General features: G+C 41.9%; 3 protein-coding genes and 1 long non-coding RNA gene across 15 annotated transcripts; 1 reads left to right on the top strand and 3 right to left on the bottom strand.

Moving 5' to 3' along the window:
- Positions 1 to 404: 404 nt before the first annotated feature.
- On the bottom strand, positions 405 to 41,698 carry TENT4B (terminal nucleotidyltransferase 4B). Of its 2 annotated transcripts, XM_059857071.1 has the most exons (12): positions 41,028 to 41,693; positions 20,477 to 20,600; positions 15,308 to 15,354; positions 12,431 to 12,551; positions 11,321 to 11,428; positions 9,186 to 9,314; positions 7,692 to 7,905; positions 7,211 to 7,337; positions 6,994 to 7,097; positions 5,297 to 5,484; positions 4,554 to 4,718; positions 405 to 3,333 (listed from the first exon to the last, which is right to left on the bottom strand). In XM_059857071.1, exons 1-12 carry the CDS (start codon positions 41,564 to 41,566, stop codon positions 3,154 to 3,156), a joined length of 2,046 nt encoding a protein of 681 aa, XP_059713054.1. In that variant the 5' UTR covers positions 41,567 to 41,693; the 3' UTR covers positions 405 to 3,153. The 2 variants fall into 2 exon arrangements, with proteins under 2 accessions (XP_059713054.1, XP_059713056.1); XM_059857073.1 differs by lacking the exon at positions 4,554 to 4,718 and having other exon boundaries at positions 41,028 to 41,698.
- Positions 41,699 to 42,264: 566 nt separating this feature from the next.
- HEATR3 (HEAT repeat containing 3) lies at positions 42,265 to 65,570 on the bottom strand. Of its 5 annotated transcripts, XM_059857066.1 has the most exons (16): positions 65,080 to 65,211; positions 63,572 to 63,744; positions 62,965 to 63,052; positions 61,927 to 62,039; positions 60,102 to 60,211; positions 59,199 to 59,339; positions 58,178 to 58,461; positions 57,825 to 57,915; positions 54,661 to 54,818; positions 53,562 to 53,644; positions 53,168 to 53,304; positions 50,299 to 50,387; positions 49,385 to 49,528; positions 49,106 to 49,282; positions 48,179 to 48,318; positions 42,265 to 46,329 (listed from the first exon to the last, which is right to left on the bottom strand). In XM_059857066.1, the coding sequence occupies exons 1-15, from the start codon at positions 65,197 to 65,199 to the stop codon at positions 48,199 to 48,201; spliced, it is 2,028 nt and encodes a 675-aa protein (XP_059713049.1). In that variant the 5' UTR covers positions 65,200 to 65,211; the 3' UTR covers positions 42,265 to 46,329; positions 48,179 to 48,198. The 5 variants fall into 5 exon arrangements, with proteins under 5 accessions (XP_059713049.1, XP_059713051.1, XP_059713048.1 ...); XM_059857068.1 differs by lacking the exon at positions 65,080 to 65,211 and adding an exon at positions 65,432 to 65,570 and having other exon boundaries at positions 42,265 to 48,318; XM_059857065.1 differs by having other exon boundaries at positions 42,265 to 48,318.
- Positions 65,466 to 71,560, bottom strand: CNEP1R1 (CTD nuclear envelope phosphatase 1 regulatory subunit 1). 4 transcript variants are annotated; one of them, XR_009487957.1, is made up of 7 exons: positions 71,453 to 71,560; positions 69,221 to 69,292; positions 67,797 to 67,870; positions 67,359 to 67,468; positions 67,169 to 67,223; positions 66,809 to 66,909; positions 65,466 to 65,597 (listed from the first exon to the last, which is right to left on the bottom strand). XR_009487957.1 is itself a non-coding variant. In XM_059857070.1 (6 exons), the coding sequence occupies exons 1-6, from the start codon at positions 71,475 to 71,477 to the stop codon at positions 66,868 to 66,870; spliced, it is 378 nt and encodes a 125-aa protein (XP_059713053.1). In that variant the 5' UTR covers positions 71,478 to 71,560; the 3' UTR covers positions 65,631 to 66,867. The 4 variants fall into 4 exon arrangements, 1 of the variants encoding a protein (XP_059713053.1); XR_009487956.1 differs by lacking the exon at positions 65,466 to 65,597 and adding an exon at positions 65,631 to 66,400; XR_009487955.1 differs by lacking the exon at positions 65,466 to 65,597 and adding an exon at positions 65,631 to 66,382.
- Positions 71,561 to 71,640: 80 nt separating this feature from the next.
- On the top strand, positions 71,641 to 83,796 carry LOC132332610 (uncharacterized). Of its 4 annotated transcripts, none has more exons than XR_009487954.1 (5): positions 71,641 to 71,849; positions 73,545 to 73,597; positions 74,476 to 74,603; positions 82,803 to 82,925; positions 83,552 to 83,796. It is a non-coding gene; the product is annotated as an uncharacterized LOC132332610 (long non-coding RNA). The 4 variants fall into 4 exon arrangements; XR_009487953.1 differs by having other exon boundaries at positions 74,473 to 74,603; XR_009487952.1 differs by lacking the exon at positions 73,545 to 73,597.
- The last annotated feature ends 38,100 nt before the right edge of the window (positions 83,797 to 121,896 follow it).

Below are 121,896 nucleotides of genomic sequence, written 5' to 3'. Positions count from 1 at the left end.
AGTTCTCCACAACTCCCTCAGCATGACAGCTTTGAGCAGCTGCTGCCCTGCAGCTGCAACATCACCCACAGCCAATTTCAGAAGAGAAGGAAAATGGATCCTTCCCTAAGTTTCCTATGTATTTGAGGATGAAAATTAGACCAAAATCATACATTAAGAAATCTTTACACATTTATTATCTTCCATTTATTCTCAGGCTTACAGACTCTGCTCCAGCTTTCCTGAAAGGAAAACAGGCAGAATAGGGCCATCTGAACAAAATCACCTTCCAAAGTCCATGCAGAGGGGCCAGGAGTCAGCTGGGGAAGGACCCTGATCCTACAAAAAATGTTACTCGAGCAACTCTTTCCACAGTGCTGCGAAGGGGAAGACAGGGTGTCAAGAATGGTGATAAACTGCAGTAGTTAGATTAAACATTTATTTTTCTCATATATTCACAAAATCTTCACAAAAGTATTGAAACTCAAAAAGGAATTAGACTTGAGTCAAATACAGAGATGAAATGTACAAGACAAATGAGCAGGCAAACTAAAAGGTCTTGAAAGTATTTTACTTCAGATTGAAAAACGAACAGTTCAACTGTTCCGTTTAAATAAAGTTTTGCAAGATATACAGTATTTTATGAATACAATGCTGGTCATTTGAGGCAATGTAAAATACCTCAATTTTTCCTTCATGCTTTTTTTTTTTCTTTTTTTTTTCTTTTTTTTTTTTTCTTTTAGAAAGATACTGTTTACCAAAAAGAAACTTGAGCAGTCCAGGAAAAGCTTTTTTCCATTAAATTTATGAAAACCATAAATTGAGGCAAACCTAAGATTCCCAATGGAATCAAGATTATCTTCCCGCTACCACCACCTTAAAATTATCACATGCTTATTGGAACACTAATATCTGCACCCTAGGAGTACATTTGCTTTCAACAATGAGGGTGATTCTTTTAAAAACACTTCAGTGTGGTAAATGCGATACAGATCTTTGCAAGTATTAAGTTTTGGAACAGTTTTGCTAATAGCAGCTAACAATACTGGATTAATATAATTTATAAATAATTGTTCCCTAAGCGGTGAACATAAGTCTACACATTCACAATAATCTAAAACAAAATAAATAGTGACTATGCATAATGTGGTACAACTTTCACTAGTTTCTATGAAGAAAAGCTGAACATCTTGATAAAATTATCTGATCAAATTAAAATATGACTCTAAAAATTAAAAAAAAAATTGTCAAATTAACATCATGTAAGCTTAGTGTTGGAGTAAATGTTATGACTTGCTGTATTTTTGGAATATATATATATATTTTCCTTTTTGAAGTAAAACACTTTAACACATTGAAAATGTTTATTAATTTAAGTGATAACATTGGTTCTGGTCTCATTTTACTTTAAAAATCATTGCACTCGTTAGTGCCCATAAAGGTCAGGTTGGTCTGTAGTATTCTGTAAATGTATATAAAAAGTTTCTCAAAGCTAACAGTACTTTTTATAAAAGCATCATCTCAGAACTGCTGCATTTAATACAGCCAGGTACACCAAGTACTCTCCTCTTTACAGAAATATGTGAAAGTAAATGCCACTTAACTCTCTAGCACTGAAGTGTCCCCACTCCTGTTCCAAACCATGCCTGTGAGTGCGATTTTCCATTTCGTTCGCATGCATGGCATCAAAGGTACTGCAACCTAGACTTGTGATGTGACTGAACCACACATGTGTGGAGTTTCAATGAAATGAGAACAAGGTCAATGAAGAAATATTATGAGATATGAAAGGTTTGGGTCTTTAAGGCAATATAAAGTATATTTCATTATTTGAAATTGTTTTGTTTTTAATAATTAAGTGTATATATAAAAATGCCTAAGAGGGGAGTGAGAAAAAAATACTTTAATTGTAAAATTTACTTAAAGCTTGAACAGTTATCATCTCCTACAGGAGTTAGCAAAAATATAAAAGACAAAAAAACCCAGACCTGGAAGGGGGAGGAAAGGCACAAACAAGGAGGCATGGGATTAAAGCAGCCCAGGAATGCAAACGTCTGTAACAAACTGAGTTTTGTTGTTTTGTTTTTTTAAACAAAAAAAAAAAAAGAAAACAATCACCACCATCAATCAAACAAAAAAAAAAAAAAAAAAACAAAAAACACCCAAAACCAAACCCCAAGTGGCCCTTTGCTGTTTCTTTAAAAAAAAGGGTTGAGGAGAGACCACTAAGGGGAGGAAGAGAAGGATGCAACTATAAAACCCCATTGCCTGAAATGATGGCACTCTAGAAAACAAGGTGAAGGTTACTTCTCAGAGATGACAAGCTCAGTGTCTACACAAAGTACATGTACACTTTACACAAATGAAAATCTTCATTTGTCACCATAAACCTTTCTTTCAGAGGAACAGCTTTTACAGATCAAAAGTTCTATGAGATCTTCCAAATGCCAAGAAAAGAAAATCTGAGCAATATAACTAGTAATGTCTCTTTATATGGATGTTAAGATGACAATTCAGATTATTTTCCAAACTAATCCTGAGAAAAATTTATGTTTACAATTTAAACAGTAATGTTATGTAAAAAGTATTAACAAATCCACTATTACAAATGTCAGTTTTCCTATATGGTCATCTATATATACACAATAAAATGGTAAGTATATGCAAAAATAATTAAAAAATCATGCACAAATTACTTTCACCTTTAAAGGCTGGGTTTCCCTCAAAATACAATTTTTTGCCTTTTTTTCCTATTTTTTGTGTTTTATTTGTTTGTTACCACCCCCTAGACACACTGAGTACTATCTCTACAGGTCAGCATGAGCTGATGGGAAATACATTTATTTTACATTCAAGCTTTTATATCCTAAATGACCCTGTTGTAGCATATGACTTATCAAATGAGCAGCCTTTTTCCTCATTTTAAAAAAATTAATTTTTTCCTTTTTTTTTTCATTTTTTCGTTTTTTTTTTTTTTTTTCTTTTTTTTTTTTTTTTTTTTTTGCAGTGATCAATCTTCATGTTCCGTTCCGTGGCGAGCTGGGAAAAAAAAAATGCAGTTGCTAATCTATGTCTGAACAGTCTGAAGCTCCAGAAGAGATCCAAGGAGTCACTATCAAACTATCTTGTAGCATGAGATCATTGCACACAGAAGAACAGTCATAAAGTAGGCAACTATCTACAAAGGTCTGACAGGGCTGCATCCCTCTTGTGTTTCCTCTTTTTGCCGTGGAAAAACTGATGGTGTGATTTGCTGCCTTGGTGCTGTTTGTTTGTGACTGAGGTACCATGGCTTGAGTTTGTTGGACCTTGGAAGCCTTTGTTAGAGGAGCGAAATAAGCGTGCAGATCCATGCTGTGGAGGAAAGAGAACATGGTAAATGCCTCAGAGGGAATGAAGCACGGCAGTCACACGGCCCTGCTTCTGCACAACCAGCATGCTGACTCCTGGGAACAACACACCTGCAAAACTTGCCATGGCAGAAGGAACCTGGCCATTGCTGAGACAGCAGCACTGCAGTGCCAACCTCCCACCTGGGTGGTGGCAAAAATATGTTCATCTCTAGCCCCAAACAAGTGCAGAGAGGAGCAGAGCACTCGGAATTTCGGAAAGTATAAAGGTATTTTACAGAAATGTCCATAATCCAAGACAACACAGGAAGATTGCTCAAATCTGATGCAGGACTGATCTTATGCCACATCTTTTCAGAGATGGGGTATGTCAGAACATGGACATGCACATTCCAGCCTGGAATTAGTTCTGCCCAATAACACAAACACACACTCATAGCATAGCCAAGGCCCGGTGTGTGAATTGTCTTGTTAGAACACAGACCATCAGCAAATAAGAGGCATGTCTGCAGAATTATTTTCAAGGAAAGTATTCCAGAAGGCTCTGGACTATGTTTCAAACATAAAAGATCCAATTTCTGAAAAAGTCTAAGAATTTAAACTGCATATATCCAGGGTATATTGTATACAGAGGCATAGAATATTTCCAGAATACTGAAGCATTCCTCAGTTTGGGAAATCTCCTAAATGCATAAGCTCTGAGAGGTGTCATCATAAGGATGTTTGGCTATAGGGGGAAATGAAGGTGAATGGAATGTACCACAAAGAATCTTCACCTCCCTTAGTGGAAGACAGATCAATAAGTATCAACACCTAAAAAAGCAGTCAGTCAGAGTTTTAAACACACATTTTTGCTAACTGCTTTCACTGAGTGTAGGCACACCTCATTTCTCATATTTTGCAATAAAAACTGAACTGATGTGCTTTTTGCAAAGGAGGAAATGGGTGCAACATAGCTGAATTCCTCTGGCAAATTTGGTGTACAAGTCAGACCAACTTCATCTGTTTTAAAGTTGGGAAAGCCACGGTTGCAAGTTCATCTGTGTAAGCTGAACAGAGAACCAGGTGGCTTTAGATAAAATCAGTGCTTGGAAGCTTTTTAATGGGGCAAAAGGGAGGTGAAAAAGGCAGTGTTCCCTTTCCAGAACAAGTTACCCTTCCATGGAGGATTTGTGTAATATTCAAATAATCTACACAGTTGCTGTTTTCAAACATTTCACAAACCTGAGATTTGTTCGTGTTGCTGGATGTATTGGCTGTTTGGCTATTTTGTGTTTTCCCACTTGACTGGGAGGATTCCAGTGACACTTCTTGTGACCCCACTCTGTTTGTGGTAGACTGACGACAACTCAACTGTTTAGAGGTTTTGCAAGGTGTTCCATCAGAATCCTTCAGGAAAATGTAAAGGATTAGTGAGTTTTTCTTAAGAGTGAGTATTTCTAAAAGTGAATTTTCTTTTAAAACTAAAGTTAACAGTGGACAATACTGAAAACTTGTTTATTTGACTAGATATTAAAATTCTTTCAATCCAGAATTCTTATCGAGTAAAACAGATTTAAAGATGTATTGATGTGTGATTCTGGTTTTGAGATTTGCCTTTTATTTTTTAAGTAAAATTCCCAAACAGATCTTTTTCAAAGATCTTTTGGCCTGTTTGTTTTTTAAAGCATGAGGCTTAGGATTACCAGTCTGTTTTACTTTTGAAATACAGTTTTCCCAGACAAAAGAGGGCTGTGGAACTTGGTGTCTATACATTCAGTTTCTACTTGTGTTGTGTCAAAAACACACTCCAACTGGTATGTGTAGAAATTGCATAAGAGTTAACATCTTATGCAAGTTAGGATTCTGGATGAATTAACTGACTAGGACTGTGAGCTCCCAAAATGTATTTTGTGACAATATAAATCAGAAGGGAAAAAACCCAAAGAAATTCTAAAAAGCAAAGTGAGAAAACTTCCAGTACTTACTACATCACTAGAGCTGGACAGTGTGGATGATGATGATGATAAAGGACCTGATGAAGAATTTGAAGAATGTTTACTAAGTGTTTCTGAAGTTTTATTTCTAGGTTTCCCCAGTGCTTCATTCTCTTCAGCAAGATTATTGTTGCATTTGTCCAGCTGCTGAGTATCTACTATCAAGGTTACTCCATTACCTAGTAAAAACAAAACAGAAGCATCACCACACATTTAAATGCAAAAATATGATGCCTTAGGGGCTATTTTAAAAAACCCCAAGATACAAAATACATGTTACATCCACGTGGACAGTAACATGTGGACATAACCATTAATGCACTGAGCACTGCCCGTGGTTTGAGATGGAAATTAGGGACAAATTAGGGACAAAAGATGTGGAAGAAGGCAGTAACAAAGTTCAGATGTACTGCTGTAGATTGTTTCATGCCACGCTTCAACAGCACTCAAAAGCACAGGTTTAAATTCTCTTCCTGTGTTCCCAATACTCAGCAACTCCAATTTTTCTTCTGCTGGAGCTGCTAGGATCAGAAGAACTCCAAATAGAAGCTTGTAGGATGTCCTACACTGAAAATTCAAGATACATAACTCTCATATCTCACTAAGCTCTGCCTTAAAAAAAAATAAAAATAAAATTGGAACTTAGATCTGAACTAAATCAACAAGACAACCACTGTTACTGTCACCATTACTTCCTTAATACAGTTTTTTTTTTTTTTTAATTGCTGTTTTATCTGAAATAAGACACTTAGGAGGTAGAGATGTACATGATGTCCATGCACATAGGCAGCTAAAAGGGAGGTGATGAGAGCTCAGGGCCTGCAGGGTGACAGCTCCAATGGCACAGAGCACATCCAGCTGACAAATCACTCACACAAGTTCTAAAAACAAGTAAAAAAAATCCCAGCCTAGCCAAAAGAACGGGTCCTTGAAACATCTTCTCTGATTAATCACTAACAAGAGAACACTTCTGACAGGAAACATTCTAAAATTAACTGGAGAGTATGAACATTAATTCTAGTTTGAAAACTTCCAGACAGCAGATACACCTGCACCAAAAGAGGGTGGCAACTGGCTGCTGAAGTCAGAAGATGGGCAGTGGGTTAAAGGTGATTCCAAAGGGCTCTATCACCAAGTCCTCTGGCTAGATTTTGTGTATTTCCATTTGTTAAAAACAAGACCATGATTGATATTTCAGGACTTTTCTGTTTAAAAGACTTATTCCACTTACATAGTGAATTCTGGCTTAAGTATTGCTTCCTTTACACATATGGTATGTTAGACTTTAAAGTTACTATTAAAAATGTGGAATTTAAGAATTCAGATTTAAATGAGCATGCCCAGCAATTCTTGTTAAAACCTTGTCCACATTCAAAGGACAAAGGAAGCATGACACTGACAAGGTGGTAATTTAAATTGGAAGTTTTCCCAAAGTCTCTTTTTGGACGGCAGCACTCTTTACAGACCTCTCTACTAACCAAATCTATTGTAGTACAATAAAGATGGGGACATTTTACTCTTGTACAAATCTGACTTTTCTGGATGAAAAGACATGAATACTGAAAAAAAAAGAAGAAACTGCTATTAAGATGCACACATAGACTTATGTGAGGCAAAGCAACAACAAAATCTATACAAGCAAAATGTGCAGGAAGTTTCCCCCTCAGCCCTGCTGGGTCAGAACTCACCATTACATGAAGATTCTGTTCTGCTTTGCATTCCCCACTGCTTGGATATCCAGTCTCTGTATGTGGCCACTTCTTGTGTTACTCTAATTATTCTCCCTAATATACTGCAAACCAGGGGAAAAAAAAAAAAAAACAATAAAACCATCACCACAATTAATTTTTAGACACAGAAAAACGTAAGCAATGAATGTCTGAGATTTAGACTTGCAGACCTTACCTTTCTGTTTCATTGTTAGGATAATATTTAGCTATTGGGGAAACAGCATGGCTCAGAACAACATAGGCGTAATCAAAAGCCTGCTTCACTTGCATGGCACCATAGGAACTCCTCCCAACATCATTGCCTTAAAATAAAAATATAAATAAATGAGTACGATTGAAACTGTGGTTATCACCTTTCAGGCAGGAGACAGTAATCTGTTCTAAAAATTGCCCTTAAGTCCCAACTAACTGCAGCCACCTCTTGTAGAAGAGGATTAGCATAAAGCAGAAATATTATACATATATATGTATATATCTATATCTATATATTTCTTTAGCATTAACAGCTTAAAAGACCTACAGGGATTTAGATGTCAAGAAGTCCAGACCAGCAATTTTCTGGGTACAAGTACAATATATGAAGAGAAAAAAAATCCTGCAGTGCATCCATGAAACATTTAATAGTACTGTTATTCCACTTTGGTTTCTGAGGATACCTGGCTGTAATGGATCCTCAATGTACAGCATTGATGGTCTATAGCCATCCAACATGCTTTTCTGCACTTCATCCTTGGCAACATAAGAGCCACCATCCTTTATTCGGATTCCAGTCTTCAGATAATTGAAGTGACGTCCATATAATTCAAAAAACTCTATTAAAAGAACACCATAGTTGGCATTGGGCATACAGGCATCTTCCCTGGGATGCAGCTATTAAGAAGAGAGAAAAAAAATCATTCTTTTAAGACTTCAAGTTCTTCTCTTTTTCACAGAAAAGATGTCTAAATACAGTAATAAAAATAATAAAATAGATACATCTAAATAAAGTATTTTCCCTTGATAAAGCAGTTTTGCATCTTTAAAATAAGATGCTATGACAACTTTTATAAAATAATTATCTCTTCAAAAAAAGGCTGTCCATCACTAATCTTTTTGCATTTGAACTTTTAGTCCAATAAGTGAACTTTCAGCACTAATGGCAGGGTTCTTGTGAAAACGCAGATATTTGCACCTCACAAACCCGAGTCTGCAATACAAATACAGACTTCTCATGTGCACAGCTATGTACAGGATTCCCTCTACTGTTAAGTAAGCAGCCTGAGAGGCAGCCTGAATGAAGAAAACCAGCTCAGAGTTGTAACAGACATGAAATTTAACTTTTTAAATTTTTTTTTTTTAATGAGCAAATGGAAGTGCTGTTACTCATCATAAGAAAAAAAATGGATTAGGAGAGATTTTGGTTTTAAACTACATGCATGTTGCCCTTATTTCTTTTGTGCTCAGCAGGGAACTGCAAAGGCACTCAGCAAACACCAAGCTCTAGTTCCAGGCTCAGGTTTTAGAGTAATTACAGTCTGGAAAAGTATGGACATACACTTGGCAACACAGTTATACATAACATTTAGTTCAGGAAAATAACAGGGCTGATATAGCCAGAAATCAGCTACTTCTTATTTGTCCAGTATCTCCCACTCCTAGGCACAACAATATAGATTTAGCTCATGCATTTTATTCTATTAGATTTAAGAGAAAGTTGTAAAAGATGTTTGTTTGATATCAGCTTAGAAACCCAGAGAACCAAGATGACACTTGCATCTGTGAAAGCACATACAGGTGTGTGACCTGGAGACCAAGTGTTACAAAGGACAGCTGCAGTTAACACCAACCTTATGGAACTTGGCCCAAGCAAGTTCTACAATATCCAAGGTGTTTTACCATGAATGACCCATGTCATGTCATGTGTATCAGAATCACATATATCAGTGCCTGGCACAGGAACACCAACAGATGTTCCAAACACCTTTTGTACCTGAAGTATCAGCATCAGAGAAGGAACAGAAGACAGATGGCACATATCGAATTTTAAATGAAAAGGGAGTGCAACCCCAAAAAATGATAACTTAAATAATTAAATTTGAGGGTTGATCAAATTCCTTCTTAAGGTGATGTCCTTAGGCACCAATAGCATTGACAGATTCCATTGAACTTACCTGAAGGAAACTGACAGCCATTAAAAAGAGACTATAAGAACCAATTCCACCTGTAAATACTTCATTAAGGTCCCTCTGCAACAGGAACTGTTTCAATACTAAAACTAGAAATGGTAACACAGGATATTTCTGAAAGAGAAAAACAAAGCTGTTACAATACTGTGATGCATGCATACAATGGAGAGCATACTGAAACCATCTGTTTTATTTTATTTTGTCTTTAAGCTAACTACAAACCTAACCTATCATTTTTAGTAACAGTGGAGAAAAGCCAATGCACTGCCTGTGATGAACACAGGTATTTTACCTGTTTGACTCTGGTGGCAGATATCAACAACAGAAAAAAGTTATTACATCATAAAATCAGAAGTATTTGGGTTGAATATTGATTGAGATATATATATATATATGTATATATATATATATATATATATATATATATATATACACACGCACAGACACACACACTTTTCTCATATAAGTGAGAAATATGGCAAAGGAACAACTGTGGATATACTGACATCTGTAACAAAACCTTCTTGCTACAATTGAGAGGTAGCTCAAAGTGCACTGAGATTCCTGTCCTCCAAGTACTATGGATGCCCATAGTTAAAGAAAGCCCTTCAAAATTATTACACCCAGATAACATTTTCAAACAAGCAAAATACCTTTAGGTAACCCCTTTAAAGGGGGTTACCTAAAGGTATTTTACCTGCATGGATTCCCCTAAGAGGTGTGGTGAACACAGGCCTTTGGGACAGCAGTGAGGGCTGGGCTACACCTGCACTCTGTACACCCCTCACAGGAGAGGAGCAAAAGAGGCTTAGTAAGATCACTGCTTTTATCAACACAGAGCCAAAAAGTTCCTTAGTGTCACAGATGAAATGTGGATCATTATGTCCGTGACTGCAAAAAGATTAAAGGAAAAGAAGAATTTTGCCAAGAACTTCTCTGCACGAGCCTTTCAGTGAGGATTAGGAGCCTTATCTAACTGAAGATCCCTAACTGTCTAACTGAAGATTTTGAACTATTAAGAATTTCCAGTCACAAGCTGAAGTTGAATATCAGTATATATTAAAATGTAAAGATGGGATTTTTCTTGGAAAACTGCACACCCTTAATAAAGGTGTGTGCCTTGGATTTCCTAAATAACCTGGATGAAGAGAAAGAGGCATTTCCAAGCCTAATGCCAAATATGACATCTCAGTAAAGTACTGAAGTTAACTGGAACAAAACAAGACCCAAGAGAATGCCCTGCAAGTGTTATATAGAGAGTGCCTCAAGAACACAACAAAGTCACTTGGCAAGAACACACCAGGTTTTCTCCAAGACAAACAAAGGAGCCTCCACAGCAGCCCATGCCACCTCCTCCTCAGCTGCCCACGCTCAAGGCCAGCTGTGGGGTGGCACAGCTGCACAGCCTTGGCTCAGCCTGCTGGGAAAACAGCCCTGTGGGAAAGCACCGTGTGGGAAGCCTTGCTGGGAGTGCCTCCACTCTGCCCAAGAGCTGCTTCCCTGCACTGGTCCGCACTGCCCTGCACTGGTGCTGATCCTGACCCTACCCACAGCCTGCACATCCTCACTGGCCACTTCTCTGCCAGGCACTGGCCACTCTGGGAGCTGACCCCAGCTACTGGCACCAGACCTGCTCTGCTCTTTGGGCTGGGGTGCCAGCCTTGTCCCTGCTGCCACACACAGCTCCTGCTGCATCCCCAGGGGCACAGATCCCTCTCACCCCCAGACCCAAGGCCAGAGGGTCACAAGTAACCCAGGTAACTTGATTTTCTATGCTTTCACACACAAAAACACCTTCAGGCTATCTCCCATCTTGAAATTCAGAAGTGCAGAGCTCAATGAACTGTAGTTAAAAGGGCAGAACACTTAAACCAGGCAACAGTGCATTTTTCTTAATCATTGTACAATTAGAACTACTCCACATTTTATTCTTGTATTTTAGTATCTTCATGCCTTTTAAGGCAATATATCTACAACTTAAAACCACTCCTCATCATTATCAGACAACAAAAAACAAAGTAAAAAAATGTATCTCTAGTAAGGATGCAGTGAAGTAAAACAGAAAATAAAATTAAGTTATCAAATACTCAGTGTGTAGTTCCATGAGAGTGTTGCCTAACCTTGATAAAATCTTTGATGAGCTGGGCTGCTTTAACCCCATTCTGTACATTAAAGCTTATATCAACTTTTACTTCAGTGAAGGAATCTGTCAGTTTAATAATAGGTACCTGCAAAAGAAAGATATAATAAGTCAATACAGATTTCCTTGGTTTCATTTATAACTTACATGCACCAGCAAACCTGAAGTTTTTTATGAATTTATAGAGAGGCAGTGAAATCAGGACTCCTATTTATGAACTCACTTGCCTTGCCAATCTGTTTACAGAAACTTTGCTTTTCTAACTCATAAACACTATTTTCAATTTACTGCCCTGCTGAACAGAACTTAATGCTTCACCTTCCAGGTGATTTATTTTGGATTGGTTTGGGTGAGTTGCTGTTGCAGCAGCTCAGCTCTGGTGGAGACCACAGACACCAGAGGGAGACAAACACTGGAGAAACACAGAGAAATAGTCATGGACACATCAGAAATGACACAACTCATGTCACTGGGGTCATCACTTCCTCACCAAAATGAACTTACAATTAAGAAGTACAAGATATGGAGAGTATTCTGATGTGTCTCCACCTGAGTGACCACAAATTACCTTTCTCTACTAACAACTAACAACTATGACTCAGATATCCCAATACTCTTACAATTAGCAAAAGGTAGGAAATGATAATGGATATAATCTATTTTTTGCAAGACATACCACTACCTATTTAGACAAGGCTGTACTTAGTACTTCTATGTGAAAACTGATTATACCTGCTTACTTGCAAGAAGAAAAATTACTTACTTACGTAAAAACTCAGTCCAGAAATACACTGGTTTAAAAACATCAATGCACAACACTGACTAGTCCAATCTCTCTTAAAAGCAACAAGTTGTGCATATGAAATATCAGACAATTTCCACAATAGAAAAAAAAGCTTCTGTTTTTGCAGTATCAATTATTTTGTCAGTAATAAAAATCATACTAAATAAAAAAGTTCTTTATGTTCTATTTCAAATGTAATATACAAAATAAGTTTCTGCTTATAAAAATTCATTCTTTTAACCAACATCTTTCTTTGATGAGAAATTTAGCTTAAAACAAGGGAATACCCTCTTCCCCCAAACTTACAGTTGCTTTATCTAAAACCTTCACTGAGTTTTCATCTGCTACATTGTGCTTTCTAAGAGCTTCTTCCAGGGTCCATAGAGGTAATGTCTCCCATTTTCCAAACACAACTAAATCAATATCACTGAAATGGAAAAAAAATATATTTATTCAAATTAAAAGAATGATACACTTAAATTACAAACAACTGACATTTATGTATAACTCGAATAAAGCTGACAGGACATAGCTGAACCAAATAATTCTGATTTTTCTGAGGAAACTCTTACACTTGGGGAAATACAGACCATTTCAGGTTACCCAGAGGATGGGACAGATAAACATAATTCAATTAGGCTGCAAAGCCTAAAATTAGTCTCCTCAGGCCACACTGTGATCAGAGAGGGATCAGCTTCTCTGGAGTGATTCAGAACAAGAAATGAACTTGTTATGAATCACCACCTTTGGGCTGTATTCATCAGGAATGTTGATTTAACAGCCTGACACCAAAAGGAAAAGTCCTGTTTCCCATCCTCTACTCCCACATGCATGACATGACCATGTCTCCTCCTTTGCTCCAGGTCTGGTGTTTGCCTAATCCACAGCAAATCAGTTCAACCTATTAATGGGTCTGGCAGAAACCTTCTTCACTCCCCCCTTTAAAGGGCCCACAGAACATTCTGGGGTAATTTCCTGCCTCTCTGCATCTCTAAGTTGCTTTTTTGGATGATCAGAGCACCAGAGGGCACAGGGTAAGCTGCTGGCCTGTAGTACCAAGAACAGGGAGCAAGGTAAGGGAGAAGAAAACATGGCAACTTGGACTTCAGGAAGCAACAAGCTATTTAATAAGATCAAGCCACTTATTAACTCAGCTCCTTGAAGGGTGTCTCCATCTTACTACACTTCCTCCCTATGCACACACAAAATCACTTCATTACACAGGAAGCTGACACCCTAATCCAATCCCTGAACTCAAATTCAGAAGGTGGCTGGTGTCACATCTGAGCCAGTGAGGGCTACTGTGAGATCCTGAGCTCCTCCCTCTTGGCTCCCCAGGTCCTTTGATTCCCCTGCTTGGCCATGACCACAAAGGAGGTGAGCATGTAACCCTATAGTTATGCTAGCAGGGTGCTTCAGTGATATGGGAAACTGTGTAACAGAAAACACAAGAAAGTTTAGAAATACTTTCCCCTGCAACAGATTCTATAGGTCTGCTGATTGACAAACACCACTGCTTCAGCAATCCCAAAGAAACTGCATCTGCATTAGATGAGCTGTCTCCTGAAGCAGCAGCTCAGCCACAGACCACTTGGCTGACAAGGACAGGCATCACCCAGCCTCTTTCAGAAAGGTGTTCAAAACTGGCTTGGAGAGCAGGAAATGCTGCTGGACATGTCTCTTCTAAACTAAATGAGTGTTAAACCCACTGCTGACAGTTAGAAACAGGAGACATTTTCCTGATGCACACCAAGAGAGAAAAAGCAGCTCTGTTGCCACCTTGAGCACAGACACTGCCTGCAAAGGGACACAGAGATCCAGCAGCAAAGCCACTGTGTGCCCAAACCTTCACCAGCAGCTTAAGCTAATGGATACAGAGCAAATCCCAACAGAGACACACAGCATTAAACACACACTTCAGGCCTTTCTGAACCCCAGAGCCTGAGATCTAAAACTGAGAGGAGGGAAAACCTAGGGCAAAGGGAAGTTTTGATAGAAGGCAACAGTGAATTAATGAGCAACACAGAAATGATGACCATTTTGAAAGTTTGGCAAGCACTGCCACAGGAAGGTTTTTTGTGGGTTTATGTACTGCATTTGAAGTATCTGCATTTGTTCTCCCCTAAAACCACACCACAACACTCACCTGAAACAAATACTCAAGAAAGGCAGTATATGACAACAGAAAAACATTTTTGTTATATCTGTTTCAAATCAATCAAGCAAATATAGTAAAGTATCCATCAAGCGGCCAGGAATATCTCTCTAGCATTACCAGCATTAATTCATATTTAATTAAGCCTATTTTAAATGAATTTTAATAAGGCTAGGAATGAGGCCAAATGTGAAAACAATGAGTATTTGTACACCTCACTTCTGGCTTTACAAACAAAAAGTGAGAAATTAGACTTCCTTACAACTCCTGAAACTAAAGCAGGAACTAAAGCATCTGTCAGGTTCTTTCTTTTACAAACAGAGATGGAACAATGATGAGGATACCCCTCACCCGCAGTCAGTACTAGATGTCCTCCTGTTCCCAAAGTATGGAACTCAGTTCAAAAGTTATCCTCAGATTTATGTATTTAAATGTGTTTATCCCCTACAGCCATTTAAGCCTTTCACTCCATTTCTATTTAGTTGCCATAAATACTCACAATTTCTACACAGAAGATACCAGTGTCACTGATTAAAGACTCTTTATGAAAACTAGCAATGCATTTGGAAAAGGCAGATGTTGACTATTGTACAGATTTCACAAAAGAAGACTGAAGGAAAAAACCCAATTCTGTTGTAACATTTTCTCTTCAGCGCTAACATTAACAACATTATGCTAAAGGTTTCAATTTAGTCATCTGTGGAGATAAAATTTAGCTTTTCTTTTAGGGCCAACATCTTATTTTTGTATTAATGAAGCCAAATTCCAACATAAGTCTTTTCTGACCACATGGTAATTCAGAACCTTCTACTGACACCTGCAAGATCTATACAGACACGTGTTACAGTCAATAGCATTATTGCATTTCTGTACAATTTGCAGAGAACTAATAGCTTAACACTTGCTTAGCATAACAAGTATTGACACAAGTAACACAGATCCTGGGAGAGCACATAAATAACCCCAGGGTTACAGGTCAAACAAGTTACTTTTCTTTTGTGTGGAATTGACACTGAAAAATTACTAACCTTGTAGGTAAATATAAACCAGTTTTAAAACTTCCAAATATCTGCACCTGAAACACAAGAAAAGGATATATAAGAAAACATATAGGATGAATTAAGAAAATTTTCAGGCTTCAGAAGACAAAGTTTATTAAGCTGCTTGTAAAGGCTGGCTATTGCTACCCTCCATTGGTAGATTTTGGTATTGCTAACAGGCACTGAATGCTTCTGTTAAAGCATACACATCTTCAATGTACTACAAACAGCTGATCCTCATTCTTTTTACTCATAAAACATTAATAACTTTGGCTTTTCTAATAAACAACTGCTTTGCAATGTAAAAATTGTTCCCATTACCAAATCTGTCAAATACCCAGAACCCAAGATTTTGAAATGCTTAACGATGACAGAATATTTAAGAAAAACAGTATCAGTTTAATTTGATTTTTGTTTTCACATCTCAAAGTATATCTCTCAGTATTTAAGCATTTCGAAGTTTAACATATTTCCATTACTTTGCATACTTCAAAAAAAATCAATTCTATCATGACCCATTTTTTTTCTGCATAACAAAGCAAGTAGCACAACTCTATCTATTTCTGCTTAAACAACAAACGGAAGTTTCAGAGAGCTTCACATCCCACAGAATTACTTTATTATGCTGGATTTTTACTAGCACTGGAGGTGTAAACCATCAGGTTTCCCCTGTAAGCTGTCCAAAACCACATTCTCATTACTTAGCCAAGCCTTGCAGGGAGGTCGAACTCAAGTGCTGAGTCTCAAAGTGGGGCTGGGGAGACTTCAAAGTAAAAAATATCTACACATTTGGGCTAATTTTCAACCATTCTTCTGATGTGTTTCCCACAGCCACCTTATACAGACTTGAGTATTCTGCTTTAATGAGTCTCATACACCAGCTTGATTGCCACCTATTTGTATGTCAAGTGACCCACTTTTTATGTTTTTCCCCTTCAGGATAAGAAAAAGGGGGAGACAAGAAAAGATGATGTTTTGCAAGTGCCTTAATACTTTAGTAGACTAAGAAGCAGTTGGGGTGCTTCTTCTGGATTATTTTTTATTGCTTCACTTCTCTTGGCCCCTCACCCCATGCCCAATATAAAGTACATACACAATTTAATATTGAAAGTTCATAGCTTCTCAAACTGGCAAAGCCTGTGAGAGGTGCCACAGCACAAACATCAGTATTGTACAAAAGCATAAAGACATCACAAAGCTAAGAATGTAATAATAATAATAATAATCAGTATGTTTATCCAGGGTAGTAATAAATGTATCCTCTATGAAACTGGGTTCAGTCAAACCAGGATTCACTTGGGCACCAAAAACACCAGAAAAGTGCTTTTGCACAATGAAACAGCCACTGATGGGTTCAGAAAAAACTAAATGTGCTTTCACAATATCAAACAAAATAGTGTGTTCAGCTGAACAGCAAAGAGAGCCTTTACTGAATAAACAACCCTGAAAGTATTCATAAACTTACTGATACAACATATATGACCTTTACCAAAAGGAATGAGACAACATCTGCTCTTGTACAATAATCTGGAGTATGAGAAACACTGAACTATTAAAAAAGAAACCCACACCCACACTTCAACCACTCTCTCACAAAAACTGGAAAGATAAAAGAGGAAGAGTGGAGAAATTGGAACACAAATTTTAAAGGACTTTGATTTATTATCAATTTGGAATTTAAATTGTTGAAGCTCTGTAGCCATGCATGTATTGAAAGTATCCCAAACCAGAACACTATTATGGCTTAAGATGTGAGCATTAGTTTTGTGTTGTGCCAATGCTGCTGATCATGTTTTTATTGCTTGTGGACAGAGATCTGTATTTGCACTCATAAGATAACTTCAGTCCTCACAGTACTGTAAAGACTCCTACTCCTCTATGTTATTGTTACTGTTTATCCCACACTTCTGTGAACTTGTTCATATTAAATTCCACAGTTCCTGAAGGAGCTTTAATTACAGTATGTGTCTAAATACATGCTCACTAAGCACAACAGAACTTGGAAACCCACAAAAGCATGGTAAATTTCTGGTACCAAAATCCCTCTGTCAAAACAACAAAAAAAACATCCACAGCCAATTTAATTTCCCTTTCTTCTACATCTTTCAGTAGAATTTTCTGAAGTTTGTCGAACTAAATAGAATTCATCTTTCTTCCTTCATTCCCAATCATAGTATTTTCATAATTCAAGTGTGTGAAATATGTAACATTCCCTCTTTTCAGATCTATGTGGTCACATGGACATGAAGCTGAGGATATCATTACAAATGTATCCTAAATTCAACTGAGTAAGTACTTATTTGTTTAGTAGCCAAATTTTCCTACTGAACTTGTCAAAAATATTTGTCTTAAAAAGTTTTCATTTAAATGTTTTGGGTTGTTTGGTTTCAGCACAATTAAAGTGTTTCTTATGGTCAGAGCCCTGCTGATGCCAAGAACAGTTCTCACTTACTAGGAATGTTTCCTTCTAAGCACATTCCCTTGAGTAAGAGAGCAAATGACACAATTGCTAACTTCTATAAATAAAGTAACAGTTTAGGATACCTAGTTTTACCCCCTCCTTCCATCTGCTTTTTCAGCCTTTTCTTAAGTGGAACAGGGGAGAGGGAAAAAAAAAGGATGTGCTCAGGCACATTCCACATGTACATTCCCTGTACATTTAAACTCATGAAGCCAAATTTTTCTTTTCTTAGTATCGGATTTTTATATATTTATATATTTTTTATGTCTTACCTATGTGTTTAGTGAGAAACTACAAGCTAAATGTGTATGTTTAAGTTCCAAGTCTATTTAAGCTGGTTTGGCCATATCAACTACTCAAAAGGAACAGCTTAAACATTAACTCATCACTTTACACTACAGCTAGAGCTGAGGACATTGGACCAGATAACACTCCACCTTCCCAGAGCACGCACCCAAAACTTGAATCTTAGAAGTAGCTAAACCAACACAGATTGTCAAAAGGTTAGTGATTAACTCAAAGGACTGAAAAATTACAAGAGACTATCCAAGTCGAACATAGTTGAGTTCAACAGTTCAGTTCCCAAGATGATCAGGCAAAACAAATTTTAGAAAAATAACACCACAGTAATGCTGTTGTCACCATTCAGTTCCCTTTTAGCCTCCAGAAAACAGAAGGACATACAAAAGGAGAATTCTTCCTCAACGTAACAACTGCAGACAAAATGCAGTTGGGCTTTGAAGAACAGTTACTGACTTGAGAAAAAGGAACTGGCACACTCTCACTCTCTAACGTTTTCAAGCACAGCAGAGAAAGACAGTCCTGGCAGATTTAACTGGCACTAATTGAAAAGTGAACTTTGGTTTTTCAACTACACAGTGTGTGCTTCCTCTCAGTCACGTTATGGCTAAGCCCAGTGGTCAGCTGTTGCTTGTGGTAGGACTTGTAATGTGCTTCCCCTCCTTAAATACTTGGTGGCTACAAAAAACTTTCAGCAGCTTAAAGAAAGACTGTTTTCTCAAGGATGAAAACTTACATACACACACACACACGTTATATACGCGCATAAAAGGTTACTTTTAATACAAAAGACTTTTACAGATCAAGCCTGTCCCACAGAGTATCTCTGGAAGCAGTATGTTCTGGTGCCCCATTCAAAGTGTTAGTGGTAACAGAGATCAATCCCCTGGTAATAAATCCATTCATTCCATTAGACTAGTCAAGTTTGCAGCAAACAAACTTGCCTAGGAAATTGCAACATCTCTAGGTTGAAGCCATCAGTGGTTTTGGAGAAATCCTCTCCTCCAAGGCACTGGCAATGTGGCACCCACACTGCTCCCTACACTAATGCCTGTCCACTACTCCTGCTCTTGATTAGAGTCCACCTGACTGTTTCAGTGGGTTAGAGGAGAGCTGTGCAACACCTGTGGCACATGCTGCTCTCTTACACAGTTCTCATGGAAAGGCTACTGCATTTGCTCAAAGAGAAAATTGCCAGAAACGTGGAGTAGTGACTCAAACACCTCCCTCCAGCTGTGCAAAGGCAGCAATCACTGAGTGGAGTGCTCCTTCCATATGATGCTCTCTGATACACTGTCCATAACAATAACCACTTGGAAAATGAGTATATTTTACACACAAACCCACACATCACATACATAGGGCTTATGCAGAATTCACATTCTGTCATATTTGGCCGATTTCTAAAAAGGCATTCCAAAAAACAGGCTAAGAAGATTTGAAATGAACAGTGGATTTAAGTCACTCATGTCAAAACACTGTCTTTAACTGTGGCAGGATCAAAGAGCATTCCTTATACTAGAGATTCTGCTGTCTGAATCTGGTTTGCTATTCTGGCTAACAAGCCCTTATTTTCAGCTACTGTTATCTACAAATAGATGACTACAGCTAGAAATTTACATTCTGGAAATGAACACAGTATTAGTAGAAGAATATAATTAAACTAGATTCAATTATGCCAGAAACCCAACTGTGTCCCCATAAAACCATACTGACTTATAAATGCAACTTCTCTGTCTTCTTTTTAATCTAACCTTTATCAAAAAACCCCACAGCTCTGCATAGGAGAAACTCTTGCTTTGAATGAGCATATACTAGCAAAAACCCATCCTCAGCGGAAAGAGGCATTACACAGCTCAGCACACAGGTCTACAGATTTGTTTCTTCCTAAACATGGACTCCTGAGTTTTTTTAGATTTGTAAAATATATCAATTTAGTATAACTGCCCATTAAAAATACCATGGTCTATGCAATGTGATATGGTTGGTACACCACCTTAACAGATTTATTCAAGATCACAAGTCTTTGAACTAAAAGCCCTACTACTAAAGACAGGAGTTTCAAAAGATTTTTTTAAACACAATACATGCATACATGCATGTCTGATATGCTTCCATTCATCTTGTCAAATAAATATTCACAAGACTGAACATTGCCACACCTTATGCCTTTTCTTTGACTACAGCAGGACTAAGTTGTCTTTGATCCTATGTGTGATAGAAAATGTTACCCTGCATTATTTGAGTAAGAAAGATGATCCCTCTCATTTCACCAGAAGTCTTTTTATGTTTAACATGGAAAAGTAAACAGCATTTGCAATATTCAACATTCATAAAGTAAACAGGTACAAAATGTTGCTTTTACATATTAACAAATAAAACAGTGTCCTACTCACATCTGCATTAGGCCAGAGCTCTTTGATAACATTTTCTATTCTGGACACCACTTCCATCCGCATTCTCTCTTCTTCAGGTCTGGGAGACATATACTTATAAAAGTCAATGATTTCTTCATGAAGACTAAGAAAGAAATAAAAAGAGAAAGAACAAAGAATCAGAAAAAACCCCACATGCAAATAAAATATCAACTATTCTAGCCAAAAATATTTTAAGCTCCTAGTTCTCAGTTTCATTAAGGGGCAATTTCAGAGCTGCATGCAATTAAGAAAAATCCACATTCACAACACTTTGTAGCATTTAGTTTCAATTAGCTTTTTATGCCAACAGGTCAATATTGCACTTGATTTGCAAAAAGCATGGAAGCAAATCTAAATCCAAGTGCCTTCAATTCACATTGAAAGTCACACTCTATTTTAATGCCAGCATAACACAGAAATGGTTCAGTCTTCAACTATGAACGCAGCTGTAGCTCTGAGTACACACTTCACAAAAACACTTCCTAGTCAGCCCCTTGGCACCAGGCAGGGAGTTTCAGGCAGCAGTCTGTATTCAGCACCACGCTTGCAAAAGTTGACAGTAATTGTGCCAGTACTAGAGCTAGAAAAACTGCTTCTTTTACTGCTTACAGAAGTCACATAAACTAAAAATGTACTCTCCCCCCATAACCCCAGAAAATACGCAGTACACATGCAGCAGCAATTGCTCAGAGAATAAGTGACTGACAGTTAACCCATATATAATTTACCATATTACATGTGTTTTTCATTGTCAGTGAGTTATGTTTAGCTTGCCTGTAATGAGAGCTGAAATAAAAATGTCTTCATTCAGTGCTACAAATTTCTGTGCTTCTGTAGTACCAGAAACACATCATCAACTTGACTAATAATATAATCCCAGCCACAGGGTAACTAAATTGATTTCATTTGTTTCCTGCAATGACCATTATAGTAATAGCTAGTTATCTTTTAAGAATGTATTGTTTCCAGTTACCAAGTACAACTGCATCTTTCATTAAAGCTCTGAGGGACCACCAGAAGAGAGCAATTTATTAAGACCAAGCCCTTAGCTGAGATGGGGAATCTAATACTTCCCTACTGCACACACACTTAAATAAATCAAATGTTAATAACTGGAAGCTGTATACAGGTGTCAACAAAACTGATTAAAATATCCAACAGTTGTGTTTAGCAGAGTCAGAGCAGGCAAAGAGCTCACACCACCTGTGTTAAGTTCTTCCAGTACTGCAGTGTTATGAACAGCACAAGCTTCCCTCCCTCCACCCCCAAGTTAGGGGAACAGTCACAATAGCCTGGCAGCTTGGGGTGACCATTGCCATTACTCTCTATACTGATAAGGCTAAGAGAAAAACTCCTCTGACAAAGGACATCTCTTACCTCCTCCTGCAGCTGCTTTCTTGCTTTTCCTTGGAAGTTTACACCCTGGAGTTAATGTGCACATTCCAAACCACCACTTACACCAGACTGACTACTCTGCCTTCAGCTTTCCAGCCAGTTCTACTCTTCACTGCTATTCCATGTGTTGGCATTTAAACTTTCTCACCGTTATCTTCCCAGGGCAAGCACGGGATTCAGGTGAGAAGTAGGTGATAAAGGACAAGTTGAGCACATCAATGACCAAATTCATTCTGTCCTCACTGCAGATCACGTGTACTGTATTGCTAATTTGTTTCCACATGCTTGACCATTAATCTAGCTTTCAAAACCAGAAGTAGCAAGGAAAATGGGCAAACCCCCCAATAATTAAATCCCTGAAAATAGAAATTATGTTTCAACTGTAATTGGTAAACCAGCTTACAGGCAGAACTGGGAGTCAGGTCTGTCTTTAGGGGCTACAAAGCGGGAACTGATCAAGAAACACCAGCCCCATTTCTGCCTCTGCTCCTCTGGACCAGCTGGAGCAGACTGGTTACATCCACAGGGCACATGAAACACTGCTCTGGGGCAGTGTTTTCAGCAAGGACTGAATCCCCACACGCAAGGCGAGCCACGAGGAGCAACACCACGCTGTCTGAGGGCACTGAATGGCAGGAGACATACTGGGATGATACCAAGGGAGTATCCCTGGGGAGAAATTCATGTATGGCACAGCACAAATCCACAGTGCCCATCATTAGTGGGCCCAGCTGCTCCTGGGCTCGTGCTTTATGGGAGTTAATTGTTGCCCTGTGCCATCAGGGAACTCTGAAAGAACAAAGCAATCCGAAAAGAGGTCCCCAAAGTGCACAGAGAGCCAAGCCATACACACACTGCAGTTCTCAGGGCACTGCTCTTTATTAACTCCACTGACACTCTGAATCCAGATAATTATATCAATTGCTGCCTTCTTTAGAAGCACATAAAATAACCATGTGTTGTCAGAACCAGATGTATTTCTTTTTCTAAACATAAATCACAGATGCCTGCATTTCTTTGAACAGGATCCTTCTTATTCTTAGGTAGTCATCAAAAGCTTTGTGGCAAAACAAAAAATCAAGCTACCTGCAAACACACAAACCTACATTACACATGCACTGAATGTTAGTAAACACTACACATGTAGAAAAGAATGAAATCTGAACTTTTTCAATGACAGAAGAAAGGCTTAAAGACTACTAGAGAGTTCTCATCAGCACTCCAGTTGGAAATAGTACAGACATATCTGTGTTTCATCTGCTGCAAGACTCCTGCTGCCAGGACCTCCTGTGCTGCACAGAGCCATGGTGTGCAGAAGGCAGGCAGAAGCTACAGGGGCTCAAGACTACACCTGGATCCATATTTCCCTGCCCAATAACAGGCTGCTGCCAAGAAATAAGGGAATGATTAATTAAAGCCAAGACAAACAGAAGTAAGCACACGTGGATTTCAGAGTAGAACAACATGACTTAGAGGCGTGACTCCAATTAATGTGGAGTTAACTCATGCTGTATTGAAAATTAAAACTCAAGGTTATTCACTGTCTTAATCAACATCTATTATAGTTGCTGCTTTTCAAAACAATTTGTTAGGATTAATAGAGTCTGTTTACAAAAGTCTCTAGTGAAATTTTCTATATTTAGCCAAAATGAAGATCAAAGAGACTGAGATGTTCTTTTTGGCATCATAACAGTACTTTATTATTTAATACCATTACATTCTTCAGTAATTTCAGATAAACGTCTTTAAAAGGAGACTTGTTTATAGAAGGAAATTACACTGTAATAAACCTGATTTCACTATTGAAAGATATTTCATTTGGCTTTACAGTCATACTGAAGCACACCCAAAACATACTTAGGATGCACAGAGAGAATTATCTGCCATGCACAAGAGCATTAGTTTGCCATTTTTGTTATAGCAAATAGGAGTAAACAAGTGGATATTTGTCCTGTACTTCAGGAAATCTTAACACATGGGGAAAAGTAAAATAAAAAGCTCTTACCCTTTCTCTAAACATGTTTTAAAACTAAGTTTTACCTTTATCACACCTGTTTTCAAGTCAGGTAAGCTGATTCCATCAGAATTTCACAGCGAGAAGAGAATTATAAAGAAGCCGCTCAATTTAATTTCATGTCCCACTCAGAGGGACAGTGATGCATCATTAAAAAATAAACTATGGCTGCAAAATCACAAGAATGACTTCCCATGGTAACATCACTGAACAGCCCCACCAGCAACACAAGACTGTAAGACTGAAGTCTCTTAGGTGAAAAGCTGCAGCTTTTGTGAGGAGCAAGTACTATGGAACATAGTGCATTACATTACTTTCTTAGTTTGATCACAACTTACTTTATTTTGTGGCACAACTTGTGGGCTCTACATGTAAAACTCAGGAATCTCAAGCTCCTTTACATAAGACATTGTTCTGGAGTATGAATCTTGCTGCATGTCTGGCAATCAATTAAAAAATAATCATGTATGAACAAAATGTCTTTTCTGTTTGATACGCAGAGCACACAGATAACGTGGCCTAGCACATACACTTGATGTGTGCACTTCAGCTGCCTGACACCTAAACCAGCACAACTCTCCTGCTGCAAGTCCAGAAATGGAACCAACAGTGACACTGGGAGGGACATCACACCATGAAACACAACTGGAGATACTGCAAGTGACACTTCTCTGCACTCAGATCCGGATGCAGAATAAATGAGCAGCCCACTGTCCTCACAGATTTTGGCAGCTTGGAGGAAGCCAGCCTGACTGAATTAGTGCCCAGGGCTCAACAGCCACACCAGTGGCTGAGTGAGACCATTCCCTCAGGCCCCACTGTCCCAAGCAGCTGAGCAGCAAAGCCCAGTCCTGCTAAAGTAGATCCCAGTCCTGCTAAAGTAGATCCCAGTCCTGCTAAAGCAGAGCAGCCAGCGAGGTGAAGATCATTCTGACCTGTTTGCTTCATCACAGGATAGCAGTTAAGTGTTGTTTTGTGTCTCAACACACTGTATTACACTAACCAGAATAATTGGTTTTATTTTAAAAAATTCCTGTTTTAGTCATTCTGGAATTGTGCTATGCTTCCACTCTCCTCTAGCTCTTCTTTATTCTTCATTTCACAGGAGAAATTATGCAGGCATGCATGTTCTAATTTCTCTCATCAGGGCGTTACCCATGGCTTCTGTTCCAACTGTTCAAAATTCTGCTCATCCACCCCAAAGAGCTTCTCTGCCTTGGGCTTATATATTCCTTTGCACACAAAAGGCTATTTGCAACGTCACTGGAGATAATTTAAAACAGTGGATATCAACTACACTCAAAAAAATCATCTAGTGCTCATGCACTATAGTTTGGTTTTGGCAGGATTTCTGAAGGAAGTTTCATTTGCAGAATGATGAAAATCTAAATTATTTAGAAATGCTGTGGATGGTGGGCTGAAGCAAGATGAAAGTCACACAGGTGAATTTCATCTTCCCAAACTCTATGATTTAAACTTTACGAGTTTAAGGGATATTTGCAACATAGTCCTGCAGCACTAAATGAGCCTTTTGTATCTGAGTTTTCTTTGGATAAGTAATTCCTAAAGGACAGCGTTTAATTGCTCCTATCATTTAAAGTCTTAAAAATTGAAGGAAACAAGGAGAAATACTGTGGTATTTCAGGATTATAATCGTCTTTGGAGAAGAATGTGAAGGAGGAACCTGAGGTATTTTAGCCACTGAAAGCATCAATACTTAAGAATCCAAACTGCACCCATCCCTTCACTCCCAAAAGGAAAGCTAGCATTGCACAGGAGACAGAATAACTTCAGTCTGAAGCCTCCAAAGGTATTTTACTAAGAAAGGATGGTACTGGTAAATTCTGCCAAAACTTCCTAAGTTTCGTGAACTAAACAAAGCTTTACCCCTACTATTCATGACCTACTTTGTTCTGAAATAGTTTGAACAACAATTGTACTAAGGTAAAGATACAGAAAGCCTAATCCTCACTCTCTCCCTCACAATTTTATTAGGGAATTCAACACCTTCCTAAATTAACCTTCAATTTGAACACTGCTCTTCCACAAGCTTAATAAAATCTTTTCCAGATTACCATTACCATCTGCATGTGCTGAATAATGAAGTAGGAACGACAGCAGACACTGTAAAGATCACAAATTATTTTCCCACCTACAAACTCAGGCAAAACCAAACATTAGAGTCCTGAAGGGAACTGTAAATATGAAGCATCTGCTGAGGTCCTTTCCCTACCACCTGGGCCTCCATAGCAGACAAATCCTTTTAATATTTGCTGGCTTAAGCTACTGAAAAAAACCACTTAACTGCATTTGCAGGTGATTTAATAAGCACTTAAGTTTCATTGTGACTGACACATCAGTCCTCATAAGAAAATAAAATTATGCATAATAAAGGAAACAATTTTCAAAAGCCTCAGAGACTTTGACTATCAATTTTTATATCCTTCATTACTGGACCATATCAATATATTATATGTCACACAGTAACCATATTTTGAGACACATATGCCCTACAGGAGCTTTAAAATCAAACATCCCCAAACATGTCCATAATAGCAACTTGACAAAACCAGCTTAAAGAGCTAGGTTTTTGATATCAAACATTTTTTTCTTCAGTTCTCCCATTTGAATTACAGTTTCACAGACCATCTATTCACAGTTTAACTAAAAACAGACATGCAGAAAAAAAATAGGTATTCCACTGCATAAGGAATCACTAAACATCACTAAAAATCAGGATATCCACTATATAAACAGTTTCTAAGGTGCAAATGGAGAATTTCCCTTTGCAGACAGGTAGGCAAATGAGGTTTATATCAGTCCCTGTCCATTTTAGCCCAGGTGTTTGTTACCAGTGCCTGACTTCCCAGACACAGGGTCTGTTATAACAGGATTACACAAACCAACCTAATCCATCCAGGGCAAGGTTAGCCAAGCTCAATCCCACCTCCTTTATCAGTTCAGGTAAAGCAGACATTTCTCAGAGCTGTGGGGAGCCCAAGGAGGAACCCTCACCCCCTGAGCCCCCCAAGATGGCAAAGGGTGGAAAGATGCAAGCAGAACTTCAAAGGGCACAGCTCCACCCAAAAAACCACCTCTGGCAATCACCTCTGGCAGCTTTCAGGGTTTACCCAAGAATAGCTTGCCCTTTCTAACTAACATTTGTTATCTGCTGTGAAATTCAAATAATTGCCTTTTAGGACCTTTTATTTGCCTTTTAGAGCAAAATTTCCACAAATATGTAAATGATTTAGCAACCCTGATCTTATTTCCAGGACTAACATATTTTGGGATTAATCTGATCATACTGATACTGAGTTTTGCAAACATGGAGATAGTTATGCAGGTTTCTTCGATGCTGGGGGGGAAAAATAAGTCACTAAATTTACGCTACAAAACCTACACTTTCTATCCTGTGCAAACACTTGAAAGCCTATTTCTTCCTCCAATCAACACCCACTGACCCCAAATCCCTCAAAATAATGTTGTTTTTTTCACCTATGTTCTGTATTTTACATTAACTTATAGGTTTAACTGCATCATAAAAGGCAGTAAAATAGCACTGCTTTATGGAACCAGCATAGTGTAATAGAGATATTAAAACACTGGACAAAGAAGAAATGTGGACAGCCCTTTTTAATTATTTAAACTGGTATCTCTATCTTCCCAGTTTATTTATTTTATGGACCCTTTGTTTCAATCAGCATCAGTGCTCTCTTCTTTAAACTTATTTGAGCTACTTCTACCTAAAATTCCCAAGCATATTCTTTAGTCAGAAGTGAAGTAACAGACTCTTTTCCTACCAAGGTAAAAGAGAGCATTTTTTGTCTGTTTATACAATTCATTGTGTGCTTTGCCCTCCTAAAGTACACTTGGATGTACTAGAATTCTTCCTACAGAAATTTGTCTTTCAAGAGGGGGAAAAATCCTACTGAACTTTAATTATAAATCAGATGCTTGAATTAGTCCTACCAGTAAGTGATTTGAAGTGTAACTCTGCAACGAATCCACTGGCTTGTAAATCCATGCCATATGCATTCTCAGTCTTGCTCCTTATTTTTTGCAGCATTTCCAGCAAAAACATCAAACGCCAACTGGAAAGACTGTTTTGAGAAATACCCTTACTTCCCACTGCCTTTTTATTTTTTTTCAATCACACTGTACATAAAAACAATCTAGCTGAATCACTGCATGTGTGGGAATAACCTTCTATTTCTTCCCTGGAAAGTATCTCCATGTCATCCCTCCTTCCCATCTTTGTAAGCAAGTGCTGTGAGAGTCTGTTGCTTCTCTTCCCTCAGGTGATGGAAGATGCATTTTGCTACCAGAGGAGTGAAAAAAAAAAAAAAAAAAGAGAGGAACTGTTACCTTAACTGATCTGAAAGAAAAAGTACTGACAAAACAAAAAGATGAAGCAGGAGAAAAAGGTTTTGTGCATGAAAAACAAAGTAGGAAGAGCAGCAATGGGAAGAAGCTGATTTATTTCATAATGACAAAGAGTTCAACCCTAGTAATATCTAATTATCTTGAAACACACCAGTAATTCTAACATCTCCTATAAAAGACAGCCACACTGTTTTTCTTTAGCTCGCTTGCAAATCAATGTTAGTCTGCTGGAACAGCTGCACATACAGACTATGCAGTTTGCAAAGTCATCGTTTAAAATACAGATATATATTTTTTCAAAGTTTTAAAGTGCAACTATTAGCATGCACTTTGTATATTCTGGAATTACAGCTTCAGGTAAATTTCCAAACATTCAAAACCACAGAGAAGTTGAAGGTATCTTTATCCTACAGTGGGGAATTAGGACTTCCTCAGCCTACCAATTCCCTTTGCTTAAAAAAACACTCAGAAAGACCAAACAACAGTTTATAAATTTGCTTTGAAACAAGGGTTTACAAGTAAAAGTAACTATCAGTATCAACAGAATTTCAATTAATATTAATCAGTTAACCTTTCCTAGTAAAACAGCAACATTTGGGTTTGTGCTAGAGATGTAACAAAAGCTACAACTAGCAAATTACTGTAACACACAAATAGCTCTGACCCCCTCCGAACCAGCACAACAGGTATGAGCAGGGAGTTTTAAAGCAAATAAAGGTCAATTACATCAGTTCTGCAAATCACACCAGTGGTGTTACCATTAAACCAAACCAGAAGGCAACAGCAGGTCAGGTAATCTGCCTTTCTGTCTGTCTCCATAAAGCCAGGTAGCACAGATCTTTATACAGCTCTAGTATATTGCTTCTATTTTGTTAGTGTAGTAAATATTATCACATAAACAAACAATCTGTGACCTTCTGATAACTGGCACCACATGCTATCTGGGCAGAGGCGAGACTAACACACTCCCAGCAGACTGATCCTCCCAGTACTGAGTACTGCTGGAGGATAACAGGCTTGGGAAAAAACCTCTACCTGAAAACTCTGATGGGAGCAAAAAACCTGCAGCAGACCTTTGCCACCATGTGCACAGCAGCAGGTCACCCAACAGGAAGCCTGGCAAGCCTTGAACAGGGTTTTCTCACATAGAGCAGAGAGGAGAAAACTCTACTTCCACACACACAGTGGGTTCTGCTCGGCAAATATTCTTGTTTATGACTTGAGATATTATTTGACTTGAAAAATTAGTTAAATGAAAGAATGGAGAGCAATGTAATTATTAACTCCTGTCTCCTTCCATCAGAGTAGATTTACACTCTCCAATGTCCACTCCAAACAAGCCCACAGCAGTCCCTAAGAAGGAAGGGACACTAGAACGATGCCAGGCTTACCCTGCTCACCTGGAAGCCAAGACAAAAGGCAGTCTGAGGTCGGGGCTCCCACCCACCCGCAGTGCTGCAGCCCCACTTGGCCGCACAGATCAGTTACGCACCCGCGCACGCCCTGCTCGCTCCAGAAACCCTCTGCACGTCCATCTGTGCAGCAAACCTGCTCTGGAACTGCTCAGTAGGCAGGGGAACCAGGAACAGAATAAAACTCTCAACACCTCTCCTTCAGGAACATGGGATCAAACTGAAAATAATATAATAGAAAAATATGAAGTCCAAAAACTAGCCACAGTTGCAGTTCGTTAATAACTTTACAGCTCCAGAATAAGAACATTTTCAAATTAAATCTGAAGTGCCAGTATGCCATCTGGAAAGTCAATGCAGATTCCTAAGCCTTTCCAGCATCTTCTTATATTCACAGTCTTTTGGATGGTGGGTTTTATTTAGGTTTGTTGGTTTGTTTGTTTTTTAAAGAGAAGGGATTTTTGCACATCATTTTGGAACAATCGAGGAATACATATCTTTCTTATATCAGAAGTGTTCAAAATTTCTTATGAAAATATCTAAAGCTATTATTACAATTACAATTAAAACCATAAGGTTGAGTTTGTAGGTTAAATTTCTATTCCCTGAGCAAAATGAAGAATGACCCCAAGTTACCTGTTTTGAAACAAGTTTATCACCCGTTTATTACTTTGGTGACACTCTCCTACAGTACCAATAAAAGTTTAGATGCCCTACTGTCAGAGTAAGGCAAAATTAAAATCACAGATGTAGCTCCCCCTCTCACTTCTAAATGCTTAAAAGCAACTGCAGTGGGTGCACTTTGAAAGAGGAGGAACAATCACACTCACTACGGCAAAGGTACAAGGAACATTTCAGGTAACTTTTTATTTTAATGAATTGTTATCTTTACAGTAGGGGTGTGCACAGTGAACTATCTTCAGATTAAACAATGCAATATTCGTTTGGGAATTCATGATGCAGTATTATGCTCCCTTAAAGGTATATATTAGAAACTATTTGTTCATATTCTGATTTGTTCTCTTGTCCTCACATACTCTTATCTGCAAGGCAGGATGCACAGGTATCAGAAACATCATGGGCTGGGAGCAGTAACACTGCAAAGTATTTTGGAGTCAACAGTCTCCATTTGTTCTGCTTATTGTCACAGGATAGAAAGCTACAAACAATAACAATCAAAAAAGGACACTACCTAAGCAGATCACAGAAGAATGTTTCCCATGGTCACCTCTATCAGCACAGTGATAAACATGCATGCTTAAGCTGCAAAAAATGCTTCTTCTAACGTAGGTGACAGATCTCATCCTTCCAAGTACCTGGAGAAGTTGGTCCCTGACTAACCCTGTGGATCAAATCATGGCGTTTTATCTTCTTTATTTCCCCTGAAGCTTCAGCTTGTATATCTGTCAGAAAACTACCAAGAAATAGTTTAGTAGAGAAGAAAATACTAGAATACTGCATTGGAATACTTCCCATGAATCCAAAATGTTAAAAGAGCTATCCACACTGAAAGATGACTTAGTAAAGATTTCACACAGCTACCTCAAGTGCTGGGTTTTGCTTGGACATGAAGACAGAAGAATCAGCAGAGGATGGAAAAAGGGGGACTCTCTTACTCAGACTTAGTATCACAAAGGTGACTTCTGGAACTCACTCCAGGATGGAGCATCCCTCACTTGGCACACCTGCTCACACCATCCACATGTGAATTGACACATTTGTGCACAGAAAAACAGAAGTAGAAAATGCACTTCCATTTGTGCACTTCCAACAGAAGTAGCAAATGCAGAGTGAAAGGCTGTGCAGAACTCTCAGAAACACCCTCAGATTCATCCAACTCACTTGCTGGAAACAGTCTCTAAAAATAATTAGAATATTATGTAGAAGTGTGCTGTGTACCCAACAAATGAGTAGAAGATGCAGCACTGACCAGTTGTAAGAGAGGTATAAATAAGAGCTGTGAGCTCCACAAAGTGCAGAATCAATAGCAACTGAAAGAGCAAGTTTCAGCATGTCTGCAGCAGGTTTGCTTCAGAGCAGCAAAGGCTGAAGTGAACTATTACAGCATATAATGTTCAGTGACTTTCCACCTGCAGGCAAATACCACACTGCACAAAAAACAAGGGAGGAAGTTTGTTAATACAGTTATTCTCTTCTTTACTCCTGGGTATTTCTATGCCAGGAGCTGACACTGTTACTTACTGCCATTGAAACTTTATCTTTTACCAACTGTACCTGCCCCTTGTCCAGGTTGTAACAACAGCAGCTTCAGAAGATCACTGGTTAGTTCAAATTTAGCTAGAAAACAATGCACATTATGCACAAAGTAATTACAAGAGAGCAAAAGAAGCAGGACTGTACTGTCCTTTCTGCCTCATCTCAAAAACTATCCCATAAGAAGCAATCTAACAGCTAGATGAGGCAAACTTCTCTTCTACCTGATGCTGGAAGCAGAGGTGCATGTAAAGAAGCTGCTTACCTCAATAACAAACTAGTTCTTCAAGGCAAAAATCAACATGAAAATTTTCTCATGTGAGTACCTGCCAAGTATGACTACTACAGTAGTCATTCCCCATGGATGAATGAGTGTAAGATACTGAGTCTGAAGCACAACCAGAAGGCTGAGTATATAGAAGATCCTCAAACATATGAGTTGAATCACCCAACTGGAGAGTGTGACAGAACAAAGCAAAAATTAAATAAAATTAACCTTAGGACCTAATTTTTTCAGCCTGACTCAGTACTGTGACCTAAGACTGTGATCTGCAACCATGGCCATTATTCAGATTAAGACAGTTCCTTCACCACACTATGTTTAACTCAACACTTTAACTGGCAACCGTGGAAAGCTTGCCAACCAGGAGTGCCTCTGAATACATAAGAGATAAAGCCAGATGCAATGCACAAGTCCTTCACACCACTTTCAGAAATGATATGCATACTTTAGATTAAAGCCAAAATCTTACTGAGGGATAAGGGGGAGGAATGCAAATGCATAGAAAGGAGTATACTTTTTATAACAACCCTGTTGAATTGAAACAAACAAAAAAACCCCTCAAAACCAGAACAAAAGCCACTTGCTTTTTGTAGCACACAGGAAAAGATAGCTGCTCCTGAAGTAACATAGGAAGTGAACAGCTCTAAAATTAACAGTGAGAATTAAGAAAGCTTAAGAAAGTAAGTTATCACACTTCCTCAGTCCAGCTTAAACACAGCATCAAGAGGTCAGGCAGGGTCAACAAGCTTTGATTAAGGACTCCCTGTCTTGAGACCATACACCGTGACTCAAACAGAAAGATCATCACCTTAGTCATCGCTCAAACTACAGCACAACATTGCTGCACACTGTATTCTAGAAGACATTCAAAGAAAGGCTTATCTATACTTAATATTTGTGACAGGTTAATGCAAGTCCTTTCAGGTGTTGCTGCATCCATAAACAAAGTAATTGTAAGAAATCATATGACACTTTCAATGGGTGTACTTAAATGTAACTGAAAGTAAATCTACACCGAGTGAAGGTGATGAGGCAATGTTGCTACTCACCTATACACTTCTCACTTATCATAGAATTTCCCTCATTTCCCTGATTTAGAAGTTCTAGAGGATTTTAATATTTGAATTTGTCCCTTGTTATATTACTTGCAGAATCACAATACTATTTCCTCCATGCTGTCTTAACATATTCAATACAGTGCTGGCTACTTCTCCAATAAGAGATCACACTGACAAGACAGAAGAGTGGAGGTGCACAAACACTGACTTTGATTTTATGTCTCTGCTACCATTGCTGTCCAGTAAAAACCCTAAAAAATGCAATGCAAAACAAAAAATTGCACAATGTAAACACTACAGTACGGTGATGCAAAATACCACACCATAAAGCCTTCTCAAGCCATTGCAGCAACACCGTGCCTCTTCCACTGAACATCACTTTTGAGTAAGTCAGAGGTAGATGTCATACCATGGAAGATGTTATGAGACTGTCAGAGAGGCTGATCTGGAGCGAGGGCTGCCAAATAATCTTAATTGTTGCCATGGGAGGAAGAAAATAACAAATGCTATTGCATCCCAGTGCAAGACAACCCCAGCCTCAGTCAGGCAGCAGCTCACCCTCACTCTGGGCTGCTGTGCTAGAGCTGCCCTCCCACCCATGACCCACCCTGAGAGCTTGGCAGCCCCAAGGGACACGATCTGTGTGGCTCAGTACACACAGATTTTGTGACACAGCTTTAAGGGTCAGGAAGACAACTATCAAGGACAGGCAGAATCAGAAAACCTGTACTGAATGCAGCAATACTGACACCTTGACTGCATGACTATGATACAACACACCAGTATCACCAATACAAAGTTACTGGGAAGCTTTATACTGGCTCTAGTGATGTGTAGGAGAGAGTTTTGTACAAACCTATAAACAATAGTTCTGCTCCCTTGATTCATGTCTGTCTCCTGTTTTGATATCTTAAGTTCATAGTATTGCTGGAAAAAAATTCCTGCTGTTTTATCTATTGCTTAAAGCTACAAAATTATTAAAGTTCAAACTGCTCCTGCTAAAAAAAACATCTAGGAAAAACATCTGCAGCTCATATTGACTTCAATAGTTTTCCTCTTTTTCTTGCTTATAGAAATATTTCCTTTAGCCCCCATTTCTAGGCAAAGGCACAGAAAGTAATACTGAAATACTCATGACATTTTGAGCACTCTTTGGCAGTTCATCCAAAAACATAATTCAAAAAGAGAAACACTCATAATTTAAGAATTCCCAGTATGTTCAAATAATAAATTAGCATTTCAAATGTCTACTAAGAACAGCAATAGCATTTATTTGCTTATATGCAAATCTTATGTATTATGCCAGATTTGCACTGTTTGTGTTGCTCTATCACTACCAGCACAACTCACTCCCTCAACACAACACCTAAGCTGGCTCTAGGCTGCATTCTGCTCCTGCTGCCAGTTCCAACATCCAGCAAGGACAGCACAGGAACCACTGTTTTACATCACATACAATATAAACAAAAAGCTTTGAAGCAACAGTCATCTCTGAAATTTTGGCATATGCATGATTTTGGGAGCACATACACCATATTGAAAGATGTGTTCAGAACCCCCACACGATAAGATCAATAAAAAATAAATATTAAGTTCTCCTATTTTAGCCTATTCTATCATTTTAATAGCAAAGTTATGCACACAGCTTCTGAAAACCACATTTAAATTTTCCAAAGTGAATCCCCAAAGTGATAAACAGATTTAACATTCTAATTTTAACTAAATTATTAGAAACTGACAGGAACAAAGTATAATATGGAGAGAGCAGAAAAAAAATTGAAGGGGAGAGAAAAGCAATAATGTGCTCTCATGAAACAGGTCTCCATATATCTGTGCTTCTTGGGACTGACAACATGATACCAGGCTTCCTAAAACTGACCTTATGTTAACAGTTTGACAATTAAACAGTAAGAGCTACAACCCTAACACAGTTTAACATGACACTAATAGAGATTCAGGGTGAACAGATCCTCCTTCTTCAATGCATACTGCTGCAGAAAACACACAGCAGCTCCTGGGAATCAGCAAGCACACAAGAGGGAATGACACACTCTTCCTATTACTTAATATAGACATCTCCATCTACCAAAAAAAAGTCTGCCAAACTTGTGTTCCTTATATAGCCACTCCAAGGTAAATAGGTATCCAAGTCCCAAACAGAAGATATGAATTGGAGAAAACAGAACAGTTCACAAGAATACATCCACATGCTGTTCCCTTGCACATGCAGAAATCAGCAGCCTCTGAAGTCCTCCTTAAACTGTTTAAACAAAACATGCTGAAAGGTTGGCCCTATTCCAAAATCCTGCAACCTCAAGTAATATTGTTATATAATATTCACCATACATTTCTCAGAATGTTTCATCAAACTGCCTTCAGTCTACATCTTCATCCCTAGTAAACCTGTTTCTCTCCCCCAGCCCTTCCAAAAGAAGGCACTTCTTACTACAGGAGGCTGTGGGGAAATACTCGGTTTCACTTCCATAAAGCACAGCTGACTGCCTCCAAGAGCTGCACAAGCTGTCACAAGGGTACTGCACGAAGGGTGCTGTGGCATGACTCAGGACGAGACAGAGAGTGACAGTGGCTCTCATCAGGCGGGTACAAGAAAGGATCTGCACTCCAGTCACATCCCTGCACTTGCACCTCGCAGCCGGCACACGCAGCTACAGAGCGAGCACCGAGTGCTGCTCCAGCAGGCTCTCTCAGGAAGCAAGCAGATTTGTGTCTATGGATTTTTCCAAATAACTCCTTCTTACATGTGATGTTCATAGTGAATTCACCTGCAGCCTATGTTTTAATGTTTTAATGTTCACCAAATCCAGAACTTGTGCAACTATCCTAACAGAGGGTGCATGCACACACCTTGCTGTTTCACCAGAAGTCAGAAATCTGTTTGTTTGTTTCACCTACATTAAGCTTTTGTGTCAAGTAATGTAACAGTAAATCAGGCAACAACCCTGCATTGGATTTAAGCACTTAAGAGTATACAATGAAAACCAACACAAATTATTAGATTTCCCCCAAGTCAGGCATTCCAGCTGGTTTTACATTTTGTGGTTCACAGGAGGTTCCCAGACTTGTTCTGCTCACATCACCCTCAGCTCCTTCTGTCTGTGTTCCAGCCCACATGGAAATCATACTCCCATGGCTGATACCATGCAAGGGCCTGAGCAAAGAGAGAGCCAGGGACACGCAGGGTAAGTTATGACAGTCAGACAGCTGCCTTAACGTGGCTCCATGTCCTCTGGTCAGCTCACACCTGGGTCAATGGGTTTGTGTCTGCCTTAATGAACTTTGCTTCTTTCAAAAATGAGACTAAAAGACCTGAGAAGCTGACAAACTTCACATGAAAACTTATAATGGAATTTCTGTAGCAAAGACTTATGGCTTTAAGCTATTTTCTACCCTAAAGTAGTTATGGTTTTATTTCATGGTACCCTCTACAATCCTGGGCAACATGATGAGAAACCTTATAAACAAGCAGAAGTCTGCTCAAGTCTGTGCCAACCACTTCAGCAGTGTGACAGTGTGTGCATGTCTGTGTGCAACCCCCTCCTGTGGGGGTCACAGGATTCTCTCCCTTTCATGGCAAAGTTTCCATCAGTACTTCAAAAAGTGCATTCAGTATTTCAAAATGCATCTTTATATCTAATCAATGTTTCTTCTCAGCACACACACCACAAATTTATTTCCTTAAACTCACACATTAACTGAACTCTTGCCTTCAGCTGCAGATTACTGTGAAAACAGCTCCCTACAGAGTCCCAAATCCACATCTCCTTCCTGGGAACTGTGTAGCACTGGGCTCTTTCCTTTGGCACAGGAATCACAGAAACCTACAATAAATAGGCCAAACTTAAGTGCAAGTCTTTATTTTTGGGTTTTGTTGCACTTAAGGCTTCTCTTTCAGCAGTTCTTTTCTCACATTTTAGCCAGGCTCAATCTAAATATGGTGAAAGCTGTAAAATAGTCACTTCAGTATCCCAAATACTTTTTCTTTCTTTCTAATTGCAACACTACTAACATTATTTACTGCTGCCCTTGGGACACACACACACACACACACACACACACACACACACACACACAGAGAATCCCGTCCAAAACCCTCAACCCACACATCCTCCTTCATCCTTGAGTTTTGCTACTAACCACCCTGCCAAGACAAACCAAATTTAACTCTTTGAAGGTATGTATTAAGCTAACATCCTTCTCATGCTGTGAAACTTTTCATTCATATACTGCATTATCAGTTCTTTACAGAATTGCTGTCTGATGACAGTCCCCAGAGGATGGGAGACATGGAAGCTGACTCTGACTGGTGCAAAGCAACTTGCAGGCAGCACTACACAGCTGATTTACAGTGATATTTCACAAATCATCATGTTAAGAGTGCCACAACGCAGTAGAGTACCTGTCATGCAAACACCTGCATCATTAATAGAACTGCAAGTCTGAGAACTTAGACTAAGGAAAAATATTAAAGATAAGCCAGAATACAATGTACACAACAGCACCATTAACTCCAAGAGAGCAAAAACTCCCTTAAATTGAATGTATTTCATCACAGGAAAATGTTAGGAATATTGTGTATACTTCAGAAAAAATTTATCTTCAAACCAAACCAAATACTGTTGTGAGTTATTTTTTAATTATTTGACTATCTCTTTATATGTGTACATAGCCTTAACTAAGAGGATATATTTCTCAAACCTGGCAGAAAAAAAAAAAAATCAAGATTTAACAGAACAGCTACTTAGCTTCTAACCAAAATCTCTACTTCAACATGTTTACCTTACCTAAATCTTTAGACAGCTAGTTGCACACTGTTATGCATTTACAAAATTTGTCCAACTTGCTAAAAATTATTGGATTGGTTTTCCAGACAGCTGATCAATAAAATTGCATATTCAGAGCTCGTTTTGCACAGCCATCCACACAAGTGACATCCTTGCACTGGAAATGTGAATGCCACACGTCAGCTTTCAACTGTGTTTGCCAGGAAATCTCGTCTCATCTTCATGAAGGTGGGACTGTTCCACAATTCTGCTGTATTCCACAGAGTCAAAGTTTAAAGTGATCAATTTAACAAAATTACAGGATGATATATAGGGAAAAGCACTGAGAGCCATTACTACTTTCTCAAAATTTGCATAGTAACAAGCAGGGAAGAAAAAGATACCTGTTAACACACAAGTAATGAGATAATAGCAATGCTGATATCTTTTTTTCCCCATTAACTGCTACAACAGAATTTTGGAATTTTACATTGGAAACAACGAATTTTAAATATTTTCTTTAGTAACAACCTCATTTGCTAGGTTACAAACCTCTCTACCCATGCTTACTGCCCAGTGTCTCAAAATGCAGAGAGATGCCTGAGAACAGACAGTTGATAAAGAGAAGCTTGCAGTGGGGAGAGAAGGCAGCACCTCAGGTCACACCCCAGGTATAGGAGGTTTCACCCAGCCCTGCCAGCAGCCAGTCAGTCACACAGCAACCTTCACAGGACCTAGGCATTGCCTAGACTTTCCTAGGAAGCTTCTGCTCCTTTTAGAAATTATTTCCACAATTTTTCATTCGAGATTGTTAGCCAACAGCCTCTAAAACTTGTTATAGCTTTTTAAAAAGGAAACTTCAGTAATTTAGGAAAAGGAATGTAGGGGTGTGTTTGAGAGACACTCTACCTTGCTCTGCTTTGAATAAAGGAAATAGCTGAAACAAAAGCTCAACATCATGTAAATATATGCCACAAACTAGACAGTGAATACACATGCAGACTAAGATATCTGAGTATGTCTTGATACTGTTAAAAAAAAACTCCACAAGCGCCTAACACTTGGAGTTTGAAACTGATTCCACCAAAATTCAACTCTAGCAACACTTTGAATACTTTGGGAAAGTTGTAGTTATTATTGTGATTAATCTCTTGCTGAAGCTCACTCTTTTTTTCATCCTATTATTATTACTATTACTGTCTTGTTGAAACTTACCCTTTTCCACCCTATATCTTCAATACAGAAAAAACTTACAAATTTACAAGACAGAGAGAGAGTGAAGTTCTTCTAAAAACGCTCCTTGGCCTCCAAGTAAATAAGTTACAAGGCAGAATACAACCAGAGTCCAAAAACTAACTTTAAAAAACTCAGTACTTACTATGTTCTACACACATTACTTCAAAGTTGTGTGAAGAAATTTGCAGCATGTTCCAAGGTACAGTGACTAAAACACTTAAAATAGTACACTTCTGCCATGTCCTTGTACGAATTATTATAAGCCCATCAGTAAAGGTAACACAGGAGCTGGCAAGGAAACAGGTAGCCAGAGGTGGTAAAAACTAGTCTTCCAAAACGATCAGCAAATTTGAATAGTCATTTTGACAAATCTCACAGAACAGCAATTTCAGAAGGCCAAGAGACTGATGCTTTCCTGTGTGAGGGAACTGAAGAACCCTTAGGTACAAGCTGAGCACACAAAAACTCATGCAACTAAATCACTACTGATTTCCAAAGTGAGCTCTGCCAGGCCTTCAACTCTCACCATACACCTTCGTCATCTAGACCCTGAAGGGTTCGAGGCAAAGGTTATGTTTTGAAAAGCGTGAACTTTACAAAAAAAAAAAAAATCCACAGACGTTACCAAATGGCCTTTATCCAGGGCATCACCCATATCAAAAGCCATCCCTGTGTTCAAAAAAAGGGGAGGGCTCAGTTTTCAGGTAAACAGAAGATAGGGGATTGATTGCCCGTCCTCCGTCTCTGTGGGCTCATCATGCAATGCCAACTGATGAGACCTAAGCTAACACAAAAACACTAATGATAAAACATTTAGATCAGCATATGCATTCCATAGACAGAGATCCATGACAACCATTAATAACCCCACAATAAAAACCACTGCACGCTACACATGCGTGGAAGTTTATTTCTGAGAGCAGGTGCCTGTCTGCATGCATACCTTCTCAAACAGGTCTCAGAAAACACACTCCCCGGGAAACTACCTAGTCTGTGCGCTTTCTTTTGACACCAGCAGATGATTATTGTTTTTTTAAGTTCTAGTCCCTACCACGCATTTGTTCTGCAGGCAGCACAAAGGGTTCGAGGTGAGCTTGACAGCGCTGCAGAGGGCAGGCGTGCCGCCCCTGTGCCCGTCCCCGGCCCCGCCGCACGTGCGTGAGCAGGAAGGGCAGCACCCGGCGCTACAGCAGCGACAACACCGAGCAGAGCGCGAAGCGGCGCTGACAGCGGAACGCCGTGTCCGAGGAGCCCGGCGGCACCGGCCGGCAGGGTGTAACACGTGCACGGGCGGTGACAGCGGAGGGCCGGCGGGGCCTCGGTCCCTGCGGATAGGCGTGCCCGCCCCATCAGCATGCACACGGGTACCGCCGCCGCACGCGTGTGGCCCCGACCCCGCGGAGCCGCCGCCCCGGCGGGCGGGACGCTCGGCGCAGGGGCTGCCCTGCACAGGCCGCTCGAGCACCGGCGGGGCGTAGCTGTCACCAGGGCCGGGCGGCGCCGGCCCGGCACCCACCGCCCGCCGCCCCTGCCCAACCCCGCGGACCCGGCCCGACTCCCTGCGCCACCCGCCGGGCCCGGGCCGCGCCCCAGGTGCCGCGGCCCAGCGGCCCCTCGGCGGCCACTGCCCGGCCCCGGCGTGCGGCCCCGGGGCGGGGAAGGATCTCGGCCCCCGCCTCCTCCTCCTCCTTCTCCGGAGGCCGAGGGCGGTCGGGTCCGGCGCCCCCCTCGCCCGCCCCGCGGACGCTCACCCCACGACTCCCTGGCTGTAGTTCCTCTTCTTCCAGGGGGTGCCGGTGTAGAGCGGCTCGGCCAGGCCAGGCTGGGCGCGGGCGGCCGGCTCGTCGGCCGGGGCGGGGGCGCGGCCCAGCAGCAGGCTGTAGTTGAGCCCGAAGGTGCTGGCCTTGTTGTCGCGCTTCCTCTTGTTGCTGGCGGCGGCGGCGGCGGCGGGCGGCGCCCCCCGCGCGGGCCGGGCCCAGGCGGCGGCCCCCGGGGGCGGCGAGGCCTGGCGGTGGCCGCGGCTGTGCGGGTTGTTGGCGCTCTCGAGCGGCAGGAAGTCGGGCGGGGGGTCGGCGCGGGGGGCGCGGTACATGCCGGGCGGGGAGGCCGGGCCGGCCGCGGCGGGGGCGCTCTGCTGCTGCTGCTGCTGCTGTTGCTGCTGCTGCTGCTCCTGCTGCTGCTGCTGGAAGTAGAGGTTGCGGACCCCCTGCGTGGTCTCCCAGATCTGCATCCACAGGCGGTTCGAGGGGCCGAGCTGCTCTGGCTGGAACCAGGCTATCCGGGGATCCATCAAACGGGGACCCACCCCGGCTGATCCGCTCCCCGCGCCGCGCCGGCCGCCGCCGCCGAGACCCTGTCAGCGGGTCCCAGCGCTAATGGCGGCTCCTATGGAAGGGCAGCTCCGCGCCTGCCTGCTCGCTGCTGCCGCCGTCGCTCCACAGCCCCCGCCCCTCCTGGCGAGCGCGGCGAGGCGGGGCCGGGCCGGGAGAGCCGCCGGCACGCGGGCCGCGCGCAGCACGGGGGGCGGCGGCGCCCCGGCCGCTCCCCCGGCACCACCGCGCTGCCCCCGGGCCGGGCCGGGCCGCGGAGCGGGGCCCGGGGCCGGCGGCTCCTGTCCCGGCACAGCCGCCGCCGGCGCGCAGCGGCCCCGCGCCCCACGGGGCAACAGCCGCGCTCCGAGGGCCGAGCGCTCGTTCCGGCCCCGCGGGCGCCCGAGCGGCCGCGGCTCCGGCCCCGCCGCTGCCAGCGCACCGGGCTGCGGCTCGGGCACACCCGGACCAGCGTTCCCCTGTGGGCACACCGACGGCTGACGCTGACCCCTCCCCACCCCAAAACTCTTGTGAGGACGCGGAGGGGTAGTTCAGGGTCTTCCTGCCTTTCATTCCGCACCAGAGGTGAGGCAAAGGCAGCCTAGGTGCAGCCTTTTTTAAAGATGGGAAAATACACCACATAGACAATACCACAAACAGCAACAGTGAGTAGTACCAGTTCTTGTCAGACTCGGTTTTATTTTTAGTGTTTTCATACTACAGCCTTAAAACATCTTTAATATCAGCTACAAAGTTTCCAGCGTTTTGCACGAAGGGCCTGGTGCTTCCCCCACTTGCAGATTTGCATGGGAGATGATTTCTCTTAAGCAAGCTGGAGGTGGAGGGTTTAGAATTAAAAAGTCGCATTCCAATTTCAAGCATTCCATGAAGTGAACAGTTTGCAAGGAAGATTTAGCACCATTTCCTGGTGACAACCAAAGTCTGAAGTTCTGGCTTCTCCCCACCATCCCAGAGCAGAAGATCCTGTCCTCAGCACTCCTCTGTTATGTCACAGCGTGTCTGATCTGCACTGCACGAGGGTGAAATTTGGGGGTTGAGTTGACAAAATTAAACTGCTAGTGAAACTTCTAGTGAAAGCCAAATGGAAACTGGTGGGACTTGAACATGTCTTGGAATTGGGAAACAACCACTATGAATAACCTTATTTTCCAAACCCCACATTCTTCAGTTATTCTGATAATTACAAGCATAGCAGGAAAAGGTAACAAGAGTCTAAACTATATTCCCTGCACATCAAAAATTCAAATAAAAAAGTTTCAATTAACAAACCTTTTTAAAAATGCAACAAAGAAAAGTATAAGTCAAATAAATGATTTTACATTACCCTTAAGAAGGTAACAGCAACAGGAAAAATAACTGATTTGTTTATTTTTCTTTTTTAATAAAGCTAATTCTGCAAAAAATCCGTGATTTAGTCTACACTCATAGCACATAAATGTCAACAAGTTTTGTTATAGGACTGAGGTTTATTAATTTACAGGATTCCTCAGTAGCAAGCCTAGTCCCAGGCAAATGTGCCAAGACAAGACACAATACAGGTGGTGTAGTAACACAAATGCTTTAGATTAGCAAGTATGCCATGGGGGGCATAAAAAACAAAACCCACACTTTAATATGGTCAAATTGGGGTTTTTTTGATCACTGCTTTGAATTTTAAAACTTTTATTTACTACAAAGGGAACTTCCCAGGAAAGGTTGTCTGGAAACATCATGCATTTACTAGCTGAATCAGCCATTCTTCCATCAAGTTCTGGAAGTGCTTTTCACTCCCCATTTCAAGGGGCAGAGAGGAGGGAAGAGGCTAATGCAACATTCCTTAAAAGTTGAAAAAAAATTGACGTCAGAGGAGAAAGAAAACAATTCTAAATGGGATTTTTATCGCAGCAGGAACACAAAACCAGGAGAAGGTTTACTGAAAGCCCAACATATCTTTTAGCATGGTGCAGGGATTTATGTGAGCACCTCACAACGCCAGGGCTGCATCAGGACCCTCACTGTGCTGAGAACACACAGCAGCCACAATCCAACAGCTACAGATTATTACCATGGGATCTTACTGCAGTTCCCAAGCAGTCTGATTAAAACCCATAATGTAACAGTAGTGCCAGGAGCTCCTGACACCCAGATTCAAAAGAAAAAAGCATGTTCCTATATCCTCACATGTGAAAGCCTCAAACTAGGCTTTATGTGGTCACTGAATTATGTCTGTATGTTTGACAAAACCGCTCTCACAAAGAGAAGAAACTTTCAAAAATTATACAGAAACAAAATGAAATTTAAGTGAATTTACTTCAATGCCTTCAATTTTTTTCCCCAGAAGGTACAAAAAATTCCCCAGAAGGTACAAACAGTTTTAAATTATCTGAAAATTAAACCAAAAACCCCCACCACTCAAATAAAAGCTTCTTCAAACAGAAAGGCTCACCATGTGTCAGCCCTGGTGGAAAAACTTCAAGTTCCTTCATTTGCTGTCTGTCAGAGACCTCAGATTTTGCCAATTATCCTAAAGTTATGTATCTTAACAGCTTGTCCAGAACAAACAATATATAGATTGTTTGCTCAAGTCACTTGTGCCAGAAAGAAACAATTACATTATTTTCAATTACCACTACCACTGCCTGAATTGGAATTTGCAACAGTAAATGTAAGGCTAGACATTTCCATCCAATCCTCAGGAATGTTTTTATTGAAAATCCCTCATTAAGGAAACTTGAGTTTATGGACATTTTTGGTTTGTTGTTTTGTGTTAATATTCCACAAGATATTAATTTAATTTATAATACTTAAACTGCCAACAAATTTTAAACTCATTACTTCTCCAACAGAGTTCTCATTTTGTAATTTTACTGTGCTCTCATTGTTTTTTGTATTTGTCTCTCAAAATGCAAACATCAAACCAAGTCAAGTACTGCTGGTTGAAGTTATTCCTGTTCCTCTAGGAAGACAATCTTAAAAAAAAACCAAAACCAAAAACCCCATACTGTGCAAAAAATTACCTTCAACACACACCATAACCCCCAAAAAGTTAAACTATTGACTTGACTGTGGTATACAGCCATCTTCTGCTTCTGAATGCCAGGACATGATGTAATAAACAACAAATACACGTTTAAATCTTGTCACTTGTTTCTTTTCATAGAGAAGAAGAATAAAACCACACAAGTGATAATTCCTTATTTCCACAGTAGGGAATTCAACATTTTGCAGGCAGCAGAAAATGTCAGTGGTCCTGCTGCTTCTGCACAGGGCAGGGGACCCACAGCCTCCTTCACACTCTAGCCCAGAGCAAGGTAAACTCAGCACCTATTTTGGTATTACAGCTCAGCTCAGAGCCAGTCTGCTGAGCTCAGCATCAGGCAGGGACACAAGCAGAGCAGCAATCTATACTTTCCAAGGACTGTGGTTTTTAACTGAAGCAGATAGATGATGCCTTAGGGACCAGAAAAAACAACCCAATTCAGATACCTGTTTTGATACCAGTCTTATCTGTGTGATTAGATTAACTGATGAAGATCACTTACATATATTTAGTATCTATTTATTTATGCTACACATCGTCTACATCAGTCCAATTTTTGCCATCAAGATCCATCTTCCCCTTTGTAGGCTGTAAAGGATCTTGTCTTTGAAGCTTACCCTAGACCTATTAAATAAACCAGTGTTCAAAGAGTCCCCAGAACATTTAATTTGCATATTATCATCACTTCTGCTGCTGCCTTGATTTTCCTTAGTTGTGTCAAAAGAACTTTGGCAGCCCCAGTCTTGTAGCTTAGCTCTTTTGTGCCAGTGTATCTCATCTGGTTTTAGTCCCTGATTTGATGCTTCTTTAAATCACTCAAAACTTGCTCTGTCTTCCAGAGATGCATTAATATTCCTCTTTAAGTGATATAGTTTGTACTATGCACCAATCTCATGGTGAAAATATTTTTTCAAGACATTCAGCTAATCAGTGCATAGCAAAAAAATAATCCGTGCCTTCCTATTGCCAGAATAGTTTAAGATCTAAATGTCAGTCTGTTTTTTCACCTGAAGGAAAAAAAAAAAACAGAGTCTAACAGATTATATTAAGAAAACCATGTTTCTAGTGGATGCCTTATCTTCTGTATATTTATCTGCAACTTCCAGATTTGTATTTGTAGATTAAATGTTTCTTGTCATTATCAACCTAAAAGAAAAACCCAAACCAAAAAATAACATACTTTGGTTTTCTAGTGGTCCCCAGGAAACAGATTCTGGCTGCTACACTTGTAAAATGCAAATTCCTACATTTGGGACAGTGCTCTTGACTGAATGACCAAAGGACAGCTTTGGAGAGAAGGACCAAAGGGTCCTGGTGGACAGTAAGCTGAAGCCAGCAGTGCACCCTTGCAGTGACAACAGCTAACAAATAACAGGTTGTGCTGGCAGAAGCATGGCCAGCAGGACAAGAAAACCAATCACTTGCCTCTATTCAGCACCTAGGAGATCACATCTGGAGTAGTCTGTCCAGTTTTGGGCCTCAGTACAAGACACAGCAGAGCAGGCCAAGCAGGCCACTAGGATGGTTGGAGGGTGAGAGGGTGTACAAGGAACAGCTGAGAGAGCTGGGTTTATTTGGCTTGGAGAAGAGGGAAATACAATTACTGTTTTCAGCTGCCAAGTGGGGGTTAGGAGATGGAGCCAGGCTCTTCTTGGTTGTGTGCAGTCAAAGGACAAGAGGCACATTTTGCAGCAGGAGAAAGTCCTACAAGGCACAAGGGGAAAAGGAAAAAAATGCGTTTCCAGTGAGAGAAGTCAAGCCCTGGAAGAGGCTGTCCGGTGTTGTAGAATTCCCATTCTGGGAGGTGCTCAAGGCCTAGCACAACCTGCCTCCCCAGTCAGCCCTGCTTCGATCAGAGGACTAGACTAAGAGACCTCCAGAGATCCCTTCCAATCTAGAACTTTGCAATTTAATGTAGTGCCCAAAAAATGAGAGCAGAACTTTTGAAGTCCTTTAAGTGCTCCAAACAAATACTAATACCTTTCATCAGGCTAACAGTACACTATCCTCAGTGTACAGCAAGTATAACTAACACCAGGATTAAAATCCACACACTGTAGGGTATTATGCCATAATCCACCTTTCCTCAGCTGTTACACTACAGACCTCTTCACTGCCTGCCTTGCTAAATCCCTGGATAACCTTTCAACTGCCCCATGCTCTTGACTTCTGGTTTTCTCCAGTCCAGCCCCACTGGGCCTTGAGCCCTCCCAATCCCACCTCTCACTCCTTTGAGTGGCAGGCATCACATCACACATTCCTGACTCCTGTCAAGTAACAGCAGCAACAGCAGCTCCAGGCAGTACAGCTGCTTAAACTCATCTCTCCTTCCTCTTGCAACCAACGACATACTTGTCAGGGTTTCAGAGAGTCAGTCATTTGCAAGTTACCAGTCAGTTCTCAAGTCTACTTTCCAATCTTAGAGACTGAAATCTAACAAAACAAGCCAATTTGGTCTTTTTAAGTTCCATGCTTTTAACATGGGAAAAATTTTGCCAAAAACTGGATGCCTGAGCTAAGGCAGCACATTGAGAGAGGAGAAAAAAACCTCCCATTTCAAAATCCAGCAAAACAAAATGCTTTTTTGTTTAGTTGTGTGTTTTTTCTTGAAAAATGTGTATGAGTACGCCTCATTTACAGAAACAAAAACAAAGCTTTTGATATATGGAAAATATCATACAATTTGCATGAAGTGATGATATTATTAAAAAATATTTTCTGTATTTTACAGCTTAAAAATCTCCATCACAAATATTTGCAAAAGGTATTTTAAGCAAATATAAATTTACTTCAGGTAATACTTCAGTATAAAAAATACTTTCTGTTAGGTTTACTACTTCCCAGAATTCAAACTCGTGCTGATGTAGAATTAAAAGGAAGACTGCAAAATAGGAGACTTAATTTTCAGAAATACCAATCAAAATAAAGACAGGGTGTTGCGTCAATTGTAGGATCTGCTTACACTGATTTTCACAACAAAAAGCTATCATACTGAATTTATCATAAATGAATCTGAAAATTTTCTCCTCATAAACCTCATGAAATAACAGATCCAAGTGCAGACTAGAATCTACACATTTGTCACACACTTATTTTGGGAAGTCTGCCATAAGTGCCTGTGCGATTCTAGGAACAGGTAAGAGCAAATAGCAAATATGAACACTCTCCCACTGCTCCATTCCCTGAAACAGACCTTGAGCTTTTACTTTATTTTTTTTTCCAATCTGTCACATGACCAAGAATATTTTCAGAATTACTTTTTTACACAAGTGTTGTTTTCTGCCAGGGTACATGAAGATATCCAGGCAATGACAGTGGTGCTATGTACAGACCTCAGGACCTAAAGAGCACCTTCTTACCACTCCAACAATCTCAGGGTATGCTACAGGGTTTTTTATGCTGATATGTCCTTCATATTGCATCAACCCAAAAGTATAAAAATACTGAATGTTATAAAATGTAGCATTGCTATCAAAGCAAAACTGCTCTGCTCAGTAAAGTTTGGAAGTTCAAACAGTTATATTTTTTGAAAACATTACTCAATAAGGAAAACCTTAAAAGTTCCTCGATGTTTCAAGTTGGGGTTTTCCCTAGTGTCTCCTGATATGCAATGAATCTTCTCAAATTCATCTTCACATTGTCAAGAACACACAGTTGATCTGTACTATATTGTCCTTTGCCTTCTTTTCGCATCTGTAAAACCAAAAGAACACATGGTTTACTAATGGAGAAGTTTCTCCTATCATGTGGTGCTTAGCAATTATTTCTGCAAGTCAATTTACTATAATGCACTGCTGCCTAAAACCAGACTAATGGCACATCATTTCATCCAAAAGTCTGAGACATACATTTCTTTTCTGTGGCTTTTTATATGGAAAACCTTGCACATTTAACCTAACAACTGAAGCACCATCAGGTATGTACTTTGTGTGTACAGTGCTTAGCTTTTGGACTATGGAAGTCACTCCTTGGGCTGCATCTGACCAAAGAAACAACGTGTGGAAGGTCAGTCTCTGTTTAAGTCTAGGATGTACCTAAAATCACAGTTTAGAATGCCAGCCTTGTTATTCTTGAAAATACAGGATACACGAACTGTTTTAATTAACCAAGAATGGAACAAAAACATCCAACAGCTACTGCAAGTTAAAAACCAAAAGATGTCAATGTAACTTCAGAAAGGACTTTTCTCCCACCAGAGACATCTGCAGGATTTTTTTGTACAACTGTTTCAAAACAATACAGTGATTTGAACATCAGTAATACTGATGGTGTAATGCAGATGTTGCAATGCAGGTGCTGCACTGTTACCTTGACACATCCATGAATTTTAAGGTATTTGCTTTCTTTTAAAGTGGATCATCAGCAAATCACTTTTTTTTCTGTCACCTTACAAATTAATTATATCTTCTAGGAGCCCAAAATTCAACCTTTAACATACATTGTGTGCTGAGACCCTGAGCAGGCTGCCCTCGATGCCTACCCTCATTCTGAACACTGGCTGAAATTCCTTCAGTGTTGAAAGCAACTTGATCTGTAACGCTGCCTTTTCTGCTTCTTCACCATCTGCAAATACATCAAAAAGTGCATCCAAGGCTTCCCCTGCTACCACAAGAGAAGATTCCTTCATAGCAACCTCAAGAAGAAATTTTCCAATCATCTGTAATAAGAAAGAAGAATTGATTTTTCCAGCAATTCTAAAGAAAATTGAAAGAAACACCAAAATTCTTTAAAGCTTGCAATGCAAAGTTTGCTTTTTCACCTTCAGTGTTTCAGCTGTATCTTGTCCTTTTGCCAGGACACTGCCAGAAATTCCAAGGATGCTCACCATGTTCACTCTAACACTGGCATTGCTGCTTTGAATACCAGCCTCACACAAAGCCAAGAGCTGCTCAGGAGTCATACACTGGTCAACAAGGGGAAAGGAGGGAAAGAAGGAAGACACACAAGGTTACATTTTCATGGAAATTTTGAAATATTAGATTTAGACACTGTACTTTTACAGAACACAAGCAAATTCTTCGCAGAGTTCTATATTATGAAAACTTAAAGAATTCTGAAAATGCAATTACCAAGAAATTTCTGTTTCAACTTGGTTCTTCCAGAACACATCCAAGGCTGACATGAAGTTGAAGGAAAAGTTCTGAGATTTTCACAAGTTTATCTAGCTCAATAGCTGCTTCCAGCTCATTACAACTTACAGCATAAAAGCTCAGTTTTCAGTTTAAGGCCAGAAAGGACTAGCAGACTACCTAGTACTGTGTCTTGTATAACAAATCATTAAGCTTCATTCCTGTATTCACCTCACTAATTCATATCCAACCAAGATTCAAGGACCACCAGCTAGGTGACATCAGGAAATAAAGAAGCCACAATTCTAGGTGCTAACTTCCTAAATATTTGTAATTATAACTATCTTCTAAAGATACCTGTGGCTTATTGCTAGTCTGGTTTTGAAATACCTTTCATCTGTTTACATGTTGAGGAGGAGATATATTAAAACAATATTCCTGTAAGGTCCATGAAAAATACAGCTAATGCCATTAATCTGTTCTTCCAGTGTTCACAACTGCTGAAATTTTGAACCAAAATTATATTGGTTTGTTTCAAAACCTTTCCAACCCAATCTCACAGGAATTTGAACCCACCAAAGCATTTGAGTTTAAAAGCTTTTACCTGGGAGATGTTCTTTGATGCCATTGTTTGTAGAAGAGCCCTCAAAGCACTGGTTACAGCTTCCAGGAATTCTGTGTCTGTAGGGAGTTCTGTCAAAGAACAGAACCCAGAGCAGAAGTTAAACAGTAATATGAGGGACATAGGAAGCAAAGAAATACAAATTCCTTAATCCCTTAATTGTTCCTCCAGGTACTACCACAACAGGAAAAGCCAGATTTTCAGAGACTGGTCTCTGTAGGTTGTAACCATAGTGATTTGTTTGAATTCAGCATTGACTGCATCTGGAGGTTAGAGCACAGCTGGGCCTCCTTTCAAGGCACATCCCTGGTGGAGACACTGTGTGACCTAAGGGACAGTGCCAGCCACAGTCACCAGAACAGCAGCAGAAAACTGGTATCACATGGAGGAACATCCAGGAACTGAGAAAACTGCAGAAGCTGACTGCATACTTCACCTCCCTTCTTCTGCCCTCTTAAGCAAGCTTTTCAGACACCCAGAGCACTGGACTCTTTCCAACTCATATAAAGAGCATGTTTTCCGGTGGTTTAATGACATTCCAGGAATGTATGACTCAAACCCTGCATTATTCTTGTTTAACTACAAACTCATCAGTAGCAGCCATCACCTCCAATCTGTGCTCTGCATTTCTTGAGGCTTTTCATTTTCCTCTAATGGGTTTATTTTCTGGACCACTCCAGATGCAGAACTTCTTGATTTATGTGCATCTCCTCCCTTCTCATGTAAACAATCAGATCTTTATGCCTCTCTTTCACTCTGTAAACCAGAGAATTCCTTCTAACCACATGTTGGTATGTTATCAGCTCTATCTGGCAGTTTTCATTACACAGCATTTAAACATGAAAAAATGGGCCTGTGCCAATTAAATAATTTTAGCATCCTTAGCTGTCTTCAGATATCAACTTCTCCAGCTTCATCTGAGAGCTTTCTATAACAAAGCATAACATGCAGACCCAAAATATTGGAAGTCCTCTCTTCAAGCATGAGACATATTTTATGTGAACTTCCTTGGATATGTTTTCATAGATATTTTCATTTCTGCATTTTAGTTTTCCACGCACTGCACTCAGTAATAATGTTCCCATAGACTAACCACATGTCTTTAAAGACATTGAGAAAAAAGTGTTATTTGCAGGCAGATGCATTTTCAAGCACTAATGCAGTGTCATTTTATACATCACAGCAAAGCACTACATAAGCTACAGCTATGGCTACAAATAGAGACATTTGAAGGAAGGGAAGGAAACTGAACTTCTTGAGCTTCTAAGAGATGAGAAATGACAAAGCCACACATATGCCAGACTTCAACAGAACTGTCTTAGGGAAAATGTTTTCTGACAGTTTGGAGAATTGGCAGCTTTTCCAGGCTCTAAGAATCTCTCTTATTTTTTGAAAACCCATCACTACTGACCTTAAAACAAAGATTATCAGAATAGTCTGAATAAAACAGCCTGTCAGGGACCCACATCCTCAGTTTGGAAACAGGTGGGCTTTTCTTAAACCTTTTTTTTTCCCTCCAATCTTGGTTCAGCTTCTCTCGTGTCAGTAACAAAGAGATCATAGCATAAATGATCCAACAGGATTATGGAAATGAAGCTGCTCTCATGTATAGGATCCCAGGAGGCAGCTGGAAATGTTACCTGCTGTAGACATGATCCAGTAACACTGTACTAGCAGATGTATGGGGAGATCTTCACAGAATGTCTATGAAATAATTCACCCTGGAGGAACTCCAGTGAAGACATTCTAGTGCTTATCAGGCTGTATCACAGAATCTGTGAGGCTGGGAAAGACTTCTGAGGTCAGTCCAACCTGTGACTGATCACTGCCATGTCAACCAGACCCTGGCAGTGAGTGCCACATGCAGTCTGTCCTAAACATCTCCAGGGATGGTGACTCCACAGCCTCCCTGGGCAGCCCACTCCACTGTCTAAATACAGATCTAACATATATTTACATATATATATATATATATATATATATATATATATATATATATATATATATATATATGTATGTATGTATGTATGTATGTATATGTATATGTATATGTATGTAAATATATATATGTATATGTGTATGTATATATATATATATGTAAATATATATACACACATACACACACACATACATATATATATTCTAAAATAGTATTTTTAGAAGAATTGAATTTATTATCTTCTCTGTTGAAACTGAACCCACAACCAGAACAGGGAGCTGAGCAGCTTTAACACTTGGTTGTAACACCTTTGAACAATTTCTTACTACAAATTTAATTCCAATAAAGCTAAGCCATCATAAGCATGAAGCATGTCCTGGGGACAAGGTGGCTGCTCTCTTTTCTACTGTAAGAAGCATGGACGTTCTTGAGATTTTAGCACCAATTGCTTTTGCCATAATTTGGTATGATTACTAGGAAAAATGATGTGAAAGACTGTGCTAGACATGTTTTCTTTTCACATCTCTTTAGGCTAGTAGGGCATTTAAAAAGAAAATGTCCCATCTTCTTCATGCTCGTCTGATGGCTGAAAAACCATTATTACCACAAATATGATCCAGCAAAATATTCGGGTCTCCCAACAAGGCAGTGTTAATCCACTCAGAGACTTTCTGTGCAGACCCAAACATGAAGCAGGTTCTTGCACTACGATCAGACTTGCTCAAGGTGCAGTTTGGATAAACACATCTTAACAGGATACACTGTTATGTCAGTACATTGCCAACATTCAGTATCCTTATCTTGAAGGACCAGAGGGATAAAGTTAGAAATAAACAGCATTGGAACATGGCTACCTTATATCTAGATGATCAGCAAAGGGGGTCAGCAAGTCCCCTTTACTAAACATCTTACCTGTTTTAGAAAAGATCAGCTGTGAGAGATGCTGTGCAAGGGACTGAAGTGCTGAAGCTCCCCCAAGACAATCCACATCTGACACCAACAAAATGCTCTGAAGACATGTCAAAGCTCTGCACTGCACTGCATTCAGTCTGAAACAAACAAATAAAACCACTGAGCAGGTATTTTTGAACACACCTGTTGAAAAATAAAGAGGAATTTTGAATTGAATAAGGTTGTGATCCAGTATGCAGTTCACAAAAACATTTGTATCTCTTTATTCAAAATCATATATCAGATCTACCAGTTTCCAGATCTTAAGAGCAGCCAAAGATGGACAATCCTTCTAAGAGTTCTAAAACAACTGAATATACATGAAAAATAGTAAGAGAGACAATGAAATGCCTACTTTTTAATTAATGGTTTCCAAGATGGATTGTGCGTACAGATGTCTACAGCAACGCTGTTCGGAAAAGCAGTTTTTTCAAGAATCTGAGGAGGGGAAAAAGAAAGGTTTAGCAATAAAGCCCTTTTTCCTTTTCTTTTTTTTTTTTTTTTTTTTTTGTTATAGTGTGTTCAGAGGGAAGACTGAAATTTTACCTTAATGTCAAACAGATACTTCAAACTACATATTTCAAAGTTTTCCAGATAGCAAATATCTTGCCTGCTAAAAATGCCAGAACTTTCCTCTAGCACTTAAATGGTACAATTATACACTGGGTTTAGCATAGAGTATTTAAAGTGCTGAACTGTACTAACAACAGGTGATTTTCTAGGTCTCTGCTATTCTTTCTTCTTTAGCTCTTTTTTCTTATAGATTCTGCTACAGGATTTTCAGATAGCTGCAAGTCTGGAAGGCCTTGCCATGAAACTCTGGCTATTAAGTACAAAAAACCTTCAAAGTTTTCACCTTGCACTTTGATGTCTTAGCTCAGAATTCTACAATGCTGCTGAGCTAACACAGTAACTGGTTCAAATAACAAACTTCACCTTTACAACCCCAAATAAAAATGAGCAAAACAACTCTGAAACAAAAACATCTGATTTCCTGTCAGTGCCAAATACTGTATTTCAGACACTTTGTATAAAACAGGGGGAGAGGAACTTGCACTTTTTCAGTGCTGACTGTTGCCATTCATTAATGTTACTTCCACCTCATTTAGCTAATACAGAAATCTGGCTGTCACGCTTCAGCCAAGTTTCCTTTCTTTCTGTGGGTAATCTTTTTCATGTCCAAATCGAGGAATAACAACCTTTGTATTTTGGGGGGAAAAAAATTTAAAAAGACCTCTCAGATTTCTGATTTCTATTCTCACTTACATGAGCAAATTATTTAGGTCATGCAGTGATGAACCATCTCTAGGTGAAAAAAGTGAGGCCAAACTCACTTAAAAAAATACTCCCTTCCTCCAGGTGGATTGGAGTAATTTGTTTGCCTAACCTGGGATACAAAGCAGGAACAAGAGAAAGACTGTAACGTGTGTTGGAAATAATACAGAAGACAATACCTTCTTTGGAATGAGGTTGTTCAGAAATGCTGAGTTAACTTCATCAGAGAGGCACAGGGGTGACAGCAGCAGCCCACTCCCCTCGTTGTACGAGTTTTCCATGAACAAGTCACTCTCATCACTGCTGGACAGTTCCTCCCACTCATCATCAGAGGGATCTGAGAACACAAGACAGATTTGTTAATGTAACAGCCCTCATGCAACAGGTTATCTTACTTCCTAACTGAAACTGGCTCCTCCGAACATCTTGGTTTAGGAATCTTTAAGTTCTTGAGCTCTAACGAACTCCTCACAAACCAAGTGCCATTAAGCGACAGTTCTAAATATTTTATAACCAAGTGCCATTAAGCGACAGTTCTAAATATTTTATGAAAAATATTTTATATTCACTGAGGCACAAATATTCTTATGAGAGAGGTTCTTCATACGTGGGCATGTTAATCACTGATATCAACAATGGGTTGTTCAAAAATATCAAAAAAAAGGTATAGAAGAAACATTTCATAAAGATTTACTAAGATTTTAACTTGGATTGTACCACTTCATTTTCTGAGGTTGATTCAAGCATGCAAATACACCAGTTTAACTTAACTTGTTTACTAATTGCAGTCAGTTTAAGGCAATTGTTTCCTCTGGCAATACTGAAAGCACAGACAGATGTCCTCTGCCTGGGCAGTAACTGGGCTGGATGAAGACGTTACTGTCTCCACAGCAAGGTCAGTTGAAACAAAATGATGAAAGCAAAGAATGCCAAATAATCTCTGATCGTTATTTCAAGCAACACATTTCCCATAAATTAAACTAGGTTTATAATCTTAAACCTGAACTAGTCTACCTACATGACTTATTCTACTAGCAGATCTTTAAGGGCAGATATGGTGAGAGGAGTAGAAGTTCTATTAGCAACAGGCTACTGTGTGAATAACCTGTCCACAGCTGAAGGGGGACTTTGGCTGACAAGCACAAACTAAAATCACCCTCATTTATATTTGAACTCATCTATCTACATCCACAGAGTTCACATTCATTTAGCTGAAGTTTCTTTAAATCTGGTTACATTTTAACTAGTGTTTACCCAAGTCCTAAGTCTACAGGTTGGATTGATCCTTCTTTTCAGCAGATGAAAACTCTGTGTACATAGGTAAGGATATTTAACTATTGTGACAAAAAAAACCCACCTATCATATTCACCCCCAAGTAATTTTGTTAGACAACACAGATTCTCCTGAGATAGTAACTACAGGAACAGCCATGCACTTCTGTGGCAAAAGGTAAATTCACTAAAAATATAGCAAGAAAGATCCAAATGAGTGCATTTCACTTGTACTGTGCAAGTTAAAGAATTTATTTGGAGGTGATGGTTATGGTTTATCAGATGTAAAGGTGTGTAAAGATGTCAAGGTGTGGCAACTTGACCACAGAGGCATCTTATGGTAATATCCAATTAATTCTTCAGCCATAACTTGCTGGTGTTAATAGCCTTTGCATGAGAAAATGGTAGCCTTTTATGCTTAACCAAACCATGGCAGCAAGAAAAATGAAAACAAAGCAAGACATCTCCTTTTCAGTCTCCCACCTCTTCTAAAAAATTCCTTTTGCATCTTAGAAAACAAAGAAAGCAAAAAACATCCCTTGAAAACTAACTGATAACAATACAAGCTGACAATGCAATTCAGCAATAACAAAGCAGTTATCTTAAGTTGACAGCAAGTGACCAGGGCAGAGCAGGAACTGGGATCTAGAACACTGGCCCATAACTATGATCAGGTTTCTTCTAATGCTCTGGGACACACAGAGGCATTTCCAGCAGCAATCCCATCTTACCTAGCACTGGTGACCCAAGAATCACAAACTGAACAGCAGTGCAGGAGTCTCCTGGCTTCTTGCCCAGGTGCCCATCAAAGGGGAGCACTCTGCTCTTTCCAAGCCCTGGCCAGTGCTCAGTACAACACATCCCTCTCCAGCCTGGTTACTTCTCTCAGTTCTGTTGCAAGCTGAGTGTTTTTATGAACTCAGCATAATGGCTAAAGCTATTTTAGTCCTCAAATAATTTGAAAATTAAATGAACAGCTGCCTCTGGATTTCTCCTAATTTCTAGAGACTGTCTGCCCACGAATGGGTAAAGTACTGTAGCAAAATACAACACAATCAATCTTACATTACACTGAGTGAATGGCAGAATATGCAGCTTATCCACAAGAGATTTTCCAATTAAAGGGGAAAGCTTATGAATTACAGCTCATTAGATGAGAAATGCAGTTATGAAAGGAGCTTCATACACTAGGTGCAGAATTTCCTTGTGCTGTAAGAGAAAAAAAAAGTTACCATTGGGAATAACTGGGTATTACTGTGGATTTTATAAGAGCCTGAACATTTTACTCAGTTACTTTCTACACAATTACTCCTGCATCAGGCTAAAACTACAATAGCAAAGTTTTCAGGTTTTGGAGGGTTTAGGGGATTAGTTTTGTTTGTTTGTTGGCTTTATGAAATAGAATTTGATAATCTCTCATTTGTTTTCCTGAAGATTAGAAGAAAAGCTATGAAAACAGAGTTTCAGAGTTCATAAAAGATACAGAATATCTATATCCTACTCCCCTCCAAATAACAGCCTCTCTTTCTCCTCCTCCTCAAGGCTCATAAAGGCAGAACTCTGGAAGCCAAGATCTACATTGTTGCCAGAGTTGCATGCAAAAGTTGTCCCTACTCCTAATTTTGCAACACTTATAGTATCAAAACTAAATCAAAGCTGTAAGATTTAACTGCTTTAAAAAATTTGATGCCTCCATCCTGCAATCAGATTCATACACATCTTGCATCAGAACCATGAGATGTCACTCTAACTGAACAAAGATTTTGCTGTAACACTTTAGGAAATATCTCTCTGGCATGAGTGCTTTTTTGTTTCTTCCTAAATGTTGGCACATGCAGTATCACGCAAAAAAAAAAAAAAAAAAATTAAGCAACACAAGTCACTTAAATGAAGAAAAAAACAATTAAATTAGTAATAGAAATGACAACCTACCACCAGATGAGGGTATCAGGGACAATATACCCATGGGCGTTTGCCCTTAAAAACTCAGATGAGCAAACAGCAAACTAAGGTGACCTATTCAGAAACAAAACACACCACAACACTTGCAATGAATGAGACTCCTACAAACCTTCACTGCAGCACATATTAACAATGATCTCCAGAGCAGTCTGCTGAGCCGTCAGTAAAGCTGTCACTTCTTTCAGTTCCCACTTATCAGACTAAAAAATTAAAAACATGAACCAAATTTGATTTTGGAAAATAACATTCAAGTTCCATTTAAAGTATCCAAGCTGTCAGTTAAAAATACAGTCCCAGCCATTTCCTCTTCTCAGTCTACACCCAAACTTGAAAAAAAACCCCAAAACACAAACCCAGGCAGTGTTATATACCATCTTTTTGTTGGATGATCCAGAGCAAATTTTATTCTCAAGGAATGCCACTTGCACTAAAGCTGTCCAAAAGCCAGTCAGCCACACTTACTGGAAGTAAATCTGAAACGTCATTTTCTCTTCTGAGTTTTCCTTTTGGTATTTCTTCCATGTTATCATCTTCACTCAAAACACAGTTTTCTGTAGTATCACTCATGTTTTCTTCAGTTTCTGGTTCCACAGTAAGTTTTAACCTGTTTTTTTCAGCTTCATTCATATGGATAATTGTTTCACCAGCGTCTATTGCCAATGATTCTGAAAATATCTTCAGGATTGCATTAACCATGCTTCCCAGGCTGCCTGGTGGAATGGTATCCTTTATATTCCAGATAGTGCCTAAAAATGAGGTAATCAAATTACACAAATTATTAAAGTGCTTAATTCCTAGCTCTGTAATAGCCATTTTGTAAGGACAAAGCCTCCACTATTTAAATACTCGGTGCTTATATTCACTATAAATATTAAAGTCTTTTCTCTACAGATTTCTTTTTCTTTTTTTTTTTTTTTGTTAACATTTCATATACCCATCTGTAATAATTGTTATGCCCACATCTTGAGCTCAAGTAAATTTCAGCATGTAAATATTTACAGAGTATTTATGTGGAGCAACCTTGGTGTCACTCTGTACCTGAGATAACAAATCCACATGCAAGAAGCATTTTCCAAGGAGTCTCAAAATTAATTTATTACACTCCAGTATCAAAAATCATCATGGTTAAACATTTGAGGGAAGAACAATTCAAGGTAGAGAATCTGAGGTAAAAAAAACAAAACTTACAGCCAGTAAGATCAAAACAACTCCTGTACCACTTAATATTGACTCATTATCAGCAGTTAAAGTGGGCTACCACACTGAGCAGGGGCTGAATTCAGAATCAAGTATTTAAGCCAGTTTTAGTTGCAAATACCTACTTGCAGTTAAAAAAGGCAGATATAGCCTCACAAACCATCTGTACACCTTGACAATCAGATGTCCACACCACAGCAGAGAAGACTAAGCTTCTGTCCTTCCCAGCCTCCTTTACCTGCCATGCTCCCCATGTCAAAGCAATGAACCCCCTTGAGCACTGTACCTGCTATCAGTGTTCTCAGAAGGATGTGCTTCATGGTGCTCTCTGGACTCAACATCACTGTTTCCAGTATTTGCTGTGCAGAAGCATTAAATGAAGAAAGAAGATCTGGATTATCTTCTGTCACTGCCTGCAAGCAGTTTGCTGTGGCAAACAACAAGAGCAAACATAATTAACAAACCCAGTAGTAGCTTTTGCTCTGCTAATGAGAAAGCATTATCTTCCTGAAAGCTGGAGTAATGAAATGCTGACACAGGAAAAAAATTTCATGCAGCATCATGTTGTAATGGTCTGACACTGTGCTTCACAAGCTGTGTTTTGGATTAAAAGACATTCTGTAGGAAACCTGTACATAAAACAGGGGAGGACGATACCACAACCACCATGGAATTGGCTGTATTAATTTCAGCTACTCAAAATTAAATTTATCCATTATATACTGACAATAGACAACATAAAAAAATCTTGGAAGCACACATACCTGTATGACCATTATGAAACAATAATAACAATAATACTGATAAAACCAGACTGAAAGTGATTGGAATTGTTTGGGGTTTTTTCAGAAGGACTACCTCCTCTGCTCAACAAATTAAACCCTCCAATACCAAAACATGAAAACAGAATGAAAAACACAGCCTTCCTCTAAAGCCCTCTTCCCACAAAATTTTTTCTTCCCATGTAACCACCAATAAGCCATTCTCTTTTGGACTGAAAATAAGCACAACAGACATCAACTTCTTTATTATGTACTGTCCAAAAATGAATTTACAGTCTTACACTCATTGCAAACTTAAGCAATGCTAAAGCAGGTCCATTATGCATTGAATGTAATATAAGTGTTACATTCATACAATTAAAAAAAAAGGTATCTTTAAAGCCTTATCTTCTCTTTTTATCACTTACCTACTGAAATAGCCAGATCCACATTTGTGGCAAATTTCTTCATGTAATGTAACACAGCCTCCAGACATCCTTCTTTATTGAATATGTATAGGGCAGTATTGTTGCATTCACTAATGTATAGAAAAGATCAGTTCAACATTTTTCCAGGGCAAAAAAAAAGTACTGTAGCAACATCTTAAGCACCCCATACTTGTTATTACTCACATTTTTAAAAGCTACCTAAGAATGATGCATTAGTCAAAGAGCTATCCTTCATTATTGAGGTTATGATTAACTCCATATGAGATGCTGAAAGAGAAGCTGCAAAATCCTAGACGCTTCTGAGGAAAGCTGCCTTGAGCCAGCTGCTTCCTCACACAGTGTTTGGAGTTCTTCTGGGAGCCTAACCCCAGGCTCCTGCTGGAGTGTGCAAGGCAGCTCAGAGCTGTGGGCTGCAAGCCAGCCCAGGGCTTCCTGCAGCCACAGGAGACTTCACCCACAAACCCAATGCCAGCAGAGCAGGCTGCTGCCTCTCACATCAGTACCCACTCACTCCAAAAATGACTGCTCTTGCCATTCAGAAATGCATTTACTTTCATCACCTAACAGTGGGATTTGTGTTTCTTCAAGTTCTAACAGCTACTCTCTCTTTTAAACTGATATTTTGATACAAGACTAATTCAAACTAAAAAAAGCACAGAAGCTAACTAGCTACAAGGGTCTTCAAATCTTTAATTTTGAAAATATTATATCTCAGCATCAATGCCAGCCCTAATTTTATCAGAATCAAACTTAACAACGAAACAAGCAGTTCACATTCATTACCACAAACTTCAAAATACAGAAGTGATTTACATCACACTTAATCATACTTCCTGTTCTCAAGCACTGACTAAAAGCAAAAAAAAATATGAACACACAACATTGCTGAGTCAGTTACAAAGGGTCATGTATTCTGTGCAAGATGCTGAACAAGGAGTTTATCTACTGGTCTAGATTCCAATCCCTAAAAAATAAATATTCCACATTAGAAATAAGGCCTCAAGCCAGCAGCCACATCACACAGACAGGCATGGAGGCAGTTCCACTGAGGCACTGTACAGTGCTAAACAAAATCCTGTATGCAAAGTGTACAATGTGAGAAAAAATAAAGAGAAACAACACAAGGAGAACTTTTGGAACAGATTTATATCACTTCCATGTTTACAGTAATTTCTGTATTAATAGTGTTTCCATTTGTCTTCCTTCACCTGGGGTTTCCAATGTAAACTACTAACAGAACAATTTACATTATTTTCTCACATAATAATTTTCTCACAGTGTCTCAGTAACTAAGGGATAGCTGCCCCAAACAGTTAATGTTTGGGATAATCTGCAGAGGAAGGAAGTAGTATAAAAGCTCTTCATATTCCTAGAGCACTGATCCACTGAGCAGAATTTCATTTTCACCGTTTCTTGTATCGTGATATGGGGACCTACAGGAAATACTGGCAAGAAGCCACAACCCAAACAACAGACTATGACAGAACATGTTCAGAAAACAGGATCAGAACTCAGGATGAAGAACCAGTAGAAAAAGAATTTGTTACTCTTCTAAAACTAATTACCAACTTTTAGAATCCTTCACTTAAAAAAAGTAATCTATACTGAAGATAAACTTTTATTTCAGATGAGATGAGGGCTCATCATTATTAAAGCAAGGTACATGTAGGAGCAACACAATCAGAATCAGCAAATGAATGCATCTTCCCATGCCAGGACAACCATTTCCTTTCTGCCTCAATTACCACACTCCTTTTCAGAAACAATTTAATTTGGCTAAAATGCCAGTTTACACAGTACTTACCATATATTCCACAGCAAATTAATAGCCTCATTGGCTATGTCTTCAATATAATTTTTGTTCATCCCTCTGCATTTCTTTGGAGAGAGCTGGTTAGCATCCAGTCCAATGCTGCACTACAACCAAACAAAAGAAGCAGGGTTGGGAAATAATCAAGCCAAAAAGAGAAGCAAATCTTTAAAGTATTAGTGACTGAAGAGATCCTCTCATGCAGTGTTTATTACCAGAACACCTGACTAGTTTCCTTTCTTTATGAAAACTTGAACCATTGATAGCTTTTCTCTTGTAGAAAGATTCTTACAGTACTTGCTTTGCAGTTAGTCTTTGGAAGTGCTTTCTAATTTAAAAATACTTGGGAATTTTAGAATCTGAAATGCTGTTTCTTGCTAATAGTCTGGATGCAGTTGTCAACGGTTGTTTCTAACCACAAAGATTTACTCAGCTAATATCTTACTATGCTCTATAGTAATGCTATTACTCATATTTTAAAATGGGGAAGAAACATACAGAAAATGATGATATTGCTCAAGGTTGCTCATACAAAGACAGCAGGTAAGAGAAATCAATGCAATATCCAAACAGCATTGCAACACCTGGACCAAACAAAGCATACAAATTCAGTATGTGTTACTCTCCACTAACTACCCAGCCCTACATCCAAATATCCCTTGAAACAAAATTGCTCACCAAAAAAACATTACTAGAATAATGCTGCAACATAAATGAAGGACCTTGATTCTCACTGACAAAATAGACTTGTCTTAACTGACATAACAGACCCAAAACCTCCAGATTTTTCACTCAAAAATCATCCTAGGCAGCAAACCTCACTATGGACACAAGTTAGCTGGCCAGGAGCTAGAAGGCAGTGGTTAGAAATCTATGGAATAACTTTTGTGTCACTAAACCTACCAAAACAGTCTTTCAAAAGATCTTTCAAGTACCTTGTTGTATTAACAGCTACGGAAATAGAACTGTTTTTGCATACGGGACAATTCAATGCCTAGATCAGGTTTAAAATCAAAATTAAAATAAGCACACCTCTTTCAGAAGTGCAACCAGGGGTGTCATGATGTCGTTTGTCACCATGTCATCACAGACATCAAATCCTCCACAAGCACTCAGATTTCTAAGGAAAACAAAAAAATTAATGCTTTGAATGAGATACAATATTTTCCAAGAATGTTTTAAAAACCCCATGCCTTTGATATTCTTCTCTAAAGGTTATGGTACTTCTTGTTTTAAACTCAATTTGCTTAAATTGAGTAGCTTTAGTCTTCTACCTCACTAAGACAAGATAATAACTTTGGAGTTAGGAAAAAAATATGATTTCCATTTATTCATTCAGCATAATTGGAAAGCGTATCTGTACTAAAACATCACAACATAAAATGCCATCCAAACTGCACTCAAGTTCTCTCTATTTCTTCATAAAGCCATACATTTCTAGCATAAAGCCTGCTCCTGACATATAAGTGTCACAGAGAAAGAAAAGCCCCTCTCTCATAGACTTCAGCTGATGTAGGCATAGTTCCTCAGAATTAAAGCAAGAGAGGCTGGCACTCCAGTTCACAGCTGTCACCAGCAGAACCCCAGCTTCCCCCCGTGCCAGGATCCCCATTCCAGCAGAGCAGCAGTGAGTGCTTACCGGAGAGCACCTGCAGCTGTCTCCCGGACAGCCAGGCTGTGATCCATCAGCAGCGGCCCCAGGCAGCGCACCACGTCCCGCTGCACAAAGGCTGGGATGACGTGCTTCTGCTGCAGCAGCCGGGAAATACTGGCACAGGCATACTCCCTCACTTCAGCACTGGGATGCTGCAGCTGTGGAGACACAGAGAACATCACATTGAGGGAAAAAGGGAGCTAGAGGGTTTTACTGAGTGAAGAGATTAATTAGGGCACTGTGGCTCCTGTTTTACTGCTCCTGAGTGGAAGCGGGAACTTTTAACTTCCATGAAAGCTTATAAATCCTTGCCTGGGTTATGTGTGTTAACTTTATGACTAGATAAACGCTATTCTGGGTATTTGACAAGACAGCCATAGTCCAGACACAGATTTGACACTAGCTGGCACTGGTGAGACCTCAAATAGAATGTATTAAAAAAAGGACTGAGGTGGGGGGGCTATATCATCAATGAAGTATAACAGACATAATACATGCCACATAAAGAAAAGCCGAAGAAACATAAAAAACCCCCCAAAAAATTACAGCCTTTAAATTAAAGGCATCTGCATAACAGCAAGAAACAAGTGCTCCCTACATTCCCCAAGACAATGTTCACACGAGCTGTAACAGAGTTTTAGGTGAGACACAAGAATTACAAATTGCAAAAATAATAACAGTAGAAATGCATATCCTGGAAGGCCATGGAGTTCGTAGAAAACCTAGTAGATAAACATCTGCTGAAGAGCAGAACAGAAGAGTGATAACATCAAATCCAGCCTCCATTGAAAAAGGTGTCTCAGCTCATCCTCATCTGTGCCTTTATTTATTCTCATCCCATCTTTCTCCTAAACAGGTTAGTCCAGAAGAATCATCAATCAGTGATCTGTTCAATGAATTAGGTTGGGTGAAGTGAGCAAAGGGGATTTAATTACTTAAAGGAAAACGGATCTTTTCTTCTGATTCTAAAGTCACACCTGCAGAAGGAGATTTACATCAGTTTTTACCTGCAAGACTTAAACCAGGAATACGGCCAGAACTGGCCAAACCCAGTCTTTCTCAGCATTTTCTATCCCTCGCTCCTTACGTGTGGCTCTTGAACACCTGGCTCTGGCCACCCGTAGAAGTCTCCGGCCGGGGAGACCGAACGCAAGGCCCGCAAGAACGGCCGGGCAGCCCGCGCAGGGCCGAGGGGCACGGCGCTCCCCCGGCCCGCCGCAGCAGCGCGCACGGCAGCGCGGGCGGTGCCGGTGCCGCCCCGCCGCGCCGCGCGGCCGTGACGCCGCGGGAGCGACGGCCGGGAGGGGAGGGGAGCGAAGCGGAGGGAGGGGCGGCCCCGCTTGGCCGCTCGGCTCTGTCCCACGCCCGGGCCCTCGCCCGGCACCGCCGCGGGGGAAGCCGAGGCCTCGCCCCCCACGGCCGGCCCCGCAGCCCCCGCCACTCCCCCGGTCCGGAGCGGGGCTCCCGCCGAGCCCGCCCGCCTCCGCGCGCACCTTTTCCAGCAGCTCCGCCGCCGCCTCCTCCTCGGGGCCGCGCTCGCCGTCGCGCTGCTGCGCGGGGCCGGCGGGGGCTGGGGGCGCCCTGCGGAACCGCCGCGCCCGGCTCTTGCCCATGGCTGCGCTCGGCGCCGGCGCGCCCACGTGTGCGGCCCCGCGCAGGCGCCGCGCCCGCCCCGCTCCGCACACCCCGCCCTGCCGCAGCCCCGCCGCCGCCGGACATCCGCGCTCGACCCCCGCCGCCCCGGCACCGGCACCGACCGCAGCCCGCTCCGAGTGAAGACATCGCGCCTACTGCGGTCAAACAAGAAAATTATCAATAGAAACAATTTCCTCTAAGGGCACTTACAGAGGCGGGATTGACCTGAAGGATGGAAACCTGGAAGGGGTTTCCTCTCTGGTGTCAGTATCTTAGATAATAAGACCCACATCAAATACAGGAAATGTTGGTCCGGTATGAAAGTTACTGAGTGCAGCTATAAATTTTCTGAAGTTCTTCTGTGTTCAGTGGAGATCTGTATTTGTACAGTACAAAAGAAGATAAGACCTGTTTATACAAAGATTTTATTTTATACACATTTACCTACAAAATATACAGCAGTTAAAAATAATGGATGGGCAGAAGACTTACTGGAAAAGAAATCCAGAAGACAATTCTTAAAGTTTCAACTGACAAAGTTACATCAATAGGCTGCCTTTAAAAGCCAGTCTACCCTGCAGTAGGGGTTACTGAAGTTGCAAGAGCTTTGCAGTTAGAATCAATTTAAAGAGTTCAAAACATTTAAAAAGGCACCTTGAACAACTTAAACTCTTAAAACTTTACAGTTTTAGCTATTCAAAAGTTACACTTTATGCATATATCATCCACAGCTGGTTGTTAACACTCTGAATAACAAATTTTGTTATTTTATTGTGGCACTCTAGATTTTCTTCACCAAATCTGATGTTATACATTTGCAATACCAGTTTCATATTCTGACTATCAGAGCATAAAAATCCACTCAGAATGGTCTGGTGGATTTAGATACAGTACAACCTTACAATTGGGAAGATACAAGCATATTTAAGACAATTTTTAAAAAATTAAAATCTTAAAATAAGTGTTTTGAACCAGATCAAACAAGGAACTACGTATGACCACGAGGAAAGTGGCTGGTGCACTATATACACAACTTGACAAATGTAATCCTTGATATATTTGTGAAGTTCTTTAACAGTAAGACCAGTTCTCTCCGGCACAGTCAGTCTTCCTGCGAGCCTTTAAACCAGTTCCAAAAGAGTGACCAGGAGACAAGGACGGCTGCAATGAGGAAGTGTGCTAATAAAACAACAGGAGAATGGCAAACGTTCCTTTCAATACTCTTCATGAGAACAAGAAAATCCATACACCAGATATTTCTTTTTTTCCTCAACATTGGCATCGATCTGCTATTTACAATAGCTTAGAAAGACACGTAACACAAATGAGGTTTCATTTTCAAGTTCAACTTCATTGCCGATTAACATACTTCACCTGTATGTTCTGTTCTAGCTGAAGTAAAAAAGTGACACTAATACTGAAAAAGAGGTAATCAGAAGTAGCAAAAGCACTGATAATGTGATAACAAAGAATTTGGATAAATATTCAAGAAAGTAATATTGCACACTTTCACTGTCAACTGTTTTAAGACTTTTACTCCCAGGCAGTGACAACCAGTCCCATTTGATTTTTTTGCTGTCATACTACCTTAAAAAAGGTCATTTTTGGTTTCCATGGCAGTGGAAAAAAATGAAGGAAGACAGCCCTTATTGAACATGAGGCCTAGGTTTCAAAATTAATTTTCCAGTCTGCAAGACAGAAAACAAAATAAATAAAGTTTAAACCCTGAAAGTTGAACCCAACAATTAAGCTTCAAGTTCAATGTTACAAGGAGAGTTTAAAACAACACACAAAACAATACTAAGTATTCCCCATTCCAGTTTTACAGACACGCAGAATTTGCTGAGGTATATACAAGTGCTGTTCAGTAAAACAGGCTATGTGTCTTTTTGAATTATTTCTGTTTATTAACAAAGAAGGTTTAGGCAATGAAGCAGCAACACTTACATCATCACAGGACATATTATATTCTGCCAAAACAGTTCGGCATCGGGCTGCTATACTGCATGGATTGTGTCAAGGAAAGCAACTAACACTTGTACACACAGTAAGCAGAAACTAAAAAGGCAGTATTAGCACAGGCTCCAACAACGGCAAGAACTACACTTTTAACATGACAAACACTATCAAAGGATACATTGATGGTGCCACCACTCTTTTATGTATTCCAGCAAAGAACAAGCCTATTAGGGTAATACAGCTAATTGTGAAAAATGGGTGATTCCAAAGTGATGTGAAAAATGATACCTAGGAAAGAAATCATGTTAGTTCAACTGTATACTTTCTAAAACACACAAAGTCACTGCCTAGATCCCTTAGCTAAAAATAAAATACTGCTCCCAGCCATTTCCATGTACTTGTGAACAATTCTTTAGATAAGCATTCAGGGTACAGTGTTTTGGCAGGCATTGTCCCAGGACACATTCCACAACAACTCCAGAGGGCCTGATAGCTTTACTAAGAATCACCTCCCAGTTTCATGTGAGAATGCACTTAGCCTTTCATTTTCAATATACCACCTGACTACAGCACAAAGCTATGGAACACAGCACATTTGGCATTAGCCTGACCTTACCTTTTGTGTCTCTGGGTCTATTAACCAGTTCCAAGCCCCAGTTGCTGTGCAGACTGATACCACTATCAAAATCACTGATGAAGAAAAGAATGAGAGTCATAAACAGTATACCTCATTCAAATTTAAAAGCATTTATTTTTCAGCAGCAACTCTTAAACACTTAGTTCTTTTCTCACTTCTGAGAGGAAAAGTTCTTAATTGGAAAGCAAAAATGAAAATATGCAAAGAAACTTCTAATATGCGAAACCCTAAGGATTCTGTACAAAGTTCCTGGACAGAACAAGTACATCTGAAAATCTAAATTCTGTCAAGTAAAAACATCCTGGTCCTTTGAAGGAACCAAAGTTATGTTTTCAAAAGTTGAAAAATATCTATCAAAAGCATAGAGCTTCTTCTCTACATCATATAAATACCTTCTTTTCAGGATAACAGGAAGAAAGTTAACATTGGTCACACATCCCATTATTATTAAAATAGAAAGTCCCTCTTTTATGTGAATTACAAAACAAGCAATTTGGGGAAAAAAAATGAGCCAGTGAATACAATACTAGTTATGCAAACCTCATTTAAATATGCTTAAAAGTTTCCAGTAATTTTTTTAATTATAACTGACAGAGAATAGCAATTTTGGAAGCCAAATGCATTCCTAAAGTAGGTGTGCAGAAACTCAGCAGAACCACATATAAATATCTGATTGCTCTGAAACACGGGGGTTTGAGGTGGTGCGAGTGGTGTTTGGTTTTGCTTTCCAAGTAGTCATTCCTTCAGTTCCTTCACTCAAAATTGACCTCTCAGGAGAAAAGATACTATTTTATGTGTTCTAAAATAAGTCTCTATTCTTTGAGTAGGAAAACTTCAGCAGTCTCAAGAACAAAATAAAATAAAAAAACCCAAAGTTGTGTGTTTCCACCACAGACCACTGATCCCAAAGCTAGCAGCACATCTGTGGAATTCTTTGCCTTCCCCCCCTCCTTCAAACCTTCCTGTCACAACAAAACTGCCTTTATAGCACACTGCTGTAACTTTTTCACCTTCAATTTTATAGGGACTATCTCACCTCATCATATTTAGTTTAAGAAAGTACAGCAACAGTCTGGGAAGTCTGAGTCCTGAAGAAAAACTTCAGTAACATAATAAAAAACGAATAAAACAGAAACAAACACAACTTATTGTTTCAGATATTTCCAGAATAATTCAGCCTTGAGCCAATTCAATCTTAACCTCGTTTTCCTAATTCTGGCTAAAATATTAGTTTATTACCCTGTATGAACTTGCTGCAGAGTGTGTGAATGCACACCACAAATTTAAAAGAAAGTATAAATAAAATTTTTTCTTTGGACAAACTTAAATAAAGGATAAACACTGGTAAATTCAACAAGCTTGAAAGACAGACTCCTATCTATTCCTTGGAACACCAAACTTACTTCTCCAACGTCCTGTAGCTGGTTGCAAACATGCAATGTATTCAGTAAGTCTTCTTTCAAAAGCTTTGAGATCTGGGAAAGATGCATATCAAGCATAATTAGGTCTTCATCTATTAAGTCATACTTTAAAGTAGAAGATAAAAAGAATTCCCCCATGCACACCCAGCTCTTAAACAGGCAGAGAAAATCAAAGCAATGATCCTTTAAGTAGAAGTCCAGTCACAGCAGCTTTACTCAACTTTTGGTAAAAAATATAGCGGTGGAGTTAATCTAAAAGCAAAAAACATTGCCACTTACAAAAAGAAAAATCAATACAGTTGAGAAATCACACTATTTAAGATATCTTTAGAAACAGTGACTTAGATTTATAGTAACTTTAATTGCCTCTCAAAACAAAACCAAAAAAATATCACATTTTGAAGTACATCAGGAAACCATTATGTTCTACTACCAATATAATGGCAATTTAAAAAGTTGGCCATTTGCCACTGTTCAAGGGGTTATTGCAGCAGTGTGGCTTGGATGACTTTGTTTTGTAGAAACTTTGAGTGTCATGATATATATACACACACATATGCAAAAAATCCCACAGCAAACACTGCTCCAATGATCTTCCAATCATTATTTCTTAAAAATAGATCTTCCTTCTTATTGCCATATTTCTCCCATGATCTTTCCACTGAAATTGCTGTTAAATCCATTTCAAGTTGATACTCCTAATTGTCTCCAAGGAGCTGAGTCACCTTAAGTCCAGGTTAGATTTACACCTCCTTTCAATCAACAAGGTCAATATTTGATAATATTCCAGTTAAAGCTACAATTGTACCTGAAGTAAAGATTTAATTAGGATCAACTAAACTTTCAGCTAAAGTCTCTGTCAGCATCAACGTGGAACTTCAATTTCCAACTATTGCTATATTAGTTATCTCAATAAAGCAATTAAAGAATAAGCTGGGAAGAAATAAATCTATTATGATCACTATGAAAGCAGTTTCCTACACTGTGAATTTATTCCTAAGTGGTTTGCAGGTGAATTTATGGGGGAAGATTACAATACCTTGACTTCAGCCACAGAACAGCTAACTAGTCTTAATTACCGCCAAGAACACAGAAGTTAATGGCCTGTCCTCCACATCCCTTCTGGGGAAGTTAAACCACCGCCGGCAATTACAGCTAATTAACTGTTCCCTGACTAGCACAAACCCCTCCAACTAGTCACTGAAGCGAGAGGGGGGAACACAAGGCACCACACAAAAACCTGCTATTTGAGAAACGGCACCCTGAAGGCATAAAAACAGGCTATTGACAACAAAGCTCTCAAGAAAACACTCACATAATGCAGCCATCACTGAAACAAAATATGAAAAAAACTTTTTCAGAAAACAGAAAACGGAAGTTTAAACTTATTTTGAACTATGCACGTTTTAAGAACCTTCTCTGAGTTGATCCTTTTGGCAGCTGTGACTAGCAGGGCGCACTGTGGGAACCCTCAGATTGCACAAGCATAGCAACAAAGCCCTGACAACGCCGGACTATCGGTTTCTGTCGACATTGCCTACTTCTGATGCCAGCTACAAAGCACCTGCTAATTCCAAAACACTGGTCCATTTTAAAAATCTCTACCAGTCTTTGGACACTGAAAACTCCTTTCAGGGTTTTAACATTCTGTAAGCTGTAACTTCAAAGAACTTGTAACCCAAACCATCAAGTGTCCCCAGACAAGAAGGGGCTACTTGAGGTCGCGTTCTTCAAATGCGAAAGGAGCCCCGGCTCGGTGTAACGGCTAGCGGGGCTCAAGAGCTGCAAGAAACGCGTCTCCCGCAAAAAGCCGTGAGCGGGCAAGGAGCTCCCACAGCACAAGAGGATTTTCCTCAGCTACAGCCAAGCAGCGGCCCCGAAAGGAAACCGCGGGCACTCCCTCCTCCCAGGGCAGGCAGCAGCCCTCAGCACAGGCCCTCCCGCGGGCGCTGCTCTCCGGGCCGCCCGGGGAGCAGCACAGCCCGCCCCGAGCGCGGGACGCCGAGGAGGCCCCGGAACCCCGCCCTAGCTCGCCTGTCTGGGCCGAGGAGGAGCGCCGGGAGCGCGGTGCAGAGGGAGCCGAGGCCTCCCGCGGCCGCTTCGTCCCGCTCCGCAGGGACGGGGCAGCGCGCTCGGGCAGCCCGGGCGCAGAGGTGGCAGCTCCCGGCGCGCCGAAGAAGCAGCTCCGGGCTCGCTCCGAGCGGCCGCACTCACCCTCAGCCTGATCCAGGGAGTTCATGGCGGGCGGGCGGGCGGAGCGGCGCGCACCGGGCGGAGCACCGAGCACGGGCCGTTCCCCGCGGCCCCGCGCACCGCCCCGCCGGCCCGGCCCCGCAACAACGCCCCGCGCTACTCGCCCGCCGCGCCGCCCGCAGCAAGCGCGCTTCGCATTGGCTACCGGCAGGGAAGGGGCGCGGCTCGGCCGGCTTTGGGGATGTTGTCGAGCAGCTGTGTTGAACTTTATTTATTAAACAGCAGCGTCGCGGTTTTTCCTTTTTCTGCGCCTCCTAACATCCTCACAACACTTGAGACGGCTGTTCAATATACGGGTCTCGGCAGAAAATAAAAGCTAGAAAAGAAGATACAGTATTCTTCCTTCAAGACAGCACAGGTCAACCTCTATCTACACTTGTTCATTTGGGGGCTTTTCTACACCCTCCTACTCGCAGCCACCAGCCACTGCTCTGGCACAGCCAGGCTGCTCGCCCAGGTGCTTGCGAGAGCCGCTGCAGTGCACGGATTTAAAGGCTGCTTTGGAAAACAGGTCCAGCAAGACTGACCTGGGATCTTCTCAGCAGGGCCAGGCAAAGCTGTTGCAAGCTACAAGCATGAGCAGTAGGCTGAAAATCCTACACAGGCAATTCAGTTAATCAGGGTTTCTGTGCAGGAGGATGGCGCTGGGGCAGATGACCGTCTGTCTCTGGGGATGGGCCTGTATCTCTGTCAGAAGGGCTGTAAGGTGCCACACATCCCCCCTCACCCCCATCCCTTGGGTTTATTGCTGCAGGAGCGCTGTGGCCCCAGGGGGACGCCCTTTCTAGCAGGGACGGCAGCAGCAGTGGTGGCCCTGTTGTGCTGCCAGGCCAGGCCCGGCTGTGCTCCAGCGGTAGCAATCGCTTACTGGATGGCAACAGCCGAAAGAATGGTCAGCCAAAAGTAGCGCTGAAAGGTTGGGTTTCTTTGCCGGTTGTATGTGTCCATGGGACATCAGGGATCAGCCATCATGATTCCACAGCCCTGCCTGCTGCTAGCCCAGCTGGGCCACAGAGGTAACTGAACCTGGTCTGTTTGCTAAATGAAAGCTTTCTGAGTTACTGAGTGACTCGATTAGGGAGCTCTCCTGGGACCCGGGCTCTCTGCACTGCCATCTGTTTTCAGCTAACTGGTACTGGAACCCGGATTGTATTTTGTAGTCCAGTAAGAATTTTGTGTTGCTTAAAGCAGAGGTGCTGCAGTGCTCTCGAGGTTGGGATGTGGTCTAATTTCTCTCCTTCTGTTTATTAAAAGGAACCTAGAAAATCATGAAAATATTATTATAGCAATTTTGGTTGGTTTAAGCATAATTACAAAAAATTGTGTGTTCTAGAAATTCATGCATTATTTTGGCTTTGGTGATGTCTCACTGGATGTAAATGATGGCCTATTATTTTCTTAAGAGTGTTTGAGTCCAGTCTATTATAGTTTTGCCTAGTTAGTTTATACCAATTTTGCCAGTGTAAAAGTACAGTACTGGCAGTAGTTGGAATTGTGTCTTCCATGTGGAAAGGCGAAGCACTTCAGTGGTGTTTTTTCCGACTGTTGACAAAGACTATAGCAGATATTAGCACTGGAGTTTCACTGAATCAAAGACTGGAGTATGGGAAGATGTTTTCTTCCTTTCTACTCTTTCTGTACTCTTGCAGTTTGTAGAACCCTAAATTAATCAGACCCTAGGAAACTGGATGCTGCTCTGAAAAAGTGAGTTCTCTGCATAGCCCTTGGAGATTTCCAGCATCCCAAAAGGATCAGAAAGTTGTTATTTGCATTAAGCTATTTATATTTGTGTGAGCTTGCTGATGTGCAGATCTCCTCTGGTCTTTTACATTGCTCCAGCTATTAGGTTTATATCTGACCAGATGCAGATATCTTAAAGCTGTTTTTTATTCAATGATTTGTGACACTTAGAGGATGAACCTTCATCAGGGAAAAAATTCCAAGATCTATAACCCTTAATATACCTGAGTAAATTATAATTCCTTTATTGTTTCTAATGTAAAACTTCTTGGATTGTTAAAAATATTTTGGGTTTTTTTTTTTCCCCAAATAGCTTTTACTGTCTACTGTACAACTCTGTTGACTAGCCAAGATAAATGAGGCAAGGTAATGTAACTGTCATCACACTACAGCTATGACTTAAATAAACTGTTTCTTAGGGTTAGTGCATCTGTTAGTAACCCTTGATATCTTTTTCTGCCAACACCTGTGAAGCCTGAAAATGAACAGCCTAAGCAAAAGGGCTGGGTGTCCGCTTGGATTGCTTCACAAGGCAGAGGTGGTTGGAAGAACTGTGCTTGTCAGTTTCGAGTGCTGTCTCAAGTATCTCTTCTGGAGGTGCAAGGAATGCATCTTTCTGAGTTTAGCATCTTTGGTGTCTATTTCTGATTCTCACAGCTGTACTTGGAGCATAATGTGAGAGCATCTGTTGGCAGCATCTGCTATCAGAGATAATTAGGATGGGTCACTTGTTTCTGAGTTTGCTTTTCCAGCCATCTGCATTTTTTAGTCTGCATATCCTTTCTCATAATCATTTTCCTCTGAACAATCCCTCCCTCTTGAGGCAACGTGTTACTTCAGAGATTCTATGGTAATGTTTAAGACTGTTGCATATTCAGTCTTTTGCATTTACTAAACCTGTATTTTTATAAATCTGTTTACTGTAGTAGGTTTGAAGAGTATAATCCTAACTTGCATTTAGTGATATAATGATAGTGTTTACATGCTTTACATTCCTTTTTTGAGTAGAGTTTGGAAGCTTAAAGCTTAAATCTTATCAAGAGACTGTCCTTTTTTTCTTCATTCTATCTCATTTCCCCTGTGGAGTCTTTTACTTATCTATAGTACTGCTGGGGTTTTTTTGTAAGAGGATCCATACTCGTGAGTTCTTGCTTTAGACAACAAAAAAAAAATCTGATCAGAAAATTCCATAACTTTTTTTCTTTTTTTTTTTTTTCTTTTTTTTTTTTTTTTTTTTGTAGCAGGCCTATAGAATATATTTTGAAGTTTGTCCTGGAAGATGAGCTTCATCAAATAGATACATATTCTGTAGAAGAGAAAATGCCTTTTGTTAGACATCTGAACGAAGTCCAGAGGATCATCTCTACACAATGTAAGTATAGTGTAGAAATGTGGATTTTCTGTGTGTGGCTTGATGTAGTAGAAGATTTGTTTTCACTTCTTAGAAGTGTAGTATGAAACTTGTTCTGCCACATTGAACATGGTGTCTTGGGATGCTATAAATGGTTTGAATTTTGGTAGACTGTAAAGCTAATTTGTGTTCCTCTGCTCTTTTTCTGCAACTGGAATGACATTTTTTATCATTTGTGGTACTTACAGCAGGTGTGGTAAAACTTCACCAATATTCCATCTCTTCAATCATATTCCATCTAACATTTCAGAAGACAGGCTTCTTTTATTCAGGATAGCTTAATCTCTTATTCAGCTTATTGTTGTTCTTTACACAGCTGTAGCAGTAGAGGCACACTAGTTTCTGAGCAAGAAATTAAATCCAGCAATGCAATAAGAATCTGCATTTCTGCTGCTTCTATAATTTGCTATTTGTGAATGAGGCCGTGATCTTATGGAATGTGTCTGAACTTGTAGTGCTGAACTGGCTCTGCATTTACTTGCTGTGCTGAATTGGCTTTTACTCAGAAATTAGGCCCAGCCACCCCCAGCCCCTCTGATAACTGAGGACCAGCTGGAATGCAAGGGAATTTATTTTCTGCCAAATTTGCTTATACTTAGTACAAGAAACTCCCTCATCAACTTCTTGTTCACTTTTTTGCCACTTTTTAAAAATAGGATATTGGTTCTTGCTCAGTCTTGAACCATATGTATTCAGCTTCTCCATTTTCTAGTCCTTCCTATTTATTCCCCAGTAGAGTCTTCTCAGCCTCTTAAATCCCCATGTTCTCCTACACGTTGTATTTGGTTTTCTAAAAGCTGTCAGGGAACAGATGTATTCACCTGATTTTGCCTTGTTTTCAAGGCTGGTTTACTCCTTCAAATGTCACTCCTGATATGATAATAGAGTGACAACCTTGTCTTCTTTTACTGACTCTCAGGTTGAAAGTTAAGTATTTAGAACAAGGACGTTTTTCTTTGAAATCATAGATTTATGCCAAAAACATTAGACCACAACAAGGCTCATAGGAAAACCAAACTGTTTGTTACTAACAATGCAGAGAAGCCAAGACTGGAAGCTGGATTTGCTTCATTTCTTTTGGAGGTAATGGTGTGCAATCTGTGCTGTGGGCAGGCAAATCTTGTGCCTGGTCATTCCCCGTGGGTATGTCCCCATCTCCCTCCCTGGCTGGCAGCTGCCACCTCTGAGTGGGGTAGCCCTGAGATGTTTTCACCAGCTGTGATGGGTGCAGAGCACAGTGGGACAGGTTGTGCTGCTGAAACAGCTGCATTCCTGTGGCAGCTTCTGAGAACTGGCATCTAATCACTTATTTGAACTGCTCTGCTCACAGCCTGCTTTGTGCCAGATGCAGGAGTAGGAGGTTTGTCGGCTTTTGAAACAATGAGCCATGTACACTGCTGGCTTGCCAGGATATGTTGCATTTCTTGCTGTATTTCTTGTTGTTTCCAGCCATCATTTTGGGCGTTTGTTTGTTCAGCTTGAGATCCTATTCACAGCAGCTGCTGTGAGGGTTGTTTGCATTCAGTTATCTGCTTGTCCTGTAGGGTTAAAGTTGATACTACTTTTGCATAACAAGGATTCTTCCAGCCTAACAAGTGCTTCTTATGAAAAACAAACAAAATAACCACAAGAACACAAATCTGATTATAGCTTTTTGCTCACATAGCTCCACTCTCTACCTGCTTCCAGAAGGCCATATCCTGAAATAACATGACAATCCCTCTATTAAGTAAACTTCTCTTGCTTTTCTCTCTGTAGTATTGCAGCTATACCAGAGAAGTGGGAGATAATTTCTCCTGAGGTTTTTGGTTAATAATCTTCCGAGGAAAAACACTGTTTCTAGATAAATACAGAATTTAAATGGATTCTTTTTATTTAATTATTTGTACTCAGGCTATCAGTACCTTTAAAAAACAAAATCCACTGTTAATGCCCTTATAACTGGCATTCCTGAACCCACTTTCCTGTTGCTTCAATAAACTGTACTATTTATGAACCTGTAATCATGAAAGTTCTTATTGAATTCAACCAGACCTGTAGTGCTGAATTGATTCTAATCAGAAATCAAACTTGGTCACCCCCAGCCCCTCTGATCTCTGAGGACCAGCTGGAATCCAAAGGGGGTGTTTATTCTGCTAAATTCCTATTCCCTTAATGCAGAAGTCGCTTTAGCTGCTGATGCTTAATGAAGGCACTTGCTGCTGTACACTTTTCAGTACCTCTTTACTTAAGGGAAAAATGGATGTAGCAAAAGCTTTAGAAGCATCTTGTGTAAGCAGAAAGTTTGGATTAAAATGTCCCACTGTGGCTGCAAATTTTTGCCATGACTGTTGTGATGTCCGTGTACTTTAGGTTTTATTTAAGCACTGTCAGGAGGAGCTGAGTGAGCTCCTCTAAGTGTGTTACCAGGCATTCAGTAATTTAGTCAAACCCAAAGAAGGAAATCTGACCTTTTCACTTCTTCCTAGAGTTTGTTAATGAAGAGTGGTGAAGGAAAAATAGTATATCACTTCTACTTGATAGGCCACTCTTTACAAAACAAATGTAGCGTGAAAATCTATTAAATATGCTTTTTTTATCTGTTTAACACTTTGGATTAGTCTAGCTTTTAAAAGTCTTTTCTGGTAACATATACCTAAACTCATATTCTTACCTTTTCTAGTAGAAATCTTTACAAAATGCACTGTACCTTTAAATCAAGGCAAGAGAAACTTAAGCAAATAATTATATTTAATAGTATCTAATAATAATAGTAGCTTAGCCAAGTAGTGATGTAGATTCATTATGCAAATACTGCCTGAATAGAACTGTATAAATATGCTTGTACTTTTGGCCTTTGGTATGCTGTGTGTAGATTTGGCAGATCTCCAAAAAATTGGAAGGTGGCTTCTGTTGGAGATAGGCAAGCAAGTTCATTTCTGATGACTCCTACACTGGTGTAGGTCTGTTGTGAGGATTTTTTCAACATGACTTAAAAAGTATTTAGGAAAGATGTTTTGTAACACAGGTGAAGAATATTCCTGGTTTGTCCCTAGTGTCTGGCTGTAGTCTGGTGGCTTTTCCTAGTTGCACTGCCTTCCCTTGGAGTGAGATTTGAGTCCCAGCATCAAAATGGAAGACAGTTCAGGAGAGAATGCTACAAAAGTAATGGTGTGTGGACTGGAATAGATGAATGGGCTGCTCTCAGTAGAATAATTCTGAGAAGTTTGCAGCCCAATTTAACCAGCCGTGTTCTTAGCATTTTTTACATGTCTAACAAATATTCTCAGGGGAAATGGAAAGGGGAAACCCCTTGCTCTAAGGAACTATTTTTATAATTTTTAGCAGCATTGTTAAGCAATAAAGTAGTGAAACCTGGTGACATTGTAGTACAGTTTTGCAGACTGTGCTGCTCCTTAATTGATTTTCCAGTTAGTTGCAGATGACTACACCAGGGGTGATTGTAAAGAGAAGCAGTTTTACCAACAGATGCAGAAGGAATCAGACACCTTCTGACTGTCATTGCTGCCACCAGCAAGAGGGAAAAGTAGGTTTCTATTAAAGGGTTTGGCTAATTCTGTTGCAGAGATGGTAATTACATAGGTAGGTGTAACCTAGTTCAGAAATGTGACCCTGCAAATATGTAGATAATGTTTGAAGATCATGCCTATTTAATGTTTCTGGATCACCTTAAAACCTCTAGTTAGTTTTAAATTTTCTTATGTATCTAGGCAGTATCTTTTGCAATATTTAATTCCCTTCCTCTTCACTGACTTCCAAATTTGATGTATCTCTTTCTGATAGTGATATGACTGGAACTACACGAGAGATTCTCTCTTCTGGTTCATGGAATGTTGCACATGTGTAGTAGTACATAATCTCTTCAAATGAGAGTTAGAAATTCTCTGCTACTATCACAGTTTAGTGATCTATTGAAATGTTTCGACACAGGAATCCTAACAGAACTACAGCTGCTGCAGCTGTGTTGGTTAATGTGTCTGAAATGCAAAAATCATGTGGGATGGTTGTAAATGGGCTTATAATTTTTTTTAAAGCAATTAAATAGCAAAGCTGAGAAATTTATTTGTTTTCAGTTGTTTTAAACCAAATATGTGGCTTTTTTAGGTATATGAGACACTTTTAGAACTGCTTAAAAAAGTAGGTGTATTCCAATATAAAAAAGTTTGTTCTTCCTTCACTATCTACTGTTCCACTCGTAATTTCAGGATCAGTGTGAATAAACATTTTTGTTGGTGAAGCAAATGGTATTTGTGACTTTCATCTCTTTACATTGCTAAGAAATGTAATCTTCCAAGTTAAATGACTAAAATCAAGATATCAGTAAACTTCTTAAAGGTTAACATTCAGCATCAATCCTCAGAACATATGTATTGCTAGTCTTAATTTTGAGCTATCTTCAGTATTTTTATAAAAAAACCAGGCTACTAACAAAATCATAATAATGTTAATGTAATAGTTCATAATAGACAATATTCTTTTCAGCTGAATATTTCTCAGAATGCTAGGATGATGAAATCAGATTATAAATATAAATTTTAATAATTTTTCACTCTAGCACTAAAATGTGATCAAGCAGGAATCATTAACTAAAAATCTTCCTCTGATGTATATTACAGCTTCCTACTGTAACAAATACTTTCTTTTCTGCATAGCTTAAAATAGAGATCACAGATACCTCTCTTTTTTGTAGAAGGTGTTTCTGATCAAAGAACACATTGTTCTAAGGGTTTCTCACAGCTCAGCATTGGACTTGGTTCTTGTGGCTTCTGGTACATACAAGATGGCAACAGCACAGCAATGGGAAACAGACTTTTAGTTTGATATAACCAACTTCTCTTTTCTTCAGGGGATTTTTCTGGAATTATAGGCAATCACTTACAGGAATCTGAACATGAAGTGAAAATAACCTCACATAAGTCAGATCTCACACCTGCACTCCAAGTTAAATGACTGTTTTGTATTCTTCAACAGCTCAACATAGCATTTTTCTCTTGCTCTGTAATCAGACTTCATTATTCTATCTAGAGAAAGTTTAGGTTTTTTGAGAGATGTCACTTAAAATATTCTCCATTCAGAACTGCAGTTTAAATTTCTTTCAAGGCATTTAAATTTTAAACACAGATTCATTGCACTTCTGGGTAACAGAATTTGACCTAGTTAAAATGAGAGAGCTTTGAAATAGTTCACTGAATTAATTTCTAATAATGCATAATACATGTAGTGATTCAGTGTCTGTCCTGGATTGCTGCTTACATGGCATGAAATGCACTTAACAGACTCACATATAATAAATGATAGGAAGTTATATAGTAATTGCCTAATTATAATTTCAGTTTCTTGTGTTGATTCTATGTAACTAAATAAAAAAGCTTTTTAAGATTTATCTCTATTTGTTTCAGAACTTTTTATTGTAAATTTACAAATATCATATATTTCCAGGGATCAGGAACACAGTAACAAAAAGTTCTCCTGGAGCAAAAGTAACTGCTCTGTTCTTCAGTTAAAAATACTCTGAAATTAAGAAAAAGATCCATACAAATCCTATTATTTTGGGTGTAGATGTTTGTGAAAGACTTTGTGCAGTATTGGGAATCTATCTTGTTCATGATCTAAAGTTAAAACTGACCAATAATGATTTGGCAGGGGGAAGGAGAACTTACAGCTTTTCATTTATATTTCAAATTGAGTTCATATACTGGTTCTAAATCAAAACTAACCTCTGCAGCTACAGGAGGGCTGGGTCAATACTGAGCTTTAAACATCTCATTCTGATATATTGCACAGACTCAACAGCTGTATTTTTTCTATCTGTCTGGAGAAGTGCAAAGTCGATGAAAACACCAGTTTGATAAAGCCGTCTCTCTGTTCTCTGTAGCACATCATAATGTGCCTGTGCAGGATGCACTGGCTCTCACAGTCAAAGCTCTTGGGAACAGATCTGAGTGTACCAGGGCTTCACACTAGACAGCTGATCTGGTAGGTGACTGCCTAGCGTGGGAGCTGTGAGATGTGCAGTGTGCCTCTGGACATGAGACTTATTTCTATTACAAGCAGGAAAATACTTGGATTGATTGGAGTTGAACCCAGTAAGTGACCCTGCAACTACCAGATAATTGAAGGTATTCATTTTTTTCCCTCTGAAATACAACTTCGAGCAACTTTTAAATCTGATTTAAACTTGCTTATACATAAGAAATAATCTGTAAATAAATGACAGGCACTAGAGATAAAAAGTTTGTGTATAAAATGCTGGCATGTCTGTTAATGGGCATGTGCACCCTGCAGTATGTGCAGATATTCTTCACAAATTTAGACACGTTCTAAGGAAACATACACATGTCCCTAAGGGGAATTTCTCTCTCACAGGTTACGGTTGCAAAGTGTTTGATCATCTGCTAATGCTGTTGAAGATTTAAGTTGTAATAGCACTGTACACAAAAATGCATTTAAGTTAGTGATATCCATCAAAATAAAATGCAACTCTTGGTTAAACAAGAGTTAGACTTGGAATGTTGGTGTCATTTTGTCTGTAGAACTACTCTATAGAAAATTCTTTTATGCCCTTGTGTGAGATTCTCACAGGCTTCTGTTTGTCCTCCTAGTTTCTTTTGAAGTTTTGCTCAACACTTCTGTTTATTTAGACTCAGACTTATTGGACAAACTCATCCTTCACCTGAAGATGAAGACAATCTCATGAGCATGTAAGGCCATGGACAAGCACTGTCATCCACACCTTGAACGCACCTTCACCTCCTCTGCTGCCAAGCAGTATTGCTGTCTTAGGCTTGTCATCCTTTCCTAAGGTTAAACCTTGACTTGAGTGAAAGGCCGTCAGGGGCTCTTCTTCCAGCACTCTTTCAGCTTCGTATTTCAAAGTAATTCGTTCTCTTTCTGTGACTGACTTGATCCCTTGCCACAGTATGTTTATTCATAGAAGTAGAACAAAACATAGTAGATACTACATGAACTGCAATCAAGTAGATGGGTGAGATGTGGAAAAATCTGAACTTGCAAATATTTGGCAGTGATCAAATAATAGTTGAAAGAGTGGAACGCAGCCATGCTATTTTCAGAGCAAATTTTATGTGAAAGAATTGGAGAGTAGGGGAGTATACTATTCTTTATCTAAAAATGAATTCGTTCTAACGTTATAAAAGCATGAGCACATAAAACTCATCTTTCATGTCCTTAGTCTGAAATCAGATTCAGCTACTGTCCTTGCATCTGTTTGAAGTTGGTATGGGTTGAGGTGAACACCTGGCTATTTTAGAATGCTTTTTCCCCTCCCCTGTTGTGAACTTTTCCCATTCCACAAAGCTTTCTTTTTTAGTTACCAAGTTGGTTGCAATTCTTTTGAGTTACTGAAGCTCATGGGGAAACCAGAAGGGCAGCAGAAACGGTGAGGGCGGTTCAGGTTTTAAACATGAATATTCTTGGATGCATAGGATTAGAGTGTAGTGTTTTGTTATTAATTAAATACTGCTTTAATGATTGAAAATTATGGGGAAGTCAGCAAACAAATATTGTGACATCTGCTTAATTGGATTATTTTATTTTAATAAATGCTGGTGTAAAAAGAAACTACATGAACACTCTTGACAGCTATTGATGTGCTCAGTCTGATTCCTTGGATGAATACCAGGTACAAACTCTATCAAAACTAGTGACCTACATTATGGTCATGGATTAAATCCTTTCTTAGAACCACCTCAGATAACACCTGTTTGTCATGAAATAAAATCTGGCTTTAACTTTCCATACCAATTGCACTTCATTTGTCAGTTTGTTTTAACTTGTGTGCAGGTTAACATTAATATCAGAGAGTTTGACTTTGTAGTGTGCTCGTGCTATGATTAGTAACACTGCAGGTCAGTGTGCTCTGTTGTTAATACCCATGGGACTGGTAGCTCAGTGCCTGTACATCTTTTAAAGTAGGGCACTGAACGAGAGAGGCCAAGGCATTTGTAGCTCTTGGGCTGTAGTGCCACAGCTTTGGCTGCACATTGCTATATCTGCTTTCAGTTACCTGTTTTCAGGCATTGCTTAAGCCTGGTGGTTTTAGACCTTCACAGTTGAAGGAGTGTCCTGTACAAACAAAGGTGGATTTTACTGTTTGTTTAAAGCAGTTGACAACAAAACGCAAAAACTATTTCCAAACAGGACTCTCAGATGCAAAGGAAAATCTTCGACCTCTTCTTTTAGCACCTGTTAAAAGGTTTGGACTTCTGGGATGTTCTTGACATCAACCACAGCTTGGAGGGACATCTGCCCTTTTACCACCAGGTGAGTGACAAAGCCCTGTATCTGTTTGGTTTGTAACTGTAAATCATTTCTGCTTAGAACCTGATGCCGACAACTACACATCTGTTCTAGCTTGAGAACTTAAATAATTTAAATAATGATTTAAAGGAATTTTCATTTAAATAATGAAAATGGCAGCCATGTCAGCCTGAAAAGTACTGTTTCTATATTGAAAATAATCCCTTCCTTCCCTTCCACCCTCCCTCCTTCCCTCCTTCCCTTTCTCCCTTCCCTACCCCTTACTCAAAATGTCACCACTGTGTGTTTATACTAGAAGGGACTTAATAACCAGTTTTTCATTCCAAAATAAAACTCTGTGAGTTTTTGTGGTCCCTCTGACTTCTGTCATTCCTATCCAGCCATAGGCATCTATGCAACTGCCTGATTCTTTCCCTTTCAGTGTGGGACACCACAAGGACATGGAACACACAAAAGTGTATATATCAAATCGTTAGGTTTGATAATACAATAAAAGGAAACATTAACGTGGCAATTAATCTTTCACTAATGAAAGAGGGGATTGATTTTTAGATGTAATCATATGTGGGGAGGATGACCAAATACAGAAACTACAACTACCTCACAGTGTTTGTTGTATTTTGTTACAGCTATTCATGTTAAACCAGTGCAGTACCAACAGAGAGCTTCAGCTAAGAAGACACTGACAGCAGAGAACAGTGGAAGTCCTGTAACCACCATCACACCCTCTGTCACCTGTGAGAAATTAAAAATTTAAAAAGGCTTTTCCATTAAAACAAATGCTCATGAATGTCACTGCTGCACCTTTGTGATTTTAAATTCAAGTTGTAAAGAGTCACAGAATAAAGTTGTGTGTTTTACACAGTTGCCATCAGTTTCAGCTTGTGTTTGAACTTCTTCAGACTATTCAGATTAGAATGGGCAGGTCTCATCTGGCCTGGCTTTCTCTGCATGTTGGGTAGGATGGAATTTCTCTTAATTCATGGAAAATCCCTCAGTCATTTCTGCATTTCACCTTAGAGAGATGAAGGTGAAGACTCTGACCAAGAATTGTTGGTGTGAATTGCTGTGAATTAACTGACAGTTTGAAACAGTTTTATAGCAGTCTCTTGAATGCTGAATTTGCTTGCAATTGGATATTTTTAATTTTCAACTGCTTTAACTTCTATTATAAGTTGAAATTATAACAGTGGGAAAATTAAAGAAAAAAATCAAAATAATTAGAAAAGCAGTGAAGTAAAATAACGTGAAGAACTGCCTTAATTTGTAGTTACATACATTCCAATCAAATATCAGATTTAACCATTTTTAACATCCATTCCACAAAAATATCAAGTATACTTGCAGGTTTGTTCATTCATTCATTCATTCATTCATTCATTCATTCATTCATTCATTCATTCATTCATCATTTTCATTAATACATTAACTAAACCCTTAGGAACTACCTGTCAGCCCAGGAGTAAGTAATAATGTAGCTTACTATTTTTCAAGAATGTAATATCAATTTTTAAGAATGATTTGTGGTAAGTGGTAGTGTAATGGTAGTGCTGTCATTGAATAGGTAGCTAACCCTCAAAATTATTGAACCTCATCTAACTCCTAACTATGAATTTATTTAGCTGTTGGTACTACAATGTCTGAGGGCTGCGCACACTTACAAATTGCCCTGCTGGTGTCCATGTGAGATAGGAGATTGCAGAGGCTTTCCCAGGGGAACCTGGAAGCTTGTTTCAGAGTCTGGAATTGAACTAATTCTCTTGAGCCCCACAGTAGGTCCTTAATCACAAAATCATTCCCCACTTCCCCCAAAGGGATTAAATGTAATAACTTGTATCGTTTAAGGGCTTTTCTTTTTTAACACTTGAGGTTGAGGGTTTGAGGTGAACTTTGCTAAAGAGTTAGCTGTCATGGTGTAGAATTTCTCTTTCCAGAGGCGGGGAGTGGGAAGTTGAGATGCTGCTCTGCAGTGGCCTCCAGCTCTGAGTGGCACCTTGGCAAACACTAATCCCTGTGTGTCCTGAGGAAGGTGCTAAAATCAAGTATCCCAAGGAAACAGAGTGAAAGATGTACACACCTGTACTGTAAAGAAGTGAGACATGTAAAAGGGAAAAGGAATAGTATGTTGCCATTTTAGGAGTCAGCTTCGGCCTCTGCTTTCACATATGAACAGGAAATTTAAGGGAGCTAAAAAATGCAAAACCAGTTTATACCTGCATTTGGACACAAGTGGAGCCCTTCTGTGGATGCTTACTTTTCAAGTGAATTAGATTAAAGCTAGTGTTTGAACATGAAATTAGCTTAAAACTAAATTCAGCACACCTGTGCACAAAGGAAATCATGTTTGAAACTTCAGTGATTTAAATACAGGGAAAAACCCCACACAAACCAACCAAGCCAAACAAACAAACCCAAGCTTTGCAGAATGCTATCATCTAAGTGAATTGTTATTTATTTTTCTGAGAAAACTTGTGAGCAGCAAATGTACCTCTTTCATTGTCCTGCTGTTTTCAGATTCTCACAAATGGTCTTAATCACTTTTAGGCAAATAAAAATGCTTGGTTTTCCTTCAATTAGGTGTTTGGGTGAGGTATATTCTTTTAAAATCAGTTTAAAAGGCCAGTGGTCCTTAAACATTCACAGTGCTGGGAAGTGTGGAAGAAGAAAATATGAAGCACTGTAGAAGTGAGTAAAGAGAAAGCAAAGGTAAAGGAACTGCGGACAGTTCCCAAGTCCTACTGCACTTTGGAAGAGCTGGCAGTGTTTCCCTCAGGGAAGCGGTGCCGCGGTGGTTGAGGCGCGGTGTGAGGGAGGTGGGCACACAGCACTGCCCAGCACGAGAACACCTCCTTGCCCAGGGGCGTGAGGGCTCCAGCACAGCCCGCCTTGAGCCCCTGCTTGTGGAGAGCCAAGTGGAGAGATCAGATTCCCACTTGGCTGCTTCTGCTGCTCGTTCCTGAGTCACCTGGGAGCTCCCAGAGGTGCCTCTGCTCCCCTCAGAGCCGGCGGCCTGTGGGGCTGTGTGGAACAGCTGCCTGGCTGAGGCCAGGGTGGAGAGCACAAACTGTCTTCATTGTCTGTCCTCAAACCTCTGTGTTACACCTGAGGATGGGAACAAACCCCATGTTTGACCAGCATCAGGGCCCACAGGAGGGCTGCTGAGGGCAGAAAATTGCTCTCAACACATCCTTTGATCAATCTGCTGTTTGTTTTCCAAACTGCTTAACTGGGCAGGAGTCACTTGAGGCCTACATTGCGTTTTACCAAAAAGAAAACATATCAGGTGAGATTTTAACCAGAACCCTGCTCCAGTGATCAAGTAGAAAGAGGAATGATAACTTTCATCTGTAGTTAAGGCTAAAATACTGCCCAGAGTGCTTGAATTATTGACTCTCTTCATACTGCCAGTACTGCTGTAGATTTCAACTTCCTCAGGTCTCATGTGGTGAGAGACCTGAGGTATATTTTAAAGGCACTGTATTTCTCATCTTGCCCTCTTACATCTTTGGCTGGATTTACTTTTCTGACAGAAAACTTGTATTTAAAATATTTTTCAAACACCAGTGCTATTCTGACCTGCTTTTGAACTCAAATATTATATGTGGACTAAATGAAAATGTTTTTGAATTGTAGTCCGGCTGCAGAAGCCTGGTAAAGTTTGAGTAACCAAGGCAGGAGAAAGTGACTTCCTTATTTAAAATGTGTATTTCAGGGCATAGAACTTTTCTGCAGTATACCAACATCCTGGCCTCATCTCAGCCTGATGCCATGCACTGACATGGCAGAGGCAGGACAAGGAGTGAAGGGAGTGGGAGGCTGCCCATTTCCCCAGCCAGCAGCTATGCTGCACCTTTGTGGTCAGAGCTGCCAAGGAGGAAAACAGCTCTCACTGCCAGCCCTGCACCGAGAGCCTGGGAATTGAGCACCAGTCGTGGAGGGCAAGGAGATATCTGAAGCTGGTCTCCTGCTGGAGCAGATCAAAGTGACACAGGGAGCCTTGTATCTGCTGCAACCCAACCAAGAGGGAGGAACCAGTGCCCTTGCCTTGCTTTTTTATTTCCATGGACAAAATGCAGGTGGCATGCTCTCTACCCACTGCAGACTGGAGAGGAAATGGCACTGCTCCCTTTGCCTGTCTTTTCTTTTATCCGGTTGCTTCACCAGCTGGCAGCTAGTGACAGGCGGGTGAGCATTGTGCCAGGGGTGGGCAGCTCTCCCACACCACCTTGAAGGCTGCCTGCTGCTGCAGTGTCAGGAGAAGGACCCTGCTGCAGGTAAGAATGTCTTCATGATATACTTATCTAAAGTAATCTGCAAGCTGCAGAAGAAAGCTTTGGTTACTGCAGTTTTGCTTATGCTTGTTGCAAAGCTGCATGTAAAATCTCAGCACAGTTGGTTTAGCTGTTTCTGTGCCTTGTGGTGCCCAGGCACAGAATGAATCCTGGGTGGGCTGTGGGAAAACCTGTCAGCTCCGTCCCCCTCAAACACTCACATGAGCCGTGGGATTGAGAAAGAAGAGTTACTGGTTTATGAAGGTGATTTCTCATGATTTCCAGCTGCAGAGCATGACTGAGAGACTGTGGCAGGGCAGCAGTAAACTGTCTTTACTGTCTAAACAGTCTTTGCAACAGATGTGTTGAAAAATACAAATACTAGTTGCCTGAGTGATGAGGGCTGCTGCTTTAGTCTGAGTGCACTGATGATTAAAATAATTAATCATCATGTTTCCATCATCTTGCACTGTCTGAGTGCATGATGATGAAAGCTTGATGATTAATTATTTTAATGCCTTTACATACTGTTCTTTTAAGCATTTTGTAATTCTGCATTCTTTCTCTAACTTTTTTTTTTAGTTACCCTTTAGCTACATAGAGTTGAGCATAAGTTCATTCTTGTGTTTTTAGTTTGCTTTTTTTTTTTTTTTAGTGAGTTTTACTAAAGATGAGTGTTCTGTGGTACCAGGCAAGATGCTGTTTTCTCTTGGGTTAAGAAATTTTCACATGTGCTTGGTTTTTCTTGGTTTGTGAGCTGAATAAATGGTGTGAGCCTAAGGCTCTTAATCCTTTCTTTTGGGCTTATTTGTCTGTTGTAAACTTCCTACTATGTTTGTAAAAATACGTATTTTATTGGGTATTTTCCTCTTTGGTACTTTTTCCTTATAATTCTTTTATAGTGTTTAATAGGCTGTAATGCTGTTGGGGAGGTAAGTGAAATGTGTAGAGGGAAGAAAAATTCCATTCTCAAGTCTGTTATGAATGAAATTATGTACAGTGTTGGCTTGACAGTACTTAAGCTACTTTGATGTCTTAGCAGCTTCTTAATATCTCTTCAGTGAGAACTAATTGTTCAGAAATGTTCCCTGGCAAATTCTGGCATCAGTAATTATAATTCCTAATTTTGTGGGTAGATCTTGGACTCAAGTCTAAGTCAGAAACTGAAAACTGTGGAGCTGTGATTCATTTAGTTATGTTCAGTGCTGGTTTATGTATCGGGGCTACATTAACAACACTAAAGCTGCAATATCAAGGGTCTAGAAGATGATGAACTGAGTCTCCAGTTCAGTCCCATCCAGGTGTGACTGATGATGTTGGTGTATTCCCTAGTTATGGTTGTCCTCTGTTGTGTGTGACTATTGTTCACTTATTTGTGCAGGATGTTTGTGTCAATATATCTGGGGTATTTTAAAATCAAAGCTGCCTTATGTAATAGAGGCAGAGGGTGTTGCCGAAATTGGAAGGCTCCTCATAGATAAAAGTCAGCAACACACTGTAAATTTCTAGGGCTGTGGTAATCCTGAGAGCCGAGATGTCACAAAAAGCATTATGTTCTTCCTGGAGTTTCTTGCCTATCACATTTCCCTGTAACTTTGGGCAAACCAAGTAAAGTATCTGTAACTGGATTCTGTTTGTGAAAGGATTTCTTTATTTTGAGTACCCAGGTTGGTATGCTGTCAGTGGATACCCCAAACCCTCTGACTCTTTTGTCCTCAGCTTCAGTGACAAGGGATGAAGAAAAGTTGCTTCCACTGTGTGCTAAATGCTGGGTGATAATAGAAAGCCCTCCTCTAATTATACTCCCTATAAAAACCCCAAACTTGATGATAAATAAAACTATGCTGTGTTCTTTATCAAACAATCACCCAATTAAAGAAGTGGTGCATCTTTATTTAAATATGTAATCTTGTAATCAGAGAATGTGCCATCCTGTACATGGACATTGGGAACACCTTCAACTTGGACACATTCTAACACCTGAGCACTTTGTCCTGCATCTGTAAAGCTTCATGAGGTTTTCTCGGGTGTGAAAAGCAAACAGAAGCATCACTGTATTGCTTTAATATTTAGAGTCAGTATTGCTTTACTGCATAGCTTTGCTTTACTTAGTAGCAATTTCCTTAATATTTCAGTGCAAACCAGCTGTGGAACATTTTAGTGATGGCTGCGATGGTCCTTCTTCTCTCTGTCTTTTGGAGGGAAGAGTGCTGGATTGTGTAATTTGTGTAAACTAATGAGCGGTAGTGAAGTAAGACATATCACAGATGGCATGAATGGAAGTAGAAACTTCTTGGAAATGTATATGCTGCCTCTTGTGCGCTACTCTGAAATTGCAACAGGATGTGTACTCGTTTCTCATGAAAGCTGTGAGGCTTCAAGCCTCTTCATCCTTCACTGTAAGTGTTTAGGCTTTTGGGCTAAATCTTTCTGAAATTCCAGCTAGTGACACCTGTGTGGAAAGGCTGGAGGCAGAGGCAGGCTGTGGGCAGGCTGAGTTGGTTTGTCAGGCTGAGCACAACCTCTGTACAATAAATTGGGCTCTTCTAAGTGATGGGAACTCTTTTGTGGCAAAACTTTCTGACAGCAAAGCAGCAATGTAGTAAATAACCAAGATTTTGCTTTTGAGTGACTTGGTTGGCTAAGTGAACTCAATCAGTGAGCACAGGCACAGGCCAGAGCTGGCTCCTGCACATCCAGGCACGAAGAAAGTAAGTTGTGTTTCAGCTGGGAGATGGTGCTTTGCAGCTGCCGCTGTAAGAGCAAGTGCTGTACTGACTGCACTGAAACACATAAACCCAATCCTTGCGTGGCTTTTTTCTCTTTTGGTTCCATTAGCAGGAGGGAGAGCACTTTTACAAGTGCTGTTTTCAGAGGAAAAATACTGGAATTGCCTGGTTTGAGTCCATATTTTAGGGAGGATTTGGAGATACACCGGTATTCTATTAGAGACCACAGAAATTAGCTGTGAAAACAAGCCTCATGCTGTTAAAGTGTTAAGAGACTGATTTTTCTCATTAAAAAAAAAAAAAAAAGTTGTTTGGATGTGATAAGAGTGTCCAGGTACCTCAGCAGAGCAAAGACATCAGATAACTAGGAAATTCTTTACCCTTCCTGACAATGAAACAATGTGCCTCAAGTTCCAGGGCCTGACCCATTAAATCAGGGATTCTCTTTTTACTGTTTTGGTTTTTTTTTCCTTCTTGTCCTTGTTAGGTCTTGCTGAAATCACTGTTGATACAGTACTTTTCTATGTTTTTTCCACAGTTTTTAACTTACAGGGGTGGTTCTTTCGAGAAGTCACCTGGCTGAACGGGCAGAGTGTGTAATCAGATAATCTAACGATTATCTGGCGGTAGCCGGTGGGGTTATCTGTGGCTCCCGCCTGCCCAGCCGGGGTTGTCGCACGTTTCCTGAGCTCGCTGAACCGTTCTTTCAGTGCTTTTGCTTTCTCCAGCGCCGAGTCTTTCTTTCAAAGGAATGCCATATGCCTGAGTCCTCGAGCAGCAACGTAAGGGGGGAGGGAAGGAGAAAGCAGCTCTTTACATAAACTGCTCCGCGATTTTAAGTGGTTCTCACACGAATGTGCGAATGTGCCGTGAGGGTTAGGAAAGCTGGGGTTTAAAGCGAGTGGAAGATGCGAGTGGGTCGTTAGGACAAGCGGGAAGCTGGAGGGCTGTTTGGACAGTTTTTGATAGGCGTTGCCAGGCGGGAGCAGCGCTCGGTGGGCCCCGCTTTATTTCAGGGCTTTGGCAGAGCCCGCAGAGGTGGAGTTGCAGGTTAAGACAAAACCTACAGGAAATCCAGAGACAGCCCGTGCCCTCGGGGCGGGCTGGCTCTGCAGAGCCTACAGGTGCCGCCCCGGAGAGGGGAAGTGCCCCAGCAGCAGGACGAAGAGGAGAACCCCGCTCCCTGAGCCTCCTTCCCGGGGCGGTGCCGGCGTCCGCAGGGCCCCTGCCCTGGTCCCCCTGCGCTGCCGCCCTTGCCCGCCAGGGGGCAGCCGCGCACCGGGCAGCGGGAGGGGCAGGGGCTCCCGGCCCGCGCTGGAATCGCCGCGGCCCGGGCCTTTCCCGGCTGGAACGTTCGCAGGGAGCCCGGGCCTTTCCCGGCTGTAGTGCTTGCAGGGAGCTCGGGCCTTTCCCAGCTGGAACGTTCGCAGGGAGCTCGGGCCTTTCCCGCTGCAATACTCGCAGGGAGCCCGCGCCGTGGGGGATGGCCGGGCCGCACGGAGAGCGGGCCAGGCAGGCTCAGCAAAACCCGTGCCGGGAGGCGGGGGAGGCGGACAGCAGGATCCTGGCGCTGCAGGACACATTTGGCTTTTGGAGCCATCGGAAAAGAAAGGAGAGGGGAGGAAAGCAAGAAGGAGAATTACAATAATGCGTCTGAGCATTGTTCGGCTCGGTTGGGATGGTTCTCATATAGCTCGGGATGCTTATGTCAGTAAAACATGATGGAAGGCCTGCATTGTTTCCCTGCTATCCATCTGTATCAGTACCGTATCCTAGGGTATTTTTAACCATTCAGTTTGGAGTCTGCTCTGGCTGATGATTTCAGAAAGAACAGAAAGGAAAAATAGAGCTGCATGACAGAGGACTTCCTTCCCCAGGCTGAGGCGTATCCCGCACAGCTCCTTTCCCGTATCCTGAAAGCATCAATCAGAGCAGCTGGGGCTGCGTGTGGTGGGTCAGGGCCGCGATGGGCGAGAGCTGCAGCCCCGAGGCCGGGCACAGGGAGCAGCTTTGTGCGGCTGCACTCCCAGGCCGTCCCGCGCTTCGGCACAAGAGGCGCAGGAAAGCTCAGCAGAGCCGTGAGGCTGAGGAAATCACCAGCCCTCATTGGTTAAACTGGCATTTTGATTTAAAGATGTTTTATTTGGGGAAAATCAAAGTTGGTCTTCTCTTTCTGCATCAGTCCTCCAACTGTAATGCCACTGAAAGCTTGTGGAGATGGACTTGGAAGCCGAGGGGCAGAAAGTTGTTTCTGGGTTGCAGTTTCTTTGTTTGGCTTCCCACCTGGAGCATTTATATGAGAACATGTAACAAAATGAAAAACTTTGTTCAAAAAATGGAAATTTGCATTTAAAAATTTAATTAGAAAATGGATACTCTTTGTTAGCTACCTCTGAGTTTTAAAAACAAGGAAACAAAATTGAAACAAACCCCCCTGGCTCAGCTGACCACTCCAGCCTGTCCCAGAGGGTGACTTCAGTGTTTACGGGCAGTGAGAGTGACAGGCACATAACCAGGAGCACTCCGCCTCCTGTTCAGGAAGCGCTGTGCCCACCTAAACGATACAGATCATGTAGAAAATAGTGTTGCTTTGATTTGCTATGCTAACACGTAGCAAATGCAGACTGGGTCATATATTAATAGTCTCCTCAATATGCTATTGGAAGATTTGATTAATGCAAGAGCAATTAAACAGCTGTTTTTCTCCAAAATTTCCCAAGTTAGAAACCCTCCCTTTGCACGTTGGGTTCTTTCCTGTCTTCCCACAGTGGCAAAGCAGGCTTGAAAACTCTTTGCTCACAAGCCTCAAATGGGATTCTGAAGGAAAGAGTTTAATTTCATTTTTTGATGTGGGAAGTTAACAAAATTAGCATAATTGTACTCTGCAAGGTGAGTGCTGTGCAGACTAGCCAACCACACACTGCTGAGCTCTGCAGCCGAGCTTGGTGCCCTGGCTGCTGCTATTTTGTATACCTCTCCAATTATTCTTGCTGATTTTTTAGAATTAAACTGATCTCCTTTAACATCTTATTGCAGAACTGAGAAGTATTTAGAGAAACATACTTGCTCCTTTCTCCACAGGGTGGAGCACGGCTGTGTCAAGGAGGTCACCTGGCCCCGGGTGCACCGGGGCTGCTGGGGACATGAACACATCCAGCAGCCCCTTAGCAAAGTGCCTGCAGCTGGACCACAGCCCCATGAAGGCAGGACCCTCCTGTGCTGCTAATTTACCATGTGTGGTCTGGGCAGGGCAGGGTGGCTCATGCCAATGTCCTGGGCCTGTCTGTCCTGGAAAAATGCATCCCCTCAGAAGTGGAGTTGTTTTTCACTGTAGAAAGCATTCCCACATCCCACTGGTGTGAGAAGTCACCTCCCATGCTTAGGCACAAACTGAATTACCTGATTAATGTTGGTCTTCATCTGTACTTTCAGCCTGGGCTAATTTTAGAGCTTGGAATAAGCTTCATAATGGATTTGGTTGGTCAGAAATAGCTATTCTGCTTTGAATACAGCGAGCTGGATTGAGATGAATTTCCCCACAGAGGCAAGTTGTTGAAGCTAAGTGGGTTTTGCCCTGTAGTGTGTCACCTGCAATTAGCCAGCAGGGCAGGGCCTCTCTCAGAGGAGGGCACTGGGCTCAGCTGGGCTTCTCAGTACCCATGAGGGCCCCATCCCATCCAGAAAGAGACAGGGGTCTTCAGCAGTCATCCCAGCCTGCCTTCCAGTCCCAGCCTCTCCCTGTGGGATGAGGTGTCAGCCCCCCAGTGGCAGAACTATGAGCTCCCGGGAGACACAGGCTGGTTTTGGTACTGTTTATTTATGGTACCTTGCAGGTGACACTTCGCTGTCTGTTTTGATGGTTTCTGTTTGAAAATAAATTGCTGTGTCCAATTGATGCAGATACCTGGAATGTTTTGGAGAATGACGAGGTTTGGGAGGCACGGTTGTCTACGAATAAAAGCAGATAGAAGTTCCCTTACAGTCTCTCCCCAGTGCATTTGCCTTTGTGAGCCCCTTCCACATCTGCCTGTCCCCACTGTAGTGCTGTGAGACGTGGTTATGCTGCCATCACACAGGCCTGTGACAGCACTGTCACTGGGAAGGCACCACAGCCACCCAAGCCAGGACGCAGGGCTGTGTGGAGACACTGGTATTTCAGGGAAGCCTTGAAAATAATTAAAACTCCATCTGGTCTCTTCTTTAAGAAAAATGCTGTCAAAGAGAAATGGGATGCCAAAAGGAGGAAATACCCCTTCTCAAGTTTGATAACCCTGTCTGTGGGGCCCTGCTTTCATACTGCAAAGCACCTGCCCAGTGGGGATGTGGCCATGCTGGGTATCCCCACCACACAGTGTGCCCCTTCCCCATGCCCACCCTGACTCCCAGGCTGATGGAAACGTTGGAGGTGAGATTTCAATATTGAGGTTCAATGTGAATGAAGCATGGCAGGGATGTTGTTTCATGAAGAAATTGTTTGAGAGCAAATTGCCATGGATCAATGTAATCTAATTCCTTTGCTTCTCTGATCTAAATACATGCCTTAATAATTTATTAAGGGGGAACATCTAACAGGCAGGAGGGAAATTATAAAGGGTGGTTTAACAGAAAGTGGTATAGGGCAATAAAATATTGAAGTCAGTCATTAAAAGGTGGATAATGTCGAAGTAGTTAAAGGTGGGAGGAGAGAGAGAAAGTGAAACAGGCTTCAAGTGTTGGGCAAGAAGCCCTGCAGGACCATTAGAAAGTCCTTTGGGTATGAGATTTGTTCTGTGCCTTTCCATAGAGATCCTAAAGGCTAGACTAAAGGGTCTTTTATCTCTGAGTTAGATTTAAACTAAACACTTAAAACTGAAGAGATACAACAGGAGGTTTCTGGTTCTCAGAATTCACCGTTCTTTTCTCCTCTGGTATTAGCTTAGTTCACAGAAAGGTTTTGTTACAGCTTAGGCTGCTGGACTTGGGGCAGAGCACCCTAAAGCAGCCTTGCAGACAGCTTGGTGCTGTATGGGGACTCAGGTGCACCGAGCCATCCAGGTGCCACTGTGTCAGCCATCATACCCTTCCTCTTGTTGTATGGCCCATTTTTGGAAGAAAGTAAAAGCAGACAAAAGCTGTTCTGACGTGCTTTTAAAGGGAAATATCCTCACTGCTGACACTGTCTGTCCACAGAGAGTGGGAGAACTGAAGCTGCACAGCAGTGACAGTATTTGGTGCAAAAATAGCACCAGGAGGTACTGGGAGGATTTAATTGCACTCAAAGTTCCACAGATCTTGTTCAGATGTTTGAATGTAAGTATTCAGCTGAATCTCACCAGGATCATAGAGAGCTGTACATTCTTCCTGGACATTATTTTCTGTACTTGTGGGGGTCCTCACACAAACTGACACATGGGGAATGTGGGTCCTGTTCACACTGTGTCTTTGCATTTGCTTGTGCAAAAACTTTTAGCATGGACATCATTTGGTAAAAAAGCAGGAATGGAAGCTTGGGGGGGGTTGGATTTTTTTTTTTTTTTTGCCTTATGTTGTCTTTAAATACCTTATTATGTGCTATTTAAGTTCCTGGACATAATTCTGCATTAAATAGAATGCAATAGGAAGGATTTACCTGAGACTTGCTCTGCCTTTTAGACAAGGACTTGTCCAAGACACCAGTTTGATTTCTGCCACATTGGAAATTCTTCCTTACAGCTCTGAAGATATTTCTGAACTGCAGGGTCCTGGTGGTGGGCCAGTTCTCAGGCTTGTGAGGGCTGAAGAAATGCTATGAAGAATTAATTATTTGCTCCATGTATCCTTGATTTTGCACCCAATAACAGGAAATTGTAATTTGCATTGATTATCTATATAGTTAATGTTTTTTAAAGTTTACTCTACAGAAAAGCATCATTGATCTCTCATACAATTCTGGATCCTGGCTGTACTCTGTGATCTCTTAATGCATTTCTTTTGCTATTAATAGTACTTACTGATTTGTATGTAGTAAGTGATTTAGTCAAAACTATTTGGAGGCCAAATTTTCTAGGGACTTCTTGTGGTTTTACAATATTATTACTAATGGGATGAATTTCAAATACATTCAAATTTGTTTAGTATTTAGCAATCTGAAGTCTATGTAAGCATTGTTTCTGGTGTGCCTGCTCTAAATGGCCAGTGTGCATTAGGAAAGGTTTGTATCCATGACATTGCTTCAACAGAAAAGCACTGAAATAAATAAATGCAACGGTAACACTTTGACAAACTGTGTTCCAGACAAAATCCTTCCCCCCCACTTTCATTCACCTCTAATTATGACTGGCCCCTCCCCTCTCCCCCCTCTTGCCAGGCTTTCATTCCTGCATTTATGTGGTGCTCCGGAGCTGTTGGTTGGAGGAGCTCCACAATGGGGACAGGAGTTGGGACAGAGCAGCTGACAGGAGTAATGGCTTTGCTTTGTACGTCTGTCATCTAATGCTTAACTAATGCAGAATTACTGTCAGCCTCCCGTGGAGCTCACTTTCCTCTCCACCTGAATGCGTAATGACTCCGTGGCAAGGAATTTGAAATAAACACTTAATGGCTGGACATTTAGAAAATTAGGAAAGTAGGTGAAATTTGTCAGGTTATTGTCTCTGCCAGCTCTCTCTCTCTCTCTGTCTCTCCGTGACAAGTGCGGGACAGGAGGTGCTGCAAACCTCCCGTGCCAAGCCCCTCACAGCTCAGGTGATCCCTGGGCAGCCTCTGCCCGCCGGGCACCGACCTCACTGGCATGCAGCACTGCCTGGGGACACCAGCAGCCCCTGATGCCTGAGGCTTTCTGGTCGAGTTGGGGCCACCTTCCCCTGAAGGGGTGCTCTGCATGCAGGAATCTGTCCCCGGTGCCGAGCCCCTTGCTGGCAGCCCCGTCCCACAGCAGTGCTGGTGCGTGGGACTTCTCCTGGGCTGCAGTGCACCCTGGAGCCGCCGCGATGCTTCGCCCCAGAGAGCAGAGCAGTCCCTGCTGAGCTCTTGTCGCTCAGTTTGCAAACCCCTCTGGAACCATGTGGGAGGAAATATGTTTTCTAAATGGCAGTCATTACCAGCTAATGGGAATGTTAGCAAAAGGGGAGAGCTTGGAGACGCGGGGGTGGTCGAGTGGGGGCCAGCAGGAGAGCTGTGCCACCACAGGGGGTTGGTAGGATGTGGGGGCTTGCTATCAGCAGGCCCAAGACAGCCAGTGCCTCCAAAAATGACTGCTGGACCTTGAGAACTACGGCTTGGTAGGATGGAGGCAAACCCAGGTGACATCTCCTTGTAATCAGGATTATGTTCCCACTCCTTAATGCCTGTTCCCTCCCACAGAGGAGCCCAATGGTGTATGGGAACATATGAATGTTTACATGCTGCTTTCAGACAAAGTGGTCTGGGTTAGTTTTCATCAATTTTGACTCAACTCTGCATGGGCTGTACTGGCCTACAGCCTGCCCCAGCGTCACGGTGACAGCTGAAGCCAGCTGTTCTTCCTGGAGATGCTGCTGGGATCAGAGGTGGTTCTTTGTCCAAGGTCCACTCCTCCTGAGGTCTCTCTGGAATCTGCACCAAAATCATTCTAGGCTGTGCATTTCTACCTGCCTTGTCTGTCATCAGAAACATTTGGAAAACAGCCTTGATCTCCTTGCTTTAGGCAGGAAGCCTTGATGTGCACAGAAAAATTTTGGAAGTGGAAACATTTCCACCGGCACTGTAAAACAAGTTACACATCACCTTCTCCACTGAACTGAGTATCCTGCTTTCACATGTGGTGCAATAGCTGTGTTAGATCACAACTGGAGAAAATGGGCAGGGCTGAGGTATCTGCTGTGAGTGGGCAGTTGTGAGTTCCTCCACACAAGGATGGGACCAACCTGCCATGTGGGAGGATGTTTTCTGACCCCAGTGGTCAAATTTGAGTTTGTTCTTGTTGTTTTTTTCCCCCATATACTTCTTTTCAGGTAGCAGAAAACATTCAGGAGGATAATTGGGTTAAAAAAATTTAAATCCACCATAATTTCTTAGTACAACCACCAGGGAAAATACATGGCACATGCAAATATCGAGTGAGGTTTTAAAAACAAGCAGTGTCAGAGGTGATTGGTGTTTAATCTCTGAAATACTGCATGAATCTTGCAATTGAAAACCCAAACATGAGCCAAAAGCACAGAGCAAAGGCTGGAGCTGCTGTACTGTTGTGCTGAAGTAGGTGGTGGCAGGAGGCCACAGCATGAGCTTGGCCAGCCTCAGCATGGGCACAGGGTACCTGCAAACAGCTGTGGAAGAGGCTGGCAGTGTCCTCCTCGGGAGCACAGCCAGTGCCCTGCCCTGTGACTGTTCCCTGCCCTGTGCTGCCACAGGTCACAGGTGCCTGTGATCCATGTATGCTGTGTTACAGCCCCACAACCTGCTGAAGGGCAGCCCTGGGGAGGAGATACCTGAGCTGGCTCCTGTTCCCAGCAGTGCCCTGGGGGTCAGGAGGAGCTTCCCACTGGCTTAATAAGCAGACGTGGAGCAAATCCTTGATGCTGGGATTTAATATGGACTGTAGTTATTAATGCATCTGAAATATGGAAACCACAAGTGAGATGCCATCTCCAAGTTGCACTAATGGAAGGATTGTTCCATTTTACTTAGCACAAGCCATTAAAACAGCTTTCAATAAATAGCCTGTGCATAAAGAAATCTAGGAAGCAACTGGTCACTGAACCTTGGTGTTTGTGACTCACTTGTTTGCTAAGATAATAAAAAATATGCTTAATTAGTTAGGATAATTAGTTTAATAAGGACTTCCCACTTTTGAAAACAGATTTGAAAGCTATTTCTGAACACTGTCTTTCAAGAATGTGTTGCACATGTTATCTGCCCAGCGTGCCTTGAGGCTGGTACCAGACAGCCTGGTCTGCATACCTGACCTCACACCGTAGCTGTAGTGATAAATTGCAAAGCCGTTAATTTGTCATGCACTTCTGGTTTGCTTCTCTCCACTGTGTCTAATCCAGGCTCTCTGATGTTAGCTGATGTCTCAGGGTTCCTTTGCAGATCATGGCACCTCCAGCAGCTGCTTGATGTGCCCAGACCTTTAATGTATCCAAAGCAGGGTGAGCACTTTGGGTTGGACTGAATGCAGTTTGTGTATCTTTATTCCTCGTGCCACACCACTGTTTTTATGGCTGATGCTTAAACTGAATTAAAGAAAAAAAAAAAAAAAAAGCCAGGAGATAAGGAAGGGGTTAGCCAAGAGTTCTGTGCATCCGTAACTATCCCACAAAATTAGTCAGCTGCTGGAAATCAGCATATTTGCCACCCTCTCCCCCAGGCTCTACAAAATGCTTGGCGTCCTGGTAGACCTTTGACATGTGGGATATTTTTGTCTTCATGTGTTTCCAGAGAAGGTAACTCAAACTGCTTTGGGAAAGCACACTAGGTCTCAATGCAGACAAACTTGCACAAAGTTCCCAACTCCTTTGAATTCATGGGTCCAAACCACCAAATTTCTCAGCTTTAGGGCCTTGTCTCCTGTTATCTGCCAGTGCAGCAGAAAGAGGAAGTCTCACCCAGCACATTCCTCCTGCCATGTGAGATGCTTGCTTTTTGCCCTGGAAATCCTCAAAGTACCATAGAAACAGTATTTTGGGAATCCAGGTTATTGTATCCTGTTGATTCCAAATCCAGTTTACTCCCTTTACTGGTAAAGGATGTTTTTTCCTGACTGCAGCTGTTGTGAGCCAGCCTGGCAGTCAGACTAGAACAGTTCCTTTTCAGGGATTACCATTGGTAGCTGAGATTTTACCAGTCAAACTGGGCTTTCAGAAGCAGCCACAGCAATGCAGCTGAGACATGTGCATGTCTGCAGCCAAGGTCAGTGTGGCCACAGAGATTCATGTCCCCAACAGTTCTGCATAACCAACTCGCTTGGGTCACTGGATTGAGTTACACAGGGTCTGTTGGTGGGTAGGACAAGTACACACTTGTTATGTATTGGCCAGTCACGCCTACCAGATTCTACTATTTCTGAATAAAGGGAAATTGACCTTATGTTTAGGCAATGTCCTTGGAAAAACTTATTTCCAACTCATAGCAACCACAGTGACCCCCTAGGCTTCCGCTCTTGGGTGGTCTAAAGCTGTACAAAATGAAGGGGTGTTTGCTCAGCTCTTCCAGGGCTCCTGCACTTCTGCCAAGAAGTGACAAACATGGTATGCTCATCTAGACCTGTGTGGACCAAATATTAGCTACAGCCATGTCCAGTTGTCAAATGACTTAATTGGAGTGGACACGCCCATCCTTTACCGGGTTTACATCTCTCCTTCCGACAGCCACTTCACATTCCATCGATGTGTTCCCCAAAGCAGCATCACCTGTCTCCTAAGAGGCACAGCTCTAATTGTTTTGTAAAATTTCATGCACAGTTTGTAGAATCCATTATCTCTTTTACACAATCCCTTTTGAAGGGGAGACTCCACACAGTCTCATTCGTGTAGTTCCAGCAGACCTAAAAAGTGCCAATCTTCACCTCTTCTTGGTACAGCTCCATCTGCAGAAATCAGAGCATAAACGCAGAGTGAGAAAGGTTAGCAACAACAAGAGCAGAAGAAAGCAGCGTGCCTGGGAGAGGGATATGAGGAGTAAAAGAGAGAATTGTCTTTGATGTATTCGTTTCCTCTTATTAGTATCCATCTAGTGGTGCTCAGGCTGAGATAGCTGACCTGTCCAAAAGTTAGTGATCCACACACAATCCACTCCCAATAGTGCAAAAGTACAGACATCACAGAATGAAAATAGCAGAAGTCAAGATGAAGGAGGAAACCACGGGCTGCCAGATATGAGTGGGAATAACCTAAGTTCATCCAAGTGGCAGAGGTACTATCTTAGTTTGTGGAAAGTGAGGGGAAAAAATGTCTTAACAATCTCATTCTCCCACCTATAAGCACATCTCTTCTGTTTTCTATGCTGCTACTGATAAAGACTGCCCATGCTTGAAAGGACCTGGCAGGGTACAAGGTCAACCTTACACAATTTCCTCTAATTGTGTGGGTCTGGCTGACCTCCTTATTCCAGTGCAAGGAGGGATAACGGCAGGCAGAGATGACAAAGACAGCCAAAACTTTTCCTGTGCTTGTGTCAAGAGACTTTGTACCATCACAGAGGGCAATTTCCATAAAACAGGCTCTGGGTGTTCGGTGGCTGGCTCCTCCTGCGGCCTGCCAGGGACCACAGCCTGCCTGCACTGCCCACGTGCACAGCAGGAGGCACAGGGCATTGCACACCCAAATTAGCCCAGCCTGCTGGAGCATGTGGCAAGCTTAGGTTTGCCCCACTCTCAACTTTCTGTTCCTTTGCCAAGGCATTGGGCTGTTCTGCAGAAGAGAAAAAGGGGGGAAATATACCTCTGTGTGTCTACCTGTGTGCTGTGAGCCAGCCCTGCACTCTGCTGCATAATTGCCGCCTTCAGCTTCAGGTCCTGGACATGCTACATGCTCTTTCCTTAAGTCAGAGGATGAAGTGCTGCAGAAAGTGTTTTGCTATTTGTAGGAGATCTGCATCATCTTCACGGGTGAAAGTGATAACTCATGCCCTGGTTGACCCACCACCCAGACATTGGGTGATGGCCCCCAGAGCATCAGCCACACCAAATCAGAGGGAAGTGCATCTCACAACTCTCCACAGCAGCACTTGTACAGCTCTTCCCAGTGGGTTTCTGTAAGTCTTGGCAGTCTTGGAAGGAGGTATGTTGGGGATTGGTACTACCTGAAAAGTTTATTTGAATTGCTCCCTGGGGACATGGCCAGCTTTGCGTTCAGCTCTGATAGAAAAAATTGAGAAGAAATTTCTCAGAGACAGTAAGTCAATAGGTTTCGCTTATAAGCTCATAAGTATCGCTTCATAATAATCTCTTTTGACAAATGGATGTCAGTTCTCCAGGAACTTAGCTCAAGAAAGCAGAAAATGAAAACTTGCTGCAAGTTTTTTATTGCCAATGCTTCATGTCCAACCACAGGGAGCCTGTACTGTCTCCTTTCTCAGCGCTTGTGTTCCTGAGGAAATTAAAATCTAATAGATGGACAGTAGTAAAATATATCACTGGCTCTTAAAACTATGGGAAATAGCATCACAGGGAATAATTATTCAGAACCACTAAAGAGGTCTGTAAAGAGGAAATGTGTTTTTGGAACAGATCTGTCACTGCTAGAAGAAGCTGCAAGGTGTGCCCAGTAGCTCCTGTGATGGCCCAGGACGGGTTGCTAACAACAGCAACCTATGTGCCATGAGAAATACTGGTGCAAGAGGGAGCATGCCCTCCCCTCCTGCAGCAGGACTGCTGGCAGTGACAGCTGTGGCACCTACTCTGCTGGCACTTGATGGCTGGGAGTCCTCTCTGTCTGCTACCTGTCCATCAGGTTGCAAATGCACTTTGGAGGGTGTAAGGACTATCATCTTGGTTTTCCTGTTAATATCTTGTCATTATGAGAGAAAAAGTAAAACAATGTTGGTTGTCAGAGAATCCATGTGCCTGCAACTGCCATTGACTCTCGTGTGATCTTCAGATGCTCAGCTTGTTTGCAGTGGCCCTCCTCAAAACACAGGCTCATTTAAACTGTATGTGCTCATGGTTTTCACTGTGCTCTTCTGGACTTTTTGCAGCTCATGGTGGGTGGCCACTTGTGCTCGTGCTTGGAGTTGCTGCTGCTGATGGCTGAACCACACTGCTAGCTTCTCCACTGGCATTGCTTAGCAGAGATGGGGTTGTGTCTGGGGTTCTCCTCACCTCCTTCAAGCTTCTTTCCAAAGGTGTCACCTCACTCCTGCTGAAGGAAACACCAGCAGCTGAACCAAGAGTGTGGCTGGCCCTGGACCTGCACCCAGCTGCTCCCTGGGCACTTGCTGCTGCCACCCTGCACCGCTGGGGCCGAGGAAACCCAATCTTGTCTGTGGCTGGTGTTAATGCCATCAGTGCCATCCTCCCAGAGCTGTCGGAGGTGAAATAAATCCCGTTTCCCCCACAGGGAGTGAGTGTGGCTAAAAAGCTGCATCCACTTCTGGCTCCTGCACTCTTCATGCCCCAGGGCCATCCTCCTGCACAGAAACCCTGATTAATTGAATTGCCTGTGTAGGATTTTCAGCCTACTGCTCATGCTTGTAGCTTGCAACAGCTTTGCCTGGCCCTACTGAGGAGATCCCAGGTCAGTCTTGCTGGACCTGTTTTCCAAAGCAGCCTTTAAATCCGTGCACTGCAGCGGCTCTCGCGAGCGCCTGGGCGAACAGCCTGGCTGTGCCAGAGCGCTGGCTGGTGGCTGCGATTGGGGGGATGTAGAAAAGCCCCCAGATGAACAAGTGTAGAGGTTGACCTATGCTGTCTTGAAGGAAGAATATTGTATCTTCTTTTCTAGCTTTTATTTTCTGCTGAGACACATATATTGAACAGCCATGTCAAATGAGGATGTTAGCATGTGCAAAAGAGAAAAAAAATAGAAATATGTCATCTGATAAATAAAGTTATGGGCTGACGTGCCAGCATGGTGATGATACAGTAACTCTATGTGCCCAGGACACCACCTGACCACAGATCCCTTGGGGCTGATGTACTAGACCTGCACCCTTCAGCACTGCTCCCCTCCAGCGCTTGCAAGCCACCCCAAATAAGCACAATCCCCTGGTTTTTACTCCAAAGGCTCAGTGCTCATCTGCTGTAAGCTGCAGCTAATGACTCATGGTCCATGGAGAGCTTTCCAGTTGCACTGTTAAACCCTTAGATATGCACTTAAATCTTATGTTAATAATAAAATGTGAAAATGTGCATATCCAGGTAAAGTCTTCATGGAGAATGGAAGCATGAGGCTCAAAAATATCTTGACTATATAAATATTTTGTTTATTAAAAGGATAATGTTATATATATAATTTACCAAGGAATTTCTAGCTGCCTGTTTTCCTGAGTGTCATGGTAATATCTTGGAATAATTACTAGGTAGACAAACAGACAGATTTAGCCTTTAATGTAATATAGCTTTTTGAAGCTGGATGTAGTTTGTTACTCCCCATGCTGTGCAATCATACTCAGCTGCCCATCATGTTGGGCTTCCTGGGGCACTGGGATCAGATGATGCTATGGCACTTTGAAGGTCTATCCATGATATGGATACCATTAAATAGTCTTACCTCAGGGTTTGGAGGATTCAGGAGTGTGAAATTGTAGAGAATGGTGGGTATGAGGAAAAAGAAGAACTAATGCTGTGGGATAAATGCACACCCAAATATTTTAAATTTCTGTTGCTTAAAAAGCAGCTTACACCCAGAAATGTTCAAGATGAGAGCCACCGTTCTTTTACATTTTTGGCCAACAAGGATGCAGGTAGCAGGAACCAGCAGCCCATAGAAAATGGAATCTAATGCAAAGACTGCATAAAACTGCAGCTGGCTATAAATCACAAAATTCAGCCTCACATCCCAACTGTCCTAAATTTTCCAGGAGTGCATCATTTTTCAGTCTTACATTTACCATTCTGAAGGTTACCGGAAATTAACATGAAACCCTTTTATCCAGTGTGGTCATTTCAGTTTCTGTGTGCATGCTGCCTGAAACAACACATCAGTGACTGCTCTTACCTCTATAACCACAATTTACCAGCTGACATGAAAGTCACAGTGACACGGAAAGTGATTTTGTTTAATACTGAGAGTACCCGAGGACTAAGACTTGTTCCCTGTTTTGGGGAGGACAAGCCAAGAGTGAAGCAGCACCTCATGTGGGATGGGGCCCCAGGTGGAAGGATGGATGCTGAAGCAGTCACCTTTGTCCTACTCTTCAGGCAGGCTGCTGTGCCACAGAAACACTGGGATCACTTGTTGTAGAAATTACAGATCTGGTTTACACTTCTGCCACAGGAAGCATCTGATTTTATTTGGGGTAGCCACTATGGCAAGTACTATTTTCTCCACCTAATTTTCGACATCAAGAAAACCTAATTCCTTGGGGTGGCTCCTGGTGCCGCAGCCTGAGAAAGCGCAGCACCGTGTCGGTGATCTGCTTTCCACTGGGGCTGCCGTGATGTGCTGCTCCACACTGCTCCAAAAGAACTGGGGCTGCTGTAATTAATGTAGCAAAACCTTGCTTCTGGTGCCAGTTAATTCCTTATGTTTATATGGTGAAGAGTGATGAACAATGGAACTAAAATATTTAATGGTGGAAAAAAGGGAAAAAAAGGCAAAACCGAAAAAACATTGTGGGGGTGAAACTATGTCCTGTGCATGGAGAAATAGGCTGAACTGGCAGGCCTGAGGAGTGGGGCAGTGGCTGGGAAGGGCTTGGAGAGAGCAAGGTGTGCACTCTGGCTGTGGAGACCTCCCATCACCCATTTTCCTTGAAACAAATACAGCCATGGCAAAAATCTTGCAGTTACATTTGCAGGGTGATGAAGGGCAAAAAATCTGCTCACTGCAGCAGGAGCCCCAACAGTCTGACCTCCCAGTTAGTTAACTGGTGTCTAAATGAGCCCTGTGGGTCTGAAAAGCAGGGAGCAGGAAGGGCTGGTGCTTTTCAAAACAGGTTGGTCTTAAAATACACATTTCACTATCCAGACAAAAGTGAGCAATTTGCATATTTTACCTAGAATGTTGTGAATACAGTGCAGCTCCTGCTGCTAGGCTTTTGCTGACTGCTGGTATAAGGTTTCAGGCTGAATATTTCTGGATTTTCACATTCCTCTCCACATGAAGCTGCACCTTTTCAGAATCAACCAGTAACAGCACTGATGTTTTTACACTTGCATTAATTCATCAGGACCATCAGGGCTCAAAACTGGACCTCAAAAAATTTTAGTTGAAGATTAGCTAATTGCTGTCAGAAGCAACATCTACTATTTGTGTTTGAGGATTATGAAGGCTGGGACTCTGTGAAGCTCAAGCAGGAGAGGCAGCATGGCCCCAGTGTCACAGGAAGGTTATCAAGAGAGGAGTAATTGCAGATTTCTCTTTGTGGGGATAAACCAAGGAGTCAGTTACACTTAAATATGAGTATATGCTTAAGTTAATTTAATTTTCAAACTAGATAAAGCATGGTGATCATTAACCAAAGCACTTGAGCTCAGAAGAAAGCTCTCTGTGGCCTGAGGAAGGCATACACTGAGACCATTTAAGCTCTACCTTCCCCTGTCCATGGACAGCATCCTCCTCCAGAGCCAACTGGGCTTTTGGGGAGACTGTGCCTCCCTTCCCTGGGGGATTGGTCCCACCCTCATGGGTGTTTTCTAATTCTCTTCAGCCCAAATGGGTCACATTAGGGCAGCTCAGCATGAACCCATCTGCCTGCAAGCTGGTACAGGGACCCCAGAGGGGTGCCTGGCAGCCATGTGGAGGGGGAGGATGCTGGACATTGGTGTGCTCAGCAGATGATGCCCTAATTCAGTTTCCAAACAGCGTTTTGCATTTAGGTTATGCTGACAGGGAGTACCCTGCAGCTAAGCAGGAAAAAAATCCCCAGATTTGCATGCTTGGGGGTTTGCACCAGTTTCTCTTCAGCCGTGTATAAGCAGTGCAAGTGAAACTGGGCTGCAGGTTCCGCAGGCAGGCAAAGCTCACACGATCTGCCAGGCCAGACGTGTCACTGCAGCAGAGCCGTAGGTGAACCCAGGCATCCCCCGCCTCGTGGGCAGCTGGTACCCACAGTCTGGCTCTGTGCAAACAGTCCTTGTGGTGTGCTCCCCACTGACGGGTGCTTGGCTTCCTCGCTGCCAGGGCCAGATTGCTTTTCCTGGAATGTTGCAGACCACAGAGCTGGTCTCCTCCTAAATGTGCTACTTAGGAGGGCCTCCCATGCCCCGGGTGCATCAAAGTGTATAACATTATCTCCCCATGGAAACTCTGGGATTCTGCTTCAGGAGTCTGCAATGCTGGGGTGGTTTCTTGCTGGAAGAGCGACCCACGGGTGCTGGTTGTGTGGGCAGTGGCAGCAGGCAGCTTGAGAATGTGGCACCTGCAGGAAGCAGAGACCTGCCAGGAGTTTAAATTGGATATCCCTGCCTGGAGTCCCGGGGCACCGGGCACCGGGAGGTCTCCACTGGTGTTAATCTCACTCACATCTTGCCGCTGTGCTCCCTCCAGGGATGTGTTTGTAATGGGGTTAGAGGGTGCCAGCAATGCATGAGAGTGACAGACAAGCTGTTACATTGTTATATTTTGCTACCTATCATTTTAATGTCACTTTTAATGTATGAATTATACCCCCATTGTGTGTAATTATATTTCTCCTCCCAACCCTACTCAAGAAACAATGAAAAGATGGAGCCGTTAATATTAAAAACAGCACATCTCTCTCAAAAAAAGTTAGAGGTCACACCTTAATTCCTAGTGCATGAGGATAGTTAATCAAAAGATGATGGGACTCGAATGAGTATGGGGACAAAAATATCCTGCACAATTTCTTGTGGAATTTAATTAGAAAGGAAGTATTAATAGCATCTGTATGTGCAACTCTATTTTGCCTTACAGTGTGAGTAGCCTTACCTGAAGCCAGACTGATGAAAAGCCCATTGAACTTCTTTTTTTTCTTTCCCCCTTTTTTTTCCCTTCCTTTTATAAAGGAAAATAATGAGTCAAAGTCAATAATAATAAATATAGTAATAGTAATAATACTTAAGAGTAATAAACCCCAGCAGGAATCAACTTCCTATGAGCTCCCTTTAGAATTTCTCTTTTAGGTCAAGAGATGATGCTAATCGATGAGGCATTTTGCAAAAGTTCGTGCTCTACTTGTCCCAGTAATGAACCTTCAACCTCTAATTCTCTTAGTAGCATATAGTTCCTCGATGGGAAAGTCACTGTGGGAGCCTTCATGTTGAAAAGCCAATTATTTATGCTAACTGGGGGCTTGGTACTGTTTGCCTTTGGTCCCTGGTTGCTTGGGCAGGCCTGTTCTGGGGCCACCCCGACACTGCGGGATGAGCGCTGGCTGCGGATCAGAGCTTCCAGGCCGCTTTCTTCCCAAATGAGGGACTGTGCTCCCAGGGCAGGGACCTCATTCTGCCTTCAGATTCTCAGAGTATGCCTGCTGGATGTCATGACTGCAGAATGTTTTAGCAGAAATATAGATAGCTCATTTTAACAAAGAAGTAGATTTCCTTCATTTCCCACTCAAAACAGACTCAGGTTTTTAATACCCTTTTTCATTAATTTGCTCACAAAAATGAGAAAAAAATGAATTTAGTCAGTGTCGTGCAACTTGATTTCAATTATGAGATCATAATGCAGACTCTGTTTTTTAATGAATTAAGAAATTAAGGCTTTGTTAATTGAATTCAGCATGGCTTGTAAAATGCTTTGTTCAGATGAAAACTGCAACTAAAATGTGAAGCATTTTCTTATGGTTATCTTGTTTGCTTTCCTTTTGTGGTTGCCACACAGGTAGGCTGGAGGCTGGCTGGGGGCAGTGGGCAGAGCATGGCCTAGCTGTGCCTGGTGCTGGGGTGCAGGTTTGCAGCTCTGCTGGGATGTAACAGGAGATGTGGACCACTGGGAAGTGAGAGTGTGAGGAGGAAGCCAACACTAAATAGGATGGGTCATCCCTTGTGGTCATACATCTGTTCCCAGGTGTGCTTCAATGAATGCTATATATGAGGCAAACAGTCCATTCTTCAAGTGCCTCTTTCTTTTTTTTTTTTTTTTTTTCTGTTTAGCAATCCTGGTGCTAAAGGAGATCAGGCAAATAAGCAAAATTAAATTTCATCCTTTGTCCCCAAGCACACTCTATTGCTGGTGCCAGAGATCTTAGTGAAGCCTGAATGAAGCCCTCTTATGCTGTTTCCTTTAGCTGGGGCCAGGAACTTGTCCAGTGGTTTCAAAACAACAGGAAGGGTGCTCAGGTGTACCCTAGGACACCTTTGCCCAACACAAAAGCTTTAAATTGTCCTTCTGCTTCTCCAGGTCATTGTTGTATTTTTGGAAATACTCCTTTTCTTAGGACAACGAATGACCTGCACAGCCCATCAGTAATGTCAGAGCCTTTTTGTGCAGCAGCTGTCCCTCAAAGGGCACACACCAGACAGACATGTGAGCAGGGCCTCGGTGCTGCAGCCACAGGGACTCGAGGTGTTTCTGGTCTCCTGTCTCTCACACTGGCCTAAACAAAGATCATTGCCAGCCAAATCACTTGGCAAAGCCAGTTCCTTGCCCTGGCACGGGGACATGGAGCTGTTTGCCCACAGAGGTTTTATAGCACCACAGGTAGAAAAGAAGCCAAAGTTTTTGCTGAGCTGCACCATAAAGTGACGGTGTTTAAACAAAAGCCACCTCCTTAGTGCTGGTGTCAGGAGTGGAGATTCCCAGAGCAGCAGTAGTGGGATAAGCCCCTCCCAGCAGGGATGGCCAGACTGGGGAGCACGGCCGGCCACTCTATATGCAGATGTCTTTTAGAAAGGGGGAGCACTTGGCTGCCTCAAAGCTTGGATTTCTTCTTCCCTAGGCAAAAGAGCATGTTATGCAAGGGATGCTTGCATTGACCTTTAAAGACAATCTCTGCAAAGCATTCAGGCACTCTGTTTTCCTGAAGATTCTTCAGTGTGGGCTTCCAAGGAAAACTGAGATCTTATTTTATATATGACATATGTAGGATGATCTCTCATCATGTCTGGCAAAGATTTAAAAAGTATATGTGAGAGCAAGTGTCATCCGGGCATGAATGTTTAAACACAGACCTTCTGGGATAATATGAGTCCCTGGGCTGAGGGCCTACACTTAGAACACTGACTCAGCTGAGTGATTTTTATGATTACATGGAGCCAGGCAACATGCTAAGGGCTGAGCACCTATGTGAATAATAAATAATCCCACCATTTGCATTCCTCCAGCATGCCTGCTTTTCCAATCAATGGTCCTGTCTACCTTTTGGAGGTGGTGGAAGTCAGTGCTTGATTTATATCTCATCAGATGGTGGTACAAAACCAGTGAGTGCATCGACCTGAGATGCTGTGCTGCAGGGCAAGCTGTGTCTGCCATGGGACCACTGTGCTCATACAGCCGCAGTAGGCTTGTCCAGCCAGCCAGGCACTGGAGAAGGGGATCACAGCTCGCTGCAGTGAGAGTCCACTGCCAGCACTGCAGCAGAGACATCTTTGTGACAAGGAACATATGTTCCCAAGAGAATGTGATAGGATGAGCTGGGATCTTCTCATAGTTTCTTGTGCTGCTGTGAGTGTCATCACAGAGGAGGTGGAAACAGGATAAACCTGAGCATTCTTCCTTTGCAAAACCCTTTATTTCTGGAAGGGAACCAGTCCCCATGCAGGGCACAGGCATGTTCAGGCACTGGGGCCGCTGGCGACTGTCGAGGACTTCCAGCAACTCCTAGATCTCAGGCTCGTGCAGGCACTTGGGCTCCAATTATAGTGATATCTTGCTCTCAGTCCAATTAAAATTTCATAATCTCTCCACCAGCTGGGGTGGACAGAGTGTACATCAGGTCAAGAAATATCTTCTAGCTACGGTACTTCTCTGGGAAGTTTTTGGCTCCATGAGGAATAGTACCTATACAGATCTGATGGAGAAGGGCTGTAAAACCACAGAACTTGCAGCTTCCTTGCAGCCCTTTTTGCAAGCTATTTTATTCTACGTTTGGGGGCAGGAAAATTAGGCTTTGAAATATGAGTTGTAGATAAGGCTGTGAGGAAGCTTAGGATCACAGCCTTAGGTGAAAATAAAACTGTAATACATAAAGCATTAAAAAGGTGAAGTATAATGGCAGCCTCCAAAGACTTGTGAACAGCTGCAAGGCAGTCTGCCTTATTGCTGCGATTTTAACATGAATTATATGACACTAGGAAAGACCTGCTCCTGATCAGAGAAATGGCTACATGGCTGTTTGCTGCAATACACCGAGGGCTCTATTTTAATCAGAGGTAGCTGCCATTCGGCCACCTTTTTGTTAATGGTATTATTGATTATTCGGAGCTGCTCACAAGCCCCAAAGCACTTTACAGAATTAGGGGAAGCCTCTGGAGCAGAGTTGTTGTTTGTTAGTTTGTTTTTCTTCTGTGGCAGACCAAATCCTGAGCTCTGTAGTTAGCTCCATCTTAACTAGACCTTGCTTAGCCAAAGCTTCCACTGGCTTTGGTGCTCACCCAGCAGAGGCTGTGAGTGGCTCAGATCCTGCCCGGTGCAAGTGGCTAGTGCAACCAGTGGCACAAAATGCTTGGAATTTTGTCTAATAATACCTAAGAATTAAATTTGTAAATAATATATGAATTAATTAATTTGGGTCTTGCAGATGCCCATCTTTGAGCTGAGTGTTAGTCACAATTTGGGAACTGCTTGTTGTGGGCAGAGCCAGGTAGGATGCACTGCTGCAGCCCCACATGGAACAGGAGGTTTGAGGCATTCAGCCCAGGCATTATTGGTGTACTCAAGCGTGTTTTGATTCACCAGCCTCAGTGAACAGAGATTCAACCCAAACAACTGCCCATGTCTCTCCCTAGAGCTTTGAATTCAGAACATGATGTGCTGAGAGATAATGTGCTCTCTGAACTTGCGCTACAGATGCAGCTAGTGAGGGACGAGGAGATGGGCAAGTATGACTTTTCATCAAGTAGGAAAAGTTTCAGACCAGAAGTCATCACCTGCTGTGAGCAGCTTCGGGCCTGGCATGACAGCAGAGGTGCTGCTACCATCTGTTGGTGAACAGCAGAAAAGGAGCAACAATAAACCCTCCATAAATCACATCCCAGACACGCAGGTACACTTGGTACCACGCTGGCTGCCATTCCTCAGCGAGCACAGGAGGGTGTGCTGTGCTGCACAGACCCCTTGGAAAGGCTGGGTCAGAAGCAGCCCTGGGGACAGCGCCGGCTGTGCTGGCACTGGTGAGCAGCAGGTGACACTCAGCTTGGGGCACAGAGGGAGGCGGGCAGCAGGAATACAGGCAGAGCACTGCAGCAGGCTGGCAAGCAGCGGTGGCCTCCCACCTTGTTTTCCTCCAAAATCCCATCCCTGGAGGCTCTCCTCCGGGGGAGTGGCAGGGATGGCAATGTCAGGGGGACAGCACAGCTCCTGGGCTGCAGCTTTGCCAAGGCCACCCTGTGTGCTGCGAAGCACAGGCTCTGCAGGCACAGCAGGTGTTGGGGCCAGCAAGCCCTGCAGGCTGTCTTCTCTAGGGCACAGCAGCTGTGTGGAGCAGCCCTGGCACAGTGGGAATCTCCCGGTGAGTTAATTCTGTATTCCCAGGCCCCTTTAGCAGAATGTCCTGGTGTGGGGGAGCCTGGCAGAGCTGCAAAGAGAATGGGCTGAGTCACTGCAAACAATGGCTTTAAGAAAGTGATGGTATGTCTTAACATCCAAGAAATGCTTGTAGAGATCTGAACCTGCCCTTGAAGGTGCTGCTAGCCCCTGGCAGAAGGGTTATGGCTCCAGAGGATATTTTTTGTTTTAGAGGACACTCTATTTATCATTTAAAAGCGCTCTCTAAGATGGCAACCAGCCTTGACCGCAGCTCATCTTCCCAGCTCCCTGTGGAGCAGGGCTCCCGCAGCTCCCACAGAGGTTTTCTGTAAATGTTGTAAAGCTCTTTTTGTATTTTTAATAACAAGGTGGACAATAACTCTATTTACAGGGAAATCTTCCTTTTGCAGGAGTATCATGTATACCTCTTTCTTATTTGTTGCTCTCTGTTCCTACAACCCTCTTGCAAATGGGTAATCCTTGTTCTGATTTTTTTTCTAGCAGGGATGTTTTGTTTTCCTGTTGGCTGATGCTGTCTGTTCAGTCTGTGGAGGATTAACCTATGTGCTGTTGCTAGGTGGCCTTAAGCAAAGAAATAACGCAGATCACAGATTCCTGCATTCCTACAGTATTTAACTCCCTTGTTCAGCAAGATTTTTCTTTCTCTGTCCCTCTTATGTTTTGTGTTTATGGTTGCAGAGGTATTTGTTAGAAGATGTGCATATAATTTGAACAAAAATAATGGACCAGAGCTCTCTAAGATGTCAGGTTTATTTGATCTTAAAATATTTAGTAACACTCTTTGCCAGGTCTTTCCATGGCTTGTCTTCTGACAGTGTCTAAACCTCCTCCATAGTATTTAGATTTTTCTCTTCCTCATGTGAAGTCTTGGGCTCCTGAGGGATACCCAGCTCATCATCACAGTCCACAGGTGCTGGGAGAAAGGGGTTCCAGTGTGATCTGGGGATCACACCCCTCTGAGACTGCCCAGGTGTGTCAGGGTCTCATCAGGGTCAGAGCATGATGTGTCTGGGCATCCCATTTTGTACAAAATAATACATAGAGCAAGGAAGAGTTCAAGGAAGAACTGCAAAAGTGATTTCAGGGCTGATAAAATCATCTGGGGAGGCAAGATTAGAATTTTGTAGCTCAGGCATGCCTTACTGCCAGGCCGCTGTCTACCAGTGCCTGTCATATTTTGCAGCACTTTAATGCTTTTGCTCAAAGGACCTTTGAAGTCTCTTATGACCCAAATACAGCCTAAATCATGGAGTATTCCCCAGAGAGACATAGCAGTTATTGGCTCGGTTTGTTCCTGGCGAAACTGAGGCAGAGTGATTCAAGAGCATTGTTTTCCTCATGGCATATGCTCAAATGTGCAGCTCTCAGAGGTAACTGTGCTTCTCACTTCTTGTGGACACAGAGCCAGAGAGGCACTGCCCCAAGGCCATAGAATATTCACCAAAAACCCAGCCACACTTCTGTTGACTCCAGAGCCTAACTTCTATCTCTGCTCCAGCTCCTGTCTCTGCCAGTATTGCTCTGGTCCTCTGTGCCCTGCCTTCATGGACATACTTTCTCCTAAAAAAATAGTGAGAAGGATTTGTGGTGTGGTTTAGTAGTGAAATAGGACTCTGCAGCCTTCTTTTGGTTCATATCTGTACCAAGTTCTGACAGCATGGGAGAGGCAGTGAAATCAAAGGTACCCTATTTCATCAGGTGGGTGGTGGAAGAGAAGACCCTGTGAGGGCAGATGGGCGCTCTTTGCTGTGTGTCCCTGGAGAGAGCATCTGGAGTTCTGGCTCTTCCTGGAGATTGCTGTCTGCACCTCCAGAGATAGCCATCGGAATGAGCCCATTGTATTTATCAGGGAAAGTCTTTTATCCTAACCTGTTTTTTATCCTGTTGTTGGACAGATAATTCCCTCTACTGACTGCTAATATCCTGGGATTTAACTTTCTTTTTTACTTTAACCCATCCTGCTATTTGAACTGCTCATAAGCAGCGTTTCTCAGCCTTCTTCAGATGCTGATTAAAACTGAGCAAATACATCACCGTGAATATTTAATGACTTGGGGTTTAAATTTTTCACAACTTTTCTTGAGAGTTCATTTTATAGACATTTTCTGATATGCAGTTATACTTAAATCATTTGAAATCTCCTGAAATTGCACACTGGACTCCTAAATGAATATTTCACACCGATGCCACACAGAGCAGTTAACAAGTGGCTGTGTAAAGCCCACAGTGCTGCAGACAGGTCCAGCCAGCCCCATCCATGGCCCCATGCAGCTGTACTCTGAGTCTGCACGCTCAGGTGTGCAAATGTAGGCAGCACTTGGCACAAATATTTTCCATATCCAAAACATGTTTGCTGTTACTGTTTTGTCCATGAATGCTCAGGTCATTTGACAGTAAGGAAAAGGCAGGTACAGCCTTTTCAGGCAGAGTACAGCCCCAGGCAGAGTTGGCAAAACCCACTCCAAATTACAGAGATCTTTGTTTTGCATCACTATAAGTTGCCTGCCTCTATTTCTGATTCCCAGCTAGGAGTGATGTGACTGACGGGCCTGCCGAGTGCTTACCATGGATACATTCCTCCTTCTCAGCCTCTTGTTTTTCAGGCTGGCTCATGTTGAATCTGGCAGTTCGCATTAATAAAATAGGTTGGTCTGAAATGCCCACAGGACTTTTTTTCTCCTAACACAGCAGGGTGGGGTTTTTTTGTACATACAAAGGACTCTGATGTAAAAATACATATTTCTACAAAGCTCTTCTGTTCTTCCTCCTGTGGCTCTTTAGTTTGGTGGCCCCAGCCTGACCCAGGCGCTCAATGCCAGGGTGGCCATCTGCACCCTGCAAGCTCAGCACTGCAGCCAGGATGGGCTGATGGGGGTACAGCTGCACTGGGGGCCTCACACACATGGCTGGAGCTCACTGCAGTGGGGAAGGGTGGGCTGGAAGCAGGGCAATGGACTTTAGGAGCAGTCTAGGCCATGGCTAGCTCTGACACTTTGCAAACCTTGGGTCATTACCAAGTGTCACTGTGTCTCAGTGACCTGTTCTCATCCAGCTAGGCTGCCTTTATCCTCTGGGCAGCAAGCTGCTAAAAATACCCTGAAGAGGCAAACTTCCTTGTTCACACTGATGTTAGTAGCTCCCAGGAACTGGAGGAGCTGCAGAGAGCGCCTGGGAGCAGCCCCTGTCCCAATGCCACCCTGACTGTGACAGGAGCCCTATGGTGGTACTGGACAAGGTGCACCTGATCGTACAGAACTCTGAGGGCAGAGCAGGGGCATGAGGACCCACAGGCAGGACCCATCCCTGGGCTGGTGCCACTGACCCCTGGAGGTACAAGCCATCTTTTTCCTCCTGCCATGGCAGTGCCTGAGCCAGCAGCCGATGTTGTTTCCTCCAAGGGACTGGCTCCAGCCCCGCATAGATGTGGCCACCCTGGACAATAAGGCAAGTGGCCTGGAAGGAGCATCAGTCCCTCGCACCATGTCTCATCCTGTGGGGGATAAACCTCCCTCTCCAAATTGCTGGACAAGAGACAAACTACTGTGTGCTGGGAACTATTTTAACTCCTGAGGAAATCAGGCCAGTTGTTGCTACCTTCTGAAATGACTCAGCCCTGTGGTAGCCTCCAGCTGAGAGCTCTGCCAGGTGCAGATGTCTGCAAATGCCAGAAGAGAAATTGTGATGGTTTTGTAAACTTCATATACAAATTTCTGTAAACTTTGTACAAATAAGCAATCTTCTGCAGGTTGTCTTTCGCCCCCCCTTCCTTACATAGGAGAGGACCCTGTTCCCTGTTCGCAGCTAAAATTAGGAAAGTGGTAAAAACCTGGCACTGTTGATGTGTAACTTTCAAAATATGAAGGCTAAGGTTTTGAAAAGGCCTGAATTTACATGTTGGGAATTTATTTCCACTGAAATTGAAGAGAAGCTTGGCATTTAGCTTCCCTAAATTCATTTGGAAACCCCAGCCTACATGCCTGTTAGATATGCCGGACATCTCCGGAGCATTTCACAAACTAAAAGCAGAATCATTTATGTAATCGAAACTTCCTGAAGTTTTAGCTGGCCTGCAGTATCGGGACTGTTCAGCTGTTGGTTATTAATGATCACACAGCAAAGAGAAGGCTCATACAAATGTTATGTCTTATTGCTATTGATTGCTTGCAAGGGTATTACTTGACCAGAGTATGGTGAAATTGATTAACTTTATTAATTATTTATTGCGTAGTAACTAGATATTTAATGTATCTGTATAGCTATTGTGTCTCCTCTGCATTTTGATTAACGTTTTCTTCATGCAGAGGAACAAACCCGTGCAGTAAAACATCCTTTCTGTCGTGAAATCCAGTGCCCGTGCAATGCCTGCCCCCGGTGAGGCTGGTTTCCCTTGGGAGCTGGACCCTGTGCTGAACAGCCACGGCTGCACCGAGCGGCAGAGCCACCTCGGGGCTGCGACACCTCAAAATCCGCCCGCGGCCGGGGGAGCGATGCCATTCCGCAGCCTCGGCCGAGGCAGCGGCGCTGTGAGGGGCGGGCAGCCAGTGACGGAGGGGGGCACTCGGTGTGTGCCCCGGCTGGCAGCGCGGGGGAGGCAGCAGCGCCCGCGGCCCCCGCTGCGGGGCTGGCGGCATTGCCGTGCTTCGCGGCGGCTCTGGGGGCCGAGCCCGGGCAGGCTGGCACGAACAGGAGCGGCCGCAAACCGGCGGCTTTGGGTGGCGTTCGGAGAGGAGCCGTGCCCGGCGGGAGGGCCCGAGCCGCCCCTGCCGCCTCCTCCTCCTCCTCCGCGCCCCCGCTCCGGCCCCCTCCTTGCCCCCCGGCGCCGCTCGCTTTCTCACAGCTCCCGCTGCTTCCCGTTCCTCCCCCAGCTCCCGTTGCTATGCCCCGCCGGGCCGGCCGCCGGCAGGAATTCGTGGCCTGTCCAGCTGCTCCCAGCGTGGCCCCGCGCCCCGGCTGTGCCGCCGTGAGCCCCTCCGAGCTGCTCGCCCGAGGCTGGGCACGGCACCAGAGCTGCGGGCTCCCACATGGTGCAGCGGGCTCCTTTCCCACGGAGTGGCCACACGGAGCCGTGTTTTTTCTCTCGAGAAGACATGTCAGGATCTGACATTCTGTTGTTCCGAGTGGCGATGGCTCCCGAGAATGGCCATCACTTTGGGATCACATTCCTCCGGGATCTGCGGGCAGCAACACTCAGCCCTGCGGCCGCCACTGTGGCCGCCAGAGCCGGCCTCGCAGCGCCCACCGTGCCCTGCTGCTGCGAGGCGATGTTCGAACTGCCCCGGTGCCGTGCCGAGCCGTGCGAGCCGTGCCCTTCCAGCTGGACCCTCATGGCAGTGCAAACCTGGGAAATCACCTGGCAGTCCACGGGAGTCTGGTCGCCCAGACAGCAGTGGTGGTTGCCCAGAGAAGTATTCAAGCTTCTTTCTGGAGGAGGAGTTTTTCATCTGCTTCCCTCGTGGATGTGTGTGCCCGCCTCTGGGAAATTCCACACACCGGGACCCTGGGCATTCGGTGCCTGACTGGAAGACACAACAATAGTATTGAGATACGTAGCAAGATAACCAAATAAACAGCAGGGCAAATTTTTAAAGTTGATATTGTTATAAGTATTTTAAGAATTTGCACTGATGCATATTAAAATGTGCTTTAGGATTTAAAAATAAATGTAAACAAATCCAGTTCTCTTTACACCCTATGGCCTCTCCTATTTTGCCCAGCTGGCTGTAAGCCTTATTGCTGATAAGACTTATTCCTTTCTATCTGCAAAAGGAATCCTAATAAGAGAAAAATAAACACTGCCAATCATAGGATTTAAACAGAACATCAATTTGGCTGGTAACAGGAAAATATTCTCTGACCCTTCCAAAACCCTCTGGAGAGATGAAACTGAGAAAAGTCTGAAGAAACCTATGCACATTCTATAGAAACTACTTGACAAATCTTACTGAATTTAATAGAGGATGAGATCTTTTCCCTGGGTTTTTGGCATCATAATTCAATAGCAATGAGATAATTTTCTATTCAATAATTTCCTGTTCAATAGTGAAGAGATAACTTTCTTGTGAAGTTTTTCACAGGAATAAAAACTGCATGTTCTCACGCTGCCACCTGCTCCCCACCACAAGCTTATCCACGTTATCACACCAAATCAGAAGAGGGACCATAAATATCTTGGTTTTAAGGAACAAACTTTCTTTAAAATGCCTGTTTCAAAACTGCCTGCAGGTCTGCCTGTGCAGCTGTGGGGTTTGCTAATCAATAGCACCATGCAGTACGTTGTGTCTTTTTGCGTAATTACAGAATGAAAGCAGGCACAGAAAAGAACCAAGTGGAAACTATTAATTTTGTAGAATGGGACTTGATTTGTGTTTCAGTTTTCTTTTCTTCAGTTCAGTGGGAAGGAGATGGAAGAGAAGGTGACAGCAGCAGTTCGGCTGCCTGTCCTCAAGCTGCTTGGTTTAATGTGAAGCTGCTGTTTGGACTTTGCTTTTCTGGACCCATGAGCAGCTCTGAGGGTAGAGAGGCAGCATCCCCTGGGGCAGGGATGTCAGGCAGGGACAGGCTGAGCTGGACACATGTACTGCAGTTGTGAGCACTGGTTTCGTACCACTGCTTGCCGAAGTGGCCAGTGATAGTTTTCATGGCAGAAAAATCTCGAGGATGAGAAAGTTTTGGTGCAAAGCATCTTTACTTGGTGCGCACTTTTTAAAGACTCAGCAGCACTAGTAGATGGCTGGGTATTGCTGGTAGGATTGGAAATGTGCTCGAGGACTATTACTTTTGTTTGGTTTATGAGGAAACAGAGGTGGGGAGAGATCGCTTCTCCCTGTTATTTTATTGTGAAAATACCAGTGGAATGGAAACCTTTGGAAACGTATAAATTTTTAGACAAGCTGTGTCCGCCCATGTAAAATGCTTCTAAGAGTCAGACCCTGGTGACAGATTGCTCTGTGACTCTCGATAGGAGCCAGTCCAGACGGCAGCTGCCTGTTTGTGTTTGGCAGCCCTTGATACCACGTTTTGAGAGTTTCCATGGTGTGGGTGCCGCCAGGTCCAGTTCCCGGGGTGAGTTTGCCCCGAGGCCTCACAACACTTCCTAACCCCTGCTGGGACCGGGCTTAATGGCTGAGAAAATCCACCATGCACCTCGAGAGATGATCCCGGACTAATGTGAATGGGACTTTTTGACTGCAAGGTGGAAGGAAAAGCAATGTGCCCACTACTAGCTATTAACATTGCTAAACCTTTTCTCTGGGTAGAGAAATCTGTCTCTGGAGTGTAACTCTGAACATCTCATAAACATTATACAGATACATGGCACAGAAATTTATAATAAAAAAAACAAAACAAAACAAAACAAACAAGGATGCCTGAATATATGGGGGACATGAATCACTCCTGATGCTGGAGGTCGATCCATAATACCTTAAACAAGTATTCGGAGTCCAAGTGCTAATTATCTGCTAATGGGGTATTTGTTCTCCTTCAGTTATGTAAAAGTAGACGGCATTCAGCTTAAAGAGTGCACTTAAATGGTTTTGTACTGGTGGAGAAGGAACAGCTTTGAAGGCTGCTGCCGTGCTTTGCCCTGGAGCTCCTGGAGCCCCTTGCTGAGCTCCTGGGGCTGCCCTTGCTGTGTCTCTCCTCTCCTCCAGCTTTTTCACTTGTCATTCCAACTATCGTTCTCCGTATCTCAACATTATCTTAGTCAGCAATGCTGGCAAAGATGTGAATAAAATTATAAATCCTATATCGTGGCTTTTGCCACCGCTGCTGGCCAGAGAGCAGTGAAGAAGCCTGTTGAGTACAAGGGGATCTTCCACCCGAGTAACAAAGCCCGGTAAAGTGAATGAGCTCTTTGATCACAACCCTGGGAAGAAAGGGTCTCAGTGGGCACAGTGAACTACTCTCACGGGGAAAGAGATGCAGTGACCCATCCTCATTGCAGAAATGCCTTGTCGAAGCTTGCAGAACTGAGCTGACATCAAGGAGGGGGTGAGGAACTGGGGCCGTGCTGGAATCAGCAGCTGGAGAATCTGTAACATACCTCCACTGGTCAGCTCACCCCAGAGTCACCGAGCACCTTCCTACACCAGGGCTTCACCCACTTTTAACTAATTCAAATGAATAATGTATTTAATGTATTTTTAATTCTTTATGTCCTTTGAGCAGCAGTATAGACCCACGACCAACAGGAATGAAAAGAATACAGAATATGTGGATCACAGAGAGAGACTTTTCTCTGAGCTGTGATAAAAATGTGGAAACATTATACTTTCTTATACTAAACATCATAAGTTATTAAGTAACATTATCACTAAGTTATCTTTACAGAAATATTCAAAAGGCAGATGCGGAGCCTGGAAAATTCTTTGTGCTAAAGGTGGTTTTGTCAGGAAGTTCAGATCCTCTGCCTGACTCTCTCACCTAATTGGAACAGAGGCCAAAATGAATAAAAACTTTGCTTGGTCAACTATGGAATACCTGCCTGTATTTGTAGGACATTGCATGGATCTGTGTCTTTAGCTCTATTATCAGTAATGATTTTTGCTGTAACTATGGAGGGGGTGAGTGTATGATTCATCTACAGATGGGTATTTTGTGAGATTTTTGAACTAAATTCAGCTCCAGGGTATGATAGTATTTTTAAAAGAATGCCACTAACTGCACCAGTTACTCTATCTTGATTTCAGACTATTGTAACTTCTTTAACTAAAAAAAAAAAAAAAAAAAAAAAGATTGATAGAAGTAAGAGCCATACACAAGTGAAAAAGAGTTTGAAATTGCTGTGCTTATTAGAGATGTATGAATACTAATATTGGTGCACATGGTATGTGCACATGAAACAGGCTCCTAATCCTGTTCGTACCAAAATGTGTTTCACAGTGAAATTTCCCCTTTCATTTTCAATGCCCTTGATAACATCTCAATCCCTTTTCACTGTAACTTCCCAAAGTGTAAACTCCGGTGCCCAGCCGGCAGACACCTTTCCTTCCCGTGCACATCCTCCCTCTGCTGCTCTGTAGCCCAGATATAAGGCTATGCCAGTCCTTGCTTATGACAAAAATGTGGGATGCCAGTTATTTATTTATGTTAAGTGTTTGGAGGCTTTAACTAGAGAGCACCATAGAAACTGGGCTGGTATTGTAGTCAGGGCTTTTATTCAGGTTGTCTGATGAGCTGCGGATGCTGCCTGCCTTTGTGTGCTCCAGCCCCATGTTTATCCCGACACTGCCTTTGTGTTCCCTCTTTGACATATTTTACTGTAAATAAAGAGAGACACTGTCTTGCAGCTGTATCCACTGTGACATTTGACTCTCTGCTGAATGATTGCATTGTGCTGTGTGCTTTGAAAACATTATCTCTTTTAAGAAATAATCTAGTCCTTTAATAGTTTCCTGCATGTGCCTGTATTCCTTTGCTCATCCAGAGAGCTCAGGTGTTCGCCCACCTCTGTCAAACCTCAGCCACGGCAGCTCCTGCCGTGCTGAGGGCTCGTGAGGGTACAAGTGCCTTGGATACCAGGTCTTGGCACTGCTCAGTTCCCATTTTGCTGGTCTTTTTAGCTGCACCTTCTGATCAGATTGTGCAGTATGGCTTTTTCTGGGGCATGAGCCTTTTGCCACGTTTTTTTAGATATTATGCAGCATCTCTTAATTAGGTCTATTCATATAATATATTCTTTATTATGGGTTGACTCACTGGCTGCTATACAATTATGGTGATCTTCCCTCTGCTGTCTGGTAATGGGTGATCACCCTCTCAG

This window comes from Haemorhous mexicanus, chromosome 12, assembly GCF_027477595.1.
Source record: "Haemorhous mexicanus isolate bHaeMex1 chromosome 12, bHaeMex1.pri, whole genome shotgun sequence".
Lineage (NCBI taxonomy): Eukaryota > Metazoa > Chordata > Aves > Passeriformes > Fringillidae > Haemorhous > Haemorhous mexicanus.
The sequence above is the reverse complement of the archived record's forward strand: the minus strand, read 5'-3'. Positions and strand labels throughout refer to the sequence as shown.

Coding starts and splice junctions, on each gene's coding strand:
- TENT4B (XM_059857071.1), bottom strand. CDS start 41,566: ATGGATCCCCGGATAGCCTGGTTCCAGCCAGAGCAGCTCGGCCCCTCG. Junction 7,098..7,210: donor CCTAACAATGAAACAGAAAG/GTAAGGTCTGCA, acceptor CCTGGTTTGCAG/TATATTAGGGAGAATAATTA. Junction 5,485..6,993: donor AACAGAATCTTCATGTAATG/GTGAGTTCTGAC, acceptor TGTTTTTACTAG/GTAATGGAGTAACCTTGATA.
- HEATR3 (XM_059857065.1), bottom strand. CDS start 65,199: ATGGGCAAGAGCCGGGCGCGGCGGTTCCGCAGGGCGCCCCCAGCCCCC. Junction 63,745..65,079: donor CGGCGGAGCTGCTGGAAAAG/GTGCGCGCGGAG, acceptor GTGTCTCCACAG/CTGCAGCATCCCAGTGCTGA. Junction 49,529..50,298: donor CATCAAAGAACATCTCCCAG/GTAAAAGCTTTT, acceptor CTTGTTGACCAG/TGTATGACTCCTGAGCAGCT.
- CNEP1R1 (XM_059857070.1), bottom strand. CDS start 71,477: ATGAACTCCCTGGATCAGGCTGAGG. Junction 67,871..69,220: donor AGCTACAGGACGTTGGAGAA/GTAAGTTTGGTG, acceptor TTTCTTCATCAG/TGATTTTGATAGTGGTATCA. Junction 66,910..67,168: donor ATAATATGTCCTGTGATGAT/GTAAGTGTTGCT, acceptor TCTGTCTTGCAG/ACTGGAAAATTAATTTTGAA.